General features: G+C 44.6%; 1 protein-coding gene across 3 annotated transcripts; it reads left to right on the forward strand.

Annotated features, from left to right (window-relative positions):
* The first annotated feature begins 1,158 nt into the window (after nucleotides 1-1,158).
* On the forward strand, nucleotides 1,159-121,645 carry RTN1 (reticulon 1). Of its 3 annotated transcripts, XM_037395601.1 has the most exons (9): nucleotides 1,159-1,709; nucleotides 67,443-68,180; nucleotides 72,571-73,353; nucleotides 116,396-116,603; nucleotides 117,667-117,805; nucleotides 118,672-118,741; nucleotides 119,127-119,173; nucleotides 119,264-119,322; nucleotides 120,846-121,645. In XM_037395601.1, exons 1-9 carry the CDS (start codon nucleotides 1,520-1,522, stop codon nucleotides 120,886-120,888), a joined length of 2,277 nt encoding a protein of 758 aa, XP_037251498.1. In that variant the 5' UTR covers nucleotides 1,159-1,519; the 3' UTR covers nucleotides 120,889-121,645. The 3 variants fall into 3 exon arrangements, with proteins under 3 accessions (XP_037251498.1, XP_037251499.1, XP_037251500.1); XM_037395602.1 differs by lacking the exons at nucleotides 1,159-1,709; nucleotides 67,443-68,180; nucleotides 72,571-73,353 and adding an exon at nucleotides 104,386-104,826; XM_037395603.1 differs by lacking the exons at nucleotides 1,159-1,709; nucleotides 67,443-68,180; nucleotides 72,571-73,353 and adding an exon at nucleotides 115,674-115,725.
* The last annotated feature ends 22,079 nt before the right edge of the window (nucleotides 121,646-143,724 follow it).

Below are 143,724 nucleotides of genomic sequence, written 5' to 3' on the forward strand. Positions count from 1 at the left end.
AAAAGGACACCCCCTGTCCCTGGTGCACCCCACCGTGCTGAGAAGCCCATCTTTGAAGGGCTGTGGGGAGCTGGAACTGAACAGCGTGGACTTCAGCAGCAGCAGGATGGCTCCCAGAAATTGAGCCTGGACTGGAGCAAGGATAAGGGTGGTGATTCCATGAGAAGATAACACACATGGAAATGCTGGAAGCTACTTCTGAGGCTTTTCATCTTGCATTGAGGGCTTACCCTGAATTTCTTCTCCACTTGCCTGGAGAGAGTAGGAACATGTTAAGTTTTCAAAGCCAAGCCATAAGCGTGCTGGAGCTAGAGTGTCCGAGCCATGCCCAGGGGTGCTGTGATCAAAAGATCACAGCTGGAGATCTTTTGCTGCAAAAGGCAAAGAGCCAAATGAGGGTAAAGTCTTCCAGCTGGGGAAATTGCTCTCTACTTTGTAGCTTGACTTGTCACATCACAAAATAAAGGTCCTTCTGCAAGACAGTAGATTCCTCACTTTGACCTGTCAGTGTCAGAGCTCTGTGCAATGCAGGAATGATCCCATACCACCTGACTCTGTTTCCTCATCTAAAAGGATGGCAAGGGTACTGGTTGCCAGTGCACCTGAGAAGTGTCACAGATCCTGCCTGTACTTTCACCTTTGCTGTATCTCATGCCACCTCTGCTCTCACTAACAGCAAGGATCCCTGGCAGTTCACATCGCCTTTGTAAGCATGCATTACCTCCATGAGACAGTGAGCAAGCAAATAACAATGGCACACCAAAAAAACAGGAAAGAAAGAAAGAAAAAAAAAGGCACACAGACACCTGCTGTGAGTTTATTTTGACAAGTGTCATTTAGATGCAATAAGCTGTGATCATCTCTCTGGCATGGCTGCGAACAGAAAGGAGCCAACTGGATAAACAAACCCAAGTGCTGCGGAGCAGAGTGTGGCTTCTTTCGCTGGGTTAGGGGGCTAGCAGAGAGGGGGAGGAATGGGGAGCTTTTAGGATGCGCTTCGCTGGGGGCTGTCTTTCTCCTCTCCATCAAGCCTGGAGGTGCAGGAGGAACCAGTGGCGCGCATAGTGCCCGGTTGCGGCGCGCTGTGGGATCCTCCAGAGGGGAGGGGATGCAGAGGAGGGGGATGCGCGCTGCGTGGGGGGCCGCAGGAGAGGGGAGGGAGGCGTGTGCCTGCCTGGAAGGGGCATTTCTTCCCTTATACACACAAGCTGATGCCTACCCTGCTGAAGCAGTTAAATGGGGGAGAGCAGCAGCCAGGCTGGCAGATTCCTGCCCTGTGATATGCCAGCCACAGGGTGACGCAAGGGCTGGAAGGCTCCAACTAACAAGCCATTTTCACCTGCGTAATAAGCGCTAGTGGAGATACAGCAACAGCAGCAGCAGCGGCTCCGAGTCCCCGCAGCCGGCCAGACTCCAGCACGGCCGCAGCACCGTCCAGCCCTCTGCGGCCACCGCAGCTTTTTCGGTGGCTCCCGCTGCAGCCTGAGAGCCGGAGACCAGCGGCCGCCTTGCAGGCAGCATGTCAGCCCCGCCGGACCCCCAGAACCTGCTGCTGGCGGGCGCTGGGGTGCACTGGGCTGCGGACGGGGCAGACCAGTATGCAGCTGGGGCTCCGCTGCGGGATGGAGATGGGGCTCAGCAGCGGGAACAGCTGGTTTTTGGCTCCGCCAGGGAACACCCGCCCGTTGCCATGGCGACTGCATCCCCAGGTAAAAGGCGAGGGGTACCCAGGGATGCTCAACAAAGGGGCCCTGGCCGCAGCATCTCCTGGTTGTCTCGTTCCTGTCCCTTCCCCGGTTCTTCTCCCAGCCTGACTGCTTGGGAACATTACTAATGAGTTAGTGAGCGCATGTAGGAAAACAGAAAATAACGAGCAATTGCGGCCTTTGCAAATAATAATTTTTGCTGATATGGGGGAGGGGGGATGCAGGACCCAGCCAAGTTCCCTAAAGCCCTTTGCAGTTTGCTAGACACAGGACATCCAGATTTCAGTCAAATGTTGGAGGGCATTTGATTTCACCTGACTTGATGGGGCTCTGTCCTCATTTGTTGTACACCTGTACACATCTAGAGTGACAGATCTCAAAGGAGTTACTTCAGCTATTCCCCATGCACCTGGAATTCCTGCATGGTCTCATGTTATTTCAACATGGAGCTTTTAATGGTGTGCCTATTCTGAAGTGTTTGTATATTTTCTGCATGCTTTTGAGATATGTCCATTTAATTGTGGACTTTCTGGTTGCAGTTTTCCCCCCCTTTTGCCTTTTTAGGTGTATTTAACTTAAGGTACATTTAGTTTAGCTAAGGTCTGCAGGTTCATTGATTTTCAGTTTACTTTTGGGATGTATTTGATTTTCCTTGGTTTAGGGATCCTTTCTTTAGTGGATGTTTTAATAGCAGGTGTCTATCTATTAATGAACCCCAGAAGGCTTCAGCTTGCAGTAGCTCCTGGTAGAAATATTTTGGAAAAAATTACTCTGTTTCCTTCTTGGTGACACTTCCGTACTTTCCCATTGCTGCCCATCAGAGAACCCAAATAACCAAAGAACCCAGCCTGGGGGAGCTGGTGGATCCCATCTAGATTTCTCTTCACTGGGAAGTAATGTTTCCATTATACAGCCTGACAGCATTAAACTTGTCTTGAGGAAGTTGAGGGTCAGGGCTTGGGATGGGAATCGGTCTCCGTTATGCAATAGCTGCAGGAGCATTAGGAGCTGCGTTTTTGGGCTGAGTCCTTTCTAATCCCCTCCAGTCAATCAGCACAAAGAGTAGCTGGGCAGAAAAAACACAGTCTGCATAACTGCGTGTATTATTCCACTGATACCCATCTGTATGGTTTTTTCGGGGTCTGAGTGTGAATCTGTGCATGTGTATGCTCTCAACATGGATGTTTCCCTGGTGCTTTTCTGACTGCTTGATGCTACGGAGTTCAGTAGTAAAATGGGATCTAATGCCATCGGCTGATGTGGGAAATGTTTTGCTGTTTTGCAGCTTTGGGCAGGCAGCTAATCTGCTAATGTGCTGCTCATTCGCTGATCTGAGTGGTAGGTTGTGAAACGTGACTTTTTACTGGAGAGAGAGAGGCTGATGGCTTGTAATTTAAGGCTGTTCTAGGTGTGGCGTGTGTGTGTATGAAGAGCGGTAGGATTGGGGTCTCCAGGTAAGGGTTGCCTCAACGGTATAATGACATGAAGAAGGGAGAAAGATTGTATTGAGCTTTTGTTGCTCACTGATGGATAAAAATATGGCCATGCTGAATCTTAGCATACAGAACAAAGAGGGGTGGTCTCTTAAATTGTGTAAATCTCCATTAAGTTGAATGATTGTGATACTGCTTACATTTAATGAAGGCTCAGGCTTAACCTGATCTGTAGATTCAGGCTTATAGAATGAAGAATAGAAAGAATGAAAGAAGGAAAAGGAAAAGGAGAAAGAAAAGGAAAAAGAGAAGCAAAGAAATAGTTTTTGGCTTTTGGATTCCTCCGCAAAGGGGCTTTAACATGTTTGTTTGCATGTGTCAAACTGTGGTGAGGTGGAGGCAAAGTAAGCAATACAAACCTTTCTTGGTGTTCGCTAGCTGTGGATTTAGACTGTCAAATTTGCAGTATCATAAGAGTAGTAATGTGTTTTAAACATTTCCCATTTTGTTCTCCCTGTAACAGTAAAGTCACTGTTGTGTGGTTGTGTGTGTGTCTAGCCGACCATGGCAGACAGAGCAGCTTCCCAACCAGTGCAGCCCTGCACACGCAGTCTCCTTTTCTGTTTGTGGCTGCAGCACCTGTATTTCTGTTCCACGTTACCGAGGCAGCTACAGTTCCCACTCTATTCACTAGGTGAAGTAAATAATTTCCCTGTTCTCTCTGTGTGACTAAATATTATTAAGTAGCTGAATATCTAAAACTGTCAAATATTTCAGAATACTCTTTTAATTCTCCTGCTTAGAGGGGGATTCCTGTGTGTTCCTAAGCTGTAGGAATGGACCCAGTGGGAGACTTCAGTAACTTAGAACACTGCCATAAACGTTCAATACTCCCTGTACAATGGGGAACCAGGGGACACTTTAGACAAGGAACAATGCATCCAGACAAGAGTGAACTGTACGTTCTCCAATAGTTTCCCAACACATCCCGTATCTTTCTCCACACCTTTCAGAGCAGTCTCTTTTTGTCAAAAATATGGTTATGCTCTCTGAGGCAAGAGCAGCATTTGGAGACTGAGATTCGCCCAGCATGAAAATAACTGAAAGTAAATGGTGGGAATTTATTACAAGTTGTACAGAAGTTCTCTTATACAACCTAAAAATTTGCAAACTTTCCCTGATCTCGGCTTTTGTTTTAAGTTTGAAAGCCAGCCAGGGATTGTTGAAAGGTTCAGGAATATTTTCAAGCTGGCCATGGGCCCAGCTGTGAGCCAAACTGGCTTTGTGTCAAAACCTTGTGAGTGGTTTCTGAATGATGAAAAGCAATGGGTTTCACTCTCCGTTCTTTGAATCAACCAAAATTAGCAATGATCAGGACTGCAGAAAAAAATTCCCACAAGGAGTGGAGAGCTCAGAGATTTCTTAAGCAAAGATCCCACATCTGCTTCTTCTGCAGAGCTACAAGATCAACTCCAGTAGCTTCTGGGCAGGGACAAAGCAGTTTCTTTTGCTTTTATACTTGGGCCCTGGATTTTAGCAAAAATGTTTCTCCCTCTACTGGGGAGTTCCCTCCTTCCCAAAGATAAATTTGGTTCAGGGTGAGATGAGCTTGCAGGCAGCTCTTGCAAGGACTAGAGACTGAAGCAGTCCTGAAAGGCTGGTGAGCAGTTGCATGTTAGTGAAGAGAGCCCCATGTCACCAAACACACCATCTGGTTACAGATTCTGTTATTTATTTTCGTACATCAACAGTGATTAAAATTATTTGAAAATAATTTTTACTAAAAATATTACACAGGCTACCAGGCCTTCCCCAGCATAAATCACATGGTTTCCTTCAGAGAAATGGCAAAATGTGAGAGTGGGCTGTACCTCCACGATGCAGGTGTGCTTGGGGAAAAAGAGGGGGAAGAGGGCAGGAGCTCATACAAATGGTGATTCCTGCGCCAAGGTCTGGGAAGTTTTATGCAGCCTTGTGCACCAATGGGTGTCTGTGGGGTGATTTACAGCCAGCAGTGGTACACCCCTGTGTCCATGTAGCTGAGATTGAGAGAGCTGCCAGTGAGCCCTGCCTGCTGATGCTCATACCAGGATGCTCTTTGCCTTCAGACTGGCCACAGCAGTCAGGACATCCGTGGCAATCCTGGCCTGTTTCCAGCTGCCTCCAAAAGGCAGATTGCTCGTGGGATGCAGCTGCCCAAAGGAGAGGTGGCCAGTGCCACATGAGGTGGCATTAATAACTGGTACATATCTATGGGGACAGAATGGGATGGCAGATATGGCCTATGGGAACCTTCTGGAACAGCAGCCAGGAGCTGGTTGGGATCCCCTGCAGTGCCTCAGTGGCACCAAAGTCCTACAAATATGGGACTGAGCAGCACTCCTGTGGTATGTGGCAGCAAGGCAAGGTGGGAAGGAGGGACTAGAAGCTGCTTGGATGAGGCAGATGAGTTGAGGAGCAGCCTGTGCCTGCCAAGGAGCCGTGAGATACCAAATCCCAGGAGTGTTTCATACTCTGATGGGTGTAGGTGTAGTGTAGAAGACCATGAGTAGTCCTGGCTCGGGCTGCTCTGTGATGAGGACAAACTCCCTAGGCTCAGTGCTTTTAGTAAAGATTTTTTTAATTCACATGATTTGTAAAGGTCAAGTTTGAAAACATGTGCTCTGTACCCACATGCTCTCACCATGAACTAACCTACCAGCCGCTTGCCAGCAAGGGACTGCAGTGAGGGCTTCTAGCATATAAACCTGTGTTTGTACTGCTAACACTTCACCTGTAAATCTCAGTTTGTTGTTTCTCTCCGGTTACTGGAGAGAGTAAGTTACTCACAGCTTTACACCTCAACATGAAAGAGGTTTCTGATGAATTTCAGGCAGCTTGAGGGCCCTGTGGTTCATCTGGGTGCAGAGAAGTGGGTCTTAGTATGAACGTCTGCACTGCTTGGGTTTGGCACTGATGCTTTTTGGGGATGTCAGAGCACAGCCAAATGCAGCAGGTTCCTCAAGGCAAACAGCTCAGCTGCCCTTTGTGGCCTTCCTACCCCTTTCCAAGTATTGCTTTAGCAAGCTCTCCCCCTCCCTAAGCATCCATGGCAATGTACTGCTCAAGGCCATGTGCACTGTAAAGGCCAAGATCCAAAACCTGTTTTTTCAAGTTGCTGTAGAAAGAGTCTTGCTAGTGTGGATTCACTGACCTAAGCATATACCACAGGGGAGCCTAAGCAGCTATTTGGAAATACGTCCTCAACTGCCAGGCAATCTTGCTCAGATTTAGCTGAGGCCAGATTTAATCTCACTTTGGAAGAGTATATATTCATGCCAGTTCTCTTATTGACATTTTAGTCCTTCCTGATTTAGATAATTGCATTATTTTTTTTCTCTCTGCTCCCTGGATTAGTCCCTCAAAACCTCTCACATACTGGTTTGAATGAAGGTAATAGAGGTCATTTGGTGGAGGCTATTCCCATTCCCTGGGGTTCTGTGAGTGCAAGCAGATTTTGCAGACAGGGACAGAAACACAGTAGATTTCTCCTTGTATCCTGTTCCTGTAATTCTCGTGAAGCTTGACGAAGTGGCCATTTCATCACAGCCCACAATCAGTCACCTAAATAAAATTCCTGTTGAAATACCATCCTTGATTCCCACTTGGGTAAAGTAGGAGCAACAGCTCCTATTGGGCTTCTCCAGGAAGTTGTCTGCACCTCAGGATGAAAAGTATTATTGGAGGTACATAAAATCTCCTGGTTTAAAATCTGTGTGGCAGTGTAGTTCTCAACTCTATTACAGATTAAAATGCAGCTGTCTTTGCCCTTTTCCCCACAGGGATGCAAGTGGCTCCATCCCTGCTTTGACTTCCATGCTGGTGAATTTTCTTCAGCCTTCAGGGCAGCAAATGGGCTGGGGAAGAGAATGAGGCAGATGAAAGAGTGGAGCAGTACCAGGGAGAGTGACTCACCTGCCTTCTTTAAATCTTCATCACTCTGTAATGAAATGTTTTATTTATAGGCAAGGAACTGAGGAGGAGAGGTTAGGAAGGAGGAGAACAACAAGGATGGGGAGAGGCTTTGGATGTCCCAGTTGAAGCAGGCATTGGGTTTTGCCTGTTACAGTATTTCCTGGGCTGTGAGTCACTACTGGTGTAAGGGTCCTGAGAGGTACATTTGCCTCCTTTTTTTCTGCAGCTCTGGAAATGTCATTTAGCGACATGATTTACATCTTATTTTTCCCCAAAAAACTGTTGTGTGCAGTACATGCACACTCAGTGCGTGGTCTCAGTCTGCCTGGTGACAGTGACCCCAGCAAATGCCTGGGTGCTGCCTCTGGCTCAGTTCTCCTGGAAACGTTTGGGCAGATCCCACAGGTCTGTTTATGATGTCTTGGCAGACTGTCCCACAAAAGGATGCCGGCCCAGCTGTGTGGCCTGGATCGACCCGCAATGCTCAGGACTAATGTTTGGCTCTGCTTTAGGCCCTGAGACCTGGTTTGGCCTGAAGACCTAATTATTTTGTGCATGTGTGTTTTGGCTCAAAGTTCCTGAAATACCCAAGTTGGTGCTGCAGGTCCACATCATCAACAGGGAATGGAGGTTTTTAAATGGATGCGTTCTTGGGAATTTGCCTCATTTTCCCTCCTGAGTAGTCAGTACCTCTAAAATGGGCCAAGTATACACTAAGCCTTTTTACTTTCTAATGTAGCGTTTATGTCCTTGTGTCTGCTTTTCTTGTATTCTCCTACTGCCAGATCATGGCTACTTAGAAAATTCTGAGTTCTTGTTTTTCTTGGGTTGTTTGTTGCTTTTTTCAAAAGAAAAGAAGGCCATCACATTACAAACCATGTTTCAAATAAAAAAACCCCATTATTTGTAATTAGTTTTCTAATTTAAGGAAAGTAAATATATGTGCTGCTGTAGACTTGGCATGATTCAGCACTCGGGAACACACCCTACATTTAGTATTCCTGTTTTTTAAGACACGTCTGATTTATGGTCAGCCTGTTCCTTCCTTTAAGAAACCCTGTATCTTCAAGAGTGAGAATAAATTCTTGGTACTCATCTGCAAGACAACACTCAAAATAGAGGGTACCTTAATCACCTGTTTCAGTCCTCCTTGTTTCAATAAAGTATTTAAGATCCTAATTACATGGAAGATGAGCGCATTCTTAACTGCTTAAAAAAATTAGGATGTTCTTAAGCATATGCATAAAAATGATCATATGTTTTGCTGAATTTAGGGATAAATGAAGTAGAAGATACATCATGGATAAACTGGCTTTATTACCCATTAGACCAAAGTGCTTCAGGTCACTTGTGTGTAAAATGGAGGCACTAGCACTTACTTCTCTCGTTATAGCACTGTGAAAATCAACATTTAAAGACATTGAAAACTTGGCATGAAAATCATTATAATGTTGTTGTTTATTTTGTTCTATTGTGTGTGTCCAGGTGAGACTAAAATGGAAATGACTACAGCCTTTATAAGCCTGTCTCTTTCAGCTATTAAGGTGTTATCTCATAAACATTGGCTTTATACTTTAATATTCCTCAAAATTGAGTTTTTCCATCGTTATTTAAATAGTAGCTGTTAAAAGAGTTCTTTGAGAGTATTTCTTTCACTGCTGTAATGAGATGTCTGCTCTTGATACAGCCTCTAATTATCACAAGATCTAGTATCAGAAAAGGTAGCCAGTTCTTTAGAGATTACTTTGACACAACTGCCATTAACAGCTGCAGCATTCCCAACATCTCTTTTGCGTAGCAGTGACTCCCTTACTGGATGTGGTGCTGCAGCAGGGTGTTTGCTTGGGTACAGGTGAGGATGGAGCACTGGAGGATGCTCACTGAAGGATGCTTTCTGCATCAGGGTGGCTGCAGACCTGCACAGTTATGTCAGCTCGAGGCTTTTCTGTGCCATTCAGGACATGAATTATGTCTTATTCTTCACAGTGCTGAATTTATTAACTGCAGCTGATTTATTGTTGGTAGCTTTAAAGACATTGAAGGGCTTGTTAACTGCAGCCAGTAAAAAGTGAATGTATGGGGCAGCCTTGTCCATGCTCCCAGTCCCTGGGGATCATTGTGCTTCTCTTGTCTTTCAGGGGTTTTTCTGTGCAAATACCAGTGTTTGTCTCGGACACACATGTGGGCATCCCTGGGTGAGCCCCTTGCCCAGGGAGGGGGAACTGTGGCACCAGGGCTCAGCCTCTGGCCATGGGACCAGCCAGGAGCCTCTTGCTGCCAGTGCTGGCAGTGCTCTGTCACCCAAATACAGCCCAGGGTGACTGTCCCTTACCCCAGCGAAACACACTTCATTAGGCGCATTGCAAAGCTCCAAATGTAGAAGTTACAGATCTGGATGATATCCCCAGCCTTTCCCTGCCTGCACTGCATTAGTCACTGGCTGTATGACCAAACAGCCTAAAAATCCTCACCCTGGGCAGGCTCTGCAGCACAGCAGTGCAGAGGGGGGCTGCAGACAGCCCAAGCTGTCAGAGTGTGTACTGATTTTCTTCTGCTGAGCCTGGGCCCTTACACACTGCTCCCAAAAGCACTTGGGGGCACCTGTAAAGGAATTGCTGGAGAGACAGGCTGTGTTTATGGCTTGCCATCAGCAAGGGAGTTTTACTATTTATAGGCCTAATCCTGTCCCACAACTTGGAGGTAGTAAGCCTGGTGCAGGGAGGATGCCTACACCCACAAAAGACAGCATTTTGCATGCCAAGGAGGTGGGGAGTCCCTCACCCCATATAGGTCTGACAGACACACATAGCCAGCAGAACAGCTCTGTTTGGAAATACTTCCAATCCCAAACTCACTGGCAGGCCAACGGGCTAGATCCTGAGAAAAGCCTAAAAGTTGCTTTAAGTCTGCACCGCTGCACAAGCGTTCACCGGTATTTGGGTCAGCTGCATCCCCCTCCATGTGCGAGGAATATGCACCGAGGCCACAGCTGGGGCAGGAGGTAAAAGCCCACAGCAGCAGGCAGACCTCGGGAGTACAGTGTGTCATCTCTGATCTACGGAGCAGCATACCCATGGGCTTTGTACAAGAGTGCAATGAGGTTTCACAGGTACCATCTCCACTGTCTAGTGATGTATGGAGGGGTCTGAATTCCAGTAAGTCTTAATTAGGTCTTTCCCTTGATGTCCTTAATTTAGAGGCAAAAGAGTTTCACTTGCTGCTCATGTGCGTAGGAAATGTTTCGCATTTCAGGGTATTTTAATTCCTGTTGACTTCAGCAATGAAGCGCAATGCAACACGCTGGAAATTAAATGTGTACTTCAGCTGAACTTGAGGCTTAACTGCACTGTGTGCAGGTGTAACTGCATGATATAAACAGTAATCATACAGTGTTTGCAGACTGATTGAAGTGAAAAGGGAAATGCCTTCTTCTGCCTCTTATAAAAGTTATAAAAATGTGTATCCCAATTTTGCTCACCATTTTTTCATCTTCTGGTTAGTGCTCATCTCTGTCTTAGGGTGTACTGTCTGCCAGTTTGCTGTGTTTTTTTCCTTTTTTATTACAAAGTTTTGTATCTTTGGTAAAGATCATTGACCAAATAGGTTGCTCTAAACTGCAGTATTGCTGTGCACTAAACTTTAATTGAGACAGTTGCCTTTGATGTGGGGCTGACCTAAAGCTGAGGCTGACTGCTCCCTTTTGCAGTTTTTGCAGTTCTTTAAAAAGTCATAATGCAGCATTCATGTTGTTACTGTTTTCTCCACTGCTGTAGCAAAAGTATCGCTATGGTTGAATATAGAATTGATTTCTGAGAACCTCCTGGTTGTCCTGAAAGTCCGTGTGTATAATCTGTGATTCTCAGACAGTAATTAGTTTGTAGGAAATTGTGTTGGGCCCAAAGGCGCAGCTCCAGGATGATGTGTGAGACTCCAGAAGTCCCAGAGGAGTCAACCTCCTCTGAACACATTGTTTATGAAAGAAAATAGGGGTTCGCATCCTCTATGCAGTAGCTCTGTTTATCACTTTGACTAAGCAGAAATCCTTATACCAAAATGGCTGGTAAGTGGCATCTTGATTACAGGCGAGATAGGATTTGTACATCACTGAGCAATTTGGAGTTAGAACTTCAGTAGGTGGTATCTAATTCTCTACTTAAAAAGTTTCATGTATGTTTAATGTGGGTATGTTTCATATAGGATTGAAAAGTCAAGCAAGCAAATAACTGGTCACATGCAGATGTGGAGTTACTAAGTAAGAACTGCATTACTTTTATGTGAGTGAATTAGGAACTCTGCCTTTGAAAATGCATACCTATCTCTGCTGATGCCAGGAAAAAGGACCGAATTTCCTGAAATTAAAATTTTTGAGAAACTTGCCATCAGACAAGAACATCTTTTCGCAAGAGATACATGGATTAATATAATACTTAAAAAATAGTGAAATCTTAGAAATCAATGTATATATTTTCAAATGATTTCCATATCAATTCATGCGTTTCACCTGATTTGTCTAGCAGCAGTGTTTAGAAATGTTCCTTGTCTACATTTGGTTTTATAGTAGGACATTTATTCCAAATACACATACATTCCATTTTAAAAGTACTAATTCTGGTCTGCAAAATTAATTCTCTATTTTGTTTTAGAATTGCCATGTCACCCACATTTTTTCTGTTTTTGTTTTTTTTTTTTTTTTTTCCCCTCAACCCTAAACAATACCACCGGAGATTACAGTGGATCATCCGAGCAGCTATCATAGTAAAAACAAGTTGCCATTTTGGGATTATTTTTTTTTCTTCAAAGTCTTTCTGACATTAGCCTTTGTAATTCAGTTGCTGCGTGGTAGAAGTTCAGGGAGCTAAGGAGAAAGGCTTGGGGCTTTATGTTGTGTGAAATATATGCAATCTCTTCTCACTTTGAACGTGGTAAACAGACCATGTATAATCCCTGGAATATTTGGTAGATCTGCCAAGCCATGAAGACGGCATTTGTAATATTTGTTTAGCTACATGTATTTTTACATAGTTGTCCATCCCTATGCCATCCCAACTGTATTCAAAAGCAACCTGAGGAGAGAGGACTGAAGAAAGAGTGAGAAGAAAATATATCATTCCCAATAGTTTGGGCATCTCCCCCTACACCCACCCCAGCCCACCCTGCTGTTGCTTTCTAATGAGTCGTTCTTCTAACCTACTTTAAATCAAGCATGTAGAATGCTAGATATTTTGCAGATGAATCATACTGTGCAATGTACTTATGCATATCTGCTGTGCAAGTACATTGTCAGCTTGTATTTGATAACCTATCAGCAAACAAGATTTTTTTTCTGGAAGCTTGGGGTACTAGCATTGTTCTCCAAGTGAGAATAATGCAACCACTGTTAATAACCTAAGTCAGAGGATGTCTCACCACTCTCACTGCCTCCTTGATTAGCATTATCCTCAGAGGTATAAATTAAAGAGGAAAATATATAATCTGGGAAGCCTTCCAGCATCATCTTTGAAAATGTGAGCTCAGTGCTTTGCTGAGATTTCTTTGGTAGAGGAATGCTAATAGAAGTGCTGAAGATGTGCTCTGATTGCACCGTAAAAAGAGTAGGAAGAAGCACAGAATCACTTAATTTCTTTTTCCTTTGTCATCAAGATAAATTCTAATGTGATCTGCACAGGATGAATCTCAAACTGTTTTTACACAGTTCTGTGAACTGATCCCAGAAGTGCAGCTTCAGTCACTCCCTTTTCTACTACTTGTTCTTTTAGTCTGACATCTGCATAAAATATGTTACATGTTTTCCCATGTCAGCCTGTAGATAATTGCCTGCAGCTGTTAGCAGTGAGTGGACATGGTCCCTCTGCTATATTGGTCAAAGCTTGAGCTTCAGCAGTAAGGATTTCAGGAATTTCTTCTGACTGTTCCTACAAGGTGTCATCACAGCCGGGTGGTAACTCCTGATGCCTCCCTCCCTGCCAAGGGAAGAAAAATGTGCTGCAGAATGTGCTGATTTGCAAAAATAATCACAGGGAGGGTTTGATTTTAGCAAAGTTCCAGCTGTGCTAAATGAGCAGAAAAGGGATTTTTCAGCGTATCAGCAACATCTTAGAAATGGAAATGCCACATCCTCCAGCACTTTCTTAAGGAGTCAGTTTTCCCCTTCCCCTGTCCATAACCCACTTGGGACTTTGGTATTTACTGGAACTAGGAGTTTAGCAAGACTGTAGTACTTGGAGCCTTGCTTCATAGAGTCTGTGTTTCTATCTGCTCTCTTGGCCAGCTCCCTGCCAACATTATCCTTTGCTTTCCAAAGAGATGGTGAAAAGCGCAGAATGCAAGACTAAACTGTTGGTCCTCAGGTTGCGTTTTGGGGAGGCATAAGGAAGTAGACACCTTTACTACTATTTTGCTGATGTGACAGCTGATGCACAGTGGCATGAAGGATCTTAAAGATAGTCCCCAGCACTTGCATTTGAACTAGGTCTGGGTCTGTGGAGGCCCAGGTCGTGCCAAGCTGCTCCAAAGGGGACTCGGCTTCATCATCAGTGACTCAGGTTGTGGGGCCTCTCGGGCTGAGACTCCAAAAAGTCATTCCTCTCTCCTAAAGAATGTAGGGCAGCTATTTTTACTTAGGTGCGTGAAGATAGGTTTGGGGGTTTTTTCTGCCTGTTTTTCACTTTTAAATTCATATTAAGGATCCTTAGTTATGTTTTACAAAGGCATTCACCCTTACAGCTGAACAACACAGAGGGAATACTATGCATTATTTGCTGTCTTTACTGACATTGCTAAATTTGCTGAAGTGATGTGTTTCAACATTTCCAAACATTTTTCCTGTGGAGCTTTCTCTTCCATAGAAAGGTTTTCTGTTTCCCCTTGATTTGAGATGAAAAGAAAATTGAAAATAATATGAAATTTTCCCACAGGACAGAATTTCTTTTGCAATAGCTCCACTTCCAGCTAATGTCAGGAAAAACACAAACAACTACAGTCAGTATGCTTAATTTCAACCCTGAGTTTACGACTTACTCTTTGCCATTGCTGTGTGCTTGAAAATACCCATTAAATCCGAGAGCTAGTACACTAACAAGTAGGATTTGTTAGCACCTATTTAATACAGTCAACAGGAGCATGACCTTGGTTCTCTGTCACTGGTGAAAATGAAGTTGCCTCCTGGTCCAGCCCATCTGATTACTGCTAAACTATAATACCAAGCAGGTTCTTCTCTCTTCATGGCAAATAACTTTGCTATCACTGTGGTGAAGAAGGCATGAAGCCAACAGCATTCCCCAACCTAGCAGCTTCCCAGCATCCTTGGATTCAAATAATTACATAGTGTGACTTGCCTATCGGTGCTGAGCAAGGGAAGGAAAGCCAGTGAAGACAGCAGATCTGCCTCTTTCTTCTTGGGTTCTATACAAGATAACTTATTTTCTAACAGCCCTTCCCTTCTCACTTTATGTGAGCAGGAAAGCAATGCAGGCTCCTCCATGAGCAAAAAGTGAAGTCTTCAGAAGCCATCATGTTCCCTTTCCAAACCCTGCACTTTGAGCTTCAGTGACAACTGCTTCCTCAACCTTGCTGTACTGTATATCTTAACGAGCATTTTAGAAAAAACTCAGGGTGTTCCAGAAGTTTTCAACCAGTTTCAGACTCATTTAGCTGGATGGTGGTAACTGCCAGAGCAGGTAGGATCAAAGGCTTCCCAGGAGTCCTCAGCTCCTGCCCGCACCCAGCACCAGGTGCCCCCGGCTTTTGTAGCTTTTAGAAATGAAGCAGCTGGATGTGAGCAAAACACTATGTTGCCTGCAGTGTTGTTCACTCAGGTTTCTGGTCACAACTGCTCTGCTGTGCTAGGTGCAAGCCAGTTTCTGAGAAGAGTTAGAGAAGCTGGTTTCTAACCTGGTTAGACAGAAAGTTGAGAGGGAAATGGGTGTTTGCTCCTGGTGCTTGGGACAAACAACCAGGAGAAACGAGCTACACTAAAAGCCAGTGTAGTGTTCAGGCTGGAGAGGAGAGGAGAGGAAGTCAGGATGGAGGGAAAAACAAATGGTAAGAAAAAGAAATCCAAGCTACTTTCTCAAGTGGTGGATTTCTCAACAGTTTATGATGTGAATTAGGTAGTGTCATGCTTGTAGTGGCAGGGGGTTAAGCTTAGAAACTCAGCAGGTGCCTTCTGGTCCACTTCTGCATTCATGAGCTTTGGAGATGGACTTTCCTAGCAAAACCATCTCCCTCCACCCTTTGTTTAGTTGAAGCTGTTAACATAATTTCTCTTTGAAAAAGTAAAATGCATTCAAAAGCTTTTTTAATTATTTCTTTTACTCAACTGGAAGGGCATAAAATCCCCATTCTTTGAGGCAGAGACAAATTTGTTCAACCTTTCACCATGCAAGTTCTACCTGGAGGAGTGCTGTGCCACAGCAGGCCCTGATGCACTGGCTTTGCTCTCTAGACCCTTGGAGACTGTCTGACCTCTCCTAGCTGCTACATCTCACACTGGGAAACTACAAGGAAGACCATGAAAACTCGGAATGATCTTGGCCATCCATCTAAATGGTCTGAATAAATAGGAATGGGTTCAGCAAGGGCAGGGCATCTCAGCAGGAAGAGCCAGCTTCATAAACACAGGATGGGAAACCACAGATGAGTCCATCAGAGTAGCATTGGGGTGTTGAGGGTCACAAGTCAAATGCAGGCTGCAAAGCTTGTGCTGTTTTACTGTTGCTGGACAGCGGATGCCATGCTGAGATTTGGCAATGTGGGTTTTGTGTGCATGATGCAGCAAATGGCCTGGGGAAGAGTGTGGCGTCCGGTCTGGAGCACAGCACTTAAGGAGCAATGCAGAAAGTCCTGAGGAGAGTAACCAGGGTGATCACATCTCTGGGAAACATGATCTAGGAGGGAAGATTGAAAGACGTAGGTCTGTTTATAATCTGAGGGAGAGAATTGCCGGGGGACAGAATAAGAGCAGTCTTTAAGTACATAAAAGCCCAAGCAAAGAGCCTGAGTTCATCTGATCTGCAGGTCCATGGTGGGCAGGAATGGATGTGGCTTCAGTTGCAACATAAGAGATTCAGATTAGTCATTTGGAAAAAACCTTTTGGAGAATGTAGACATATAGGATACAGAAACCCAGGTTTCAGGAGGGGATTGGTGGCTGCAGCTCCATTGCTGGAGGAGTGTATGGGCAGTGAAGAGGGACATTGCCTGGATGACATAGGAAGTGGCACTGCTGCCTGGGGCCAGCAGTGGAACTAGGTGAAGTCTTCGGGCCTTTCTGGCCCTATTTTTGAAGAGTCTGTAAGCTGGGGTGAGGGATGGCAGCAGGAAATGCACAAATTTCTTCTTTTCCATGTTAGTTTTGGTCCGTGTGCTGTTCAAACAAGCAGCTTCTTCTGTTAGCCTTTGAAAGTGCACACCAACCATGAGTCACAGAAAAGTAAGAATGGTTGATATTTTTGTGTTTCAGCATCTTTTGATTTATTTTTTTAAAGAAAAATAGTTTTTTGTTTCGCAGGAAAGCCTTGCTTTCCTTTCAGAAGATGAATTGATTTCTGCAGACAAATGCAAACATAGCATTCAATGGCTTAAGTTGGACAAACAGCAATCTTCATCATAAAAGAGTAACAACAAGGATTTTTAACAAATGCAGGCTTGGCAGGGAGAAATTATAGAAGATGAAGAGTGCAGTGATAGTTGGAGATTAACAGCATAGTGCCTGCATCCAAGGAAGTAGGAAAGGGAAAAAGATACAGCAAGTACAGGCTTTTTAATTTGATCTAATTAGTATTGTTAACATTAAGGTACAAGGAAAATGGGAAAAATGCATCACTGATTTATAAATGTGGAGTGTGAAGACAAACTTGATAGTTTACTTCAGTAAGATACCAGTTGTTTTCTGAATGGGTTTCAGTGAGGTATAAAACCACGTACTACGTGGAAGATTTCTGGTTGAGCCGGAGAAGGTGGAGGGCACTACAACTGTAGCATGCCACGTGTTACCTAAAGAGCAGACAACTCGTGCTGAAAGGAAAACACTCAGGCAGCATGGGAGCTGCTGCAGGGGCTTCTCAGTCAGTCTTGGGGCCTGTCTTATTAAATGCCTTTGGAAAATGTTTGGTATCAAAAGCCAGAGTGGATTGTGGGAGCATGCTGGGAGTTGGGGAGAGAAGCGGCTGAAGCATCTTACTGGGGAAACTGGTTGAGATGGACAGTTGTAAGCTGTAGAAATACACCCCAACACCCTGCAAGGGTGAAAAGAGATGTGTTTGTTGAAGTGTATCCTCTTTAGAATGAGGCTGTAATGCCTTTGTACAAGTGCTGGTTCAGCTTCTACTTTGACCCTGGGATTGCCACTGTCATTCAGTGCCATGCTTAACTGGACAGGTTATGTACAGAGTCACTGCTGCCCTCTGACAAAATGGTGAAACCAGTAAGAATGACATCAAAGAAAAAAATGAAATGTTAAATACGTGACACTTGGTTTTGACATTTTCCAAAACTAAAATCCAGTGGCTTGGAAACAGTTTTAATTTGACAAAAAACCCCAAACCAAACTAAAAAAACCCAACCAACATGAAAGAAAAGAAGTCCAGTTTTACTGAAATGACTTTTTCCCAGCCAGTTCTTTTAATTAAGATTTGCCATCCTGAAAGGATGAGGGAATAATCCATGAAAGTAGTTTTGAGAAATGTAGCACTTCTTCCCAGCTGTGTTAGTATCAGTGAGCAAACAGCATGTCCTCAGACCAACTCATGAGCCGAATTTGGAAATGATTCCCTTTATATTTGGGCTCTATGAACTGATCCATGAGTATTTGAAATGTGAGCTGTACTGCTTAATTGTAGCCTCTTAGATGAGTCACATGATCATTTAACAAGGATCCTTGACTGGAGGAATGAGCAAACACATCTTTTATACATACTTGATTGTGCCAGTTTCAGTGCTTATTTTCTCTTGATGCTGATACATACACATTTGTCATTGGCGTTGGCAAACATTACTTTGCCAAAAAAATAATTTCTCAAGCACTGACAGAAAATGATACATGGATTTAGCTAATATAAAATCATTTACATGTGTAATAGCCACAGAAAAAATGTTTGAATTGTCCCCTCTGTACCAAAATTAAGAAAATAACATTAAGATTCACTTGTGAGATACATTTGGGTGGCAGCATTGCATGTGTCCTAGCTGTGGAAATTTTACCAGGTGAAGTCAGAACCAGCTTCAGGAAAGGCTGGTTCAGTTGCTTTCTTAGCTCTGCTATAAGTTGGAGGCCTGGAGGGTTTTTTTGCATTTCTTGTACATTTAGGTTTCTCCTTGGCATTAGGGTGGCTGTAATTCTCACCTCAGAACAAGAGTGGGTGTTGCAGCTCCAATATAGCTACTCCAACGCCACATCTGCTGCTGGTCTCTGGGTCTCATACTGCATGCAGCATCTATGGGGAATCACAAGGTCCTCAAAAGATCACTGTGCAAGGAGACTGGCAGTTTTACCGTTTGTGGTACACTTCTTGTTGCAACAATTTTTCATAAAAGTTTGTTTATTAAGCTTGAGGAAAAAATAATTTATCTTTCCTGAAGATCTCATTAAAGCATTCAGCTTCAACAGAGTTCAGAAGAGCCTTCTCTGAAGTATCTTTTAATTAGATTTAAAGCTGTTTCATGAATATAAAACACGACATATGTGATCTTCCTTCTGCTCAGCAGCAAAGGCTGCTGCTGATGTATGACAGTCAGTGAGCTGCCTGGATTGAAAAATAATCTCAATTTTTCACGCTGTAAAGGTCAGTACAGCTGCAACAGTTTAGGATACCAGACCTACTTGATCCCTGAGATTGCAGATATTTTTCATATGGTACAAAGAGTTCATGTGTTTGGAAAGTGACTCCACAGGTACAACACACTCATTTTCTGTCCCAGCAGAGATTCCACCAAATATTGATGAGTATTTCACAGTTCAAGTGAATGTTGTAAATTCATCTTGGTGGCATGGATATTTCCAGAATTCCTTAGTCTGTGTGTTGGTTCAAATTATTAACAAGCTGTCCTTTCAAATACCACTGCCAAGCTAGCCACAACCCCTTAAAGCACAACATAATAAAAGGCAAATTCTTTCCAAAAACACAATACTCTTTGTTGAATAGATTCCAGTCACTGACCGAAGGAATGACAGATTAACTAAGAAATAAGGGAAAAAAATAACAGGTTTGGAAATCTGAAGATGGGCATGGATAAACAAGAAGGGACCATGGCAGTCCTTTGAGTATACAGAAAACACACATTTGGGAAGAAAAAAAATGGGAGAATATTTAGGAAAACATCTGGAAGAAGTGGTGCCAGATGGTTGTTTCCTTTTTGATCGGACTAGTATTTTTCTCATAAAATATGAAGACCCAATTTTGGTGTTTGTCAATATTTACAGATCTCTATGTAAGGAGGAAAATAAGGTCTCAGATAGAGCTCTGTGCCTGCTTAAAATAAGTTTGATATTCTCTGCTTTGCTGACTCAACCTAAATGGCCTGATGTCTTGGAGTGCTGGAAATGCCTAACTCCTTTTCCAGTTGCTAGCATCTGAGAATGCTACACCCCTATTACAGAAAAGATTTTATTTAGGGGAGCAAACTCCAGGCATCCATGATTAGAAAATTTTACCTTTTGTTCCCGCCACAGCAAAATCATGCTGAGCTGGTAGCAGAGTGGCATTGACTCGAACCAGCTTTCTTAGTTTCTGCTTGTTGTTGATTGTGCAGTTGCTGCTTGAGAGTGATTTGTGTCCCTGTCTAGTATTGCAGAGCAGGGAGAAGCTCAAAGAAATAAAAGGAGGTAAAGAAGAGAAAGAGTATATGAAAATTGGCCTGTGCTGAATATTTCATTATTAAACATTTTCAACTGCAAACATACTTTCCCCCAGCAACCACTATGATAAGCTGAGGACAAAATCAATGTTTTTAACAGCTCCCTAGAATTTTGTTATATGGCTTTGGGGTAACACTGTTTTCCATACTTACAAGGGATCATATCCATTTTACATAACCTTGAATAGCTACAATAAGCAGTGAATATGTTTTCTACCAGGTATTTGGGTTTTCTTTCACAAATTAATGGTCTTAAAACTTAGGTTTATAAGACATGCTGTTGAAGTGGTGTTGAACTGCGGGTATTTTTTCATTTCATTGTGTGCAAGATTGAGAAGAATGTCCATCCAGTTTGAAATTCAAATGCTGGGTTTTGAGTGGGATTAACAGTTAATGTCATAATCTCATGGTGCAAAAGCACAGTTTCTGAGGAGTTTGGAGGAAGAGTTCTGCCATTTTCTACCTGGGGCCTTTCCCTGGCGATCTCTGGAGGATATTCCGATTCAGAATCACCAGGTGATGCTCCCATCCAGCTGGACATCATCTTTGCAACACAAGATGCTGCCACATTTCAGGGACCCCCAGGTACAATGCCACTCACCAAGAGACTCATATTTCGGCGAACTGGGGGGGGGTATGTGGCACAATTATGGGTGCATGACACCCAGGAGGGTTCCAGGCTCTGCTGTCTTGTTCTAGCCCTGAGTCACCCTCCCCATCACACACCCGGGTCAGCCCTATGGCATGTCCATGGTGCATGTATCCAGGTGTACCCATGTATCACTGAAAGAAGGGCAAAAATCTATGTTACAGGGTACTGAAAGCAAATCACTTCCTATACAGGGAGTGAATAGTATTAGAATTTTTTAGAGCCAGTCTTAGAATTTTATTGGACTTTATTAATTTAAAATTCATTAGCATTTTGCTAGCATAATCTGAATAATGCATTCATTCACACAAGCATACATGTGTACATTGCAAACACATGGTGCAGTTGTTTTGTCAGAATGATGTGCAAAGGTTGTGGTGTTCTGCTGGTCAGTAAGTTGAACTGGAGTGAGCTGTGTGGGCTGTACTAGCAAGAACAAAGCCAGCGAGTCCAGAGAAGTGATTATTCCCTTTATTCAGCCAAGGGTGGACAGAAGGAAAAAACTGAGCAACCTGAGCTAGCTTTGAAATACCCCCGCTCTGAGCAGAGGTTGGACTGGAGACCTCCAGAGGTCCTGTCCAGCCTGTTTTTTTCAGTGATTGTCTGACTTTTAAGATTGGCTATGTCACCTTTTTCTCTGCTGTGCTTCACCTTTTTCTCTGCTGTGCTTCTACCACTTCCCTGACCGCTTCCACCTGTTTTTGCATTATAAATATAAAGGTAATTAGAGCTATTGTAAAAGTTGGCTGCTGGCCCCCAAAGCACTTCTGCACCAGCAAAGGGCTTGGGTTGTTTCTCAGGCCCAGCTGGGTGTCCTGTTGCTCTAAGTCAGTCACTTCTCTCTTTTTGGTTCACAGACTGAATTAATGAAATAAAAATCTATGTATTTCTGCAGGTCAGCCTGAGACAAGGAATTATCACTTTCCTCAGGAAAATAAAAAACAAACAAAAAGTTGTTTTTATTAAATTCCAGGTGTTCGGTTCTCTCCATGCCAATTCCTTTCACTTCACTTTGGAAACTATTTACTATTTTAATGAAAAGTCAGCTTTGGCAAGAGACACTGTTTGAACATAAACAAATTGCAGTGCAGTTTGCCACAACCACTGTGCAGTAAATGCAAGCCTTTTCAACAAAATCTTTTAGCTAAAATTTGTGGCTGAATTTGGCAGAAACTACCAAACATTGGGGTCGATCAAGGCTGAGCTTTACACCAAATGAGCTGTCAAGCCCCAAAATCTCACCCATTTTCAATTCTGGCAATGCTGCAGGGAGGTCCTGTATCCCATATATGTGCTACAGACTCCATTTTTTAGCAGGGTGAAGCAGAGATTTGCACTGGTGAAGCTGTTTCTGGTTTCAAGGAGGAATAAGCTGGCCTGGAGTGGTTTTTTTTGTTATATAGGAGTGAAAAGTTGGACTGAAGCTAGGGAGAAATGTCACGGTACAGTGATGAGTTTTCTGTGAGGCAATTTGACCGGGCAACTGAAATGGGGACAGCTGCCAGATGCTCCAAGTGCTAACGTGTTCAAGGCCTGTGCACATGTCTTTTTTTCTGTCTTTCTCCCTCTTTTCCCCATCCTCAGAGATGAGTAACAGTTGCCTCTTAGAAGCCGCATTCTTTGCCAGCAGTGTTTTGTGCAAATTGGTGGTGATAACAGAGTAAGAGCAAGGTATTGACAAAAGTGCTGATGTTTGCTCAACTGCTGTGTTATCAGGTCATGGGTGGAAAACTCGATTAACACTTGAGAAATCTTGATTTCTCTAGAGGAAAAGGTGTTTGGCCACAAATCTGCCCTCACTGAGTGTTACTCCAGTTGCAAAGTGGTGGGACCCAGCTCAGACTGGCTGGTTTGGACCAAAGCAAAGGGAGGAGAACAAGTCTCCTGCTGTGGGTTAGTGTGTTTACTTTCTGGTTTAATTTCCGTGAGCCATGTGCAGTTCTCCTGCTGTTCTGCTCGCTGTGGGGCGGTTAAAACATTTTAGCAAGGCAGGAAAGAAAAAAAGAAGCACCATTATCTATCTCGGCTAGTAGCGGCTTGCATGAGGGGAGCCAAGTGGATGTGCTGGACCCCAAAGGTGCTGTGTGTGAGATGGTGTGATGCAGACAGCCCTTTCACCATCAAGTACTGACTTGCATTCCTTCGGCCTTGAATAGCTCAGGAGAAACTCCTTCTGGCAAATGCTGTGATATGACGACAAGGTGCAGAGTGTGACGTGGGATGAGTATTCGCAGGGAGCGTGGCCCCAACAGAAACACTGCAGTGGGGATGCAAGTGTGGTGTGGTGACACAAGCAGGGTCTCCAGTTAGAGAGTGAATAGGGAAGTGGTAAGAGAGATGTTACTGAGATGTAGAAGCAGTTGAGACCAGGCAGTAGCAAGCAGCGGATGAGCCATCTGTCCGTCTGTCCTGGACAGTGCCACGCTGTGATGATGCTGTGTTGGCCTTGTGAGCTGAGCTTCTGCAGTGCTCTGCCTGTCTGGACAAAATAAGCCTCTCAGCAGGACTGAGTAGCTGAGGCTCAGTGCTGCACTGCTGTGGTGATGCAGTGTGTTCTTGGGCAATGCAGATGTGCCCAAGGACAAGCTGGACATTTTCCACCATCCAGTTTGCAAAAGGTGAATGGGTTTCAGAAGACAGTCAGCCTCCAGCTTGTGATGGTAACTGGTCTACAGAAGGCTTGGGAAATAAGAGGACATTCATCAGGAGGTCCTGGTGTGGAGGACTGCATGGAGATTAAGTGCAGGATGGGATTGGCACACAAGGGTTTGTAGGACAGGGGATGGAGGTATTCTTGAAACCTCTACTGTGCTTTGCTGTTGGTTTAGAGAAGCTATGAGGTGTACAGCCCTTCTGTATAACATTTCATTCTTGAGTAGTTTTCCAGAAGTCAAGCTGTGCTTCTGAGCCTTAATTTTCTAAGTAACTAATACAGTCTGCCCCAAAAATAATCTGCTGTGTCATTTATCTGCATAAAATAGAGTATTTCCTAGTGACAGAAACTCCAGCAACCAAAAATTGGGTGGAGTGGAAGAAAACATGTGTTTGAATCCTGAAGAAAATATGAAGCCTATTGTTAAGCCCTAAATGTGTTTTGAAAGGAGGTTTAAATAAAGCAGAGATACTTACCACAGATACTTACCACCGCTTTTTGCACAAGACTGCATCTCTGTTGATTCCACTAAAAATCGCTGCTGGAGTTTCTCCACTAAGACCATTGACACCCATAACACGGGCTGTGCCTTGCAGTAAGTACCAAGGGTGATGTGTGGGGTGGCAGACCCAGATCTTTGGTCACTGTAAGCCAGAAGAGTTTCACTGAGGTCTCTTCTCTGGTTCTTCGAGTACAAGCGGGCCTTGGATTTACAACGGGCTATTCCAAAAGCCTTCTCTGACCCTAGCCTGTCCTTAGGAAGGTTAAATCTGATCCCTCATAGCTGGCACACTGTTGTCTTTTCCCTACTACATTCCTGAAGAGAGAGCAGCCAAGGAAGAGAGAGGAGGAAGAAGCAGAGCGAGTGAGCGTGCCCTGGATGAGGAGAGACTAGGAGAAGGCAGCAGAGGGACTGGTGTGAAGAGTATCATGGTATGTGATGGTAGAAGAACTTGTTGCAGCTGGCTAGTTTGGAGAGTGCTGCGACACATTCCTATCTGTTTTCCCAAGAAGATATTTGGCAATTGCTTGGAAGGCTTTTGGTCCCCTCTTTCAGTTTTCTTTGGATTGCAGTAATGGAAAACTGTGTGCACAATATGCTAAATACTTTTATTAATTTCACACTCTTTACAAGTTACTCCGTCTCCTGACCTGTCACAGCAGCTGATTAGGCTGGGGTTGACCTTTGTCTAATCTGCAAATTGAGAAATTTGTTGGCTATATCTCTTAGTTATGAAACTCTGGTTATTCCAGCAAGGATAAACTCTGAAGGCCATCAACTGCTCTGGCTGAGCTCCTCACCAGCTGGGAGCAGGAATACATTTCTCCCTACTGTAAAATTAGCTGGGTGCATTGTGGGAGAATGTTCACCATCCCTTTTAAATGCCATGCTTAAGGCCAGGATGTTCTTTGTTTATGTTCTGAGAAGGAAAATAAAGCCCCTGGCACCATGCTCTGTTTACTGTAGGAGTTAATACGTGGTTTTGTATCCAGGCCATTTCCAAGGAGATGTGATGTTTGCAGGTCATTCCTAGCATCTGAGCTTGTCCTACTTGCAAGCAACCTTGCAACTCTGCTTCTGCTGGGGACTGTCATTTCATCAGGCTCATTTTTTCCTCCTTTTCTCTCCTGAGCATCCGCTGGAGATCCCTTCATGTGCTTCTGTAACTCCCCGCATAGGAAACGAGTTGCAGGGTCCCCACCGGTGCCTTCCTGCCGGCTGGTGAAGCCCCAGTGTCAGACAGCCCTCTACTCCACCAGCCCATCACAGCCAGCCCCTTCTGACACCATGACAGCATGTCTGAAATGCCTCCCTCTTCTCTCCTTTCCATCTGTCTCTTGGGGAAAAGCACAAAAGAGCATCATTATCTGCTGTGACAGGCAGGGTTATGCAGAGGAGAGCTCCTCCTTGAAAGCAGATGGGACAAATTGAGAGTGGACGGGAATATGCTCTAAAAAAATCTGGACTGGCCAGTTCATTGAGCAGGTGATAGGGAGGACACATGTGCCGAGGACTGAAAGGTAACCACCATCCACAGGCCCGATTTTCAGGTGTTACAAACCGGTTAAAGCTCCTGTGCAGGTCTGGGAACTTAGGGACATTATTGTATACTTCGTATTTACTGCTATCTCTACTGAATGATAAAGAAACCCCCAGATTGTCCTGCACAATGCCATTTCCCCTATGGGAGTGGCTTCGGCTGAATACATGTGCTGTTGAGTAGGATGTCAGGATTTCCTCTGCGAATGTGAACACAGTTTGTGTGGCTTCTCTGGCCCATCTGGGCAGGTACCTGGGGCTCAAGAAATAATAGATCTGCAAGATAAACTAGGGAAAATAAATGGTCCTTGAGGCCTGCAAGCAAGTTTCAGAAATATTTCTGCTGCTTACACTGGTCTGTTCAAAAGAGGAATTGGCTGCTGTTTCTGTATTTGGAAATAAGTTGTGGAAGGTGCCCCCCCCCAGAAGATACTGAACTGTGCAAGGAGGGCTCATGCTGGGATGCTGAAACTGAGGGCAAACCCCACTCCAGCAGGCAGAGCCGCACTCCTGGAAAAAGGTGATTTTCCTGACCCTCTCCTCTGTCCCTGCTCTTACACAAAGCCAGGGAGAGTCCCAGGTTGATACATGGCAGTGCCTTGTAGCATGCACAGGGTCACTGCCGTGGCAGTCTCCACAGGCATCAAAATGCAGTAAGGAAATATTTTCCCTGTCTGTAATGGGGAAAGCTCCTGGAGGTGTTTGAAAACCACATTATATTTGCCATAACTTTGTGTTGACATTTTCCACAACATTTTTCATGTTGTTTGCTCCCAGAAGCCCAAATCTCCAGGTATTTGTTGCTCAGAAAGTGGAAATCCTTTGATCTAGGGATGTTGAAAGCACACAGAGACACAGTGCAGGACAGGGAGAGGAAAGGGGATTAGAAACCCCTGTCGGGAAGGGTGACAGTCTTCCCAGAACAATTTCCATGTCATGTAAATGCGATTTCTTCATATTTGGAAGGAAAACCAAAAGGCTTTGACCCAGTAAAAACTCCAAAATTCAGCCTGAAAGGGCTTTTTTAAATGTTATTAGGTGCTTGTCTCCATCCCTGTTAGACTGTGAGCACCTGATAACGACCATTATGTGTCTGACTGCCCCTGACATGTCTGACTGCCTCTCCATCACTGCAATGCACAAGCAGGATACTGCAAGCAGACCTCGAAGGTCTGCTGGGGTTCAGGTCTCATTGTCCTGACCTGATCTGGAGCCAAAGGGTTATAGCAGCCTACAGAAACCCCTCAGCCTTCAGTTTTGTATCTCTCTCTATAAATAGCCAGGCATCTTTAAGGCAGACAGGGAAACCCTGCCAGGATGCTGCTATTTTTGCAGTCCTCTGGATCTGAAGCATTTGCTTTGCAGTTCACCTTTTATAGGACAAAAATGCTGATAAGCCTGAAGTAAAGCTGGCCCTTGGTGATCCTCAGGAGCCCTGTCTGGTGTTGATCATGAAAATCTGGCACGAAGGAGTAACGTGGTCCAGGCCTGCTGTTCTCTGTGCAAACGGACCTGGTCCCCTTGCAGAGCCCAGATGTGGGCATAGGTACCTGCCTGTGTAAATGAGCCTGCAGTGTTGGCCACTAACATTTATTCCATGTACTGCGCCTGTTAAGGTTAATGGGAAACTGTTCTTAAGGAATTTTTTAAAATACCTTTTTAAGGGAGCCAATTTTAAATCAACTGTTTTTCATTGTCTTTCAGGCTGGTTTCCTGCCATTCAGTGTAAAGGGATGTAGATAGGAAGGGACTTGTCCCATGGGGTTATAATCCTTCTGACTTTAAAACATGCCCATTGTAGAGTTTTCCAGGAGAGGTGGGAGTTACATGAGACAAGGACCCCATCAAACACAAAATCAGAACAGCTGATTATGAAACAGAGGGAAGAGGATTTTTCCACTCTTCAATTGAAAAAGTTTATTTTCCAGCAGCAGTTCTGCTTCTGGAACTTGCAAGGAGCTGAACAGCTGTAATAAAAAAAAGAACAGTGGAAATAAGTCTTATACTTTTGTTGTGGTTTTGCTCTCATTATGCCTTTTGACTACCATTCCTGTGGTGGGAGTTTCATTGCGGCTCAGGGGACTGCACAGCAGGGCCAGGCTTTACGGTGTGGGCACTGCTTTCCTCCTCCACCCACTTCATTGCATGCTGCATATGTGCAGGTGGCAGACCCCAGCTGCTGACTTCGTGTGGGCTGGGGGTTTGCAGAGAAGCCTGAGATGTTTAACTAGCAGCTTTTCTAGACCACTGAGGATGCCAAGCACTTTGCTCACCTCCCTAGTGGCAAACACCCTCAACTGCTCTCCTGGGGACCAGGAAGGGAAGGCTCGGTGGGTCAAATCTGACAACCCACCACCCTAGCCCAGGTCTGAGAGGACAGGAAATTTCCTGAACTTCTCACAGCCAGTGAGTGGCAGACATAAGCATGAAGGTTTTTGGGCAGTCTGTGCCAAACAGGACACTTTCTGTTGTCAGGAGAGCATCCTGCATGGTCAAGAGTGAGGGGAAGTGAAGCATCCATTTGCCCATCAGGAGAGATCAGCCCAGCAGGCTTGCTTGCCTCAGTGAGACGCAGGGATGACCTCTGCATCTGCAGCTCCTGCAATATTTATGCAGATGATCTGGTAAATGGCATGGGTTTTATTCTTTGTTGGGTGGATGAGTGCCCCTCAGTCCCTCAGCTGTTCCAGCCCAGTCCCTCCAGAGAGCTCTGTGGCTGCCTAAAGAGACATTATGAAGCATAATTTCCTTAGCCCTGTGCATACTAAGTGGCTTGCAGAGAGTTCATAGACAAGTAAGCGCTGGTTTGGGAACACACAGGTTAGCTATGTGGCAGCTTGACAAAACCTGTGGAGGCAAAGAGATACAAGTGTTAGCTGGAACTGTGCAGCAAGCTTGTTTAACTACCGAGGAAGGAGGGATCTGCGGTGAAGAGCTACAGTCCTTCCTTAAAGCAGAGGAAATACCTGAGAAAAGAGGGAAGTATGGCAATGAGGACAGAACCTGAGGCCTTTGCCTCCAAGCCATGATCTGCAGCAGCGCAGCATGGGCTCAAGACTGGGGTTTCCTGCAGGGCGGAGGAGGAGGAGGAAGAAATCTCCGGGGACTTCCCTGCAATGGAGTGGAAGGTGTGGGGAGGCCCTTCTTCAAGGGGATGTCCCCAAAAGGTCTCCTTCACCAATGCAACGTGCCTCTTGTGCTTCCCCTTTACTGTGCCGCACAGAAACCTCAGTTACATGCTAATGCTCAGTCACAGCCTTCTTTCTGCGTCGGCGTTAGCAGGAAATTAATGTCTGCCCTGTGCCAACTGTGTATGTGTGGGAGAGCCCCAGCCTTCACTCACTGGGCGGGGACTGAACTGCTAATTAGGAATCCAGGCTGAGGCTGTCGGACCACCCTGAAGGGGGATTTGGAGACATGCCTTGCATTAATTCTGGTGCTGTTAAAACTGGTGGAAGTAAATACCTGACACAAGACACCTGTCTGCACCTTAATCTTGGAGTTGGGTGTCTTAGTCTTGCCTCTCCACCTCTCCTGAGATTTCCCTCTGTGCCACTCTAGCATCTTGCAGGCTGCGCCAAGCACATTTAAAGCCAGCTTTCATCCATGGAGAAACTCTTGAGGTTATTTGGTGGTGAGCAAACTGACACACAGACACCATGCTCCTCCCAGTGATGGCTTTAATGGTGCACTTAAGGGAAGTGCAAGGAAGCGTGCTGGACTTTCACTTGTGTTTATTACTCTTCACCCATGGAAAAAAGCAGCTACAGGCCATGAACCAGTTACCTGCGTGTGCATTTTCCCATTTTTTGCAACCCGGTTCCACGTGACAGCTGTAGTGCAGGCAATGTTGCTGCAATAACAATTTCTTAGAATGTATTGGATTCCAAACCTGCTTGGTAGTGACTTTCTCTGGCAGAGGGAAGAGCCCCTTGTCAGCAGCGCAAAGAGAAATGATGTTGGAGAGTTTCTGTCCAGCGAGCAGAGCCCTCCGAACCAGAACTCTTATGTAATTATGTGGGGTTTTTTGACTTGAGATCCTAAGAAATTCTCTCTGGAATAGTATGTCTTGCTAGTTTGTTCATCTGTGAATTTCCCTGGCAGGTAGCGTATAAATAGCTCTGAGGCACAAGCGATTCACGAGTTCTTTTCAGAATACAGCATTGAGTCATTTTAAAGCCTCCTACTGTAGCTCTTTTAAAGATGAACTCATTATTTTAAGTGTAAGATTTATGCCTGAGAAAGAATGAGAAAATCATGGCTTAAGTTGTCCTTCCAACAAAGTACCTTGTTTAAAAACCAATAAAGAATAAAATTGCATGTGAGCTGGCCAGTTAAGTGAGCAGATGACATCGTCCCATTCCTGCTAGGGATTAATGCTGTTCGTCACCGAGACGTTATACTGCTTTCTAGAGCCAGAAATAGAAACCAGCGTTCCTTATTCCCAGGAGCCCTTTGCCATGTAGGGCAGAGCAATTCAGCTGGATCCCTCCAGCCATCCTTTCTGCCTGACCCCAGACACCATTCAGCATTCAGTAATTAGGGCAGAATTAGGGCAAGATCCCTGGGGACAGAGGCTGCCAGAGCAGGGCTTGCACAGAGGGCAGAGCTCATCTATATATTGAGCTGAGCCTCCTTTCCCACCTGGAAATTTTGTCCAAAGAGAATTAGGGGATTTGATACACTTGTGCAGGCCTGGCATCCAAGCAGGTTACAGCAACAGCTCTGTCATTGCCCTGGATATCTAGAAATATCAGATGTGTCTATAGTGCATATTCAGATAAACACAGGGTAGCCAAAGCTTCCACCCAGAGAGGCTTCAAGAACAAAGCAAATAGGAAACCAAAAAGAGATTATTTCTCTACTGCCACTGCCTATGGCGTGCAGTGTTAGTTGCCTGCAGAACAATACAATGTGGCTATGGTGCTGACTGCACACATAAGATGATTAATGTATTTCATTCAAACAGTAGGAGACCTCTTAAACAGACCAAAATGTAGTGACCTGCCATGGAAACCACCCAGGATGCTTCTCCCCTTGTGCAAAATGGCACGGCACTGCTCATGCATAGCTAGTTAAGGGCTGTTTCACAGACTGGTTTTTCGTATGTATGTACCCCAGCACAATTTTCAAGGGGTGGGTCAGAATTTAGTCCCCGTTAAGTCAGACCAGTATCCTTTTTGGTTTTTAGGGGGATCAGCACTGAGATTGTAAATCTGAATTGGGATATGTGAGCAGATTAAACCTGTGAAGGGAGTTTTAATAGGATATCTAGGTGGAATTTTCCTTTCTTTTGTCATCAAAACATGCCTGACTGCCCTGCCCAGAGCAGCTATTCCCTTTGCTAGATACATTGTGCATTAGTACTGTGTCTTCCATCCATCTTCCTGCAATGTGGCATCCAAATACTGCCCTGGAACACAGTAGTGGCCTGTCCCTCCTGTGGGGTCAAAGGAACACGGGCAAATCCTGTAAGCCATAAACATCTGTAACTTAAAGGTCAAGGTGAAAACTAAAAAACAGTCATTTGATGCCTGAGGCTTTTGATGCATCTTTAGCATGTGGTTCTGCTGACATGAACTGTGTGAGTCACACATGCTCTGCAATTTCCCAGTGCACTTTTAGGCGTCCTTCGTGGGGCGCTCCTGTCCCTGCTCTTTCACTGCTGCATCTGCTGCGAGCCAAGGACTGAGCCAGGTGCCACAGAGCAGCAAGATACAAAGGTGATATCCACAGGGATGCAGTTTACTTGAGGCTCTTGGGCTGGGACTTGACACCGTAAGTGGGAATAATCTGCTGAAGATCAGATGCCCTGTGCTGTGTTACAGATGGACAATGACATACTAAAGTCTGTAGTCTTAACGGCTGCTGATTTTATGATAAAGTAAAATACCAAATTAAAAAAATGTTCTTTCTTAAGAACCAAGTGAACAGATTGGAATCCATCTATTATTGAAAACGCAATAAGCAATATGCTGTGCAGAGACACCCTCATGCATTAGTGCATTGCTCTTTGGCTTGGGAGGTTACACAACTCAAACTCATAGTTATCTTCCTGGTGAGTTAAGGTATCCAGGATGGCTGAAAATGCATTGGGAATTGCTGTGCATGTCCACAGGCACTTGGGATACAGCACAGTTGAGGTGGAGGTGCAGGGAGATGAGCACGTGGCCTCCACTCACAGCTTAATGTGAAGAGAGAAAGGTAAGCATCAGTTGCATTTTATGGATGGAGGGTTACTGGTGGAAGGAAATGGTCCTTCATGGATTTAAATCAGAAGAAAACATTACATCATTTAATCTGACATCCTGCAGAACTCATGCTTAAAGATTTCATCTTATGGTGCTATGCAAGGTCAAACTCACTCTGCAAGTAATTACCTTGGAAGTTAGTGTGCGTTTCTGTGAATGTCCACGTTTAAAAGGGATGGGAAATAGAAGAAGCCTTTTCATTTCTTCCTAGCATTTGGTATATTTGAAATAAGCAACTCCCCCTGTTTTTTATGGTTCTTCAACATTTTCATATGAATTGTAATTCACACACGCTGCCTTTTCCCATAGCAGGTGTGGAAGTATCAGGGCCAACTGAATAAACAGATGGAGAAATTAAGTAGGACGCCCAAAGCCACACACCTCTCCCAAAACCAGGCACAGCATGAGAGTTTGCCGCCCTGCATTGTGTGCAGGCTTGCCTGACCCCATCCCTCTCTATACATTGCACGAGAGTGAAAACACGTGGAGACTTTTCTTTATAGAGTTCTCTTCTGCTCTGCAGCTCAAACCTGGAAATGATTTCACAGTCCTTCTTTTAATCTTCTTTAACAACTTCTTTGTTTAAAAGTGAAGTGATTAGGGCAGTGGGATAAAGCAGCACTCTCCCATGTTTGCCTAAGTTCTGATCAAGTGCTAGGTGGATCATCCAGACCACAGTGCACCAATATGAAAGCGATGCTTCTCTTCATTTGCACAGGGCTGTTCCTTGATAATAGGGATATTTGTTATTCATAATCTGCTGCTGGTTATTCTCATCATCAGCTGAAGGAGACGACATAATGTGAGTTAATTGTTTAGTTCCACAGCGGCTAATGAGAAGTGTATATATTCCAAACTATCAATTTGCCATAGCTCCACAGGAGAGAGTATTAAGTGTTTACTGACAACATGGAAATAATGAACATGTTTCTAGAAAGCAGAACTGAGGGACAATAAAAAAGCCCAGGTTTCTGGATAATTTATTCAGAACTAACAGTATGGTAGTAAAGGAGATCCAGATTAAAAACCTTCGTATGCCATTTGGAAACTCAATTCCCAGCTTTTCAAAAGCTCAAGCCTTTTGCAGGTCCTATTGAAAACAGTGGGAGGAGATCGTGAAAGATGTGGCTGTTCAGTGTCTGGTTAAAAGTGATCCAGCCTTTTTGTCTGGCACTGGTGATACTGTTCCCTTCTAAGCAGATTTCTTGGTAACATGTTTTCAACAAGGCAGTGCTTGATTCTTGTGTCCAGCCCTCAGAAAACCATGGATCTTGTGAGCATGCTCAGAAAAATGTCTGTCTTATTATTATCATATCAAGCTTATAACATCAATCAAGGTCACGGCACTATTGAGATTGGTACTCGACGGACATGTAGTAAGAGAGATCCTTCCTCTGAGGTGCATGTAACGGAAATAGTAAATGGTCCCAGTTACACTGACACAGCTTCTTTTGTGTTCTGTGTTTCTCCTTCACTTTCTGCCTCTGTCTTTTCAGATGGTAGCCATTTAGAATAAAACTATCTTCTTTCTTCAGCTTTCAGCATATAAGAGTGTAGGGCACCAGTGGGACTCCTCGGGTTTACTGAAATTCAAATAATTAGTAACAATTGTATGTATCCTAGAGTTAATGGCTTGTGTACTTGTGTGCAAATGGATGTTTTTATAGACTTCAGGTACCATTGCACCAGATGTGCACCAGAGTGGCAGATTACGTTTTTAGGAGTGTTTCTCTTTGGAAGCTATGGCTTGAAAGTCAGGTTTGTCCATTTGACAAAACCTATTTTGAACCTGTTTTGAGTACCCTACACTTATGTATCCTAAGAACAGTATTGTGGGGAGATAGGTGAAGCTTTTACATGCTGTTGGCACTGCATGAGACAATAAATCCACCTGTAATCCACAGTGGCTGAGCACGAGTGGGGAGCAGTTGTATCTCCTTACCTGGATCATCATCAGCAGCACCTCTCCTTTTAGTGAGCACAAAGGAGCCTTTGAAGAGCTCTTGAAATTCCCATGTTGCTTTTTAGGAGACAGGCAAGGCTTTCCAGGATGACTTTTTTAATGGGTATCCCATTGTAATTGTCTGTTACATCTAGATCATTAGGGGTGAGTTTCATTGACCTCTCAGCACAGAGATCAAAGGATGTTGCACACACTTGATGGGAACGATAGCCATTGACTTAAAGTAGAAGGATAAATTAATTAATTGGGTGATTGGTTTCTTTCTTTTAAACACCCAAACCAGAATCAATCCTTATAGTGACAAGGTTTAGTGTGCTAAATTCCCTTGGCATTACTAACTTGATTTTTCTTTCTCTATCCTTAAAAAAACACCCAAGCAGATATAGCTAAATGCTCTGTCTCATCCCACGCACTCATGTTGCTCCTGCAGTCTGTTGCTTTTTCAGATTCACACACATTTGCATTTGCAAGCGCCACTATTGCTTTGCAGTAAACACTGCTCATGCCTTTCTCCTAAGAGGATCCAGCTGTCTGCTTTCAGGATGGTGCATTTATTTTTTTATTTTTCTGCCCTGCATACGTTGGATGATCTTTGCTTTTGTGTATAACCCTTGGTACTCATCACAGACATTGCATTTTGGGGTGCAGCTGTGATGGGGAGTGAAAGACATTTGTCTTCCAAAAAACAACTTTTATTTTCATTCTCCTGATTCCATTAGGTTCCCACAGACAGGTCTGTGCTGTGAGCACTTTTCCCATACAGCTAACTGCCTCTGTCAGCCATGTGCTCTTTGATTACACATGGTATATGCAGGTATTTGCTGGCCTTTGGAAGCTGAATAAGAAAAAAAATTATTTGTTCAGTAGCCGAAATGAAAAAAGAAAAGAGATAAGACTTTCAGCTTATTATTTTTTTTTTAGCAAAGGAAGGAACAGTCTGGATGAAAGAAGGGGTCAAACCCCTCTTGCTGGGAAAGAAGTGATGAGTGAATCCTGATCACACTGAACAATGGAGGAGTTCCCAGCAAGTGCAATGGTCAGAGTATCATTCTGTGAACTTTTACTGCAAGTTCAGTGAGATCTGGAAAAGGGTGCATGGATTAGTTAATGTGTTTACTCTTCATTCCCCTTCAGCCCAGTCTTTGTGTCATTATTAATACCATCAGAGCTGTTTGACACAGTGTTAACGGTGTTGCACCCATGATGGCCTGAGGGTACCCCAGGCAGAACTGTTAAGGAGAGATAACAACTTCTAAGGGACCAGCTAATATTGGTAGGGAAAACAGACACTCGCTGTCAGCCACAAGTGTTTCCTCGTGTCTCCTGCTTGCCAGGGGCCCATCTCCAGCAGCATGGGCATTCAGAACAAGGATTTGCATCTTCAGGGCACAAAGTTCCTGCTGGCCAGGATAAAGGACCAGCTCCTAAGGTTCAGCTAAGACAGAGAGTGATTGTTGTAAGTGAACAATTCTGTTGTGTTCCTGGGGAGAAACCTTTGGTTTTTTCACATGGTTTCTCAAATCAGGACCCTAATCAGGTTCAGATAGCTATTAGGAGCAGACCCACAAGCAGCCTCTCTTTCCCCTGTTTTGCTGTACTAAATGAAAACAGAGGGATTTTTAGCAATCAGTAGGCTTTTCCTGATCATAGAATCATAGATTCGTTTAGGTTGGAAAAGACCTTTAAGATTATTGAGTCCAACTGTTAACCTAACACTGTCAAGACCACCACTAAACCATGTCCATAAGTGCCACATCTACATGTCTTTTAAATACCTCCAGGGATGATGACATAAATCCTTCCAGGAGAGAGGTGTTGGGACCGTATCTTCCTTAGTCCTGCTTAGTCTTCATGGAGGTCTGGAGTTACCACAGAACAGTGGAAGGTCTAGAAAAGTAGTAAAATCAACAGCATTATAAAAAAACCCAGCTGAGTTGTGGTATTGTGCATCATCTGATGTATACTTGAACAGAGTTATAAATACATGTTTATGAATGTACCAGCATAATGCCTACTAATGAGAGACATGAGTAAGGAGAAGATCAGGCCAAAAGATTCCACACAGTGGAAGCACTCAAGGACAGTTTCACCTGAGACAACTGCAGAAAGGGGGAGAGAGAAAAAAATATGTCCCTATTACTACATTGTTTGCTACATGCAACTATATACAAGCCTCCAGTGAAAGCTTAGTGGAGCCCTTCGGGTTATATGTGATCCAGTCATTGCATAGGAAAAGGCTTTTTAGCAACCTACCATGTGAATGGAAATGCCTGGTGATACATCCTACTATGTCCTGTGTGCTCTTTGGTCACAGCAGTATCAGAGAAGCATGTCTCACCCCTCCAGTGCTGCTTCTCCTGGCCCTGGCTCCCACACATCTCCGAGCTGGCTGTGGGGTTGGTCGTGCCACTAGCACACCTCCTGCTTGACTTGGACCCTCCATCTTCTCTCTCCATAACTTCTTGCAGGTGGGAAATAATCTATTGGAGTTAGGTATTTTGCTGTATTTTTATAGAGATGGGTGGAGAGGGGAAACAGGAAGGTGATTGGATTTTTGGTGTTCTTTCACCCTTTTGTCTACTTTATAACCTTGACCTGCAGGAGAGGAGTTCTTGTAGGAGGAGACTGGGAGGACTACAATGGTCAATACCGGGCCTTTATCAAGTGGTACTTGATAGATTAGATTATTAGATTGTTAGATTCATACTATGAGTTTTTATTTGGAAAATATTTATTGTCACCATTGAAGGCCAGTGTTTTCCATCCTGCATAGGCAGTGACTCAGCTGGTCTCATGCATGTGGAAGATCAGGGGCTAAATGGGGACTGCATTTAGCATATCTTGCTGTATCAGATGGCAGCTCTTACACATGGTTTCTGTAAGCTCACAGCTTACCAAAACATGTGCCTGGAGCTGGACAGAGGATTCACGTCTGATCTGTCACTAGATTGCTAGTTTGCAAGTGGGAATGCTGTTGAGGCAGTGTGGCTTTGGGTGAAGATTTATAACAGAACAAGTGCCAAAACTACCAAAAAATGGGGAGCTGATGTTTTCAATGCATCACTTGTGGATGAAGCTGCTGACAGCCAAATAGCAGATTCACTGATGCCTTTCACTAAGTCCTGTCATTGCATGGTGAGCCAAAGCAGAGACTTAACCTGCTGTGAATGGCCCTCTCCTACATATGCCCCCTTATTGCATATTGTACCTTAGTGACATACTCTTTCTTAGTGTAGATTCGTATCTTCATGTCTTAAAATATGAAAGCTTTTGCCAGTGCATTTGAAGTGCCAGAGTCAGGGCCCCATCCACCACCCTGAGCTTTCTTTGAACTGGCCCATGCAGAAGAAATTTACCCTGTTTCCCTGCACTAGAGCGTCAGCACTCCCACTCATGCTGTGTTTGGAGGGCAGACTCTGGGTCCCACAGGAAGGACATGGGGATGACAAGTAGCAAGGACAGGGCTCTGGGCTGGTCCAAGTATGCAAAGCCGTGCTGCCTTCTGTACTAACCAGGAGGAGCAGCTCCTTTAATGCCTGAAATGACTGGCTACAAAACTCGCCCTAACAGTTACAGAGCATGGAAGTTTCAAAGCTAAAGTCTGGAAACTTTTTAAAAAAGCATCTTCTTAAGTGGTATTGAGGATTACATTTGGTTACATAATAATTTCCCTCAGCCGGAGCTTTTTGTCAGCTAATTAGTCAGAGATTTGAGGGAAAAGATGTCTGAACTGTTGAATATTTGCTTACTGATCCACAGATGTACTCTGTTTTGTTGTAGCTGTTGTTCTAAAATTTTCTTTTAAAAATTGGAAAGATCATGACGTCATTTTGGGCTTTCATTTTCTGTATCTTTATTCAGTGACCACATGTAGGGAGGGTATGAGAACCTAACATGCGGTTAGCAAGGAGGACACCAGTGCTAGTGCCGATAGGTTACGCAGAGCCCCTTCCACCCAGCCAAAGGAATTCAGGTACTTTCCCTCACTGCAGGTCTCAGACAAAGCACTTCTGTAAACCTTGGTGTGGCTCCAGAGTTGCTCAGGGCTGAGGAGTATGAGAGATCTCCTTCATTCAGTGCCCAAAATCAAAACCATCCGGGTCGTTAACACCAGCCTCTAAGTCATATAACAACCTGCTCCAGCTGGGTCAGCCAGAGCCTTTTAAAGCTGCTGTTTCCTAACAAGCTTTGTAAAACCTTTGCTTCGAGATCTGCAGGTGAACAGTGCAATATAGATGCTTGTTTATATACTAGTGTTTCCCGCCAAAACCCTTATCACAAGGAGAGGAAAAATCACTGGGATTCCTTGGCTCAGAGGGGAAACCCAACTGTGAGCTGAAAACAGAGGATGTGCCCTGATGTTAGAAGTATCTACAGATAGGTCTTTCAAAACATAGCTGCATTTTTTCAGCCCAGTATATACTTTTTGAGATGTTCCTTATCTTTTGGATGATACTGTCACTTCTGTCTCCATCCCTCTCCTTTCTCTGTGCTAAGAAGGGCCATAGAGCATCTTTATTCCTAATACAGATATCGCTGAAGAAACGCTTCCAACTTTACGGGCTTCCCTTCTTATTTTTTGCCTTCAGACACCAGCTCACAGCAGTGTGATGAGTGGGTGCTAATTATGGAGAAGTACATTTCGACAACAGAGCCTTACTGCTGATGAATACAGAAAAATTGCTTATTAGAGCAGCATGGTATTTAGTCAGATTGGCTTCCCTAGATATTAACATTCCGATATTAATGCAGACTGGCAGTGTAATGCTTGAATAAAATGATCTCAAGATGATATAAGCAGAAGGACATTTACAACAGTTGTCCAACCTGCAGGGTTTGCTAGGCATTTCTGCCAGGGCTTCCCACATGCTGTTTCTGCAAGAAGCCTTATCCTTGGATTTCAGTAACTTACATATAATATTTATTGGTGCTTTTTTAAAAAATAAGATGCACCTCACAGGGCATGGTACATCATGCATACGATTTATTTCACTAGAATGCTGTGCTTGATTATTTTCCAAGACATCCAACTTTTAACCAATTGTTTAATATGACTGTGCTGTGTCTATGATGCAGGTGACATGGCTGTCTGCTTGATGGCTCTCTGTGCAGTGAGGTGTATGCAATGTTGAAGCCACCCTGGAAAATGCATTGTTTGTACGTGTTGCTCAGAATAGTATGTTAAAGGAAGCTCAGCAAAAGCTTTTGTTTGAACACAAAAACACTCTGGAAGCTTTAGGTGCCTTGTTTTAATGCAGGGAGGCTGTGGCCTGGCAGAAGACTAGCACCAGGGTTTCGCCATGCAATTCTATAAGCAACAAACACAGACACTGCAGTTTGGGTTCACAATGCTGCAAGCAGAGGTGCCTTTGCTTGGATGTGGCTCCCTGGTCCTCCCTCTGCAGCCACCAGGGCAGCTCCAGCTTGACTTCGCATCGCTGCTCACATCTCTAAAGCCATATGGAGGGAGCCAGCTGGGCACATGGGCTGCTGCCTGTGTTTGTGCAGCTCTGTGAGCTGCTGCAGAAGCCATAGTCACAGGGAATCCCTCAATCCCACATCCTCCCCACTGCCACCTCTGAGTTTACATCAGAAATAGCCACTCCAGTGGGTTAACATGATGTAAACATACACAGAAAAGACATAACTGTTCAACAGACAGCAGTACTCATCCATCCACACAAATTGCCAGTGTTTCCTCTCCTGTAACCCTCTGGGCTCCCCTTTGACTGGAACACCAGCTTTTGCTAATTAGCTCAGTTTTACCTAATTAGCACCCAAATGGATGTGCCTCCTTTTGCTGCCCCTGAGCCTGCAGAGAGCCTAGAGCTAAGGATTTATGCAGAGGAGCAGGGGAGAGCTCTTTGGGGTTTGCATGGTGTGTCCTCTGCTCTGCCTATGGGGAAGATGCATGAGTGTGTCCTTACACTGTTGTTACTCAGTTGGTTGATACGGAATCTGAGTAGTACCTGTACCAAATACCAAATTGTCACTGTCTCATTGAGCCTTTTCCTTTCCTGTGAGTTTATTGTGTGGTTTGGGTTGGGATTGTTTTTTATTATTTTTTTTTAGTAATGGTCATGGTATTTTGCTGGTGGTTTGCCTTGGGAAATAGAGTGTGTCCTACATCCATAGCTATTTTAAGATTCTCCTCTGTTGCCTGCTACCAGCTGGGGACATGGCTAGAAGGAGCAATGGTTTCATGTTATAAGAGAAAACATTGGATATTTCTAGTGAGACTGTAACTGTAGGATCCTATAGATATTTATAACCTAGAATATTATGCTCTTAGGGATGGTACTCATCTCACCTGACTTTAGTATTTTAAAAGTTGGCATTCTGGCTTAAGTTAATTGAATAAGATCTATTTGCAGACAGTGGAGAATGAGGTACACCTAGAAAGCAAGTTAGTGTGTTTTCAGTATTTGTATTAAGGAGAATATCCTTTTCCTTTACGTTAGTTTTGTTCCAGTTTGCTTGTGTTTTGGGATGCCAGTAGAGATTTACGTTACCTTAATGATAAGAAAAATTCTGTTTGCTTAGTGCAGAGGAGTGAAAAAGAATTGGGATTTACCCCTCTAGATGGTTTAGGTACTCTTTATGACTCTGCCTCTGCAGAAGTCTGCAGAGCCCAACAGAGCAGCGATGTTGCAGGATGCTTATGTTCATGTGTAGCAGATAATGCATCTGTATGGTTTCCTTTTTCACAGTGGCTTGAAACAACAATTTCGTGTGAAGGGGAGACTGAAGTGGGCTCGTTTGTTGCAGTAGGTGATGAATACCTGCAGTACAGTCACGTTAACCCTTATCACATTGTAAGAGTCTGTGTGGGGCTCGTACTTAGAACTGAAACTGCTCAAGTCCTCCTGACTAGTGTAACCAAATGAAGTTGTTTAATGGTGGTGTTGCATACCCATGTTCAGGTAAGTACTCAGTAAAGGTCGCTGTGAGTAGGAACTCATGCAGAGCAAATCAGTCCTGCTCTTACCAAGTCCTTGCAAGACCCAGTCCTTTAGTGACAGAAACTTTTTCAGTGGTCTGTCCAGATTAAAGTAGCTGAGGGTTACATCAGTTTTCTCCAAAACTAAAACAGGCAGACAGAACCACTGTCAGAAAAGCATGAGGATGAATTTCAGCTGGGTGGGAGCAAAGATCTGGGAGCAGGGATACTTACAGATGCCTTTCTTAGCATTCTACATCTTGAGTTCGTGCCTGTGAGGGTATCTTAGCCCACAGCTGTCTGGCTCAAACACTGGATCATTATCATCCTGATTGCTTAGTTGTGTTCTCACATGTGTGGCTTTTTGGGTGGGCTGATTCCATGGTTTTAGCTAAATTCCATTTTAAAAAGGAATATGGGTCAGAACTGGTTCCAGATGGGAGTCCAGGGGTGTGACTCCACCCTACACATGCATTGTCTCCATCCCAGAAAGTTTTGTGCTCTCCTGCTGCCGCTCTGGGTGCAGTCTTAGGTGATGTGCTTCACAAATGCTGCTCTGCTGTAGGCATGGTGCTTGTGCTTACAGATACAACCAGAAAACGTTAAAAAAAAAACCCAATCAAATAGCAATGAAAAAAAGACTCCCCAGAAAACCAACAAAAACTTTATGGCCAGAGACATGTCAAGAGGAATACCAGGGCAAATGCTGTGTGGTGTTTCTGGACTTGGTGGCTTGGTTTTTTTAGTGCTATGGCCTGGGTGCAGAGTGTGATAAGGGCACATAAATGTGACCATATAGCTCAAAGATAAGCTGCTACTTGGTAAACTTGGCATAAGTATATGCTGTTCCACGGTTCAGGGTGGGTTTTCTCTGAAGTGCTTCTCCTCTGTTAAACAAGAGCTGGATGGTCAGTGGGTCAGACCTGATTGTGAGAAACTGCAGTGTGAGATGGCTGCTCCAGTGCCAGGTTTGGAGGTCAAAAATGCCACCCCCTCTTTCCTTGCTCCTAGTTCACCTTAATATCTGGCGGCCCCAACAATTTCTGTGCCTGCACTGATGGACAAACTTGTCTTTCTGGATTTAAGCCAATGCACTGGAAATAATGCAGAATGTTCATACTGGATTTAGTGAGCTTGTCTTAGTGAGTAAAGAGAATAGAGGCTAGAGAGGAGTGCTGCAAGTAGTTTTGGACCAGGCAAGGTGACTTGAAGGGGAGACAGCCAATATTTGTATTGGCGTTGTCCTGTGCTGCATCAGGCTGGTGATGAGTTAAAGAAAGTAACACCCCTGTGTCTGCCCAGCGTGTGCTGTTGATGTATTACCAGGTAACACTCAGTGCTCTGAATGATCTTCCACAGTGTTCAGTGATACTTCTGTTTTTCTTCTCTGGGGAGGTCCAACACCACTTGCAAACCTGAAGCTCACCTCTGAAGAGGAGGGAGAACTTTCTCAGTTTGCCATCCACTTTCATCTAATATTTAAGATGCAGCATAAAAGTTGGTTTATGCGGTAGCACTGGGGAGTGAATTTTTTATTGATTTAAAAATTAGTTATTTTAGCTTACTATCTTGTGCATCAGAACATGGCCTTAGCTTCAGTAAGAATGCTGTATATTATTAATATACATCATTAATTTATTCTTGGCTTTGGGCTAGTAAAAGCACTTAGTTCATTTCCCTGTCCTTAAAGTCGTACAAGAAAGGTCTTAAAAATGTGATGGGGAGCAAAGCCATTTTGGACTAGAGCTGTGGTCCCACCCTTTTGTTCCTCAAACACCTCTTCCTTTGGGGGTCACTCGCATCTCCAGCTGGGTCAGTGCAACAGTGGTGAGTCTGTAGGTGCTGAACTTGCTGGCTGGAAGGTACAGGTCTGATTTTGGCACCCAGGCCACCTGCACAGATGCTGTGAAACCTAAATAGTTGATAAAGCATCTGTTTTGGGTTAAGGAAAAGGGATGGGATTGGTGTCTCCCCTTGCCTGGTGCCATACCCTTGTGTTCAGGAGGGCTGGGTGCAACCTGCACCCTGGCAGGGTAAGCGCGTGAGCCTGCATGCTGCCAATCGGAGATGAAAAGCGCTAATGCTTCAGGCAGACCTCCAAGGCAAAGGACCGCCGTTTCTGTCTCTATTCATATGCTGGTTTATTTATAAGCTATTAAAGATGTATAAAGTGATTTTTGGAGCAGGCAGTGAGCCTGTGTCTCTCTGTTTCCAAGTGCGTGGTCTGACTGACTGGTTACAGACTCCTGCTTACTTTCCTGCATGCTGTTTTGTGTCAGATCCTCCCATGTTGGACACTGTAGTTGTTCCATTGACGTGGAACCTTTGTAGGGTGTAGTTTAGCTAAAGCAATGAGCAACACAACATATATTTTGGTTTTTTGAATCTGCAAGGAAATGCACCCTGTTAAATCACCACCTTCTCTGTGCAGGGTGTCTCACATGACACTTTCCATGGAAACTGCTGGTAGTTTCATGCTGACTGGTGATGGCTTGGTCTCCTCTCCTAGCTTTGTGGGTGAGTGGCACTCACTATTTCAGTGCACTTCTGGTTCAACTCTTCATGGCAAAATAGCAGCAATTTCAGCACTAGATGCATATTTTTCCCCTCTAAAATTATTTTGCTGCTTACAGCCAGCTTGCTTAGGCATCCTGAAAATTAGCTTATTTTTCATTGGTCTGCAAATGCAATTGAAAGGAAAAATGTAAACAGAGGACCTGTCACATCCAAAGAGAGTACTTGTTCTCTGGCAGGAATGTATTTTACCCAAATGTATGATATTGTAGCAAGGCTACCTTAACAAAACAAAAAACCCAAAACCACAAACCCAGACAACCACTTAGTGGGCATCATGATTAATTTGATTTATTTGCTGGGGTCTGTTGTTGCGCAGATACTGAGGTGCGACATCTGAGTTGGACTGATGGTGCTTTCAACTATCATGTCCTTGATGTTAGTTTAAGAAATACAGCAATGTGGCAGAAGGCATTGTTTGAAAGGCTGGGAAAATGTATTGCACAAAATACTGAGCAACTCTGAACCTTAGAAAAGGCATTTTCTAAATTGATCTTTGAAAGTCTCCTTAGTCTGCTGCAGGTTCCTTAGCATCGCTTACAGCTGGACATACACGTCTAGTGCTGCAGATGTGCCATGGGGAACAGCCAACAATAGATCATGTTAAGCTCTTAGATATGTGAGGGTGCACGAGGCAAATAAAGTGTATTACCGTCATGTGGTTTTATTGTTGTAAAAGCAATTGTAGTAAAAGTTATGGTAATCCCTGGTGTTCTGCTCCAAAGCCCCTTGAAGTCTGCATAATGGCTGCATTGAATTTTAGCAGCCTTTGAATCAGGTTTCCCATTGTAGGATGGTACTGATCAAAACCTGGTGCTCTAAGGCTCTCTTTAGAAATCTCTGCTACTGCTCTCTTCCTATTCTCCTGGCAGTTAACAAACACTGACACAGCAGCATTTAGAAAGTTTTCTTAGATCTACTGATGAAAAGGACTGTGTAAGAGCTAGATATTATTATTCTGCCATCATATGTCAGGTTAGTGGGTTACAAAGTCTGTGCCACAGTGAGGAGCTTGCTGCCTTGGATGTTTGCATGAACACATTTACCTCCATTTTTAAGCTGTGATGATAGAGCTTTCCTTCTGGGAGGGAAAACCTATTACAACCACTCTTTGACCAATCTCAGCAAACCCCTCTCCATTGCTGCTGCTTTGTCTAAATGCAAGAGCAATGCCCTGAAAGAAGTTTTAAAATTTAAAATCTTGCTTTTTTGAAGACCTTGGGTGTGTTCTGAACATAGTGCCGCAATAGATACATGCAAACCCCCAGCAGCATTTGCTCTGTGGCTGTAAGGAGTCCTTCTGCTAAGTACAGCCACTTGCACACATGAGTGAAGGGACACGTGGAAAGCACCCATTTTGTGGGGTGAGCAGTGATTTGAGATGGCCATTTGTTTCCTTGATCTCTCAGTGTGGCTTTGGGCATATCATTTAGATTTTCAATCTCATGGTTTCCCCACCTGTAGAATGGGAAGAGTAACTACTTTTATGGGCTGGTGCTGTGCAGGGTCACTCTCTCCAGCGAGGATGTTCTGCCCAGCTAGTCCAGCACCAGATTGCTGGTGAGGCAGCGGATTGGAGACTCTGCTGTACCTGGAGCGCGTCATGTCTTAGAAAAAGGGGAGCAAACCTGCAGCACTGCCTCGTAGAATTGCTACTTTCCACAAACCTGGCGGCAGTTCTCTGTACTGTTCAGTTCTTGAGCTGTTTGTGTGCAGCCTGATGGAGTGCATTGCTGTCTATATTTCCTTCACTGAAGAGCAAGCTGTTAGCTTTTTTTTTAACTGACTTTCTTGCTAGCGTTGCCAGTGACTTGGCGACACCTTAAAATGCATTTTCCAATTTAATTGTTCTGACAAACCCTGGGTTTGGCTGAATGGGGAGCTCCCATCCTGTGCTTAGCACAGACACAGCATCGATTCAGTGCAGGTCTTCCTGAGGCTGAATTGAAAGAGCAGTGTGCCTCTGCTCTCAAGCAGCAATTCCTCTCCTTGTTTAATAACGTCTATGGGAAAATTCCCAGCACTGAACAGAGGCTTCCTGACTGCCAGTGCACTGTTTGGATCATCCCAAAGGGCCTTGCAGCTAGAATGTGGGTTTGTACGATTTCTGGGATAATTCCTGTAGAAACTTATTAATTCCTCCCCTGTTCTATTCCTATAGGAGATGGAGGTGACCTGACTAAAAGCTTTAGCTAAGTAGAAACAATTCAGACTGTCTTCATTGAATTTTCAGTGAGATCTCAAATATGTGAATACCTGCAAAAGTGTGATCTCCTTCCTAAAAATCGCTATAGGTAAAATACAGTTCATAGAAGACCTTGGCTCTGTTTGCTGCAGTCATGCAGCTGGGTGTGGAGAGCAGTTTCAGTATATGGGGAGTGGTCCGTGATCAGCTAAATATTGTGCTGAGCTATACCCCTGCAGAGACCCCCAAACCTATAGCATCTGTCTCTTATGTTAGAGACCTGCTGGTTAGGTAGCTCTGCACAAAATATACCCCCAATTTGTCTGCACTGCAAGCAGAGACCATGGGGGCTGCCGCTTCCAGAGGACGGTGCAGATGAGATGATACTGTGACTATTCTTTATTTACAGCTTCTCAGAGCATAGCAGACAGCATGTAATTAGAGCAATTGGTTCTGATGTTAGGGAAAGAGAGGACAACCTTGTCTACCGATGTGTCAGAATGGCAAGACAGTACATGTCTGATGGTCTCTAGAAAGAGGAGGTGATGCTTTCAGAGAGGGAAGCAGGATGTATTTGCATCTTGCTTTCATTATGGATGGAAGAGAAAATACTGCGTTAGTGGCCATTCATTATCTTTCCATTAACTGAAGCTTTTTAACCTGAAAGAGTTAGGAAGAGGATTGGCCAAAGAGATTTTTGGGGATGGGGAATGCTGAATTTGAACCCACTCTGGAACACAGAAGACAGAAAGGACTGGGAAATAAAGCAAACGTGGTGGTGGTACTTGTGGATAAGGTAAATGAAACAGGATTAGCCTATAGCTCGATGGACAGAGCGCTCTGGCAGCCCACAGGGGAGGTCACAAACTTGCTCTGAATTTTAGCAGGCAGTCCCTCAGTCTTGTCCTTAATCCTGTAGAGAAAGAAGAGCTGGCTGTGGTCTGGGGGCAGTTCTCATGGGTTCACATCCTGATGGCTGTGTTGCTGTGCTTAGTTGGTTTGCAGCTACTGCATTTAACAGGTCTGGTTTTGGCTGGCTGCTTCTGAAGGCTTTTTGCTTAGGATTTGTCAGTGCCAGAGGTGGTGTTGAGCATGAAGACCTGTGGACGCCTTGGAGTGTGAGGTTAGTGGAAAACATTATGTCAGTGGGCTTGGTGATCTCTGGAGCAAGAGGGCAGTGAAAATGGAAAAAAAATAGTATTTTGAGACCTGCTAGGTGTAGAAATAGAGGGCTGAGATAACCTGAGAGCAAGAAAATTCTTCAGGAGGGCTGGGAACTGGAGAAGAAAGAGCTCAAGTAGGATTGATTTATAGGTAGTAAAGACCTCAGTTTAGCTTGTGCATCACAACTTTTTCTGTTTGCTATGGCTTAGCAAAGCATGGCTTGTATTCTGGCTACTTCTGTGTTAAACATGCAGTTAAGAGGTCTGAGAAAAACCTGTGGGCTCTGCAGAAGTAAGCAAGCTGGTGCAGATCAAATCTGCAGAGGTAGAAACTCCAGCACAAAGGTTGGAAGCAAGAGCAGGGCAACGGAGACTGAGGACTGCAGCCCATATCCACCTGATCTTCCTGTTGGGGGTGCCAGAAAATACTGAAGCTTCCTGCGGTCTGAGCTTAGCACTTAACTGGTCCTGAGCTGAATAATCTTGATGGGGAAAATGGGCTTCAGTTCTATGGTTTGAAGTGCTAAAATCCAGGGATGGTGATAAAATAGGCAGCACCCAGAGGATGAGGGTAGTGGATGAGGGTAGGGTGCTTGCGGTCCCAGAGCTTAGGTGCCCAGCAGAGCTGAGGGCCTGATTTCCAATTGCCTATGTCCTGGATTTTATCAGGGTGCTGAAGGGACTCTGCTGGAGGTGGGCCAGGCTGCTTTAGCACCTTCTGAAGTCTGGGACATAAAAGTTGGCAAGAAACAGCCTGCAGCTTGTTGGTTATGGTAGTGCGCTGGGTGGTGGGAGACACTGGCTAGGTGCTGTTGGTTTGGAGCCGGATATGGGCTGGGGATCTTGTTGTGGGTGCTGGTGAAATACTATCCAGTATGACAGCTTGTCCTGAGATGTATTTAACAAAATGTAGCTGTGAATGTTATACTGATCCCCTTTGTCCACTGATGTAAGTGGCATAGAAGAGAGCAGGGGTGGGGGAGTGTCTACAATCTCAGTGCAGCAGTGGGTGGGCTCCCTTGGATCTCCAGGCATGCAGTGAAGGTGGGAGCAGGTGATGTCCCCTTGGGTTGAATGTCCCCCTCTAAACCCTGCAGAGGTGTGTGGGTGCATGCAGTTTGGCAGGAGGGTTGGGGGCCAGGCAGGCAGCCCCCACTACTGCCTCTGCACTGCACCCTCCTTGCCTGAGAGCTAGCAAAGGCACCTTCTCCTCTGCATGCCTGGGGGTGTGATGCTGGGGTTGCTGGGCCCTTCCCTGCAAATTAGGCTTGTGGTTTTGCCAGAAATGACATCATTTGTTAGGCAGATTTCTTCATTAGGAACCTTTCTAATCTCAGACACAAGCGACACAGAAGCCCTCCCCACCCCCTGAGCACTGAGAAAGCCGAGCTGCATTGCCAGTCTCTGCAGTACGCTTTGCTTATTTATCATTCATGGCATCATGTTTGTTTTATGACAAATGAACTTAATCACGATTTTCACAGTGGAATACACAGGAAAATGTGCAGGATAACCATAGTTGCAGGTATAGAAAACCAAACTTAATTTAGAAGGGACATAAAGGAGCAGGCTAAGCAGTGGAAGAATTGAATTAATCTAATAAAAAGACTCAGCTATATGTAATTCTTCATGCTGGAACAATAGCCCCATGAGATAGGATGTGCTCAGATTCTGCATTAAACTTTTTTCGTGTATGCTTAATGCTGAACCAAATCATTATCATTGTTTATTGCTGAAAAGTGCACTTGGGTGTTGGGAATATCCGCACGCACCCCCCGCAATGTTGCAAAATGGAGGAGGGTAGGAACTGCAGATCATTTATTAATGCTCTGCTCCATTGTGGTCTTAATCTCAAACAGATGGACCAGGATGCTCTGGCTAAAATTCCGTGTGACCATGTGGACTTGCACAGAGCTTTCCATTTCAAGTATGACAATTGCAGAGACTGGGCCACGGCAGTGAGTGTGATGGTCATCCAGGAATGTGATTCCAGCAGTTTTAGAGGCTGAGAGTTAATCACTTCAGCTTGGGAGAGAAGAGGGTATGCCTGTATGTGTGTGTGTGCGCGTATGCGTGAGTACCTACGGGTGTGCTTTGGAGTACCTTGGTTTTGATTCTTTGATACAGTGTTTACTGTGTGGCCATGCTTGCCAGGAAAACTGCTTGCTTGACTCTGACAGTGCAGTATACTTCCAATTTCTGCATAATTTCTGACCCTTATCAGTATTTTTCTTCCTCTCATGATACCAGAGCAGAAATGATGTTGGTTGAACCAGGAAGAATAATGCTTCAGAAACTAAACTACTGCTGTCCGTGTATTTTCATGCTAGTCCAGCCAAACAAATAATGGTGTGAATTGTCTGCGCTGCACTAAAATGTGCTTCTCTGTGTAGAAACATCATTAAAGAGTGGCTTAAAGTACATAGCACTAAAGAAGAATTTAGGACAGAAAATAAAAGAAAATTCCCTGAACGTGGCACCAGACATCCTAGACTCTTTATGAGATTTAGTGTCAGGGGTGGAGAGCTTTCCTTAGGAGACCAGAGACAGTAATTTGTTCAGTCTAGCAAAGTGAGAGCTCCAAGGGAATGATTGCTTCCTATAAATATTTTCAAGGGGCAAAAGCCGATGCTGACAGAAGAACTAATGGGTATTGGCTGGTGATGAATAAATTTAGGCTGGAAATTTAGGAGGCTCCTAAACATCAGAGCAGTCATGTCATGGAACAGTTTTCTAATGTGTGTAAGGAGTCAAAAGTCAAATTGCTTTTTAAAGCAGAGGTTGATGTCCTGAAAAGGGGCTTGTGACAGTGTTCAACATCAGGGAAGGGGATGGGTCTACTTAGTAATTACAAAATGCCTCACTTAAGCTTTAAATTTTATTGAAAGCTGGTTCCTTTGCCCATGAAGCGTCTTTAAAATGTGTCGGAATGCAGCAGGCTCCTGTGTGAGTGTGCAGCTTGGTTCCTCCAAAAATCTGACTCCATGGTTTAAAGGTGTTGTAGCTGGAGATAAATAGGATGGCCTTGTCTCATTTGATGACTCCAAGTGCAGCTGAGAAACAAGATCATGGAGATGCAAGTCATGGTGGGGCTGGAGAAGGCAGGATTTTGCCACTTTGCACATCTGGGAGGCTTTTACCCTGCTTGCATTAGCCCCTTTGAACATGGATAACTGGACTCCTGCCAAATGCTGATAGGAAATAGATTTATTTTTGAGGGCTGAAGTGCTGGTGAGCAGAAGGGACCTTCAGCCGTTTCCAAGGTTCGCAGCAAGCCTCAGAGCTATCCAGCTCCTCCTTTACGTGTAGCATCAAGGCAGACTGTATTTGAAAGTCTGCAGCAGCAGGCTCCCTTACATCTCAAACCCTGTACCATAGAAGAAACTGATTCCCATCTGAATGCTTGTGTAGCCTTCACTTTCTGCACGTGCATGACCTGTTGGATTCTCCAGGAACATGTGCTTCTGACCCTCAAGCAGCACTTGTATGTCTTCACAGCTTTTGCTGCTGAGCCACAGCCCTGCCTGGAGTTCAGCACTGCTGTTGCTGCATTTCCCACCCAGCTTCACCCTCCTGACATCTCCCTGCATCTCTGGCATGCTCCTCTGGGCACAGGACACAGCTCAACCTGCTAACTTCGCTAAAGCCATCTCTGCTGCAGTCAAGCCCCCTGGGGCTCTGATCCCAGAGACTTTGGGAACGGGCCAGAAATGAGAAACCTACCAATTTTTAAGCAAGATTTTGTGTCTTCTGAAAGAGCGGTGAAGGGATTTGGGAGCCTCACATCACTCTAACGAGAATAAACTGTGCAGGCACTCAGACTCTGCACATTACCCATACTGGTAGTGTCTGGACTCTTAAGATGTATCTCTGTCAGCTCAGCTGGTATAAGAGGCAGTTGAGTAAAGTCAGATAGCAGATGGACAGAAGCTTTATGTTGTTTTTACCTCTCATGAAAGTGATGCCTCCAGTACAGTCTTATAAAATGTATCAATGTCCTACTTCATACACTTCCAGGTGAATAAGGGTGCATAATTAGGTAATCAGTAAGATATAGCAGCCAAAGGGAAGGAACGTGTGGGTAAATGGATAAATTGAAAGGTTGTTGCACAAGTACTGTCAAACCTTGTTTTAGATCCTCTGTCTCAGCTTGTGGCTGTCACCAGCCGCCTCCCAGGGAGGGAGGACAGATGCTTTTCAAAGCAGGCTGAATATACCGAATGGTATGGTCAAATTGCATGTGGTCTGGAAGTGGTGCTGGGGGGGGCAGGGTGGGTAGAAATGTCTTTGTGCATCTCCATGTGCTGCTCCTCCATGCAGAGTCACTCTCCCAGCATGGAGTTAGGGCAGCCTTGAGGCAGGGCTAAGTTATGTCAGCCTCAAGCAGCTCCAAGGGGAGCAAACTGGAGCTGATCTTTCCTTAGACTCAATCCCTGCCTGCCTTGTTGTCCTACCCAAGAAAGGCTTAGTGGCTTAATTCTTCCTCCTCTAACTGGTTAAATCAACCTCAGCTCATGCTTATAGTGAGGGGCAGAGCAGCTGTAATGTGCAGAGAACAGGACACAACAGCTTATTTGACTGATTCAAGCACAGAGTTGACACTGGGGGGAAGGTTTAGCTGTAAATCAGCACATTTCTGCCTTAAGCTAATCTGCTCCCTGCCCAGTGTTTCCCACTGCAGCCGTGTTAGCCAGCAATATTCCAGCCCTGGTGATGAGGATGGCAGCACAACAGCATAGAGCAAAGCATCTTTCCTCCCTTTTTCTTCCAGCAGCCGTCTGTTCCACCCAAGGTTCTCACACCTAAGGTGGCATAAAAATAGCATCAGACTGGTGCTGCTGAACCTGGACCAGGCTGTTGCCCGGCAGACTGGTGCAGAGGGCACGGCATGGCTGTGGTGCAAGAAGGAGCTGTCTGGTCCAGGCAGCAGGACCTGCACAACAGCTCACGTGTTGACCACGTTCCTCTGTCGTCGTGTACATGTTGCTCCTCATGCCCTTTGCTGCTCCAGACTGAAAAAGCTCCTTCCCTGCAGGAGGGGTGGTAAAACACCTGAGCCATGCAGGGTTCATGACCACCGCCTTCTTCAGGGCTGCGTGTGCATTTGAGAACAGCTCTTTGCCACAGACTCCTCCGCAGGAGCAGAGTTATTTATTCATAGGCATTGGGTGTGCTCTGATAGTCGTTCAAAATTTCTTCTAAAAAGAGATTCGCCTTGTGCCTGGCCCTTCCTTCAAAATGGAGTGAGTGTGTTTTTGTACATGGTTAAAAATAGTGTCCCAGAAATTTATGATGGATAAACATGAACGAGGGAAGTGTAGCTCAAATGTAGTAACCTTCACACTGTACATGCAGACAGGTATGTGCGTCTATCCTAGCACTTCTACAATTTCTTCTCTTTTCACCCATTTCATACTTCAGTCTCTACTTTCTTCTCTAGCTCTCTTGTCCTTTTCCCCATAACTTTGTTTTAATTCTTCTGCATCGCTCTTCTTACCTTTAATTCTTGTTCTGCTCTGCCTGTTTCTGTCTCTTCACATCAGTGTACTTTTCCTCCTCTGCTTTCCACGCCACTCCTGCATGCCCCATCTTTTTCCTCTCTCCCAATACCTCTCCCTTAGCAGTTCTTAGCACTGAGCTCTTCTCCATGTTCATCCTCTTGTCTCTGCATCCTTTTGTGCTTCCTTTCTCAGCTGGTTCCTTCTCATCATCACAACACAAAGTCTATCGGGGATGCTCTGCCCATGTAGCCCTTGGGGCAGACAGGTGCCAGAGATCTCTGGTGCAGTTTAGCTAGCTGGTACAGAGATGGTCAAAACCTTCGTGTGAGGTTGCATCAAGCTGACCACCTGTGGTTAAGATGGAAAAGCTTTTTCTGCTCTCCCTCTTGAAGACGAATCTGACCTTGTCTGTAGCTTGGGCAAGACCCACCTGGAGACACCCTGCGGCAGGTCCAGGCAGGAGATGGAGGCTCTTGATCCCCACAGACAGGGGCCTGACCTGGGTTGCCAGCACAGCCTTTGGCTGGGGAATGGTGATGGCAGCCAAGGAAGGTGTCTCGGACCGCCCTGGATGTGCAGACAGAAATACCTCACCCGAATGGCTGTTTACACTTGTGATCGTGGTCAAAAGCTGGCAAAAAATCCTTTAGCCTTTATCTGATGTATTTAATTAGATGAAAACACTAAAAAGTGAAGAGTTTGCTCATATATTGTGAGTGTCTTACAGTGACAGATCTGAATGTTTATCCACATGAAGGCCCTTTCACGCTGCAAAACAGTGTTAGATGGCTTCAGGGTAAATAAAAGTCAAGCCATTAAGGGTATAAATAACCAGTTGGAAATAATCTTAATGCCATCTCCTATCCTCAGCTTCTTGTATCTCTCATGTTTCCAGTTTTTTAAAGGAGGAGAACATTGGTTATTGTCTTTGAGCAATTTTGGGTCAAGCTGGAAGCAGCGTGGACCTCAGAAGCCCTTTCTGTGTTACAGCCCCGTGGCTGATGTGGACATCTGCTGGCCTCATGGACAGTAAGAGCTGCAGCACTGGAGCCATGTGGCATTTGGCTAAGACATCAAATGCTATTTTAAGCTTCCTGAAATTCCTTATTTATTGTGGAAGACCGTTACCTAATAAATTACTTGTATTTAATTTCTGAAACCCAGTTTGCCTCTAGGTAGATGTGTTTAATGGAAGAATGTAGTGACTTGTGCTTTAGAGCAAGGTGCAGTCTGGTTCTTCATCCAGTCCTCTCTGTCCATCCTCAGCCTTCTCCTGGCTTAATTTCTTGCTTGCTAAGGAATGTGCACTGTTTTAACATTCAACATCAGAAAAAAAAAAATGTTAATCGATCTTTTTAGTAAAAGGGAGATGTTCAGAAAAGTCCAATGCAAAATTTAACCTCTGCCAGGTCATACTTTTAATTCTTGTGAATCACGGAGGTGGAAGGGGGCTCAGGTTTTCCTTGTTTCTTGGGATAACAAAAATGCCCATTGTCTGCATTTAAATTGGCGCATATTTTGTTCATTCACTTCTGGAAAAGATGTAAGCAAATTGCTGTGAAGAAGTGGCTTTAAAAAGCAGCTGCTTTGAACAAGCTAGGCCAGTGGCAAGTGGGGTGCAGTTTGCTTTTTGCACTTCACAGCTCAGTGCTGCAACTGATAGCACTGAGGAAAGATAGGGCATGGTTAATCCACTGCCCAGATTGTCAGCTGTTGGGAGCTATGGGGAATGGAAAGCTGTGCAGGCAAAGATGGCTCTTACCTCTGCTGCGCAACTCCTTCCAATATATGGGATTTGGGGACAGTGATTTCTAATAATACTCAATAGGATGTTACTATAGCAACTGTACTATATATGTGGTGAATAATTTCATGGGCTTAAATCCAACACCCTGGAAGCTAAGATGGGTCTGAGTGTGATTTAGGACTGCCTGTGAACTTCGGTCATGTGGGTGCTATGCTGAAGTGATTGGACTTGGGAAGAACTTAGGGAAGAAGATGAAAGATGCTTCTCTGACTCTGAAGGGAGCTGCAGCCTGTTAGGTGCAGCTGGGCTGGGGTAGGGAAAATAAAGGCCACCCTGCAGAGTCCCCCTGCATGCACCATGTTGCAGGGACCCTGATGCACAGCATTTCCCTTTGATATTTGAAGTTTGCTGTAAACCAGATCTGACATTTAGCTTCAGGTCAAATTAAATTGATTTGACCTAGAATGATTTTTTTATTGGTTTGTTTTTGTGTTTCACTGAAAAAAAAAATCATTAAAAAAAATTATCTGTTACAGCTCAGTTCCAAGCTGAATTACTTCTCTTTAATTTTCTCTCTCTAACTTTCTCTCAAACTGAAGTCTCTTATTTGCCCAGATTTCATCTGTAGTGTTAATTTACAAGAGGCAAAATTGGGCTATCAACAGTGATGCCAGAAAAACACCTGGAACTCCCTCCCAGGGCAGAGCTGGAATTAATTCCAGATGTGCTGTAAAGGGCAGATGATACATGGGCACACCCTGTACTCCCTCTTCCAATTTTCTCCCCTGTTCCATCCAGAAACACACCTTAACATGTAGGCTAATCTTATATCTTAACTTCAAGTCACTGCTCTTTTCTCCCATCCTCTAAGACTGTGACTAATTCCTTCCCTTTGCTGATATTGGTACCATGAGAGTATTTATAGACTGTGACCCCTGTTCTCCCCCTCCCATACAATATAAATTTATCTCTGTTATTCCCTCCTCCAGACCGGTCCCAGTACTTGCCCTCCAGTACTTATGCTATCACTGTTGTCTTCTGTAGCTTCTCTGCGTTTTTCTGTGCTTTTCCAAAGTGAAGAAAACAAACCACAAAAATACTTGGCTCCTGGTTTATCTGTGCCCTAGAGGACAAGCTACAGATGAATAGTGTGAGTCTCTTCTCCCTGTCCCTGTATGGGACCTCCTTTGTTTTACATTGCAGGGTTAGATCATGAGCCCTTATTTCTTTTGCTGTCTGTTTGTGGGCTGCCTCTTGCCTCCTTTAGCGTCCTGCCTGGGTACTTGGTCATGCTCAGTCTGCAGCACTGCTTAAGCTCTGGGCTTGAATACGCTACATCCCTGAGCACAGTGTCATCCACTGATGCATTTACACTACCCTGGCTGAGGTTTTTAATGCAATGAATGATTAGCCAGTATCTGATACTGCATGTGAAGAACTCATTCCAGGACATCTTAGTGTCTTAATTCCCTTGTTATCACTTTATCCATTTGCATGATTTCCTGTATATACATTGAGTTGATTACTACAGAGGACTGAATGCTAAAAATGCGAGAGTGGAGTTTCCCCACACTCACTACTTTTCCTTTGCTTCCTAAAACCAAGCTTCTAGCCAGGAAGGCTATTAGGTTGTGGGGCTGTTTTGTTTTGTTTGTGGGGTTTCTTTAAGCACAACCTAATGCTTAATCTTAGCTAGAAGTCATGCTCTTCCAAATGCCCTCTAGCTCACTTGCTGTGGTACTCACAAAATGGGCTTTTCCTGGAGGGCAGATTTCTTCACTTGCCCTAAAGTTTTCTGGATGTCCCTTTCTATCTCTTTGAAAACAGCAAAAAAACCCTGCTTGCCATATTTCTTTTTCTCTTTAGGCATGTTTATCATTTGGGCACAAACCTGTGAGTGAATCAGCAGTATCTGCAGAGATGTCCTGTCCAGAACTTGATCTAGAAGCTGCTTTCGTTTCAGTTGACGCGCTGTACCTGGTGTACCTGCTGGGATTGAAGGGTCCTTGTTGGTGATGATGGCTGCAAATTTGACTGTCATGGAGCTGTCTTACAAGAGTAGCTCATGCTAGAGCCTGAAGCAGGAGAGCTGCCATGGAGGTCCAGTATTTGTCCTGCCTCCCTGAGCAGGAGCACCTCTACTGATAGCATTAGAGAGTTGCTTGTGTAGATACTCTTAAAAACCTTCAGTCATTCAGGATCTGAGACCTCCCTGGGCTGAATAGGAAACTCAGTGCTTTCTGCCTCTCCTAAGGTCAGGATGGCAGCAAAGTCAGATTTTCAGGTTTGGAGTCTTGGATGTTTCACTTAGGGAAGGGGATGTTCTTTGGAGGAAAAAAAGACCTCCCTGCGATTGAAAAGGTAAATTTTCATTGCAACTTTTAATAGAAATCTTCCAGCAGATGTGGGTGAAGCAGTGGTGTGCAATAACCGCTCCACAAGAACTGCTTCAGCAGCACTGTCGGCACACGTATGGGAGATCAAGCAGAGCAGAGCGAGGGGAGAGCTCCCTGCTTCTGCCTTTCACTGCAGCTTCCACGGTTACCTGGCAGCTGACCTTTCCTGTGTGGCAGAGACTCTGGGAAAACTGCATGAGGCATCATGATCTGGGTAATTATCCCCAGCTTTTCACTTGTGAAGCCAAACACCAGGCTGTGCTGCTGAATGCGGAGAGAAGCGCCTGCCAGAGAGGTTGGTCCTGGCGCTGCTGTCAAGCTGCTGCCCCCCTCCTGCTTTAATAACACACAGTAATTCCAGCAAATGGTTGGTTTAACTCAAGGTTGCTCTGCCACAATCTCAGGAGCTTTCAGTAGTGCTTCAAAGGGCAGCCTCTACTGTCTTTAAATCTGCAGAAGACTGTGATTTAGCCACCGACTCTTGACTGTGGGGAGCTGGGTCCCCTTGCAAACAACAGAAGCATAACTTTGCGTTGGCTTTCCTCTGCTCTTCCAGAAAAGTGATGATCAGCAGCTGCCTGCCCTAGAGCAAAGTAATTGCCCTATCCCTGCCCTGCTGCCTGCAGCAGGACAGAAGAGGGCCAGAGCCAAAGATACCCATGTCCTAGGTTTCCTTATCCCAGGAAACAGTGGATGAGTCTGCAGCACTGCTCGTGGGGCTGCCTGCATGGTGCACATGTATAGAGGGGATTGGAGCTGCTCCTCTTCCCCCAGCTTGGGGGTATCCGGGAGCCAGGAGCTCATGGGTGACATCCAGGGTGTCTGTGAAAGGTGCTCAAAGACAAGCCAGCCTGTTGACCAGGCCCCAGCTCACCACAGAGATCCCACATCACCCCTGCAAGCCTTCAAGCTTTGGAAATGAGATGGAGAGCTGCTGAGTAAGGACGGAGCAGGAGCTTCTCCTGGGCTTTCAGGGAAGGCAACAGTCAAACTAACCTGTGATCCTCAAAATCTTAATTGCACCTCTCCTCAGAGTACAGGCTTCAAACTTGCTGGGTGAATATTTCTGGTGTCACGTGTTGATACACAGGAGGTGGAGGGGTTTGTAGTTGTATCAGTTCTTCACTAGAGTGTAGGCTAGGCTAAATCTCTAAAAACGTCCTTCAGGGAAGTGAGATGTCTGGGGAGGATTTTTTCTGTCTCTGCTTGGAGTAAACTCATCTTTTACTGGAGAAAAGACATAGTGGCAGGTAAATAAAAGAGGGAGCTTGAAGGCAAGGACATTTATAGCATTAGTTACAGCACATATGGCCTGATCCTCCTTAAGCAGAGGCTGGAGCCAGCAGGTTGATACTGATTTATGACTGCAGTGGCTCTGCCCCACATTCTGCACTACTTTGAGAGATTTAACTTTTAACATACTTTTGAAAACTTTTGACTGACTTTCAGATGCATCCTTGGTGCCCCCACCTTCTAGAAACAGAGAAATAACTTAACATGCAAGGAAACCACATTAGCACTTGGATCAGAGCCCACTGTCCCACCTGCCTCAGCAGAACCTACCTTCCCCCCGGCCCCCTCCCCATCTTTTCTGGAACTGCTCATATTTCCTCACTCCTTGATGCTCTTATGTATTCTGGATCTTATTTGATGCTGTACAGGGTCTTTTCTCCTAATGTTTCTATTGCTGCGATAAAGGTAGACACCAGGAGCCAGCATAGCATACGCCAGATCTTTGGTCTTTCTGGTGCAGGTCAGGTGATGGGAAAACCCTGGGTGAAAAGAGAGTTAGATGGTGACTTTTGAGCTCTGTCTCTTTGCCTGTGTCAGCCTCACACCACCATATCCTCTCTGACCTAGATTTCCCTGCTCTCCCTTGGGCATTAGATCTGATCCTGATTTGTGGCCAGTAATGCCTTGTCCTCAGACTCTACTTGTTGGTTCCCAGGGCTGAGTACTTCCTTCCCTGGTGATAGTTTTATGCAGGGTAACTCTCTTGCCTTTGGTGCAGTCACTCCCGATTTACCTCAGCCCTCGGTGCCTGACAGATAGTTTTCTCCCTGAATTACCATGCCTGACACATTGCTGTAGGTGTTACGCATTGTCACAAAATTAATTTTCCTCTCGAGAGACCTCAGTGATTTCAGCTGAACTTCATTGCAGTTGTTGCTCTGTCTCCCTGGAAGATTCATGATGCTGGGGGGGCTTTGACCTTGGGGGATGGGGAGCCAATTGCATGATTGGCTTTCTTCCTTTTTTTTCTCATTTTTAAATAGCTGGATTTCCATGAGATATTGTGGTCAGGTATGAATGGCATAGGGAAGACTCAGCAGTCTTCCAGATGTGTATCAGGTTCTTACTCAAAGACTTGTATTTCAGCAAAAGCCTTTCTCTGACACTGGCTTTTACCTCCCTGTGGAAGAGCCTGAAGCTGTAGGGTGATGCTTTCTGTCCCGTGTTTACTGCAGCATCAAAAGCAGCTGGTGCTGGCATTTTTCTCTTTTCCAGGCTGAGTTTGTATCTGCAGCTGCACGGCTGTTGATTGCTTTACAGCAGTTGTGAAAAGCTGAATTTGTAAGTAACTGAGACCCAGCAAAGGCGGGGCTGGATGGACAGAACGTGACAGGGCCCTGGGGTGGAGGCTGGGCAGGGGAAGAGGGTGTTTCTGTAGGGGATGTTGAAAGAAAACCTGGTCAGAGGTTGGAGAGTGACCAACTGCTGCTCTGTGGTGGTCGGGAGGTAAAAATAGTGATCAGCTGAAGTTGCTAAATCATGTTTGGAGTGGGATTTAGGTATTTTATATCTCAAAGGCAAATGAGACTTAGCCAACCACATCTAGATTTTGTGAGATACTTCGGTGTGTAGTGCTCTAAAGGGAGCTGGGTCCCATTTCAAGTCATTGAAAAGCATGGTTTAGGTGCTAATTCACTTAATGCTTTTAATATTTTTGTCGTGGGACTCAGTGGAGTTTGATTGTTCTAGGGGAAATGTGACTACAGTGAAATATGAATGAATTATTCTCATAAGCGTGGTTTAATTATCCTTAGCAAAGTGCATTTGATAGCATTTTAGGCAGTACCTTAGTGTTACTGAACCCTACTGATCACTCGTTACTTCTATCACAGGAGTGAAAACCTGCTTTTTTCCTGAACCAAATTTTCTTTAAAACTTACTAAATAATATTTTTATCCTTTTCTGAAAATTATGAAAATCTACTGCAGCTGCACTTCTAGCAGAAGCATTTGCAACTTTATGCACATTTTAAACAGTTTTGTGCTCCTCTCAGGGCTTTTTCTTTTTCTTTTTTTTTTTTAATCCCCTCCAGTGTTCCTGATTTTTCATGCGTCTAGAGTGCTGGGGAGGGCTGTCACAGACCAGGGTTTTACTTCCAGGTCACATTAGAGCTCTCTGAGACCATTTATTGAAGCAGAAAGCCTGAAGGGTACGTGGGGGTGGAACTGCTGAATCATTTACTACGGGTTCACTTTGCACGCTGGCTGATGCTGAGCATCCTCTGTCAGATGCCATGAGCTCTGTGGGTGTCCATGGGAGCTGAGGATATTCAGCATCATCAAATCAAGCTGTGTTCCTTTGTTTCACTTGGCTTGGTCTGGGGTGCACCACAATATCCACAGTGCCTACTCAGCACGAAAAAGTGGACCCTGATAGCTTTTTGGAGTGGTGCTGGCAGGGAGATGATAGCTGTTGTGGTGCAGAGTCCACAACAACAAAAAAAGATGCTGTTAATAGCCTGCTGGGGTGGTGGTGCCAACAGCACAGCGTGTCCTGCCGTCCCCAGAGCAGATCTATCTTAATCTTATTAAAAGCTCATCAGTGTTCCCTACACATCCCTCCTGTAGACGGGGCTGTAGCACTCAGCAGCTGAGCCAAGACCTGATCTGTGCCTGCCCAGTTTGGGGAAGAAACAAGTCATCTGGGGCAACAGGAGAAACCCCCAGGCAGGGTCTTGGGGAAGCCATGTGGAAGGACCACGCTTTGGCTTAACACGATGGTGACCTGCCACCAGCTACTGGGGGGAGCGTCTCAACCAGGCTGCCCCCAAACTGAAGCTCCCAAAAGCGTTAGGGCCTCCAGAGGCTGGACTCTGAAAGCAAATTGTTCCCCGCTGCAGCCTCTGTGCTTATGATGAGATAGTGGGTTGAATAAATGATGCTCAGCACCAGCAGCCTAGGTTTTCTGGAGGCTGGAATCCCAGCTGACCCCCCCCCCCCACACACACACACATTTAGCACATGGAGGACTGAAACGGGGGAGCCCAGGAAGTGGAAGCTGCAATACCTGCTTACAGTAGACAGCAAAAATGTTGGGACTGGAGGCTGTAGTAACTCGTATCTTCTATGAATTGACTTGGGGGAGGGGTTTTACATGCCTCAAAGCATATAATTAACTTGTCTGAGTTTAGGTCTTGCTTTCCATCTCAGGCAGGATGAAGCAGAAGTCACTCCAATGAAGTCAATGTAGTAACTAGAGTGTAAAGAGAATTAAGCCCGTTTTTTCAACCTTGTCCTTTTGCCCTCCTGCCTGGGCAGGAGACAGCACCTGCCTCTCTGCATGGCAGCATTTCCTCTGGCTGCTGCGGGATCTCGAGGGGAAGGATGAACAACTTGCGCAGCTGATGCACTGACTCACTCCTGTCCCCAGGAGCTAAGGCGCAGAGCTGTCAGCTGCTCTGAGGTGGCAGAAAGCAGCCTTCGTGCTGCTCTGAGTTTCCCCAAGCTCTGACTTCAGGACTCATGCAGAGAACCATAATAATAGAGTAAGACCATGTATCCTTCTGATACATCCAGATTTTGTATAGCCACTATCGTGCAGATAAATCCCAAAATTACTTTTGGAGTATTGCCATTCATGTTTGCAAATGCTATGACTTGTGGAGTTACATCTTTCCTGCAGTCGGAATCATGAGAGTTCTGGAGGAAAAGAAGTTGCTAACCTGTAAAGTGAGTTTTCAAATCCTGAGCTAAAACAAAGAGCACCATCTCCTGGCAGCCGGGAAGAGCTGGCACTGCTGCGAGGGATGCATGCCTAGTGCAGTTCTCTTGCAAGCAGCTTGCTGCTCTCTGCATCTAACCTATAGCATCTGGAGGTAGGAAAGCTCAGGGCTGACAGCTGGCTCTGGCCATTGAGATGGGCTAATCCAGAGGAGACTGAGAGCTGATCCAGTGGTGTTATCCACAGCACAGTGATGCCTGCACTTGGCGTGAGGGATCTCAGCCATTTGGCTTTCAAGCTTTTCTTGAGTTGACACACAAATGCTCAAGTACTTTTGAGGTTTACATAGATATTGAAGTCCCTTGGGTTAGAAAATTCATGGAAGAAGGCTCTTGCAGAATTGAGAGCATGGCTCTCAAGTGGTACACTCAAACATCCCTGAGGGTTTCCAGCCTAATTTGAAGCATTGTGTGATTTGGGATGGGGCAGAGACATGCTTCTGCCACACGTGCAAGCTGCCCTTGCTGCTGCTGGGAGTGGTACTAGTAAAGGATGTTTGGAAATCTGGGGAGCTTTTCTGTGGTTTGAGTTGGACTTGAAATCAAGCAGGGAGAAAGAAGCAGCTTGATTGGGATCTAAGAAGACAGGGTGTGCTTTGAATTTGGAGGTAGACTTGGGACTGCTGGTCCATTTGGGTACTGTGAAGAGATGTGGAAAAGTGATAAAATGCTGAACACCTGGAGAAATATGTATATGACTACAGAAGAGAACATAGTAAGGCAATACGAGTTTTAAAAAGGACGGTAACTGAATTGGGAAACTAAAGAGAAACAATGACACATCGTGTATCAGGGTCAAAGGAACAGGAACAAGTCTTTCCCTTTTTTTCTACTTTTTTTTTTTAAGGATAAGTTATGAATAAAAAAAGCCAAGGTCAAGCACAGGCTTTTTCCTAGTAGCTGATGACAAAATTGTTGATTTGGTACAGAATAGACAGGACTGTTTAACAGCAGCTTTTGTGTTTGGAAGAAAGCAGGAGGATGCATCTATCTGATGGTCATGGATGAACAATAAAAATGAAGGAGAGACTGGAACATGAGCTGTTGTTGTGGGGCTGGGAAACATGGTCTGTGCTGGTCACCAGAGAGGACCTTGAGCTGTAGTTTGATCTCCAGATACAGATGTTTAGGTGGTGGCAAGGTCTGGGCAATGGGGCTCCCCTGCATCACTGCCAGGTGCAATGGGATGCCATGATGACTCCTTGGACAGACAGCCTTGCTATGAAATCAGCTTTTCTAAGTCAAAGGGTAATTATAAAAAGCTTGGCAAAGCGTTCAACCACCTCCTTGAGCCTTTAAGACAATATAGGATATGTTTTTAAGAGCCAGGCTTTAGTCTCAGTACTGAAAGAATGTCACTGTATATCCCTGAGCTCTGCGGTGCCTTTGTGAGTCTTGCATCAGAGCAAAGTTGCTGTGCTGGAAAATGCTCATTGCTCTTATCTAAAACCTCAAATCTCTGGATGACATCTAAAGGGCTGCAGTACTGGGAGTGTCATGTGGTCTCAGAGACCTTCTAGCATCATTTGGAGCCAGTCAAACAAGAGTACTCCCCTTGTTTATGGGACTTTGCTTATTATTATTATCTTTAGTCTATAAATTACCACAGTTCCGAACAGGACAAGGTGGACCTTGTCCAGGAGGCTGTGACCTGCATGGACATGAGAGATACCTGGGGAGATCCTGCTCCTGGGAGCTAGCAGTCTTGCAGCAGTGGCATAGCCAGTAATGACTCCTGAGGCTCAATATCCAAAGCAAAATCAGAGCCAACTATTTAAAAGACTTACAGGAATTTGCTGGAAGCAGCTTGCTCACACTATTCTGCTTTTGTCTTGAAAAGGTTGCTGAAACCTTTACTCCTCCAATTGCAACCAAAAAACCTTCCTCTTCTCAGTGCATCTCCAGGCTGTAAAAATAGCATAATCTAATTAAAGATTAGACACCCCCCACCCCCCTTCTGAAAAATTAATAATTCTGACCTAATCACTGACACACAATAAATACCAAACCTCGCATTGCAGGGTCGTCAGCTGTTCTCTAGAACTGAACTTTCCCGTCCTCCTGTGGCTGGCTGGCTGTGCCATTGAAGATCATCAGAGTTGCACGTGAAGACTGAGAAAGGCAGAGTAACGTGAAAACTAGTTATTGTGTTGAAAATTCAACACAGGATTCTGAAGTGATCCATTTTAAGAAGCCTGAGCATACCGTAGTTGGGGGGAAAAATTAAAGTCGGTTTTATTTAATTCTTTTTCTTGTGTATTATCCTCAGCTAACTTCTGCTTCCCCTTCCAGTGTGCTGCAGCAGTTCAGCTTGCATTGATCCAAATTGGGCTTCAGCTGCCTTTCTTAAATTAAGAGTTACTCTGCATGGAACCAATGATTTCTAAATTATTTCCTGTGTCAGTTGCTAAATAGCTCTAAATCCAGTGCTGTAGGAGCAGATTTCTGGAGCGTTCACTTACTTATTCCAAGGAAATTAAACAGTCATTTTCAATTTTTTTTTTCTGTACAGTTGATGAAAATACATGTAACTTGCTGAGCATCTCAGCTGTGTTCAAATGATTGAATTAGACCCATTACTTCTTAGCTGGTTGCAGGAAGTGAAATTATTTCCCGAGGGCTCGTGTTACAAGAAAGCAGGACTGCTGCTCTCAGGCGCTGAATAGCTTTGCTTTACCTGAATTGGCAGGCGAGATTTTGGGCATATTTGAGGGAAATCCAGTTTTTTTAAAAACCAACCCTTTGTAACAAGGGTAAATTCAGATCTGATACTGCCATCCGTTACCAGTGCTATTCAAGGCTTCTCCTTCCCACGGATATTGAACTAAATAAACTTAAAGTCAGAAAGAGAGCATTGCTTAATCACCAGGCTCTGAATACAACTATTCTTCAGCAAAAATCTCAGCTATTACAGGTTTCCATGTCTTTAATAGCCAGCCTAATAGCTGATAGATTCACACTTCCCCAATAAGAGGCAGTTTTACCAGTGGCTTTAAATCATTCCCTGTGGAAATTGAGAGTTTTGTTAAATCGTAGTAATTAGGCAATTTCAGCTGTCTTCAGTGCTTTTGACTTAGCAGTTGCCTTGAGAGTTGGGATCCCTCTATGTTCTGTTAATTCAAACCCTGTCTCTACTGGCCCTTGCACATGGACCTGCTTACACCCCCTTTAACTCTTCGTCTTCCTCCTGAACCCCAGTAAGAAATGCATTTTCTTTTTTCATTGTTATTTCCAAAATCACTGCAGAAAGAAAAAAAGGCTTATGATTGACAACGAGTCCATTTTAAATCAGCTCTTGTGTTAACATCTGCTTCAGCAGTGGTTTTGTACTATTTGAAAATGTGAAGCAATGTTTCTGTTGATGACTATTTCAGGGTGGGTTTTTTTCTTTCTGCTGCTGAATAACATAAAGAATAGGATGATATTTTCCCAGGTTTTCTTTATCACAGTGGCTCTCCTGCGAGCTCTCCTGGTCAGCTATAACTCCTGCTATGAAACACCTGACACAAATGCATTAGAAACCCTTTCACTGCTCTATTGATCAGCATTACTAAGTGCTGCAAATGCATATGCATCTGGCTCGCATATTCTGTGGACAAAGCCAAAATGAAAGCTGCAAACAGCATCTATGAATATTGGCTTGACAGCAACTTCAATCTCCTTTGACTATGTTTGTGCTCCCTCTTTACTAGCAATGGTGTGATATTTGTAGAAATGGATTTTTGCTCACTGATGGTGTTGTGACTGTGTATTTTTCATGAGCATCCAGAGCAGAAAGTATTGCACAGCCATCTTGAGCTGGTCCAAAGCACTCAGAATCGATGGGACTTTTCTAGTGAATTCAGTGGGCTTTGGATCAGGTCCAGTAGGCACTGAGGAATCATCTAATGAAAGAGCAGTCCTGAAACCCCATGATTTAGACAACCACTCAGCCAGCACAAATTGTAAATTACAAACAGCAGATACTGGCAGCAACAGGCATGAATAGTCCATAGTCAGCAATTCACAGCATGAAATATGTTGGCATAAAAAATGCATCAGGTAATTCCAGCTAACCAACACATTTGTAAAAATTCAAGCCTGTTTATGGATAATTTTCAAAAAGGCAAGTTCAGCAAGAAAAATACTTGCAAGGAAAAGAACCTATCCCTTTTTACTTCCTAATAATTTAGGAATGTTTTTTGGGCATGAGCTGGCCTTCTGAGGCACTGGATAACATCAGGTAGGACCTGATGTGGGTTCTGGGCAGCCCTGCTTAGCCCTTATTCTGCTTTGGTTTCACTGTGGTTTTCCACTTAGGCTCTGTTCTCATGTACCTTTGCTGATGAGTTGGAGTTGTTTGGAGCAGTGAGGATGAGAACTGCCTGCAGAGCGTTACAAAAAGATCTTGCAGCCCTGAGTGAGCTGGCAAGAAAATAGAAGGTGAAATTTAGAGTTAGGTAAATGTATTATGTAGAGGGGAAAAAAAAAATTCCAAATTCACATGTGTAGGAAGAGTCTCCGCAGTGACCCTGTCTGCTCTGAAACACGATCTTGCTTTGATCATAAATATTTCTATGAAAAGTTCTATGCAGTGCTACGTAGTTGTGAGGAGAGCAAACTGGAGGCTGGGAATGACTGGGAATGGTGATAATTTTTCGCTTGCTAGCTATAGCACCCCTTGCTCAGTGCTCTCATATGGCAAAGACAGCTGCCACAAATCCTTAGCTGTGAGCTGTTGGGGTGTGGGGCTGGAGCTGCTGTCAGCATCATGCATGCAGTAGCAGATTAGCAGTGAGGGCTGGCGGGGGACCAGCAGCACCCAAAGTTAGCGAGGACGGACGCATAGGAGCTGGTAGTGTAGGTATGCTGAAAAGCAAGCTGTGGCACTTTTGCGTTGCTTTTTCCCTATGCTACCAGGTTTCCCCTTGTAAAAGGAGCAGCATGCTGTTTCCACCCTAAAGGTGATCCAGGGAAGAGAAGTTGCTTGCAAGTCATCATAGCACTGAGAGATGCAAAAATATGGTGAGGGAAATGGTCATTCTGCCTTTGTGCGGGGCTTGGGTTGTGCATGTCAAGCCAGCAAGGTTGTGCAGTAAAATCAAGCCAGCAGCTACACACTAAGCAGTGTTAAGGGGAAAAAAATATGGCTTCAGGGCTTACTAAATGAGCAGCACGTGCCTAATGCATAGAGGCCCATGGGGAAAAAGCAGTTGTGATGGTATTTAGAGATGGTATCATTATGTATGTGCAAGGAGAAAGAAAATAACCAAATGCAAGTAGCTCAGGAGCTTTCATGCTACATTGTCCGGCTTCTGGCTTTGCAGCTGAAGTAACGTCCATTTAATGCTAACTTTTAAGTTTGCATTGCATGTGGTAGCCCAGGACACAGCACATGTGGAGCACATCAGGAGCCTCACATCCCTTGCAGGGTGATAAGCAGAGGCTGGAGAAAGCCATCCAGCCTCTGAGATGCAGCGTGCATCAGCACTTAAGCAGTTAACAGGCTGCTGCCTCCCTATAGGCACCAGCTCCTACAGACATCAGCTTTGTTCCTTTAGATCCCCATTCCCTCAGCCCCTATAAAAATTTCCCTTCCCGCCTCCCTCATGGGGGATCTTGCTGTTCCAGTCATTGAGCTTTATATGAATGCTGCAAATTGAGACTGGCCATTGTTTGTAATTTAATTAGCATCATCCCCAGGAACTTAAAGCATGACAGAGGGAATTAGAGGTAGTGTATGAAAATGATGCATGGGCGTGGGTAGAGGTTTAACCACTACCATGCCAGCATGCTTTGTAGATGGTGTACACAGGATAAGGCTTTCTGAGCATGTGGAAATTGCTAAATGAGCATGTTTAGTCTCTGCCCTGGTATTTCACAAATTTGGGGTGCCTATTCTTAAAAGAGAAAATGAAATCTAAAGCTGCCTACCAATTTTCCATCTCAATTTCTGTCCAGCAGAATTTTTATTCCTTAATGAAAAGTTTCCTTAGGGTGAAACTCCTCCATGTCTCTGTATTAAAAAAAAAAATTACATATTTTTGCTCAGGATTGTTCTTGTATTGGAAATCAGTTTATTTTTAAGGATATGGGATGGTGAGCCCCTTGAGTCAGATTGTGAGGAAGGTTGTGGGATTGTCATCACTGGAGATTTTTATGCGCAGGCTGGGCAAACATTGGCAGGGAACTATTAGCAGTTATCATGATGGTTATAGCTATTTTAAGATAGAACAGCAGCTGGAAGCCTTGTCTGACAGATGTGCCACTATGTTGCCTGAAGGTATAGTGAGAGACAGTCCCAAAGAGCTCTCAAGCAAAGCCAAGCCTGGTGCACAAACCGAATCTAAAATCAGCAGGGAGTGAGTACAGCTTTGCAGACAGATTGATGCATGCAGACACTTGTGTCTTCACTGTGCATCATTTTTGTGTCTTTGCTTTAGGTGTTGCAGCCTCATCACACCTCTTTGACTATGGCTCCACTGCCAACGGGGGTGACAGCTCCTTCTACACCTCTCTGATCTCCGATATCCACTACACCACCCCACGGGACTCCACCTATTTCACGGGCATTTATCAGCAGGAAAACAGCCCCATTCCCTGTTCGGGCAGCACAGAGGGGTTTAACATGCTGGGGCATCCTGTGCAAGATGCGACTGGGTTTGATTCCCATGGCTTGCTTAGCTCAGATTCAGGAATAGAGATGACTCCTGCAGAATCTACTGAAGTTGATAAAACCTTAGCAGATCCCATGAAAGCAGAAGCTTATAAATACATGGACATAAGTAGATCAGAAGAGATAAAATACCAAGAAAAACATGACCCTGACTCAGAAGATGAGAGGCCAGGCCTTATCGATAAGTACCAGGGAATACCCACCAGGTCCAGCCACACTCCTGAACCTCAGCGGGTGGCTTCACAGAACATGAAGGCAGCCAAAGAGCAAGACCTGCTTGAAGACGTAAGGCCTGGAGATCAGCACAGTGCCTCTGTGGTTACAGTCCCCGTAAAGATCACGCTCACTGAGACAGAAAGCACTTGGGAAGCTGCCAGCAAAGAGTCGAGCCCAACTCCGGCAGAGAGCAGCCTGAAGCCGAGTCATGAAGTGGTACCAACCGTGACGGTGTCAGAGCCAGAAGATGACAGCCCAGGATCTGTCACACCACCATCCTCTGGCACAGGTAATGCTGGTGCATGGCACTGGGTTTTTTGGTATTCAGAGAGTGGCTGCAATTGCAGCCCTGCACGTTGGAGAATTACAATGGGTTTGTGGCCTTTGTCTAAGGGCATGTGAGCAGACATTAATGTAATGGGTCTCCATGGCTGGAGATGTTTCTGCTCTACTTGGGCACCGCTTTGCATTGCTGAACCAAAGGGGGATGCAAACTGTGCTGTCCATCGCTAACACCCTGCTCAGGATGGGCTGCCCTTTCTGTATTAACAGAGGGGAAGGCAGGGCTGGGGATCCACAGAAATAAATTGCTGAGAGCCGCTCAGGAGCACTGGGGTCGGATCCAGGCTTGTTGAGCCCGGTCCCCCCGGGGTCTCTTCTCAAAGGGAAGTTGTGAGCTGGCAGGTGTCGTTAGGGATATCATCAGCCAGACAACAGTTTGGACTGCATCCTGGTGTCTTTGGGGTCTCTTGGTCACCCTGGCTGGCCACACTCCCCAGAGGAAATGAGGTGTGTGGGACCAGGATGCTGCAAAAGACTGGGTTGATCGTTTTAAATTTTAATAGCTGTTTTAACACCTCTGCTCTTGCAGAGAATAAGGTTAAATTGTTAAAAATAGGTGCTGTTTTCAAGTGAGAGTGCTGCTTTTAGAAAGTGCTGAGGAGGGAAATGTCACCTCGTTTACAAAGGGGACTGGAGGGACAAAGGGCCAGTCTCTTTTAAAGGCTCCTGATTTCTGTTGGGGGAGCCACCAAAATCCTATGTTTATACATTTTCTTACTGTCTGATTACTGCAGTAGTACATAATACCTATTCCTCATTTTCCCTATTATACACTGCTAAAATATGAAAGTGGCGTCGTGTTTTAAAAAGGAATAGAGCTCTTTAACAGGAAACAAAATTTTCAGACTTGAAATTAAATCTCAGTGTCCTGGATCACACCCCCTTGACAATGAACATTTAAGATTTGACAGTGAACATCCCCAAGCTGAAATTTCCCTTCCTTTGATAGCATCTATAAATATTTAAAAATCAACTGGAATTTCTTTAAAATGGCAGTCTGGGATTTCCACCCACAGTAATGCCCACCCTTACAGAAATATAGTTCCTATCCAAAACAGAGTGTGCATTTGTACGGAAAAAAAAAAAAAAGAAAGACATAGAAAGCATCAACTGCAGCTGTGAGTTTATTCTGCCTGTATCAGCCAGAAACTTTAGATAATAAATAGACTTTAGACTCCCATTTTTCTTCTTTTATTTGACTGGGTGACATCACACGCTACTTCTGAGGCATGCCATGTTTTATCGATTTACACTTTTTGCACTACAAGGTAATTAAGAACTTCAGGCACTAATTATTATTTATTCAGCCTTTGGCGACTGTTCAAGGCTGCCTTCGTGACACTTGGTAACAGTTTCCCATCCAAACAGCTGAATAGTGTGCGGCTGAGCCCCATGGCTACTGCATTACTGGGAGGTACTGGTGTGGCTGGTGTAATTATCAGCACAGAAATGTTCTTTTCCGTGGGCAAAGCTGATCCCCAGTGCTGCCTAAACAGCCCTGGGAGGTCTCACCACCTTGCATTGGGCTGCTGGAAGGCTAGCAGCACTGCTTTTCTGTCGCATTAAGGAAAGAAGCAGGCATCTTCTTTTAGAGGCCTGGCTCCTGCAGGGTGTTTTCTCTGGATTTCACCCATTTCCCGCAGCTGAGGACACGCTGTGCCCGGGCTCCGCGTTCATAAGCAAGGAAGAAATATAAAACCTGCCCTAGGTATTTGTACTCAGTGACCCAGCAAAGCTGTCGCTCCTAGATACCCTTCAGCCATTCTGGCGAAGCCCCCAGTTCCCTCCTGCTTGGATCAGGACTTTGGAAAACTGCTTTTAATTACTGGCCATCATCGTTCTGGGGAAGGTAGACATGGTCTGTTCATACGCTGTGCTGGCACTGAAAGGCTGTGGGTATTTATATGCTGCCCCATGCCAGCAGTAAATGTGACACCCTGCTGGTGGCCACAGTGGACATTTTGTTCACAAGGTAAATGCCACGGCTGAGAGTTACTAACGTGCCAGTGCGGGCAGGAGTGGGGTGAAGCTGCGGGACTGTGCGTTGCTGCGCTACAAGGGCTGGCGGTCACATGCCTGTTTGGACATGTGCCGCATTAAGTCATTGCTCGGGGAGAAAATGTTCACATGCGGTAATGCAGGAGAGTGGCACAGCTCACGCGGGCTTCCTGCAGCTGGAGAAAAAGAATGCACAGGTTCCTGCTCAGCATGGCCCATGCAACAGGAACTTCCCGGCATCCAGACAGGAGCGTGTCATAACAGTCCCAAACACCTTAATCCTGTCTGTGGCCATAGCCTGAGTTGCAGGAGGACTTTCTCATGTGAGAGGGATGTGTTACAAGAGAGCTGTTTTGTCAGAGGAGCTGCAGACATGCCTACTATATGTGCTAAAAATTGGCGATGATGTGTATTGGCAGATGCACAAACCAAAATTGCTTGGAGGGGTGTGAGGAGGTTGTTTTTCTTGACCGTTTCCCAGCAGGACGCCATGGCTTGTGTGCTGTTGTTAAAGCCTCCCCTTCTACCTGATTCATCTTGGGGAAGGCATATGATCAAAAAGAAATCAGCTATGTTATCACCATGAGAAATTAAGTCAGGAAATATCCAGAAATAGTGGTTTTATCCCAGGTCATGTCTGATACAATCTCTTTCCCACCCTTTGTTGTGGAGGAGGTTCCAGAGGTGGCCAGTGCAGCTGGGTGGGCTCGGGGAGTCAATACCAGTGGCTGCACCCAAGGCAGGGCTGGGCTGAAGGCAAATACCCACTGGGAGCAAGTGCAGGTCAGCTTGGGGCTCCCCACCTGCAACCGAGGGGCTGGAAACCTTCCCCCGCTCTGCTGCAGTCCCAGACATGTGGATGCAGGTGGTATCCTGCCGTGGGCCTCTGCCAGCAGCAGGAGAAAACTTGGGGGTCTCTTTTCCTTGAACCTTCACCACGTGCAATACCACTGGGTGAGCCCTGTCATTTTAATAATGATATCAAATCAGTGAGCAAGCACTCAGGAGTCCAAAGGACACTTTTCCATGTGTGCTTGATGGCTCTTTCAATGTGATGGGGGAACTCAGCTCCACCGCCCCACCCCACCCCCTCCCAAAAGGGAGGGTCTTGCATGTGGATGGTAACGATCTCTGGGTCAGTGAAGGGCAAGGTGGAAACCTGTGACCGGGAGGTGGCCATGGCCAGGCAGCAGCAGGGGACTGGGTGCCAGCTGCTGCCGTGGTCCCCCTTGCCACAGACAGACTCAGGTGGCCTGCTGCCCTTGCTGCCGCTGCACCAGGTGTAGTCTGGGTTTGAGGATGGCTGATGCTCTGTGACTGATCTAGGGAAGCCGGTTCCCCATGCGGTAACTCAAACCAGCTGCTGATGCACCTCGACCTGCCTCTGTTGCCTCTTACGGTGAACACTTCACATGCAGTTTTACATTCTTTGTTATTTCATTACAAAATCCCACGTGGTGTAGTGATACACAGGGAGGCAGAACAGGTGGGAAGTCTGGTGCTGGGTTCCCTTCTAGTATGGGATGTGGGCTCCTTGCTAGCCCTGGGTGACCAGCCACCCTTTTCAACTGCTCATTTTCACTCTTCGAGTGTATCTTCTTCCAGCGTGAGCCAGAAAACGCAGAGAATTTTTTTGGTTTCATATTCTGGGTGACAAGTTGGTCAGTCATTATTTTGGTTCATGTAGTTCTCAATGATATTAAGAGCGGAAAAAAAATAATTTCATTCTTAGACCTGACTGAGATAAAAACAAACAGAGAATTCACCATCACCATCCACACCCACCCCTCACCAAAAAAACCAAACAAACACAAAAAACCAAACACCTGAGAAAAGTTTCTGACCTGGAACTTGCCACACCTGAAAGTTAAAGTTTGACAAAACTACTAGTAACTACGTAGCGGTCAGGAGCCCACCAGCCCTGTGTGCGTGTTTGTCCCCAGAGGAGACCTGTATCCACTGCTGACAGTCAGGTGCTGTCACATGTGGCCTGAGCCCACATTCCTTGTGACTGGTGGTTTTCCTGGTGAAAACCGTACTGCTGAGCCACTGGCCAAGCACTGACCAGCACTGTCTTGTTGCCTCAGTTTTTTCCTCAGTACATGATTCTGATGATACTGCTTTTTTAACGAGTACATGCATGGGAAATGCTCTGTAAGGACAAGCTGTTATTACTGTTAGTCATCCCAGACAGGGAGGCTTTCTGTCTGTGTTACCAGCCCTGCTAGAGGGATCTGTGCTGGCATGAAATCTATTGTGTTTGTTGCCTAAGCAGCCAGAAAATCTCATTCTTAACAATTTTTTTCTATCTTTTTCTCCCCTTTCTTTCGGGGTGGCAGAACCGTCTGGCTCAGAATCCCAGGGCAAAGGCAGCCTGTCAGAGGATGAGCTCATCAGTGCCATCAAAGAAGCAAAAACCTTTTCCTTTGAAACCCCAGAGATGCAGCAGTCACCAGCCCTTTCCACTGAGAAGAGAGACCAGCGGGTGAAGCCTGGGCGCCCCGCCGTCTCCTCACCCCTGGATAATGAAGCCAGCAGTGCTGAGTCGGGGGACTCTGAGATCGAGCTAGTCTCGGAGGACCCACTGGCTGCTGAGGAGGTGCTGCACTCCAGCTACATGACCTTCAGCCACATTGGAGGGCCCCCTCCATCACCTGCCTCCCCCTCCATCCAGTATAGCATCCTGCGAGAGGAAAGGGAGGCTGAGCTTGACAGCGAGCTCATCATCGAGTCCTGCGATGCATCATCAGCCTCTGAAGAGAGCCCAAAGAGGGAGCAGGACTCCCCTCTGATGAAGCCCATGGTCATGGACATTATCAAGGAAGAGAATGGCTTGCGCACTGACATCTCAGACTATGAAGCAACTAAGATGACAGAGAGCAGGATGAACAGGGAAAACCTGGCAGAATCTACGTCCTACCTGAAATGCTCCTTTGTTGCACCAAAAGTAGGTGCTGAGCCCCCAACCTCCGCTGTCAGCACTGCAGAGCTGGAGGAAAGAATAGTCCTGAAGAAACCCATTGAAGAAACTGTTGTTAACCAAAGTAAAGTATCTTCCAAGGACTCTGGCAAAAGAAGTACCTTGGCTTCACCCCTACTGCCATTTTTAAATAAGCAGAAAGGTAAATGCAGATGTTTATGTTGGTTTTTGCAGTGCTGCTGAGAAGGGGAGGAGGGAGAAGGGAGAGGTGCCTGTTTCTTGCAGGGGAGATGTTAATAGTGCAGAGCAGGGGGAGCTGCTGGCACTGGATAACCTCAGCTCAAAGCTGGACACACCTGTGCCAATGCATGCGTCATCTCAGATCTTCCCATCTTCTTCTTTTTCTCTTTTTCCTATCTCTTAGGAAAAAAAAAAATACCTGCAACAATGATTTTTAGGCTTAAGCATATAGATGCTGGATCAAGCAGGAACCCTGGTAAGGCTGATTTGTACGTCAGGCATCTGGAGGACAAAGAGCAACAAATGATCATTTTTCCTTTGAAATACTGCCTGCCTTGCCCCAGGGAAGGGATGCAATCAGCGAGATGGTCCTGCCCCTCCCAGTGATGAGATGCGAGGATCATGTTTTTGAGGATACTTTTAGGAAAAAAAATATTCGGAGGAGGAGAGGGGTTGAGTTTGCTGGGTCTGGGTGTTTCTGAAGCTGGTGCAGCTTAAATCTCTCATGGCGGCTGACACTCGCCATCCTGAATGATGAGGGGTTTGTGTATGCTTCCAGGCTAGTGCAGGGAGGTGGGCAGTTTGGGGGTGCTCATCTGGGCCTCCTGTGTGCCTCTCTGAAAGCCCCTTCCCTAATCCAGCTGTGGGAGGGAGAATGGCAGGACGCTTCTGTGGTACTCAGGTGAACTTAAGGGCACTTTTCTGCCTGTGGGATCCCTTCAACACCAGTGTAGATCCAGCCAGGATTAGGCTTGCTGTGCCAGGCACTGAGGTCGGACTGGACCCCCCCCCCCCAGACCCCTAGAGCTGTCACCAGCTTTTGGTCTGAGCTAAACCCTGAGGACTAAGGGGCAGCATGCGGTCACTGCACACTGACACTGCCAGGGGTCCCTGCAGCCTGTAACTGGCTTAGTTCACAAGGTGCACAAGAGAAAAAGGCATTTTATTCTTTGCAAGATGCCAGATCTAACTAGCCAGGACCTTTGCATGCCTCTGGCTTTGTAGGCTGGCGTGGGAGGGAGGGACGCTAGGCTGCCCCACACCTGCCCTGCTCCCCCTTTGCCATCTCCCCGGCTTGGCTGGGGGGCAGCGGCTGTCTACAGCTCTTCTGTCGGATGTTGTTTTACAGTTCATAGAGCTGCTGCTTCCTTGCAAACAGCTGGATAGAGGTGGAGGGGGGGCGAACCCCAACCCCGCTTCTTAGAAAGCATCTGTTTCCTCTGTCCGCGTTTGTGCAGACATTTTACCACATGATGGCCTGGAGACATGGCAGAAGCATTTACGTGGCACACTTTTACAACTGATTTTATCTAGTGCAGTGAACCCAAGTGTGCGAGTCTAGTCAGGAACCAGTCCAAACTCACATGATGTGCCGAGGACAGCAAGATCTGCAGTGCAATAAAATATCTTAATGATTACATTCTTAGCAGTAGTGAACTAATGACATTAATAGGCTGAATAAGAAACATCATTATTGCTGGTGATATATTTTCCTGCCAGATTCTCAGAGCTCGCAATGTCACAATGTGCATCTCTTAGCTCCCTCAGAAGTAGGATGAGCTCCAACCATTTCTTTCTCCCTTCCCAGATTCCTCTTTTGTAGGACTGGCCCAAGCCTTGCCCAAACCCTAGAAGCTCTAGGGCTGATTGAATTTACCTCCCGCACCCTTCCTGCAGCGTCTGGCATTGGGTCTCTGCAACCATGTTGTGGTCTGTGTGTTGTTCTGGGCAGATGACTAACAATTTGGTCTTGGATTCTGGAAAGTAGTTGGGGAATATCACATGGACAGCTAGTTGCCTGTCCTTCAATGTTGAGATTTCAGGCCCTATTACACTTCCCAGTCCCTCTCGATTGTGTTCAGATTTTTTTGGCCTATCTTTTGTGTCTGATTTAATTTCTGTCATTGGCTAAACTGATGCTAGCAGAGGCTTGTTCTTATATAGCAATCAGAGAAAACCCCTGTACGCGTGAGCAGACTTTCTCCCTGCATTGCAGTGTGTCCACGTTTCCTGTCTGTATTCCCGTAGGACAGAAGTGGTATGAGCTTTTCCTCCGGGACAGACACAAGACAGCTAATTACTATTTGGTGGTGCGTAAAGGAGTATTTCAATACGTGCTTTCCTCCCTTGAGATGCTGCAGTGCCTAAGGCAAGGAAAACAAAAACATAAAACCTCTCAAGAAGGTTATTTCTAAAACTTGTGTAACTTTTTAAAGCTGATTTCAAGGTGGCATCAAGGTAAAATATGAATGATGGCAGGGTCCAGTTTACACTACCTTCCAGTCATGGGTATTTGCTGCAGGGGTTGCTGTCTCTGGGTGCTAGTTACATTTTTATATTGAAGGTGGAGTGTGGTGCTCTTCTGACCTGAGAAAGGAGAGCTTGTCCCTCAGAGAGTTCACATGAAACCCTTCAGTGGTTTTTCGGTTATCAGAGGTGAACTGGGGGATGTGTTAATTGGCAACCCCTGTGGGTCCTCCCAGGCTCCATCAGCCTGGAGCTGCATTGGCTGGCAGGGAGATGATGCGGCAGAGCACATCCAAGGGGTCAGAGACTGCCTTCACAGCATCAGCTTGAGTTCTTGGCAGAGCTTTACATCACATCATATGTGTCATATGCCCACTCGGATGTACCTGGCAGGCATTTGGCATGGGCCACGCTCAGCCAAAGTGATGGGAATAGAGGGAGATGGGTCAGTGCTGCACAACGGACGTGCAGCAGAACGATGTTACTCAAAGCAAGAACAGTGTCACCATTCATCAGTTAAAAGAATTATCTTAATTATAGCTATTTATAATCAAGAGAGTACTAACAAGATGTGTGACTATATACTTGTTAAACGATGGAAAACAGAAAAAACCTTCATTGTTTCCCGTTACCTCCATGTTACACATCACCACGAAGTGCTACACTGGCACTGCACATCCTTATTAAAACAGAATGGTTTTAGTGACGGTCACAGAGTCCAGGTGGGAACTGATTCCCTATGGCCATGGCAAGTCCCACCTGAGTTCAGGTCAGTGCTAGCCCAGCCTTTCTGGAGATTCATAGGAAACTGATGGATCAAATGAAGCTGTTTGACACGCCTGGCTGGTTTTTTGACACCCAGCGGTAGATCTTTCTGTGGCCCTCGGGCAGCCCGTAGCTAGGTATATGTAATTCAAAAACAGTCAGCCATCAGTTTCCCATGTAAGTGCTAACTATTTCACAGTGTGATACTGTAATTCCACCAAGTAGTTTTTTACTCATATCCATGACTTTAAATATACTTTGTATGGCTCATCAGAAGAGTTTGCCCTGGGCTGGCAAGACAAACGCTGAGTGCACGCTCCAGGAAATACATGAAGAAGCTGTGCAAAGTGAAAACCCAGCGTTCAGCCTGACCCCAGGAACAGCTGTGCTGATTGTGTTGCTGCCAGCCTGTGGTTTAATCCCTCTGAGACCTTTCTGGTGTGTCTGCTAGGCACGCTGAAATCACAGCCATTGCCCTAAATAACGAGGTGGACCGCAGCAAGTGCATGCGTGGTAACTCAATGTCTCTGCTTAACGTCTGTTGCCATCCAGTGGCAGTAACAAAAATGGGCAGTGACTTCTTACCTCCATTTTATTGGATTTGAAAGAGTGGAGCTATTCCTGTGCCGTTAACTTCTAAGCAGCCTCGCTTGCTTTTCTGCATGGCCAGAAAGACGGCATTGCTTGCTGCAACACAGGTTTTGTTTTGGCCAGAGTTGTGCAGTTGCTACCTATGTTAGTGTTACCAGCTCCTTTGCCTCCTGCAGAGCAAAGAGGGCAAGGCAGAGCTGTAGCAAGACATTTGCTGTTCAGCTGTCACTGCCCCTACATCACTCCTCCCAGAGGTGGACACAGCCCTTACACAACAGGGCTTAGAGCACATCAAGCTGTGGCTCTGCAGCGAAGGAGGTTGCCAGCTCAGTTTCCTTTTTTTCTTTTTTTTAATATATTCAGCTACAGAGGAGGAAGACCAGACACATTTGTGTTTTCCAGTAACCAGAGCAAGGAATGCAGATTTTTAGGTTTATTCTAAAAAACCCTGTCTTGAAACAGATTTTCACAAGCTTTGGAAAATAATACAAGTGATTGGTGTGGCCTGCACAGTGCTGTGACATTGTATAGCCGGGGTGACATCCAGGCTGGGCTTGCACATAGCTGGGGCATGCAGGAAATTTCAGAAAAGACCTGCTGTCCTGGAAACATGCATCCTTTGGCCTGGGGCAGTTTGTAAGTAGCCCAAAAGAAGCCTGGACCAAGGCAGGTTGGGAAGGAGCATTTTGGCTGAGTCCTTTCCTGTCTTCTCTTGCCATGCCTGTTGGTTGCTCTGTGCCAGGGTAGCCTGGCTTACCACATGCTGCTGTCCCACAGCCCGGGGACCTGGTCCTGGGTGGAAATTTCCCTTGCGCTGGGGCATCATGTCTCCCTCCAGCCTCTCCTTCAATGCCAATATTGGGAGATTCCTTCCGTTTAATAAAATGTGCAGCAGCTTTTTACCTTTCAGATCAGATGTCTGAGCTCAGATTTTTAAAAAAAGAAAAAGACTTGGACATTTATAGCAATGTGTACTTTCATTTTCTTTTTATTTTGTGGCAAAATCTAACGTAGGAAAAGGAAAACCCAGGTTCAGGTCTGTGGGTTTGTGCTGTCACTTACATGCCAGGTGGCACAACTGGCAGGACCCAGGCTGCAGGCAGGGTCCTGCTGGAAACACGGTCAAATAAAATTCATAATTTAAAACGCTTTATTCTGCAGCATAGTCCTATGCCATCCTGCTCTGAGGCATCTTGATTTTTATGCCTATTTGAAAGGCTTTTGCAGCATTAATCTGGTTAGTCCCCTACAAGAACCTGTCCTTACCACACACCCTTTATGGCTGCTGTGGCTCTAAGCACCCATGAGGGACACCAAGGTTCATAGACCCCATCTCTATGTGGTGGCCTGGTGTCTCTCAGGTGGTGTCACAAGCTGCAGTAGGGATCTTTCCTGGCTTTGGAGTGATGCTGGCCAATGCTCTGGGTTGAAGAACATGTTTTCCCTCCTCCCTGGTACCTCTCATGCCATCTCATGATGTCCTGGGCTGTCACACAGTGGACAAGCACAAAGCAATGTGGTCTTTTACCCTTTAAGCTCTCATTGTGTGTCATTGTCCGTTGTCGTTTCCGTGTGCCTGTCCACGCGCCCCCCTCCCCCCCCCCCCCCGCATTTGGTGCCACAGAAAACTGATCTTACACGGCTTCTCAAGGAGGTTGTTTTCCAGCAGAGACCTGGGAGAGCCCTTAAGTTTTTGGGAATGCTTTTTGTTTAGCAAAACATTGTCTGCATCACGTTAGTGTGTTGTGTCCCTGCTGTTGGAGGAGCTGCTAGTGAGGCATTTTTCTGTGGGAAGGGGATGTTTGGTAGGGTGATTTAGCAATCTGAGGCTCATTTCTCATCTGCATGTTTTCACTAGGCTGGCTCTGCAATCAGCAGCAAGCCAGGCCACGGCTTAAGCATACGGTAATGTTAGTTTAATATTTTAGTGCCATCTGCTGTAAGTGCCTCCACACTCCAGCCCATCTGTTTTGTGTGCTTCAGTTTGCTTTTTATGGGCTCCGGTAGCTTTCCATCCTTTGGAAATCCCTGCTTGGAAAAGGTGCAGGGGGGAGGGATGTCCTGCCTGGGGCTGGACTATCTTCACCTTGAGATGCTGTCGGAGGAGTGAGGTAAAACCTGCGGGGAGAAGTTGACGTGAATCTAGGCCTGGCCTTGCCACAGAATCTTGGAATAGATTGGTGAACCTCTGAGCGCTTGCCTCCCACATGGAGTAGTTTTGGCGGTAAGGGAGCTATGGAGGTCTCTTGCCCAGCTCCCTGCTCAAAGCAGTTTGATCAGGTTGCTTAGGGCCTTGTCGACCTGGTCATCTCAGCAAAGGCAGAGGTTTGGGGGTAGCTGAGAGTTGGAGTCTGCAAATCTGGGTCAGTCCTGGGAAGCTGCCTCAGCACCGTTAGCTGCAGGCACACTGCAGAGCAGGATAAAAGAGAGATACCACTCAGTGCAGCTTCATACAGGGTAGGCTGGCATGAACTTCACAAGGTACAGAGAGCCCATCTCCTGGCCCACAGCCAGGATTCCTGGTGGAGCACTTTTGACAGATGCTTGTGACTCATTTGGAAAGGCCTCTGTTGGCAGATCCTCCACCAGCTCCCAGGCATCTATCGAAAACAGTTGCCATTCTCCCATCCTTCTTTACTTTAGGCTAGGCAATTCTAGCTTCTTCAATTTTTCCTCTCCGGCTGTGTTTTCAGGCTTGCTGAACTCTCTTGTTGTTCCCTTCATTCTTTCTACTATTGTGTGAGTCCTACTTGAAGCAAACCGGAGAGAGTGCTTGAACGGAGGCCATCCTCATGTCAATGATGGGTTCCTTGCCTGCCCTACAGGCTAGGGCTGGGCTTGTAGAGCCCACTGCAGCAGCACAATATTGAATTCCATGGCTGCAAGAGTGATCTTCTCAGTATTGCTTGGAAATGTCTATTCATGCTTCTGTAGCATGCTCTGCTGGCCCGTCTTTCCCTAACTGGACTCATTTGACTCTGTTAGTTTTCTGCATAACAGGAGTGGAGGAATTTTTGAAGGATTGGGGAAGCCCAGTGGAAAAAAGATGAAGCTAACCATGATATTTTTGCCCATTTCAGAGAAACTGAGAACTTCAATAACTTACTGCTTAGATGGGTGAATGTCAGCTGAAGTGAGGCTTGCTCGGTTAATATAGAGCAGATGAATCTAGGAGGAAGGGTGTTTTCCGAGAACCATGAGCAGATACCGAGTGCAAGAGGTCCGGCAGGTGTGACATACAACTTTTTCACAAATCTTCTGGAATCCTCCCCTGAGCAAAACGGTTTCTTTTTCTCCTGGGCTGTCTGATCCCACAGCCCACTTTGGTTCACACATCTCCTCTTACTCTGCTGCATGCACAGCCCTTCCCCAGTCTGTCCTCTTTAGGAACTTACAGTGTGCACTCTCAGTTGCAAACCAGTGAAATAGCTTAAGTGTAGAGGGTCTTCGAGAAAGAAATGACACTGCTAAACCCCATGCTAGGGACACACCTGGAGCACTGGTAATTAGTCTGTTGTCCAGGCCAGTCTTCTCCTTTCATACCTCGACTTGACCATCCTGATGCAAGATCAGGGATGAATTTGAGACTAAGGTGGTGGGCAGGAGAAAATGAAGCTAAGGCATAATTCAGCCTGCTGTTAGCTCTCTGCTCTGATGCATGTTCTTCCTTGGTTTTGTGGCCTAGCAACCCAAAGTTATGGCGAAAAATGGCCAATTGGCTATTTATTGGCTAGATCAATCAAAAATGGTCAATAAAGAGTAAAAAAACAGTTTTAAATGAAAGCATCTGAGGCATGCAGAGCTGCAGCAAGGAGCGAGGGGCGATTTTCTTACAGAGAATAGTTTCATGTCAGGGATTGACCTTTCCGTGGTACATTCTTCGTATTTGGAAGGTTTAGCAGTAGATTGGTAGACCAAGAGGTCTTGACTTGCAGCTGCTTTGCTGTTCTGCTTCTGCTCCATTCAAAGAATCTAAAAAATGACTCTGAACATGTGATAGGACATAAAGAGTGAGCTGTGATGACATGGACTCTGCAGCCACATTCAGATGGCCTTGTTTCTCAGGGTCTCACTCCAGAAACTTTTGAATGACCAAGGTAGTGGGGCCCCAGACACCAGCTCCAGCCATTGTGACTGGAGGAGTTTCCCATCCTGGCTGAGCTGCCCCAACAGCAGCTCACAGGCATGTTCCTCTGTCCATGGAGGAGAGGGAACTTCACAGCTGTGCTTTTTCATTGAGGACCAAGCAGCTGGAAATGTTTCTGCCTTTGCAACAGGCTGTGGCCTGCCTCCCCATTTCTGGCCAGTCAATGCAATTCAGCTGCTATTTGACAGCTTGTTATAACCATCAAGCAGTGATAACTCAACCAGAGCTGAGCTGGAGAAACCTGGAGCTGTGCAGGTCATGGTGTTGGAAATGAGCAGTATGCACATCGACAGGTTTGTGCTGTATATGATCGCTTTTCCACCCCTTCAGACCCCTTTTTTTTCAGGGAGGGATGAGTGAGTTTAGCACTTTCTGACCTCAGGAGTAGCTGTAGGGTCACCTGTTCTCTCTGCAGAGGAGCCAAGGAGAGCTAATAGATGGTCAGATGTTGGCCTTGGGGTTCTCCCTGAAGTCATCTGGTGGGTACGTAGCAGTGTCTAAGTGAGGAGCAGTCCCTTAGAGGAGGTGCTTGAGCCCTGGAAAGGATCAGAGAAAAGCAAAGAACAGGGATTTTTCTCTCCTCTCCCCAGATGATGGTTTGCTTGGGCAGTGTCTGGGATCAGTAACCAATGATGCTCTCTCATGATTAGCACCATGCATATATACCAGAGCATAACTGTGATACGACCTTCTGAAATGTCTCAGTAGATCTCATGCCCTTCAGATCACAGCCTGTGTTGTCTGTAGCCTGAGCATTTGGCCCATTTCACCGCTGGCATCTGTTTCCTCCCCTGATTTCTGGCTGTGCTTGTGAAAATTACTCCCCATGTGTTGGGTAAGGTCAAACTTTTAAGGCTTAAGCATCAAAGCTTTGTAAACACAGTGTCTGAATGCTCAGAGGTGCTTTTAAAATTGGGCATAGCTTAATGTAGGAGGATCATACATCTTCTCTTGGGACTGCTACCCAGTCCACTGCCTGGGTGTGAGTTAAGTACAGAGCTATAAACATTTATAGGCTTTATCCTTCTGTTTTCATATATCTTCCCTTTAAGAGCAAAGGACTGCCTCTGAAGAGCTGTCATAAGTCATAGCACTCAAACAGATGTTTACAGACCTTTCTGATAGATATCACACAAGACTGTGTTTATAAAATATTTTTAAGATTACATCGTACCAGTAAAAAAAAAAAAAGGTACTTGTTTGACTGCTTACAGGTGCCTGATGGTTATGTCAAATGTTTAAATATCAAAGCCTGAAGGGCAAGTTGTAAGCCAAGCAGAGTGAGTTGGTGGGTATCTGTATACAAACAGGAACCTGCTGAGAAGAGCTCCAAAGATGTGTAATGTGGGAAGAGCTATCTCTGTGAGCTGGGCTGCACAAGCCCACTGCTTCCCCTTTCCCTGTCCATGTGCGCATCCATATCCATGCCCTGCCAAGCCAAGCACCCGAGGTCAGCTCAGTCTTGCTGCTGGAGAGGGCTGCAGAGAGAGCTGCTCTACTCACAAGTGATTTTTCTGTTCATGTGGACACCCCTCAGTTGCACAATCGCTCACAGTTTAAGCACATTTTAAAAGCCAAAATCTTGACATGGTGTCCCTTTCTGTGTCTCTTTGCATCAGTGATTAATGACTCAGCTTACAGGCAAGGCTGTGACACTGACAATCTGACGGTAGCCAGTTTTTCCCAGATGCCTGGATACGGGGATGTTCTGCTTGGATACTCCCTGCAGATCTGAGAGATTTGTTATTAACAAAGAAATCTAACACCTATTGATAGCTTTTCTGTGGCTGACACAATATATAGTAAGGAGAGATGTTTATTCTGAGCGTATAGAAACAGGGAAGAAAAAAAAGCAACCCATATATAATGAAGGGGCAAAGTTAAACCACCTGCAAGACTTTTCCATAAATGATATTAAAGAGCTTTCTCTGTACCAATTCAAGTTTTTAGCTCAGAAGGTCCTTAGGGAAGTTTATATACTATAATACAACTTAGGTGAAGGAAAAATCAAAACATTTTCTTTTATTAACACAGGATGGTTTGCCTCTTAATGCAGTCTTCTCATAAATGTAGTGTTTTGCAGGGAATTTCTGGAATATTTTATTTTCTGTTCTGCTAGAAATGCTGCTTCTGAACCTCTGTAGTGCTCCATGAGCTGGGGATCACGTGTTTTCACAGGTTTCATTGATTAAGTCAAATGAGGAGTTTGGTCTCATTTCAGGTCAGATTTAAATTTATGATTAAGGTCTGGTGATAAAAAATACATCTCTAGTTCTCAAGGAGAGGTGAAATACAAACTTTCAAACATGTCTGCCTGTTTCAGGGTGGCTCTAATTATTCAGGTCTTAAGCAGAATAAGGACTTCCCTGAGTATGGCTATTTGCATCTGGTAGATTGCATGAGGTTAAAATTAATGTTTCTGACTGTAGTGAAGGGTGGGCGTGTGATAGGAGATCTCCATTGGGAATAAAACCTGGAGGTGGGTATTGATTTTATTGGTGGGTTTCTTTAGCTTCTGAGAGTACACTGCTGATTGGGACATAATAGCAGTATTGACTGAAAAGGAGATATATTTTATTTTTTTTCCCTTGGGAGGCTGCTGTGTTCATGTCAGTTCAGAACAATATAAAAAATAAGGGACATGTAGTGATCCAACAATTCAAAAGGCTTGATTTCACCCCTGAAGAAAGTGTCTAGTGTTGTTGTCACTGTAACTCTTAGTATTACCTTTGTTACTACTTTCTTTTGGTTTATTCCTCTGCAGTATTTTTTTTTAATGCTTTTGACTTTTAGACAAATTGGGCAATTTTGCCCACTGTTTTTTCCACCGAGGTATCCCAGGTATCCTCTCTTCCCCCTCTGTCTCTGACAGTGGCCTGGTGGTTACATAGGAACAGTAGCAGTGAGAAGTCATTCTGGTGTTTTGCTTTTGCAGCATTTCATTTGTGTGTGAAGAATGCAAATAAGCATGGAAAAAACCTAATGCTATAAGAGGACAGGTTGGTTTGGATGGCAGGATCTCCTACCTCCACCACAGGTCTGCCAGACGCTAGCCTGCCTGTGGTGGGGACATTTGGTGATGTCAAGGTTGCTCAAATCAGCTCTAGAAATGGAAGCAAAGGTTTGTCATTTTGGTAGTGATGGTGGATTTCACAAGTGCCCTGAGTCTGGGAGGCTCCAGCTGAGCATTGTTTATGAAAATGCGGCATACAAAGATCCTTGTGTTTCTGAAATAGGTGTTTCTCCATTCAAGAGGACTGTTTGTTTCCTGGATATTCAGGGCTCAGAAGACACAAAGCATGAGTGATTTGCAAGCCACATTATGCAGCAGTGAATATTTCTTGAGGAAGAAATGCTGCCAGTAGGGCTGCTTTTAGGTGAAAGGCTCTTTGCTTTACCAGAAACCCCACTTTAGGGTTTATCTTCCTTCCAGTTTCAGCTTGACTCGCAGGTCTATGCACTGAAAGCCCTTTCCCAGCTGGTGCCTTATGATTTTAAGTGGAATTGGTGATCTCTCCCAAAGGTTTCAGCTGGGGTTGGAGTTTGCTTCACATCACAGCTTCCCACAAAAGTCTTCTGCAACATGGGCTCCACCTGGGTGCTGCCAGTCCTTTGGTATTTACCTGCAGTTCTCTAACATCACTGGAAAAGATGTACAAACTTTCTCATAGTTCATTCAAAAATAATCCACAGTTCAGTTCGTTAGAATGCAAACTACCATGAGAGGTGACCTCAGGAGTCCTCTAGAGCTGGGGTAACCTGAGAGGCACAAAAAGGACAGAGATAATCAGTTCTACCTTTGCGAAAAGCCATGACTTCGAGAGAGAGACAAGGCTTCCAAGGCAGCAAATGTAGCTTGCATTAATGATTTGGCATTAGACTATCCAGATTACCAGGTAAAGTAGGAAGCTTAGTGAAGACTGTCCCCTTTCAAACTGGATCCTAAAGAATAATTTGCCAGGGAAACAGCTCCTGGTGTTGCTACAACACCTGGCTACATGTAAACACTGTTGGAGCAGTACATTTCATACAAATGAGTAAAAGTAATTTTTTATAATCACTTCTTAGCTTTTGAATAGAAAGTACAATGTTACTGCAAAATTTAAGGGAAAAAACAAATGCAGATTTCCAAGGTCCGATACCACCCACGGTCTGGCTGGTATAAACCCTCTGCCTTGCTTGATGTTACTTGGGTTCCACAGTGGTGTAAGATCAAAATCCAGCCTCTGACGATCCCAGAGATGCTGTTTTCACAGCGACTCATTTAAAAGCCGCCTAGGATCTATGCTCACTCAGTGAGTGCTGTTGGCAGAGGCAGGCATTGTACAGACAGGTTTTTCTGCTCTTTTTTAGAAATATAGACAGGTCCTTACAGAGGCAAGGGGGAGTTATTGCATACATCCTAATGAAATGCTGATAGCATCAACAAAACAAGGTCTGTATCTGGGCAACGAGCAAGGAGAAGGGTAGGAGAGCTTACAGAAAAGCCAGCAGAGATTAATAGTCAGGATTTCTGAAGGTTACATTGTCAGCTAATGTACCATTGAAACATGAGCAGCTGTGCTTACTTACTTATGTTAAGTGCAAGAGCTTTTCCAAAGGATGGAAGTTACTTCCCGAAGTGGGGGAATGGGCTGCGTTTGCTGTTCGTTCTCAGATGCCTGCACTGGAGCTGCTGTAGCTTTGCTGCTAGTGCTGAAACAGCAGCCCCATGTATACCCTTAGCTGAAAGTGAAAGGTTTATTGCACCAGCCAGGCAGTCATAAAATGAGTGGGTTTAATAAAAGCCATAGTAGCAATTGTGCCTTCTGAAACGAGCGCTCACCTATACACTTTATTTGCACAGACAGTTATTGCGGCTAGATATTATGTGCTGACTGTGTTGCCTGGTGCTCTCAGACAGGGTAATTGCACAAGCAAACTGGGTCAGAAATTGTGTGTGCAGTTATGTCTGATGTTCCAGAGAAACAGCCCTCGGTCCTTGCAGAGGCAGGGTCTGAGTAGTGCCATTTTGGGGGACTGAAGTACAGATGGTTCAGTCAGAGTGACAGGATTACTAGAAGCAGTGAACCTACAGGCTTTGCCCATGCTGAGAGCCCATTTTCTCAGCACTGCAGTTAGCAGCAAGGGACAGTGAAATGGTCCAAATCTCCAGGCAAAGTGAGAAACAAGATGGTATTGTCATCTTACAGATGGGATGCTGAAGCACATGCACACCTATCTTAAAGTCCCTTTGTCTAGAAAAGCTGGTGAAAAAGGGGCTGAAATTGGCTAATTTATCACATGAGTAATTGATTTGTTGAGTGTGATAATTGATTTCACTGCAATAACACCAGGAACACACAACAGAACTGGGAAATGACCTCTGTTTTTTATGAATCCTGGCTTGTGAGATAATCCTTATTGCCTAATTATTGACCCTTACATCCAATAGATGTCTGTAAAAAAATAGCAGGTTTCTCCATCATTCAGAGTGGCAGTGAGCAGGAGCAGTGAGGCGCCATGCATCGAGCAGAATGGTTAGGAGAGCAGCACGCCATTTCTGTCAAAGGGGTGATTTCCATATATATAGCTATATTTCCATATAGCTATGGCAATGTGCTTTCTACTTGTAGATCTTGCTCCTCCAGCAGCAATGAAGGGGCGATTGTGTTGGAATGAAGTTTAAATGGAGAAAAGGGCCAAAGAACTGATCCTACTAAGTGCTGAAGCGGCTCTGGCACGTGCTTAATGGTGCTGAATTATTCATTGAGCTGGCTGGGCAAACTGACTTTGCAAAAGGAAATAAATGAGGGTGCTGGAGAGAAAATGCAAAACGATGTGTTAGCCAAATGTCCCAGTGTCACAGATTTCACAGAGGATCTGGCCTGGGATCCCACCCCTTAAGTGCCAGTTGCTGCCGGGTGCGAGCCCTTTGTAAAGGGAAGAGTGAATGTTTTGGGCCTTGCACACAGGTGTGACTTCGGTGACGCCTGTGGGCCCAGATTAGCTTCATTTGTGATGGGAGACCTTCCCTTTGAGGGGAGGTATTGCAAAGAGCAGGGAATGGCCAGCAAGCAGCTGTCTAAGGCCCGAAGCATTGATGGGGCAACTGTGACAGAGCAGGTAGAGCCACGAAGTCTGAAAGATTAACCCTTGTCAGCCGTATCTGTCTGGAGAGCGTGCCATCTCCTCTTATCGCTTTTAAAGGTTCTGTTCCTGCACCCCTGGTTAAAACTCAGTCACAAGTTTTGCAGTGTTTTCCCTCCGTGCTCCTTCTCCAGGTGCGAGCCCCTTTCCCTGACCAATCTGGGCAGCTGTCTGCAGGTATCCTTCCGTCTTCCCTCCACTTTAAATCCCATAGAAACAGGGGGAAAACGCCTTATCAAACTGTTCTGCATTATGCTGCTGTGTTTTGAGGGAAGTGAGTGAACTGAAGCCTCATCTTTAGCATGGTTAGGATCTGACCCTTGTCTCAGGGACAGCCTGAGCAGAGGCAATGCCTTTGCAGTATTCCCCACACTGCAACCAGCAGCAGTAGCTAAGAGGAGTACCTGGGATAGAATCATAGAATCATTTAGGTTGGAAAAAACCTTTAAGATCATCAAGTCTGCCTACTAACACATGCTTGATGCTGCATGGCAGGGAGCTGAAAAGATCAATGTGATAATCATGGACTCACAGGCCTGGCTATGCTGTGGTTGGAGTCCTGCCTGGGGAGCAGAATCGTTTCCTGGCACCTCTCTGTCTGCTAAGACTAAAAATGATGCCTCAAACACCATGTAAATGGCCCTGCTACATACAGCCAGGCTCTCGCGGGTATTCTGGAAGAAAATATTCAGAGCACTTGGCTTCAGCTCCTGTTGTTGTTGCTCTGATTTGGAGATGCTGGCAGCTGAAATTTTCAGGATTTATTCAGATGCAGCTTTGCTTTTGCCCTGTAGGCAAGGGTGGAGTTCAGATCTGCAGTTTCTATTAATGGATTTCAGGCACAGATATGTATTATACCTGTATGTATAATTCTGTACCTAAGCTTTCCCATTTCCTGCTGCCTGCGCTGTGCTTGCTCAGTAGAGACTCTCAGTGCTGCTAAATGGAGGTTTTGCAGAGAAAGCAAGGGGACAAACATGCAGCAGAAACACAGCAGGAACTGTCTGGGCCTTTGCAAAGCCGAAATCAGCATGTCCAGCTGTGCTCAGCTGCATCCAGATACCACGTCCCTGGTTTCTTTGGGCTCCTGCAGAGTCCAATGCTCCTTCCTTTTTCTAGAGCTGAAAGTAAAGCAAGCCGCTATGCCATCCCCACCAGAGCTGAGCCCCACCCACACCCAGGGATAAGACCATCCCAACCACTTCCAGCAAATGCTACAAAACAGTTGTGACCTTTGGGGTTCTTAGCTGACCCATTCCTAAGGATGTCCCTACTGGCGTGTGCTGTGGTGAGCCTTCAGGTCCTGGTCTCCATCACTCAGCACAAGGACTCATCAGAAGGACCCACAGCCACCGTCCAGCCTGTGCTTGGGTTTCCTCAGCATCTCACATCCAGGTCAAGCCAGGTGTGACCAGGCTTGTTAGCCAAGTTATCATTTCATCCCTGTCAGCGCTGGCTCAGGAAAATGAGGTGCAAACAAGGAAGCATGCATGAAGCACGTGCATCCTAAACCAGTAAGGTTTGTGTTTTCCCAGGATTGCTTCTCCCTTCCCCAGCAACAGACCCTAAGAAATGGGGAGAGTCCACCTCTGTTAGTGTATCTTGGGTAATCCCCACTGAACGGAGAAGAGATTTGAAAAACCAAATCACTGAAGAAGGTTCTGCCACATACTTTGGTTTTGTGCAGGTTTTTTAAACAAGATTTACCTGTAGGAGTTTGACTCTTTGCAGAAAGTGAGAACGCAACACCTTTCCGCTGTCACTCTTCCAGGGTTTTGCTTTGGCAGACCAAACTGAAGAGTGTAAAATGCTGAGGCACCCTCTGTGCATCCTTTTAGCATTTTTCAAACCAAAATAGGAAGAGAGAGGATGTAAATATTTACTGGAATTGTGTATTAGAGAGCACCCAGGGATCTACATTTGGATAATCTGCATTGCAAGGGAAATTAGGGGAATAGCAGATAACTTCAAAAGGCTGCAGTGCTAGATGTGTTTCTTAACACACACAAATTGATCCCTGATTTCTTAAGGAGAAAGCAAGCTCTGTGCTCATTGGGTTTAGCTCTTATTTTATTTGTAGTGCCTGGAGACCCGGTAAGATCAGGATCTTTTGCTGGCCGAGATAACAGCATGCAGTAAGGTCCTTTCCTCAGAAAGCGAAGGATGAATTTCAGTCTTAAGGAGAATTGCTTAATGCCTGAAACCAAGAAATTCCACCATTTTGTGTTGGTTGAGGGTCAGCCCTGCTTTGCTTGGTGCCCACTCCTTTTTTCGGTCACCCAATCCCCTCGCCATGGTATTACCCTTCAGGTGGAGGGGTAGGTAGAAAGGCAAGGGAGAGAGGAGACAAGTGAGGGGGCTGAGGTCTGATCTCTTTGTTCCCAAACCTTTTCCCTAATTGGATCCATTTGAGAAGTGAGAATTGGTGAACTCTTGTGCCAGTGAGTCACCATGTGCCCGGCAATGTCAGTCATCCCCACTTACCCCAACTGCACCTGTCCCATCATGAAAAGGAAAGATAAGGAAACATGTCCAGTATTTCCTTTTAAAACAGACATACAGAAGTCTTCCCTCCTCCACTGAAAGATGACATGACTCTCTTCAGGAACTGTTTTGGCCCATTACTTGTAGGTGATGTGAACAGGGGTTGTTATCTCCAGTCCCTACTGTTGCACACGTTTGCTGCATGGTAAGATGAGGCTGCCTTTACACTCTTTACACCCTAGGTCTCTCATCAGTCTGATTCGAACCTGCTTCCATTCCCATTATATTTGAACTCAGCTTTAAACACAGCTCATGGAGAAGGAGACAGTGGGTTTGGTAGGAGATGAAGCACATCCAGTCCGTGTGAGCGCGTGACGTACTATAAATGATGCTTCTGCTGTACATTAGAGGAACGGAACTACGTAAGGGCTGGAGGACCAAATGGTCTGCTTTAATTATTCATCATTAGCAGTAGCTATTATTATTTAAGAGCTGCCCTTCTTAGCCTGAAATGCTAGCCTGTTTCTTTCCTTGATTGCTACCATCCAGTGTCTTGCTGTATTTGCTCTTGGGAGTGGACCATGATAAAGGTCTTCTCCATCAAGCCTGCTGCAATGCCCTAGTAACCCAGGCCTCCTGGACCTCCTCTTCAAGCTCTTGCTTGCAGTAATTCATACCAAGCTAGCTAGTGCTTTGCTCATCTTGTTGGTCCCAATGTGTGATGGGTTTCCCTTGCTGCACTCCATGGCTATCCCCCTGAGCCTGACTCAGATGCTGTGTACAATACGGTCAAGGGAAGAGTTCCCACCGGCAGTGCCAGCACGCCTTACTATCATCTCCATTTCTCCCTGAGAGGCGCAGGCCTTGTTTACTCTTCTTTTAATAACACAGATGGTTTTAATAGTTCTCTGCCTTCGCCCCCAGTTCTTTCTCCTTGTCTGTAGTCTGTTTAATGCTTCCTTCTAAGTGATGGCTTTGTCACTTAATCTCATTAAAACTTCTCTTCATTGAACTCCGTGAGCTGCTTATCAGACCGTAAGCCTAATCTCCCATTTGTAATTAATTTGTTCTGTGCCTCCTACTATTTGGCATCATTAGATAATGGCATCACTCTCAAGGTCACTGGTACACAGCACGAGGTAAACACACATGGCTCCAGCGCTAGCTGCCCTGCTAGCCTCCTCCTTCCTCCTCTCTTTGCCACACCGCTTGATTTTATTGACAGCTTTCCCCCTTTCCCTTAGCCCGTCTCCCTCGGATGCTCCCTGTCCAGCCTGTACTGCTGTGTGACTCTGGGGATCACTGTCCCGCACTGTTTAGAGGCAAATGCTTCTCTGGTATCTTCCAGACTCAACTGCACTACTTTTCTGCTCACTTTCCAGTTCATTCCTGCTTGGTCCAAGAATTTAGGTGCACCATTCTTCCTTTGTTGAGTTACATGTTTGTAAAACTTGCAGAACCTTGTCCTTGTGGGCTCAGGGTTGGGAATGGGATACATGACGCTTTCACCTTCAGACCATTGGGCCCAGTGGACACTCAATGGCTCGCTCATTGATGTCATAGGTAGAAACAAGCGACAAATCACTATTACGATTTGATGTCCATATTTTTTAAGAAGGAAGAAATCTTGGTTTATCACAGTTCATGTTACCAACCAGTACCGCCAGGCAATTCCTGTTGCTGGGATGAAGAAAGAAACCAAGCACTAACCAGAGATGAAAACCAAACCAGTGCTTCCCTGCAGGTCCTGCCAGGATGCTGGTACTTGGCACCACCGCAGACTTTGCCTCCAGCCTGTGCATAAAGGTGTTTGCTGGGCCCTACCCTATCTGGTCTGCTGGCTTGAACCCCCTTTTAGCAGTGAATTTCACTGGCCAGAAAAGGCAAGAATGATACCTTTGGTGATACTGCTGCTCGCTCATTAGGATTTGCTGGTATAGAGTTGCCTGGGACCTTTGCAAGTTCCGGAAATGGGGTCAGTCCTGCTCCTAGCTAAATCTCTACATTTTCCCCAGTAGATTCATTTTCATCTCACGTTTCCCTGTTCCCATGTAGTATCTAAAAAATTCATTTATTTGACCTATTCTTTCAATTTTTGCTTTTCTCCCCCTGAAAGCTATCTACTAAACTTAAGTAATAGATGCACCCAGAGCTGTCATTAGATCATAGGTATCGGTATTCAATACAGTATTGATCAGAGTATTCAGAAATTCAGCGTTCAGGCAGCTATAGAGAACAGCTCCAAATCCATTACACAGAGCTGTGGGGAGGAAATCTCAGAAGCACTAAAAACTCAGGATTTTTAACTCAGTAGAGTCTGCAACTATATTTTCTAATTGGCGGTTTTTGTAGGTGTGCCTCATTTTTCTTGGCCGGTAGTCAAGAAAGAAAAAACAAACCACCAAAAAACTACTGGTAAGAAATTCTGCTGCCTTTTGGGAGAAGGCAGGCTGCTGTAAAACAGATATTTTTCTGAGGGGCGTAACTGCAGGAAGTACATTTTGCATTTGCTCACGTAATGGCTGCACATATATATCAGCCCTGCTATCTTGCTGGGAGCTGGCACGAGGTGACTGGGTAGATCCAGCTCTGTCGCTCGAGAGCAGCTGTGTGGAGCAGCTATGTTCAAGTCACCGAGTGCAACGTTTTGGGTAAGAGGCAGCTCTTACCTGAGGATATATGGTAATTGCTCCCAGTGAAATGCGCCTGGCTCAACAGCAAGAAGATGTATTTGCAACATGCTCGCAAGCTGTAAGGAACTGCATGTTTTGTTTGAATGTGGTGATGCCTCAAGATGCTAGTTTAAGGCCAGGAGAACTTTCTGGTTATAGTAAAAAATAAGTTTATGCTCAAAGGACATGTTGATAAGAGCAACTGATTGACAGACTGATTTCAGGAGACTCACTCATGAGATCAGAACCAGGTTTGGATCAACAGATAAACCTTCCATTTTTCTAAACAGTCTGTATTTCCTAAACCATCCTTGTTTTGGTCACTCTCTGCAATACACTCCTTCAAACCATGCTGAACATCTTTTTAATCCTTTTATGTAACTCCCTTTGTGTGCTGCGCTGCCATTCTCTGTGCTCACACAATCACCGCACCAATGTGATCAACAAAAGAACAAAAATCATTTTATTCAACGCATAGTCTGTTTCCTCTGAGAATGAGCCCAAGTTCAGTTTCATTCAGCTGGGATGTGCTTGGATCCCAGTCCCTAAAAACATTACAGCACTAAATATCAGCTGTCTACTATCAAAAGGGATTCTTTTAATTTCAGTTTTGTTTTGTTTTTAATGATCTATTTGTCTCTCCAGACTTGGGAGCAGGCAGTGAGATAGCTGTGATTTGCAGCCGCAGGCTGCCCCCTCCCTCCTCTGCTTCCATGGAAACATGTGTTGGATGAGGCAAAACCAGGCATAGACTTAAAGTACATGATTTCCAAAATATTTGCTTTTCCTTGCAAGGAGGCCTTTACCTCCTGTTGTACAGAACTATGGCTGAGGAGGAAATCCCTTTAGGGAGAGGCAACTTTTTGAGGTCCCTGACTGGTGTTGCTGCAGGGGTTGAAAGCATCCTCCCTGAGCCCATGAATGTGCCCTTTGATGCTCAGAGGGGAAGTGCATGAGACAGGGCAGGGACAGTGGGTTTTGGAGCTGGTGTCACTGTGGCTGTGGCATTTGGGGTCAGAAGAGTTCAGCTTTAATGTAATCCCTTTGTTTTACCTTCATCTCCTTCATCTCCTCCCTGGAGAGGTGAAGATCTTACCCCTCCTCTGCACTTTGGGACTCCAAAGGTACCCAGCTTGCTCATGTAATAGCTCCATGTGTCTGCTGCGCAGCTGCCCTCCTCGTGGTAAAAAACAGATTATTTGCAGTTTGAGGGCAAAACAGGGGAGGGCAGGGAAAAGAGTGGCAGCTCACACAGACCTGCATGGCACAGGCAGGGCTCGATAGGGCTTTTTGGGTGGCTGACATGCTTTGTATGGGGAATTGATTCAGAAAGAATGAACTTGCAGGAGAGAACGGACCTTAAGCAACAGCCACCATCTCTTCCTGCATCTCTCATGCAGCAGTCTCTTGCTGGAAAGGCTCTCACCCTGCAGGGACACCAGCTCGCCCTGCCACCAGAGGCCAAGCTGGAAACCCACCTACGCAGACATGACTCCATGGGGCCTGATCCTGCTGTAGGAGCTAGGTCCTGCTGTGGTGGTCTGGTTTGCAGGATCCGAGCCTCACCCCTGGCAGCCGCACACCTGGTATCTTCTACGTGACCCCTCCTGTTTGTTGGTTGGAAGGAAAAAGCCTCTTAGATGTGGTGCCTCTAAGGAGGCACTGAGATAAACAAGTTGCTGGGTGCTACTTAATGCAGGATGTCTTTCATGGAAAAGAAGTATATTTTATCCTCCATCACTTGCAAAGCATGCAGATTTTAAAGGCTGCTTCTCTTTGTGGCATGCTAAGCACAAAGCAGGGCAGAAACTTTCTTTTCCAAAATAAACCCCAAGCCAAGCCCTTTTTCCCATTTGGGTGGCTGGGAAGCCTATCCATCCTTGACCTCTTAACAAAGCCCTGTCTCAGGCATCGAGATGTAAAAATGAGTGTCACTCCGCACTGTCTGAGGATTCCATGAGATTCATGCTGATCAGAGCTCTGCATTAATTATTTAGCTTCAGAGAAATGTGTGGAAGGGTTCTGACACTTCAGATGTGCAAAGTAATTGCCACATTTACTTCCCAGCTAATGGGGAGGCCAAAATAAATTGTACAGGGCTGAGTGGGTATGCGTGGGTGGGCAAGGAAGGGGGGGGCTAGGACCTTTCTGCCCTTACACGTGGTTTCAGCCGTACCCTTGGAGCCCACAGAGCTCAGCGTGCCTCGAAAGGCTCAAGGTTGCCCTTCTGTGTGTCAGTGTGGGCTGGGCATGTCACAACGCTCAGCCACAGCCACCTCCATCACCCTCTCCGTGCATCCCTATAAGCAGCCTGTCTCTGTGCATCACGCCTCCGTTTGCTTTCTGCCTGCTGCAGGGTTGCTCTGGCCCCTCGAGCCAGCACAGAGGCTGCTGGTCGGTTTGCCCCAAGTCGCCATAGAGCTGCACCCTGTGTGCAGGGCCGTGCTCCTCCCAGGTCGCTGAAGCAAGTGGTGACGAGCAGCAGTTCTCTCTGCTCCAAAATAAGTAGGTCTTGACTGCAGGTTTGCAACTTGAGGAAAACAAACAAATTCTGAGGCAGTGTGGCTATATTTATCTGAAACTTAGAAGCTGTGGTTCACAGGAAACTTTGATCACTTTAAATATTAGGCAACCTGGGGAAAAAACGGAGGACACCACCCCCACCCCACCCACCCCCAGTTAAAAAGCAAGTGTTTTGGAAAAGGTAAAAGCTGCTGCTTCCAAAATGGAGTACAGTCCCTTCTCTTTTGGCCCCCAGTACCAGCCATCCTAATCTAGAGGGCTGATGTCTCTCAGCTTCAAGCTGGGGGTGCTCAGAGGCTGATGTTTCCAAAGCCTGGACCTGCAGGTGCTGCAGACCAGCAGGACTCAGGGACCTGCCTGGCATTCACGTCTACTGTACCTGTGAAAGATAAGGTTCATCCAAAACAAATTAATGGCGTTTGGGTTTGGGGGTTAGGTTCATCTTGTTGGTATATACAAAGATTGTGGTTTTCTTGAATTTATCATAATTTAAAATTAATGTAATGCCATTATGTTTTATCTCTGATTCATTTGCAAGAAATTATTTGTAAGTATCTGGCATATGAAATGCAAGAGCCTTGGGACACAGGAATATTGTGCTTTTGGTCCCTGTATGTTTTTATTAAGAACGAGGTGTCTGATAAAGGGCAAAGGGTTATTTGGTGGTACCTGTCTCAGTCAGGAAGTTTCAGCAAAGCCCCATGTACTTAAATGTTTGCAGAGAATGAATACTTAGGGAAAGCAGTTCAGAAATCCCAGCAGACCTTTTGCAATGCTCCCCCAGACCTATTTTACTATTCTGTTTGGAATTCCCCAGTTTCTGCAAAAGCCAAACCTGTTGCAAGGGAATTCACTATTCATGCAGAGAATGTAGCATGCTGTCCTTCCACCTCGCATTGTTCATGTGCAGTGCTCTGGCATAACAGCTATTTCTGTATCTCTGCAAATCTACACTGTTACTCTGAAATTATTGCTACTTCCACCATATCCACATGCTATCCATTATTGAAGCAATGTTTAAATGTACTGTGACATAAGGAAAACATTATCCCTTCTTCATTGTTGTCCAGTGAACTTTCATGCTACTTATTAATTCATAAAGATGGCAAAATAATTCCATTTTACATAAATATATTTAAATTCACTTTATACCTCCTATTATATATTCATCCTTTTCCCAGAGCGGAGAGCTGTCATTCCTTTGCAGAAGCTACCAGGAAAATGTGGCTTATGAAGTTTAATGATATTGTCAGGAAAATCTGAATTTAGGCTTTTTAGTTTGGTTTTCTAAATGTGAAATAGTTTTGCTGATCTATGTTTAATCCTTTGGCCTTGAGAATGGGAAATAAAATTGTCTTTTCTCAGACACTCTACGTCAGCATCCAAATCAGGACTTTCTCATTGTGTGCAGAGAGGGGGAGCGAGGATACATGATATTCAAGTACTGAGAGCTGGAATCTGTTTTTCAGAGAGAAACCCATTTCCACAAAATCAGTGGCTTTATCTGGGTTCTGTATTTTTTTTCTTCTTTTTCCCCATTTTGCATCTGTATGCATGAGATACCAAGTTTTAGGGATGACTGATGTTAAGTTCCTAATGAGGTGGCTCCAGGGTGTGGATTTTCATTACATATTTTGCTGATTTGAGGATGGAAGCTTGCTTGCTTGACCTTGCTTATGGTATCTTCCATAAGATATATACATGTGATTCATCCTTTACTCTTCCCTCTGTGACCTGTGTGAGGGGATGTGCTGGGGCAGGGCCACCCCCCGCCCCCCCCCAGTACTCAAGCCATCACTGCTTTTGTGTGTAGCTCTTCTGATGTCCTAATCTAGCTGATGTCCTAAAATGCCCCACAAAACCATTTTCCCCGCTCATTTCACCAGCAAACACAACTCTGACCACTTTCCAGGCAACACTTCTAGCGCATCATTTCCTGATCTAATTCTTCTAATTACCCTAGAGGCCCATAATAACATTTAAAAATCAGAGTGCTGCTTCACTGTCCAAAGCATTTCTCTACCCAGTGCTCATACTGGCTCTCACCAGAGCCCTGCTCATATTTTTTCTTTGCTTTCCCCCTCCTGCAGCCTTGCACTGACATTTCTGCCTTCCACACCAGTATTTTATGTCCTTCATTTATCTTTTTGTTGTTTTTTTTCCTCCCTTGGACAGTACTAATGCGCTTCTCGTTCATCATGCAGCACTGCATGCAGCACTGGTAGCATTGCTGCAATAAGCAGTCACGGTCTTTCCCTGCTCCATCACTTTTGCAAGTGCTGTAGGGTTGCATTTGCTCAGGACAGGGGCAGCTGCTTTCTTACCTGCCCCTGTCCAGCCTATCCCCCTTTCCTCTGCAACCTCAGCCGAGATTTTTCCATATTAGCAGCCGACTTCCCAGCCCAAGTATAATCTAGAAGTTGGTGAGCATCATCCCCCTTAAATACACTTAAATACGATTTCAAGAACTGCACAGACTCTTAGAAGAAGTTACTGTGACTGACTTAACGGGTGTAAGGTGTGTTCTGCTTGAATTTTACAGGTTAAGTAATTAGTAGCCCTCCAGAAGAAGTTTGCAGAGAGCATTTTGGTACCCAGGTGTCTTGCATCTAGGGAGCAGGCGGTTGTGGCTATTGCATCCAGTGGTGTATTAGTGATCCGTTGCTGTTTTCCAGGGAAGGCTGGGGTTGCCATGACAATTGTGTGTCGGTCGAGCCAGTACGTGCATGGCCACAGTATCCGCACACCTCCACCACTAATGCGTTTATCCTCCCGGCCTCCCTGCGCAGTGGTGGGGGGGGCAGTGGTGGGGGAGGCAAAGATGTCTGTGCTGAGATGCTTGAAGCAGCTCTCCAGCACGGTGCAGAGGGGTGAGCAGCTCAGGGCCTGCTGGGTACTCCCTTCCCCAAACAAAATTACGGATTTTTGGCAACAGGGGCTGGGGAGAGGAGCTTGGTCTGAGGTAAGTTATTCTGCACCTTCTCGTACCCACCTGGTTTGGGCTAGCGGGAGGAGTGCAGGGTACAGGAGCAGAGGAGCCAGCAGAAATGCTGCAAACCACAGCTCATTTGCCAGCACCCCTGGCTGTTTATGAGAATCCCAACCTGAATCAAGGGCTTGTGGCACTGCTGCAAATGAAACCTCGGTCTCCTGAGCCTGTGTCTGCAGGCTGTTGGTTTAATTTGCAGTCACATTTGCACAATTTGTAGTTGCGTTTTGCACTTGGATAGAGCATCCCAGCCCTTGAATTGGCACCTGGAACTTCCAGCCTTGGGCCTGATCCCAGCAGAGAAGGAGCGAGGGGTGGCCCTTGGAAGCTGGAAGCAAGGCTTTAGGTATTTCTGTGGGCATATCTTTGCTGGGGCTGCACCAGAGCTGCCTCAGCCCAGGACCTGGATGTGTGGAGGAGCAAAAGGCAGGACTTGACCGGGAAGGACCTGCCCAGTGCTGCTGTGTTGCAGAGCTGCGTTGGTGTGGTGCTTTGCCTGGGCTTGCAGCAGGGCTGCCCACCTGGGGCATGGCTCCCTCTGCACCACTGTGCCATGTACCTGCGTGCTTGTGCTGGCATGGTCCCAGCTCACACTCTTATTTCTGCCTCTTACTGCCTCCTCCTCCTCCCAGCAAAGCAGCTCAGAGAGGCTGTGCCTGCCCTGCACGCTGCAGGGTGTCAGCAGTGCAGGAGGAGAGCCAGTGAGAGCTGCTCCAGGGCCACCTCCTCTGCTCCCAGCACAGGACCTTGCCCTGGCAGAGACAAGGTCCCTGGTGCCTTGTGGCACACCCATGTGGCAAAGTCCAGGCTTTGTTTCCCCAGCTCAGGCACTGGGCTTCAGACCTTGCTTTGAGAATTTATTAAAAACATGTCGTCTTCATCTCTTCTGGGCATGCTTGGCTAAAGAGGAGGCTCCTCTGCCCCCCAGCATCCTTGCACAGCACGAGGCAGGATTTCACCATTTCTAAGAGCAATGCAATCCCAATTCATCTTTACAATCTTACTTGATCTCTCCTGGTCCAAGAATGACAGCCAGTAGCACCAGCCTGCAAGTTGTGTTGCAAAAATGAGCAAGGCTCCCTTACTAGACCAGCAGATGTTGTGCTGGGTGCTGCAGAAATGAAGCTTAAAAAGCAGATGATGCCCCAAATTTAAATAGACCAAGCAGACCCAGAGCTCTAAGAGAGATGATTCCCAAGGTCACATAGGAAGCCTGTGGCAGATGTGAGGACTGAACACAGATCTCCTGAGGCCCAGCCATGCTGTGGTCTCAGAACTGTCTTCTCTTTTGTCTTCCAGTCCATTAGGAAGATCAGTTAATGAAATGGAATTAATAATGCCAGCTGCAGCACCAGCAATGCTGTAAGAGAGAAAAATTTAGTAGTGCAGACTTGAAAATAGGGATAAGCTGCAAGTGTTGTAAGAGCCCTCTGCAATGGAGGAATGCAGTAGGTCAGCCAGTTTTAGGGTCTCATCAGCTTTACTTATCAAATCTTAAAGGTGGAATGAAGATGTACCAACTACCTCTCCCACTGGAGAGAAACACCCAATTCTAAGGTTCCCAGCAACTGAAAAAAAGTAGTCCCACTGGAGAGAATCAAAAGACTTTTCTAGGTCAATGGCAGGAATAGAGCCTTCATTTCTGTGATCCTCACAGTTCAAAAATAACATTAAAGAAACAAGAGAAATTATCTACTGCTGAACAGCCAGGAGTAAATCAAAACTGATTCTTATGTGTTACACTTGCTGTTGCCTGCAGTAGTTGGTGAGCTCAGATGGCTCTGCAGAAGTGCCAGCCACCTCTGGGATGGCTGGTGAAGAGGATCAGTGACAGGTTTGCTGAGGGACTGCACATTGGCAGTTCAAAAACCAAAATGGGAAACTGATTCTTAACAATCTAAGGGCTTCCCCTCAAAAGGCTCATTTATTAGGATTCAAGGAAAGGCCACCTCATTCCCAGTGAGGGAAGCAAATGTATCCCACTGATTCTTTCACCCGCTCATTTGACTCATGTCACATGGTTGTTGCTGAAGACCATATGATAATCTCAGACTTTGAGCAAAAATGGGCATGAAGAACAGTTCTGCTGAGCAGAAAGTGAAACAGAGGTATCAGAGCAGAAGCTTAGAAACACATCTTAAAACCAACTTCTTGTCCTTCTGAACTACCCAAATCTTTTGACTGATTATTTAAAAAATCCCTCATAAATCCAGGCATTTCAAGACTTCTACAAGAACTCACAGGGAAGCTGGAACATTATGTGGCATGCTGGGACACAGGGTTTCTTTTGTTATGAGTATTTAGCTCCAGACTTAAATTGTACCAGTTTAAGACCGTATTGTCTTTTTTACCAGCTTATTGATTCCTTTTGTGGTCTAAAGACCTAAGGAAAAAAGTAATTAATCACTGCGTTACATCTCCTAAGAGAAAATACCAAAGACCTGGGGCAAAAGACAGCAAGCAAGGACAGAGCTGTCTATGTACCACCTATACTGTGAACAGTGATGGATGTGAAATAGCCGTCAGCATCTCCCAGCTCATAGCCTTTTCACCTGAGCTGCCTCTTAAGTGATTCTGCAGCCCTGAAAATTTGCAAGAATGAGTGCAAGACAGTGGGAAGGATGAGAGCAGGGACAGGACCTGGCCCATCCCTCTGCTATTGACAGCCTCCTCACGAAAATGTAATTGTTGGCTGCCCTTGGCGTGGAGTACTCAGGCAAAAATTCCCCATTGCTCTTTAGAGCTTGGAGACATATTAAAACAACTTTTAAAATAGCATCCCCTCTATTTTTGTTGCTAATGCTAAGAACAAATTAGCTTAGAAGAAAAACCCAGCGATCTCCCTTAATGCTATTGTTCTCCTAAAGTGCTAAATGTCAGGATCTTACAGCACCATGCTGCAGATCTGGCGCTGCCCTCAATGTGTCCCACAATGCATTGACGAGGACTGATGCAGAGCGCTGTTCTGAAAAATATACTCAGTCCAAAGTGTCTTCAAAGTCACTGCACTTAGAGCAGAACTGGTGATGGCTTCAGCTCTATCTTTGAATTTGTTATTAAATATTCTTTGAAACCAATGCTGATTTCCACCCTGCCTTCCAGCCCTGCCCTTACGAACCTCCTTCAGGTACATCCCTGAAGTTTAGGGCCATGTGTGGTCTTTCCCGTGGTAGAACAGTGGGTACCGCTGAGCTCTTATGGACCATTATGTCAATTCAAATTTATTTACCTAAAAAGCCTTGCTAACTGTTGGCACCAGAGCTCATCAGTGGTGCACAGGCAGGCTGGGTCACCATGGAAGTGGGAGGGCTTTTGGAGGGGAGCAAGGCAGGACTGGGGAGTTAGTCCTGATGCAGGGCTTGTTGTGTCCCTGGGAGCACAACACTGGTGGCCCACGCACCATGGCAGGGTGCCTGTGTCCTTTGCTGAGCTGTAACCTGCACCTCATCCAGCAATCCCTGCTGAGGTTGGAGGGGTGGAAAGGAATGAGGGAGACAGCAATACCCTACTGATGTTCTTGGCCAGAGGTTTCCCTCAATGGGAGGTTAGGATGGGCTGAAAGCAAGCAGGTAACTTTTTTTACTGAGTCTTTGCCCCACACAGCCTATGTATGTGGGTCATTATCTCCAGCAGAGCTACTTAACAGGCAAATACTGAAGAGCCCACTTGGCTTGTGGCAGTGCCATCAACACTGAGCTTTAGGTGACCTTACTAAAACATCTTAAGATCTATAATAACTTCAGTAACATTCTGCGGCAGAAGGAGGCTTCTCATGGACACTGCTCTGAAGGAAAGGGAAGCAAATTCCACTTACTGCTTTTAATCCTGCTTCTATTCATCATCACAGGAAAACTTTCCAATGCTGCAGTGTCCCGCGGTTGATGCCAAGATCTCTGACCTGTGCATGTCTCACCCTTTTGAGATCCAGGCAATGCTATGCTTATTTGCACCTTCCAGCCTGCTCAGTAAATGTTTAGTTGGTGGTCCTGGTTTAGTTCTGTTCCAGAGAAGTAGTTCTCACCCTCAGTCTGTTGATGACCCACTGCTTCATCCTAATTCTGGCTTAGTAATTACTGTATACATAATTAAAATTCTCATTGTAGAAGTGCATTTTTTATCAATTGCCATTTTAGTCATGGATCCACCCAGTGCTGATTGGGATTTTGTTAGACTTTTTGTGAATGTCTGTGTAGACACACATACAGTGTTAATGCCAAGCACTGCCTCTGTCCATCACCTGACTTGGTTCCTGGGATAAGTGAGTGCACGCTGGAAGACCTTCTTAGCTTATTTGCATTTTCTAAGTATGTTCAACTCACAGTTCCAGTTCAGTTCTGTTTCTGACACAAATGTATTGTTCTTGTTACTGGTGGTAAAGTGACGGGGTCTGGTGCCCATGAATTAAAATAGCTCTGGAAGTAGCATGGGACAGTCCAATCACATGGGCCAGGCCTGAAGAGACACTCTCCAAGGGAAGGAAGAGTTTAAGCAGAAAAACTGATGGTATGGTTCATTTTGGTAGCCTGGGGAAGGAGCTGGAGACCTGAAGTCTGGGGCAAGAAAGATCCTTACCAACAGTGAAAGAAAGGAGAAACCATCACTGTTCATACAATGTTGAGATGTTCAGCGTACAGGGACAACTCTTCTGTTCAAAGGGAACTTGTCTTTTATACCTGACTGAGAAATGTGGGTTACAGTGAGACTAAGCAGAGATTTTGTGTCTTCCCAATGCTGTGTTGCTGGTGGTACATGCCCAATAGCCATGAGTTTAACTGGTGCGCTAAGATAAAGGTCTCTTTGGCTTTTTTTCAGGGACTCCAGGATTTATGAGTTTCATGTGAATGATGGCTCTGTTTTATATACACTGCTTGTAAATACCTTGTATTATGGATTGGTGCTGGGAACCCTATCACAGAGCTGCAAACAGCGTGCAGGGCAAAAAGTATCAATCGGGATATTTTCTGCTCTTGCAAAAGTTCTAAACCAATCAGTCCGTGATGAGAAATCATCCCTTGCCAACCAGTTTCCTGCTTGACATAGTCAGGAAGAACACAAAATCAAGACTTGTAACGTTATTTGTAGATTATTTAATCTTAATATATGCAATGACAATTGAACCCAGTTCCGTACCAATTAATTGTTTCCCTGTTAGGGGACTGAAGATGCTGGATTCAAGCCTAAGCAAGTCTTTGGGGGAATTTCAAAGATGGTTTTGAAACATGAACAATAGCTGTTGACCTCCGTAATCCCTGCAGAGTTTTTTAGGTAAAGGTTAAGATCACACTGTGGTGAATCTCTCCTTAAATTTTGACTTTCATCTGTGAGATGAGTTACCTGAGGGAAGGATAAATGACCTGCCGCTGCCGGTTGGAGGAGATCTCTGTTAACTCAGGTGTTAAAGACCGTTTGGTTTTGGAGCCAAAAAACCAGAGAGATTCAAGCTCTGTTCCCCATGCTGACGTGTACATGTACATATAGAAACTCAGTATAGCATGGCTAAAGTAAAATTGTTTCATAAACTAGCATTATCTAAAAGATTAAACGCAACCTCAGACCTGAGAGATTTCCCAGCTGGGATCATTTTGCCAGCGATGACTGGACCAAGTCTGATACGCTGTATCTCAAGTCACTCTTCAGTGAAATGGGGTGACTTTTGGAGGAGTTTCTTTGTGATTAATAGCCACCCCAAAATCTGAAAAGGCAGGCAGATGGGGTAGATGTAAAGCATTTTCTTTCCTGGTATTTGCCAAGTATGGCCATTGCTTAGTTATGATGTCTCTGAGATGCTACTTATAGTAATTTACTGATGGGGAAACTGAGGCAGGGGCAGTGTCTTACTGGGGGAGGAGTGTCAAGGGTGGTGTTAAAAGTCAGCTATTAGTGGGCTTACAGCTGCTACAGAGAGCATACTCTTTTTCACATAGTCCTGCATACCTGCACTCTTACACCTCGGATCCTGGTTTATACAGCATTTTGAGCAGGGAGAGGAGGCAGCACTCATACCCACACACCCTAACCTGGGTGCAGCTTGCGGTGCTCGGCATCCTGGTGTAGCAGGGCTTGGCATGAGGGGCTGGGGGCCATGCAGGTCTCCCCATGCCTGTGGGTGCTTGTGTTTGCAGGGGTAGAAGGGGGGTCCCTGGTGGTGTGGGTACTCTGCTATTTTGTTCTGTTTCTGAAATAGTTTTGGGAAAAAAGATAGCAAAATGTGGGTTGCTCTGTTAGGGTTGGATCCTGACTTTGGTTTTCTCCTGACTGCTCCCCAACCTCACCCAGCTGGGCAGAGGAGAGGGGGGTATCAAAACCTGGAGGCGTTGGGCAAAATTTGTCCCTTGCAAAAAAAAAAAAAAAAAAAAAAAAAAAGGGGGGGTGGAAGAAAACACCAGATTTCATCACTGTCAAGAAATTTCTGGAACGTGAATAGTCACAGCCATGCAGCCACATAGGAAACACTGCTCACCCCCCCACCCCCCCTCCACCCACACCCAATTTGTTTTTATTTCTTTGCCATCAGGTTGCCTTAACCATTTCCATGGCTTAGGAGGCTAAGCCGCCGAGCGCAAGCTTTTGATTTGAAAGGGGACTGCATCCCCTTTTGAAAGGAGCCTGCTCCCTAGGGCAACCACATCACACTGCTGATTTGCTGCAGTGGAGACCGCAGCGCGTACAATATGCCCTCCCCCCTCCGCCTGTGCTGCTTACAGCATCAGTCCGGAGCCGAGCAGGGAGACGGGAGCGATACCCGCTAACCCACCCATGCTCGGGAATGCCTGACTGGTAACGCAGTGCCTCCGACGAAAGGACCGGCCATTCCTCAGCTCTCCGAGATGCAAGCCAGTGCCGATTCCACCAAGATGGACTGTCTTTGGAGCAACTGGAAATGTCAGGGTATTATATCTATTCTAGTGTTGCATGCTAGAAGGACTGCATGTCAGAGGAGGCAAAGGCAGGATCCATCCATTTTTGCATTGTTCACCTGTGGGCCTTTGCATGCTGTTTTCTTTCCCTCCCCGTGAAGCTTTTCGTGGGGGGTAATTTAAGAAAGAAAGATAAAAAGCCCTTAATTCTGTTCTTTGACTATATTTCTCCCGTCTCCAGCTGTCTCACCCCGAAAGCATCCAGGATACAGGACCTTCCTTCCCACCTTACAGCTCATTCCCAAAGCATCCACCCTTGCTGTTAGCCGTGTCATTTCTCATCCCCGACTCTCTCCGCCGGGCTGCCGCTGGCATGATTTCATACCTTTGGGGCTTTAGGAAAGCCAGGCGATGGTGAATTTGTGCCTGCTCGGGCTCGCGAGGGTTCGAGGCGGTTGTGTTGGGTGGCTGGGTGCATCCTGCCCACGGACACACCCATAGCGAGGGCTTAGCCTAGCGTTGACACAAAGAAAACGCAGCTTCGGCAAGAAGTGCAATAGCACCGAGGCGGCCGCGGTATTGCCACACACGTCGTAATTTGCTGTAGGATTGCTTTAAAAAAAATACTGAATCCTTTCGTTGTGCTTTCAAGCACTCTGCTGAACTGTTCGGGGGCAAAATACTGCGATGATGTCTTGTGGCCGAGTAGGTGAGGGGAACAATAGCTTCTCCCTTTTGGGCTTATTTTCAGCTTATTTTGAGCAGGTTGGTGTCTGTGCTGGGTGGGGCTGGCTACCTTCCCGGGTGCCTTGGACAGCTTTTCAGCCATTTTTAGTCGGCTTCACACTTCCCAGCCAGCATCCAGCCTTTGTTTTGATAAAAGACAGTCTCTGTGACGCTGCTCGGTGGGCAGATTAGAGGGAGAAAAGCTAGCGGCTGATCCTGCCAGGCAGGCTGCTGTCTGCTTTGGGCAGGCTTTGTTTGAATGTATTTTTTAATTTTAAGGTGCATGTTTACACTGAATAGACAGTACATGATGTCAATGCTCACAACAGGGTCCCTGAGAGAGAGATTTCTCCACAGCATCATCTCATTAAAGAGTCCAGGATGCGTGCAGACTTAGTTTCATAAACGCAGCTCTATGTAACAGGAGCCAGAAAACCTTCCTAAAGTGGTTTTTTTTTGGGAGGGGGAGATCTTGCAGACAGCCACTTGTCTCTAGAGAGCTTTGTATTTTTGCAGTCTTAATTCAGCACCTAACTGCATTTACGGTTTGAGGGCTTTTTTAAGGAAGATGAGTAGCTGGAAAGTAAACATGCACCTGTTAAATGCCAGCCTCCAGCAGCTCAGGCTTTCCATGCCTTGATCCAGGGCGAGGGTTTTCCATAGGATGGCACGATTTGTAAAGGCTATATGGGAGAGCCACAGACAAACTTCAGGGTCTTTTCATCTGAGCTTTGCAGATAAACTTCCTTGTTAGGTGGGGTTTGGGTTTTTTGGTTGTTTTGTTTCCAAAAAGGCTCAATGTTCTGCTGATCCTTAAAAAATCATTAATTTGCTGAGTCAGATTGGTGAACCACCTGTATTTCAAGGCAAACTAAATATTTTTCATCTTTATCAGAAAAAATATTCTTTTGTAAATTATAAAGAGGGGAATAACAAAGGACATGCTTCTATTGTTTAATTAATGATTTATAATAATAGCGGGATTTCTCTCCTCCTGTGCTTTCCTTTTTGAAACGGAGGTAGATTTACTGAAAATGAAATGATACAATGTGTCCTATGCTGACTTGAAAAAAAAAAAACAGATCTGAAAAAAATCAACGCAGCTAAAATAAATCACTTGCCTCACTTCCACATCATTTGCATATCTTTTTCTTTTTCTTGGGTGGTGCTTTATGATTCAGAAATGGTCCTGCAGAAAAAAACATGGAAGAGTCATAGAATATTATTTCTGTCGGCAAAATTCTTTGATCAGTCCCAGATAAAATAGAAGAAATTGAAAATTCAGAGGAATGAAAACTAAAGACTGGATTCATTGATTCTTTTAGTATCTATTATTCATGTAGTCTCTGTCTCAACCCAGAATATCAGTTTTGTGAAAACCTGGAGTTGTATAATTTTGCCAGCTTCGTTATCAATGGAATGATGGTTTCTTTCTGAAAACTCTGGAATATGTCTGTGAATGTAACAGATGCAGACACAAACCTCAGTAAATACAGAGCATATTTTTACTGAAATAATGGAGAGAGAACATTGAGTTTAACCCAAGTTTTAATTAACAAACAGCCAGGACTGAACTAGCTGTATCATTGCTTTGCACTTACAGTACTTATACTTGGTGTAAAATTGGGTGGGGATGTTGAGAAGGTGCAGGGCCGCTTGGTGAAGCTTTGGCTTTGCACCACTAAATGAGTGTATTGTTGTTTTCCTTGCAGTGAAGCAACTGATGCTTGCAACATTTAAAATATTGCAATATGTTTTACCTGACCATCGTGCAGGTCCAGCATAATCGTATCAGTGGTAGATCATGATACAGCCCCTTGGGGGAGCAGCAGAGGAATCCACTGCTGCTGGGCATATGCTTCGCTCAAAATGTTATCATAGGTGGCTTCGAGGAGTTGCAGCCCACTTTCACACACAAGTAATCTTTCACACTGGAAGGTGATGCATTTGAAGTAGGCTGGGATGTAGCCATGCATAATGCATGAGCATTCAGAGAAACATCTCCGACTGGGCGTGCTGGTTGCTGTGGGCCTTCCTGTAACAACCTATAGCCAGTGCCAGCCGCGTGACACAGCACGGTGCTCAGCTCCCAGAGGGAAGCTGCTGGATGAAGTGTGCCTCCAGGAGCAGGCCTCTACACCTTCCCCAGGGACTCGGCCCAGCTCGGCAGGACTCACCCCCGTGCCTTGCTGGAGAGGTTTCTCTGGATTAGGAAGATCTTTGCACTACAGCTTGGCGGAGCTGTTTGGTGTCAGTACACTGGTCTCCATGAATATTCCCTCTTCCACTGTTTTTCTTCACACCAGCTCTTGGGTGGTCATAAGTGACATGCTTGTTCCTGCAGCTTCAGCCTCCTGCAAGACTTACTAAAAAAGAAAATCTGAAAGATCCAAAGAAAAAAGCCTGTGACCCTTTCATAGAAATCGTCCTAAATATTATCCACATTATAATTAAAACTAAATGTGTAAAAGGACTGCAGACTTCATCTAATCCATCTAGCTGACATAATTCTGCTGGGACTGGATTATTGAGTAGCATTTTCCTGGCAGCTGTTCCCAGAGAACCAGCTTTCTTGCTTGCTTGATACATCAGTTGGTTTCCAAAGGGTGCTGAGAAGCTGCACCAACAGTTCATGGCAACGGTCCCCACTTTAGGACTGGTAAAGAAGTTCGATGGCAATAATATGGATGCATGCTATTTATCTATAATCTTATTGACAGTTCTGAAGTCTGTCTAATTACAGCTATTAGCATTAGAGTATTACTTCAGACACTTGGTAACTTCAGTGCTTTTCTGAAAATACTGTGCGCTGAACTCGCAGCTGGGATCCACTTGTCTTTCTTAAATGAGTTCTCCCTCTTTGCAGCACCTAAAAATCTGTCCTAGTAGTTGGTTCTTACGTTGAGCCTTGGTAGAGCTAAAATCTTGGAACCAAGTCATCATCTGATCTAACAATTTAGCTAATAGTTTCACAAAACTACACTAACTTATGAGGAATTGATTTCCTAATTTTACAGTTGAATTCCTGTGAAATTGGAATGAAATTTGTCAAGATTTTTTTCTACTTTCGTATTTACTTTCATTTTTTTGTCAGTGCTGCAGAAATCTTATCAGTCCTTCTTCAAGCACCTTCCTGTTGATGGCAATACGACCACAAGTTCAAGAGCTTAAAGTCAGAGGACAAACTCATTTAGATGAGCTTCACACTGTTCAACTGCCAGCCATCCCAACACACACCTTGATCTAGGTTATATCAAAAAATCAGTGAGATTTCAATAGCTCTGCCAAAATGTGCTCTGCACACCAGCTGTGCCGTGTCTATATGGGGTTTTTTCCCCCTTTTTTTGAGAACAAACGGACAATATGCTTGTATTGCCAGCACAAGGAGAAAATTCCCCAAAAGTAAGGTTATTTTAAGATACTACCTGAGGAGTAATTTAAACTCTAGCAAGTAGGCAATGATGGGCAATAGCTGAAGGCAGCATTGGAGGCCTGCTTTTGCTTTCATGAGGTCTCTGGGAAGTGAGTTTTGATGAGGCTTTTTTGATATCAGAAGGGATACTCTTTCCACATCATATTTAATTCTCACAAATAACGTCGGTCTGACCCATTAATTTTGAAAATCTACAGCTTTTCAAATGTTTGGGTAGAGTTAGGAAGGGGCCACTTCTGTTATTTAGGTGCAGGAGCATCTTGGGAAAATCTTAACATTTCCATAGCATTAAGTGCTTTCAGGGACTCTGCTTGGTCTCCCTGATTTCTGCTCACTGGAGGTGAGTGCAATAACACCCTCTGCAGAAACTGGCCAAGGCAGGTAGTGATATGGTTTGAAGAGCAGGAGGTGTGTGGAAGAGGCTTTCTCCTGCTGCTGTGTTAAATCCTGGTCTTAAAGCATCTTTCATGTGAAAACGGTGTTAACAATAACAGCAAAAACATCATGAATGATGGTGATGATGATAATAATGTGAAATAATACTACAATAGACTTGTGTGTGGCACAGCTGCAGGTCTGATTTTTTATTGCCAGTCCTTCTGAGTCTACCCAGACCCACTCTGGTGCCTCACAGAAGGCAGTCAGTCAATACTTTTTTTGCTCAAGTCTTGATCTCGTGGATAGAGCAGGATATAACATGGAGGGCATCCTCTGTCAAGACTTCCCTTCTCCCTGGTCCTGTTCCTGCTCCAGGTCTCCTCTCATCAGAGTTCGGGGACAAAGAAGATCCGAACTTTCAAGTTGGGTCTTGGGGCAGGTGGATGATAAAGATACAAAGCTGAACTAAGGACAGGAAGTTAATAGGCAAAGAGTTTACAAGAGGTAGAAGTATGGAGCAGATCCCTCAAGGTTGGAGATAAAGAATAAGGAGAGGTGCCTCATGAAAAAAGCACAGAGATTCTGTCTTGACTCTGCTGTTAATCACAGCTGTCACCTGAAAGCACCAGACTGCTCATTAAATGGTGTAACCACCTGTATTACATTTGAATCAGCTGTGTTGTGAGGAGGGGAGCAATGACCACATTGGATTCTTCACTGGAGAGAAGAGGGAAAGCCTGGTCCTACAGCCTGTGGTTAAAGCTGCAAACTGGAATTTCTTTGAGTGTGAGCAATATTTACTTCTATTCAAAAACTTTGTGCATTTGTTGTAAAGTATTGTTGCAACAATGCTATAAACAGGATTGCTCTTCTTAAATTACATTTCCTGATCATTTCACTTTCAGTAGGTCTGAGAAATGCCTTATGAAATAATTTATATTCACGAATCATGATATTACACTGTATACGGAATTAAAGGCTGTGTGTAGACAGGCTTTTCTCTCTTCTTATTAATACTAATATTACATGGGGAATGAAGCTGTAAACCCCACTGATTTTACCTTCTAAGGAGGCCCAATAGGACCTCCATTGTGGGGAGGGCAGCTTGATCACATCCAGTGGTGTTATTAATATGCTGAAGAGCATAAAACCTTGTATTCAATCATCAAGGCCCATGGGCCTCATTTGAAGGCTGGGTACGAGGGGTCTGCACACACTTCTTACGCTAACTTCCATGTAAATGCTGCTTGATGCATGTTCATTTTTCATACAGTTGTTGCAGTAGAGGAAAAACTTGCAAAGTCAGGAGAGAGCAGAGGTTTTCAGAGGAAGGGAGGGAGAAGCTGTGGAAGATGTGAAGTTCCAGTCTGTGCTCAGTTGATCGTCATTAATTTTCATCTTAAAATACTTGTTTTGTGACATGGAGTGCAGAGATCCCTGTTTCTCTTACAAAAGTATTTTTCAAAATCATAACCACGCAGGAGTCTGAAGGAGTGAGGACATTTTAGCTACAAGTTGGTTTGATTCCTCTATTCTCCCTTTGGTGTCCCTGCTCAGGAGCCTTGGGCTGCAGCTGCCCCACACCATGGTGCTTCTGGAGACCATATAAACCACCTGAACCCAGTCTTCATGTTTCCACCACGTCCCAAAGAGAATGGATTCAGGAGCATCACTATGTAGTCCGTCTTGGCCATCTCAAGTCTTTCACCTTTTGCCTCCTGCACTGCCCTTTCCAGCCCCCAGGCCTGTTTTCTGGCTTTTCTGATGCAAATATTGAGGAGCAGAAACATTTTCTGCTGAAAGCCATGATGAGAGCTGGGAGAGCTATTCAGGCACTGTACTTGGGAGCAGTTCCTTGTGGCGCAAGCATCGCATGCTTGCTGCTGTTACACTTGTGAGGTTACTTCTAGCTTGCCTTGCAAACATGGGTGCTTAACAACTACTAATATTAACAAGTTGTTGCTTGTATCATAGAGTTTACCTTTGTGTATAGTTTGTCTGGGGACTGGCCCCAAATGGGCCACACATTAGTTTTACGAGATGAAGTTATACCATAAAGTATAGCTGATACACTGATTTGACACCCTTGAAAACTTTTTCTTTCAAATAAAAGCCTACTTGAGTAATGCTGTCAATTAAAAAACATGGGCAGGCGATACTTTCAGGTAAATAGCTCATCAGACATGCTTCTCCAGAAAATTCTTCAAAGGCAGTCACAGGGACCTGCAGCACTGCTGTCTTAGAGATGGCTGGCAAGTGCTACTTAATAATACAAATACTTTTGAGTCTGAGGCAGTTCTGGCAAACCCCAGAGTCCTTTTATATCTCCACAAATGAGCCAGAGCTCCGGTGTGTTGTACTGGAAAGAGTGCAAAGTGACCGACGCTGCTTTCCTCCATCCAGAAGGCTAAAAGGGAGATCATGGAAAGCTACAGCTGAACAGCTTCTGCATGTTAATGGGCATGGTCAGGATTTTACAGTTGGGATTTTCAAAACGGAAGGAACCCAAACTTCATTGAAGGTGAGGCTGGTTTCAGTGCCTGTTTTCCAAACCCTGTTTGCAAATCCTAGCTGCAGACTTTAGGTGGTTTGAAGTTGGCATTTTGGCTCTCAGAAACGTGTCTTGCTTAGCCAGGCAGATTGACCCACTGTCCAATTGCATGCACATCACATATCAACCGGCTCAATTGGCACCAGGCTCCGGCTTCATGCATATTCAGCGTGCATTGCTCAGAATCGTGCCATTGTGGTTGGGTCTGGGCAGTGCTGTGCACGCGTGCACGCACACACACACACTGTCTACAACACACCCAGCACTTGCAGGACCCTTCACCATACTAGGACCTTTTATTCTTACCCTAGGGATTGACCAAAGCACTTAATTGTTATGTCGTTAACTCCCGGTGTGGGGGATCCCCTCTCTGTTAGTTTCTCTGGGTAGCGCAGTACCCAGGTAACAGCCAGACTCAGCGCCTGTCTCAGCCCAGCCCAGCATGGGGCCAGCGCCTGCTGGCAGTGGCCCTGCAGGGAAGCGTGTGTGTGAAGGTGCGCAGCTCCAGCTCAGCTCCTGGTCCCACCATCCTCATACTGCATCCCCATGTGCTGGGGAGGCTGGTCTAAGCCTGGATGATTGCCGCTTCAGTGTGCAAAGGAAGGGGCACAGGCGGGGGCAGGCAGCTACCCTTCATCTGAGACTCGGGCCACCTCTTACCTTCTGCGAGCTGTTGAAGGGCAGTAAACCCGTGGGGTCAGAAGTGTTTGAGGTGTTTGCTACCTTAATCGGTTTTATATGAATATAGGATGAGATGAAACTCAAAGCAGACATATAAATGTGGTGGACAACCTCATCTTTCATTCCTGGTAAGAATTTTAAAAAGGGCGTGGAGGGGGTTGATACACCCAGTTCTGGGTTCACCTGATGGTGAAGGAGCACATTTCTCATTTCTTTGCCCCTTGGTATCTATTAACACCACCAGACACTGATGTAACAGGTATTTTTGCTCTGGTTAAATGGTTACAGGAGAAAATGGCGCCCTGAGGAAGCCAGGCAAAGGATCCCAGCTAGGGGATTCTGCACCCAGCACACCTTTGCCTGCTTTTAAGGGAGATTTGTTTAGGTAGGGAAATGTTTGACAGAAATATGTTTGACCACTGTCTCTCTAAGGAAGCATTTCTTTACCAAGAGGGTGGTCAAACACTGGAACAGGCTTCCTAGAGATGTGGTTGATGCCGCAAGCCTGTCGGTGTTTAAGAGGCATTTGGATAACGTCTTTAATAATGTGTTTTAACTTATGGTCAGCCCTGAGTTGGTCAGGGAGCTGGACTAGGGGATCGTTGTAGGTCCCTTCCAACTGAAATAGTCTATTCCTATTCTATTCTATTCTGATAACGTAAAAAACCTTTGAAGTGACTGAAGAAGCAAACAAGGCTCTGACATGTAGCTCAGGTGTTTTCAGCAGCTTCTAAATTTCAGGAGAACTGATACAGCTCAAATCCCTGAGGCCTGTCAGCAAAAACAGTGCTTTCTCCAGGGAAGCGCATGGACCATGGCTGGACCCCACAAGTCTCCACTGATTTCTGGCTCTGAACTCTCATTCTCCCCCTTCCCTGCCCAAGGAGCCGTGAGGTTCACCTCCCTCCTGCACCGCCTTTTGCAGGGAGAGGAGTAGGAATGGCAGGGGAGCCCCAAATCCCACCTGAACGGCTGGACATGGCAGCAGTGCTGCAGCTCCCTGTCCCTGTGGGGGAAATGAGGAGAAGACAGGTTTGGTTTCTGCCCTTGAAAATCCAAACTGACCTAGTGCAGGCTGTGGGCTGGGGCTTGTGTTCCTAGGCTGGACCTGGGCACCGGGACAGCCATATAAAAATCATTCAACTGATATCTCCTGCCTCTGTGCTGAGATTTTCCATCGAGCAGTTGGCACATATTTTTTTCCATGCACACGGGAATATTTGCTTCAGGTCTAAAAGACACAGGATCCCTCTCTCCCAGGTCTCATTTGGCTGGCGAAAGAGGCCAGATGCCTTTTCATCTCCTCTGTCATGCATGCACATATCCCCCAAACTGTGTCATTTGGCCTCTGTCCATCTTGCTTTGAGTTGTAGCAAGCCTTTCCTTACTTGATAGAGCTTAGTAAATATCCCAGTCATTTCATGGCAGAAAGGGGCAAGTTTCAGGATATATGCAGACCTGGTCAAGCCTGTCTTGATTCATTCAACATCTTCCTTGTTGAGGGGAATGAGAAAATGCAGATTGGCATCTCTCTGCATGAGAATACAGCCCACTTCCAGTCTGCAGGAATATGAGGTGTGGCAGATCGTCGAAAGAGAGGGGACTTAATTGCTCATTTTGGGTCTTATCATCAATTTGGATTGACTCAGGAAACTCTATTGAAGTGAGCTTCTGTATTTTTTTTTGCTCACATCTCATTTGTTTGACTGTCTACTGCCTGTGTCTCAAGTAGTGTTTTCCCCTGGTACATGGCCTTTTTCTTTCATCAGCAGATGATGTACCACTTACAGCATCCCGAGCAAGCTCACCTGTGCTTATTTCATGTAGTGTGAAGGTATTGTACAATATAAAATTTGAGTGTCTCAAAAGTGAGATTTGCATACATTTCCAACACTGTCCTCTAAGAGAGGAATTTTTAGGCACAAAAATGATTGGGCTGTGAATACCTCCTGCCCAAATGTTCACTGTTGAAAGGACCCCAGTTGCTGTACTGTGCTGCAGAATTTTGCAGTGCCTTGACTGAAAAAGAGTATGAAAAATGGTAAAAACTGCACACTTGTGTTCCAAATGCTATCTTGTAAGGATGTTTTGCAAGTCACATACTCCAGCACCTAACACTGTAAGCAATTTGTGGAGCTTCAGCTGCCTGCATCAATACCACTGCGTCGGCTGCTAAAATCCCCAGTATAGGTGCATGCTGTGACTGTGCTGTAACTGCATTTTGGAGCATTCCTTAGTCCATGCCTCTGGTTTCTGCAGGAAGAGACTTGGGCATGTATCTGGAAAGACTCTGGCCTGGTCCTTGGTTTGTAAAATCAGCACCCAGGACCCCAGCACATGCCACTAAGGTCCCCTGTCCTTTGGCTTCTGTGCAGCCCGTAGATCTGTTAATGCGTGCTCGTGATCACAGGTCCAGTGCTGAATGCTGGCACTTAAAAGTATGAGAGAGTTATTATATTGTATATAGGATGGAGAATACAGTAGGGTGTGAATGTTCCATGAAGAGAAAAGAGCTCAGTAATACAATAGCAATTTTTGCGTTCAAGCCCATCACTTTGAGGAGCAATGCTAATACGTGTAATAGTAATGAGTAATATAGCTCATAGACTCAAGGCAAACAATTTTTGGAGGTTAGATGATAAGAACTACTAGGCTGGATTGATTTTGTTCCTTTTAGTATTTGTGAAATTTTTTTTTGACAGATTGCACTTTTCCTGAATTTACTCTTTGTTCAGAATGATTTGACAAGTGGCATCTATGAAATCTGTTTGGCTGATGGTGCGTTCAAGCTGTTCATGTGGACTTGTGCAGTGGATGAAATTAAAGCTGTTTTGTTTAGATTGTCATGAGCACGTTCTTTGAGTGGATGAAGAGTCATCTCAGAAACAGGTTATTGGTGTAGAGGAATTAAATTCACCTTTGTGGACTGGATATTCAGTGATATTTCATAAGATTTTGCTTTTGTGGTGGCTGTTCCTGATGGTAAGATTGTTTGGTGGAGGTGTTGGAACGAACTATACAAACTGAATGAAAAACACTGTCAAAATTAACTGCTTTACAAATGTAAAAATATATTTGTTGAAAATGGTTTTCTGCACTTGTGTTGTTCTAACTAACACCTCCCATGGATCTAGACAAGGAGTTATCTAACAAGCAGAAAGGTTTTTTTGGTTTTTTTAGTATTTCTGAGACAGTTGGATTTGAATAGCAGAAGGGATTTATTCTGTATTTCAAGGCCCCATGTGAAAAATGGTTTCCTACCCATGTAACTATTAAGCAGTGATAAAACCAGGAGGTTTTTTCCCTTCTCAAAACTTAGGAAATAACAAAGTCATATTGTCAAAAGTTTGAATGAGAAAGTGGTTTTATTGTGGCTAACTCCAAACTTTCACATTCATTTGTCAACAACCAAAACGAAAATGCTTTGATCAAGCATTTGGCATTTGGATATGTGACAAAAAACAGATCCAGTTTCCAGAGTAAGTAAATGCAAGCTAGGTTGAAACCTTCCATATGACCCTAGCAACAACACAAACCCCAGCTTGCATTTGCCTTGCTGCTGCAAGAGACCCACTGTGCTGTGGTCGGAGATACTTGTCCATCTCATCTAAGCCAGACACAGACTCGTTGAAATACAAGGATTTCAAGTAGGTCATCAGTTGTAACTTCCTCAGCGCATTGCTGCAGCCTCCTCACTGATCCTGTTGATGCTAACGTGAGCTCACTCCTTTTACCCTCCTGCAAGGACTCTTGAGCATCACAGTGGCCATGGTGGCCATCCTCAATGCCCTTCCAACTCCTGCCCTTAACATGTTGGTCTTCTCTCCCCAGCTATCGACCTGTTGTACTGGCGTGACATCAAGCAGACAGGGATTGTGTTTGGCAGCCTCCTCTTGCTGCTCTTCTCCCTGACCCAGTTCAGTGTCGTCAGTGTTGTGGCCTATCTGGCCCTCGCCGGCCTCTCGGCCACCATTAGCTTCAGAATCTACAAATCAGTCCTACAGGCTGTGCAGAAGACGGACGAGGGCCACCCCTTCAAGTGAGTACTTTGCAGTCATGGCCAGGGGCTACTTATCTTGCAAAGGATGCAATCCCAGTGGCAATTGATGTTTCTTTAGCTGTCGCTCTTGATACTGAATAAGATTCTTGTCTTGCTCATAGCTGGGGAAATAATTTTTTCTGTTGTCCAGTCTCTCAGGAGCTGCAAGGCTGTATTGGCTCAGGTCCTGGTAGGAAAAAAACCAGGACAAAATGCATCATCCTCTGAGACACGGGAATTTTTTTCCTGAAATTCAAAAGATGTAGAAAAATTTAAGCAGAGAAAAAGAGTTTAATTAGAGCTAATGATAATACCGTATCTCTGCAAGCAGGAAGAATATTGTTTCTGGACACACTCTATTTGGCATAGAGGGAAACTGTATCTTTTCTCCAGCACTGCTTGGCTGTGGTGTGTCAATCCATTAGGTGATGGTGCCTGTGCCGGTGCCCTCCCCCACCCTCCGCAGGGTCTGGGTGGTTTGTTCCAGGAGAGCACACACACTGAAAAAAAGTCTCTTTGGGGTGCTGCTTCTGTTTCACTTGGGTCAGTTCTGAGATGCAACTTATGCCGTGGGTGTAGCTCAGAGGAAGGTGCAGGACAGGCAGAAGGATGGGGGAGTGAGAAGTGGGCACTGCTGCCAAAGGTGACGCATGGCCAGACAGCAGCTTTTTTTCCTCCAGAGGCTGTCAGCTGGAAGAGATGTCCTCTTCTCTGGCAGCAGCATTGCACAGAAGTTTGTGAGGAAACCCTCCCAGCTAGGATTTGCATCCCCCTTGGGTGGAGTAAAGAGAGAGATCCCATCAAGATCAGGTTCTGCGTGGGGAGGGAGCAAGGCTGGAGGCAAACAGCCTCAGTGCAGCTCACAATTGTCCAGGGGGACTGGTCATGAAAGATGAAGACAGTGTGCTGGTGCTGGTGGCTCTGTGCCTGCAGGAAGGGGGACACTTTGCTCCAGTGCAAAGGGATGAGGTGTGGGGAGGAGGGAGTGATGGGGTAGACAGGCAGGAGTATGGACAGCAGGTGAACCTGCCTGGGTTTGTAACTGGACCTGTGTTTCTGGCAGAGCCTACTTGGAGATGGAAATGAATCTCTCACAGGACCAGATTCAGAAATACACAGACTGTCTCCAGCTATACGTCAACAGCACAGTCAAAGAGCTGAGGAGACTCTTTCTCGTTCAGGACCTTGTGGATTCTTTAAAAGTAGGATTCCTTTAAATATTTTTAACCCCTCTCTAGAGGATCAATCTACATTTCAAAGTGCTGTTTCCCATGTTGACACTGTTGTCATAAAACCTAGCTTTGTGTAGCTCCAAATACAAAAGTTGCTCTCATTTTTGATTTCCAAACTTAATTCCTTCTAGCAGTTTAGAGATTTGGCAATCTGCATTTGAATTTATTGACACGTAATACAGCAGTTATAAAAGTTGCAGGACCAGTTTAGCTCCACTGCAGTTCTAGAAGCATCTCTGTGCTACGCTATTGCTTTGCCACGAGATGGTTTGTTCTCCTCTCCCCTCTAATACCTCTGTTAACCTGGATTTCCTCTAATGGTGGCATTTCCTGCTACGGAGGAAGGTCTTCTTTCCCTCCCTGCTGAGACAGTTATTTTTTTTCAGCCTTACACCCAAGCAGGTGTTCTTCAGAGCAAAGGGAAGATTATTAAGAGAGCAGGCATGGGTTAGGCTCCTAAATTACTAAAGATATTTAGGAAAATGTATCCATCTGCCAGCCTCAAGAGTTTTCAGTCGCAGGGATTATCACTGTGGGATGACCCTTACGATCAGCAAAACTGGATGCAGAAATCTGCTATGCCATGCTCAATGCAGAATCCTAAATGTATGCAATTAAGCCCTAAATATATGTGAAAGCTTAGCTAAGAGGGTGAGAAGCAGAAGTGGAGAATGGGGTTTAGACACCCAGAAAAAGTACCTAGTTTTTGGTATGCCTTACTTAACAACTGCCCTTACACATTACAAAAGGCTAATGTGCTATTATGTTAGCTAGTTAAGTGAACTGATTTCTTATGCTGACACTGGGAGTGATGTAATGATCCATCTTTAATTTAGTTTGCAGTACTAATGTGGCTGCTGACTTATGTGGGAGCCCTCTTCAATGGCCTGACTCTTCTGATAATGGGTAAAAATCAACATTTCTTTTAAAATCTACTTTTAACTTTAACTCTCTCGTGATTTCTACATGGAGAAAACAGCCTATCCTTAGTGTGCCTTCCCCACAGTTAAACCATCGACTTTTATTTGCCTTTCCAGTGAATATTCATTATTCTTACTATGTTGTCCCTCCTGCTAGAGCTAATTTCTGTTTTTTGGTTTTGCAGCTACTAGGCCCAGAACAATGGGAAATTCCATATTTGGGAAGTCTGAGCAAAGTTCATTTTTAATACAAAGATCCCTGGTGGATCAGCTGACCAAGTGGCATGATATGTGTTTGTCGCTGAAGTAGGTCTCTTCTCTGGAGGAATCTGATCTGCAGGAATCTAACAGTGTGCTCTTTTTCTCCTCAGCTGTGGTGTCTATGTTTACTCTCCCCGTTGTATATGACAAGTACCAGGTAAGCCTGTCTGCACGGTGTAGTTCAGGTGCCTGGGTGGTTCTGCCTTGTTGATGCCTGATTGACTTGATCTCCTTTTGCTCTTTGCAGGCACAGATTGATCAATACTTGGGACTTGTGCGGACCCACATAAACACTGTTGTGGCAAAGTGAGTTCAGCAGCAGGCTTGACCAGAAGTCTTGCCGTGAGGTTGCGGTGCACTGGGGGTGGCTAAGATCTGGATGGTCCTGGGGACAATGTGCCCTGTGAATGATGTCCCTCCCAGCTCCTGGCATGCAACAGGCTGCGGGAGGGGGCAGATCCCTGGAGACAGACAGGCCTTCTCAGCTGAGTGTAGGCTAAGGCAGAGTTGTGACCCTGTGTCCTTCTCACCTCTCTCCTGCTGTTTGGGGAAGCTGTGGACGGAGCAGCCCGAGCAGGGACTGATGCCCATACTTTTATCTGTTTACAAACAGGAAGGAATGTGTTAAATCCCTTCCCCACCGACCACTCCAAGCCTGGGTTTTTGCATTCAGGGACTCTGTCCTTTAGAGTTAATAATACCATTAATGAACAAAGTGGGAATTAGAACACCACCCTGTTACAGAAAGAAAATACCTGGAAGCACCATGATCTTGAGTATTTCAAACCACCATGAAATGGACGGAAGACCTGGATGAAATTTTTGGTGCAGTCTGCCCTAGTTCCTAATGTGTTGCCTGTATCAAAAGCTTCTGTGGGATCCCTAAGGACGCAATGAGGGTCTAAGCATAGTTCTTGAAACTTGAGAATTACTGAAGCAGGATGGCTGGTCTGGAAGGTAGATCCATACATCTCAGCAGTTTGTATCTGTGGCTTTGCTAAAGTTGGCTGAATATCAGGTGTCCAATGGAAGGTTACAAAACGGTGAGGTACAGAGAGCAAGTGACCCACGAAGAGATACTGAGGAAACCGGGCTTGTTTAGCCTGGCAAGGAGGGAGCTAAGGAGCGATTTCATAGCAGCCTGTAAGTACTTGATGGGAAGTTACAAGATGATAGATCCAAACTCTTCTCAGTAGTGGGGGTTATAACAAGGAGCACAACATAAATCCAGTTTAGGAGGCTGATGCTGGACATGAGGAGAAACTTTCACTAGGAGATTAGAACAGCACTGGAGCAGGCTACACAGGGAGGTACCAGAACCTTTTTCCTTGCAGGTTTTCAAGATGCAGCAAGATAAAGTCATGACCAACCTGATTTAGCATTGGTGATAGTCCTGCCTTACGTAGGAAGCTGATTCAAAGACTTCCAGGGGTCCTTTCCAGCCAATGTTTCTGTGATTCTTCAAAACCCTTAGCCTTGGGCAGGACTAAAAGTTCACACTCAAAATTCTTTGTTTAAACCTCATTCTGGGCTTCCAGTAGACAGCAGACCATGGTGGAATAATGAAGCGGGGGAGACTATCACTGAGCGTATCCCACGGTTACATGAACCACTGAAAACAGGGCCATTTACACCTGGGGGCCCCTAAGAACACATAGATGGGCATCACCTCTTTTTCTTATTAGACTTTAGTCCATCTGTTGCAACAACACACTGGATGCAAGCTAGAGATTACCCCTGGGTAAGACTCAAGTGGGGATCCAGTGGAATGGAATAGTTGCCTCACCATGTAATCCTTCTTTCTTATTTTTTCACTTCTTTATTTCTAGGATTCAAGCTAAAATCCCAGGTGCTAAGAGAAAGGCAGAGTAAAGCAGACATCAAGAATTCAACGACTACAGTAGTGAATAATGGGGGAATCTGGAGTGAAACAGCTCTGTTCTTACACTTTACTGCAAATTTATCGTTCTTTTTTTTCGCGACACCATAATCTTAGAAACATAAAACTCGGAAGCAGTGCTTTTCCCCTGCTGCTTCTGCACTTAGAATATTTGCAATCACTTGTGTCAAGCACTAAAGTATAGTAAAGAGAAAAGTGTACTAGATGTGTTTTTTTGTGTTGCTTATAAAGTGCATGATGGTGAGAGCCTAAATAATATTGACCTTTTTATTTTATTTTTTTAGTGTTTTTCCTTCTTCTATTGGCATTGCTTCTATAACTTTTAATGTTACATGTGGCTAGGGGCTTTCCTGCTTAGCGCACTGATGCAATAGTTAAAATTGCTTCTACGTCACTGGGTTGCTGGTTGGATTCATCTTTATTAACTATATAGAATTGTAGACTGATGTTTTAGTGTTTTCCAGCACAAATAAAATGAACAGTAATCGGTACTTATGGTAATCAGTTTTGTATAACTCAAAAAAATGAAAACAAAACCCAGTGCTTTTGTCGTAAAGGATTGACAGGCTGACTTACATGTATGGTAACTGGAAAGTTCCAGCATGTTAAATTTATTACAATTTGTATTACATTCTCTGTAGTTCCTAATGGACTTAATTATAGACTCTGAATATTTGCACTTATGTACTTGATACCGAATGCAGAAATAAATGTTACTAAATGTAAAAAGTTCTTCCTCTTGTTGCCACTGGGATTATCTTGACATTTGCACACCGGACACATACTATGCAAAAAGAAGCATCTTCTCTCTCTCTCTCTCCCCTTGAGATCCTCACACACTTTGCCCTTACAAAGTGGTGCAGTCCAACAAGATCATCTGTAGCCTATCTATCAGTTTCACATCTTGGGTGAGTATGGCAGTAAAAGAAGGATCTTAGCACATCGATTGATGTTCTTTGGTGGGGGTGTTAGCAAATTACAGGAACATGAATAATTGTCTCTTCCGCCATTTGTTGCATGTTGTGCAAATCATAAGCAACACACTATGTGAGGGGTCAGCACAACACAAAGGACTTATCAGTTTCCTTATCAACATGTTACTCTCTCATCCATTTGCTTTAAACTGTGGGATCAATACTGAATCCGGAGGCTGGGAACTGAAATAAACATTTGCTCTTGTTCAAAGGTGAAGGTTATTAAAAATTGGCATTTGGTGTTTGAGAACCAACTGACAAGAGAAACAGCTGTTGAACGTTATCTGAAGTGCTTCAAAACTAACAATTGGTTAAGTGCTGAATGATTTGCCCATTTGTGGGACATACCTGTGGGATACCTTTTTTTTTTTTTTTTTGTATAAAAATGTGAACATCGAAACATTTTCAGCCAAATTGCAGGTTTTTCTCCTTTTCTATCACAAAAGTTTTTATGCGGAAACTATTTTTTTCTACTTTAAAAACTTATGCCAACTTTTTTAATTGAAATCTTCCTTTGTATGCATTCATTTAATTTACCTTTGTCTCAGTTGCACATGGATGTGGTGACATCTGTGCTAGGTCAGGCTGCAGTTCTGTTTGTGTATAAATGTAGAACTCAAATGTACATGGGGAGTTGGTAGAAATATTGGTATGGCTGTGGGCTGGTTAACTCTTGTGATGAGTCTCAAACACCCCTATTTTCATTTAAGGTTTATATTTAAGTATTATTCTTTGCTCTTATTTAAAAATACTGACTGTCCTATAGGTAGATACAAACATTTTTTCCCAATGAAAAACTGAATGGCTCAAAGTGATGAATGTTACTTTTGATCAAATGCAGTATGTTTGGTTTAGCATGTGTAGTTTGCAGCCAGAAGTTAAAATTCAACCTCAGCCCCCAGCTTTAACTGCCTCTTAGACCTTCCTACCAGTGCATTCAGATAGCCAGTGTATGCCCTGTATCTCTGAGGAAAACAGTACAGCCTGTACAAGTATCCTTGAGGGTGAAGACTGATCTTCAGAATTCTTATTACTTATAAGGTGAGTACGTGGGTCCAACGTGCTAATTTTGAAAATGAGCACAATTAATGGCCCATCCCACTGGCCCCATAAATGTGTTCTTTCCTAGCACCACCAATGCAGTTAGATCCAAGACTAGCCTCATGCAGTGCCAAAATCTGAGCACAATTTGAAGGCTACGTCGCCTGTGTGTTTGGAAATCAAACAAAACCTTCTGGCAGAGTTCCAAATATTAAGAGCCTAAATCAGTAAGAGACCAAGAACCTCATTCTTGACTCCCTCTCTCAAAACCCACAGCCCTCCACTGCAGGCCCTCATCACCCTGACTGTACTCCTCCTGCACATGCACCTCCCAAACCTATACCTTTTACTTCTATCTTTTCTCATGTCCCACCTTTCCAATAACCCAGCTCCAAAACTTCCTTGCAGCCACCCTGACTTTCCATATATTTGGCAGTAACAGCCTGCAAGTGGGCAAGTGCTGCTGAGCAGCTGGAGTGGGTTAATGTGGTGGATGGAATCAATTTTGCCAGAAACAGAGGACTTCAGCCCGGGCTTGGATTGCTTCTGCTGTCCATGGCCACTATTACTGGGATCACAGCAGTGCTTTTCGTGATAATTTTGAAGATGGAAGCTTGGAGAAAGCCATTGTGCCCAAAGCTCCCATAAGGCTTGTTTGCAAACCTCTGCTAACTCATGGTCCTACTATACAGCTTGCAGAAGCTTGTGACACCTTTAGTGCTCCCAGATGTCCCATTCCTAAAACAACACTGTGGGAGGGACTTCATCTTTTTTGGTTTTCAAACAAGTGATGGAAAAAACCCCCACAATATTCTTTTCAGAATATTTTAGTGTGATCACAGTAGGTGGCTGAAGACACCCCAATAACACACATTTGCGAGCTGAGCTGTGCTCTGAGGTACACAGGCTGTAAAGCGCTTTTGTTTCTGATGTTTGTGTTCAAAGTGAAAAGCAGCCATAGACGAGCTTGAATAGTAAAACAGCAAATGTGTGAGTGTTTCTAGCCAGGTGAAACCTGGGAAGCAGCTCACACTGCCTGGGTAAAATGCAGGGCAAGGCATTAAACCATTCTTTCCTTTTTAAAATGTTCCTTGCTAAAGGAACCTGGCCATCCCATCACTAGTGCTTCAGGAGTCAACTTGTCCTTCTGGTTCAAACGCTGATTTAACAAGATATGCAAATGTATGGGTGTTTTAAAGACCCACCTAACCAAGTGAGGTTGTTCAGGTGTTTGGAGTTAGGTGTGTGCTAAATACCTTGCCCAAGCAGCATCTCTTACCCTCAGTCTCTAGGTAGTCTGACATGCTGGTACTCCCTTTCTGGAGAGGAAGCTGAGAGGTTTCTAAGGTGGATATCTCAGCTGGGAGGCTTGTTTAGATGCAAGAACAGGTCTGGACCAGGCCTTTCCATGGCTGGGAACTGGCTGGCTGATGTAAAGAAGATAGCTGTGTTTTGATCTGCTCAATATAGTGCTTTTGAGGAAGATAACAGGTCTACTTGCTGAGCTTACCTTGGAAAGCCAGCCCAGATGACTGTGCTAATTTGAACTGAAGCCAGTTTAACTCTGACTTGAGGATATGAAATCAGGAGTGGTGTGCTGATGGGAGAAAAAAAAAAATTGTTAGAACATCTACAACTGTGTCTTTTTTTTTTTTTTTAGGCTTTATGACTTTAAAATACCTTCTCCATGGTTTCACCTGTACCTTCCAGAAACTTTGTAAGCCTTCTTCTAAGCTACTACCTGTTAAGGACAGGTTCAATAGTTACTGAAGAGCTCTGTCAGTACTTTGTCACTTGAATGTCTGTCAATGTACCTTGAAATGAATACTCCATTGGTAGTTTGATGTGAATACTCTGTAATGTTGGTTTTGATTCCCTGCTTCTTGGTGCCTCAGCAGTATTCCATTCTTCTTCTAGCCTCTGTATTTGCCTCTGAGCTGTTTTTGATCTCTTTTATGCTTCCTCTGCTCTTTAATATTAATCTAGTGAGAGTAGAATCATAAAAATCATCAGTGTTAGGAAAGCCCTGGAACTGGGAAGAGATAAGAATGATATAATATTCTGTGAGCAGCTAATCCAGTTAAAGAAGGTCTGTCTGCTTCCCCATAGCTCTTTGTTATCTCCCTGCACGTTTTTCACACGGCAGCTGGCTCCCGTCCCTGTCCTGGTGGGTTACAAGTCAGTCAGCTGTAAGCTTAGAGCAGCTTTTCCTTCTCCATATGGGCCCAGGGAAATACGTGGCAAGCCCACGCGTTTGCCCAGTGCAGCTTTGGAAACACAAAGTGTGATGTATTTCTTCCTGGCTCTTGATAGATTCTTTTTCTCAGGCACAGAATTTAATGCTGCTCCATCAGTGAACCTGCACACAAGCTTCCTGGGATGCCAGGAATCGGTGGAGTGAGGCTGCTGGCATGAAGGAGCCTGGTAAGACTGGCTGGCACATGCAGCCGCTGTGGGACATATGGTATTTGGATAAGGGTGAGACATGTCCACTGATAAAAGTCGATAGCTGCAGTGCCTGAAAATGGAAGGAGAAATGGTCTCTATTCATTCCTGCCAGGCTTTCTTGCTGCTCGGTGCCTTTAAAGGAAAGAGTGGCAAACCCTTGCTTTCTGTCACAGTAAGGGAAAGGTACCGAGAGCGGAAAATCCTTCTCCACAAATGGGAGTTGACTGTAAGTAGGTACAGGGGCTTGACCTGCTTCTCTCTTACCTGAACTGTTTATTTCCTTTGGTGTTTGCTCATAAGTGAACAGTCAGCTCACCATCTGTTGGTGCTCACCTCTGGTCAGCATCTAATCTAAGTAACTACAGGCTAGCAAGTCAGATGCCTGTGACTTGCCACTTCTGCAAATCTACTTACTTCTTTGGGTGGGTAGCTGTTAACGGGGGAGGATGAGCTCTGTAGAACCAGAAAGGGCACCTGACCGCTCCTGAACCTGGGGCAAGCCTAGTTATCTTCACCACCTCTGTAGCTCCCCTAGAAAGTGCTAAATCTACAAGTATGCCAGATTTATAATCTGGGGCATGCCACTGTGTGTGTGCAAGGCAAAGTAAATTTCCATGGGCAGGCAGGTATACAGGTAGGCTGCTCTGTCTGTCTGGCGAGCCCCTGTTGACTGGGCTGTACCCATCTCTGTGTTGCCAGTGTTCCCATCTTCCCTTTGCTCCTGCTCTGCCTCAGCCAAGATGCTGGGAAATGCTGAAGAGGCCAGGATCGAAATAAGAGGATGGGATAAAGCTCCAGGAGTCGTCTAAGAAAACCAAAAGACAAAGTAGTCCTGTAGTGACATGCTTTCATTGCTTTTCCTTGCTGTCTGCCCCTTAGCTAGAAAGTCGGGCTCATTTCTCATGTTCATTGAATATTGAAATGATAACGCTGCATTTTATGCCTCTTCAGGGCTCTTTTTGTTTAAGTTGAAAAAACAATTCAGTCCAGTGAAGCTAACAGTCATTCACAGTAGGGCCCCTCTGCATATATTTCCCTTTCTGAGGGAGCTCTAAAGAGGGTATTAGTTACCTTTTTACTTCTTTTGAAAGTCCTCTAATTTAGCTAAAGTGATGTAAAGTAGCCCAGACCAGTCAAAAAAATGTCTCGTAACATTTTATAGATGGGGGGGCGGGGGAGGGGAGGGGAAGTAACACCCAGGCAGCCGAGTGACTTGAATAGCAGATGTCTTTACACAAAATATTCTTCATTTGCCAAGTTAGGCATGAGGCCTAATTTCATTTCTCCTGATTCCACAGATGCTTGCTTGGAGAAACCACCATCCACACAATTATTAGCTTGTTAACTGCGCGAGAAAGTATTGCCTTTCACACAGGCTGAACATAATTACTGAACTGCTACCAGCAGAACTGCAGCTTAACTTGTCAGTTATCAGCAAATCTGCAGCACTTAATTAGGAAGAGGTGGGGCTGTAACCTTAGAAGAACCCATTTAAGGAAGCACTTCTTCTATTCCTTCTACTTGGAAAGTTTGAAGTCCTGGATACCTTCCTCACCTGTCTCTCCCCTCAAAAAGTAGAGTTTACAACTTTTTCAGCTGAAATACAGAGATGTGACAAACTACAGAGAGCAAAACTATCAAAAAGTATACTCGAAGTTTTCACATCAGCTTAAAAAAGCCATAGGGAGTATAAACTTCTGATACTGCTAGTGTCACTTTTGGACACCAGACTTTCAGAAATAAGTGTAAATTTTAATTCTGACATTGAGATGTAACCAAAAATCTCTCTTAGTCTCAAGTGTTTTATCTCGCCTACTTTCCCAACAGCAATCACAAGTCTATGACTCACATACTATACCAATAGCGCAAATGAAAAGAAAACATTTTTCCGACTGCCATTTAGCCAAAGGTACTCCTACAGCTCTCCAGTCACAAGAGACTTGAGTAAGTCTGCCTTCTACAGTGAACTGCTGGGCTCTCTGTTATGCAGGGTGAGCTATTAACTTAAGCTTTGCAAAAAAATCAGACCAAGTTGCTGCTATGGAGTTGTATACCTGGAGTCTCTGATACGGTGCCATGAGAGAAATTATGAGTGAAGCTGATAAAATTTTGATTAGCAGAAGATTCTAAGGAGGTCTTCGGGAGCAGATGGTAATTGGTAGCATTAAGGAGAGGTCAATACTGAAGTTTCCTAAATATCAGCCATATTTCAACTTTTCATACATAAAACGAAAATAAATAAAATACCCCAGATGCAGAGGATGCTAATGAGCTTTGCTAAAGATGCAAAGTGGTGAAATATTGGGAGGAGACTATTGGGATGCCATATGGAAGGAACTGGATAATCTCGAAGCCCATGAGCAATAAAAATTGGATGATATTTTGTATTACAAATGCAAGTTCTGTTCTCGACTGATAACTGAGAATTCTCTTGTTGGCTAGAAGGTTGCTGGTTAGAAACAAATTTTGACGAGAAAACCCTGGTCAAACAATATGAAAGTGCTTAGTGGGGCAGAGAAGTGCTATTAGGAGTATCTGAGGGAATGTAGGGGCCATTACAGGAAGGGAGACTGGCCAGAAGAGTTTGGCTTTGTTACTCTGGCTAAATGAAGGCTGGGAAGTGGGGATATAGTTGCTCCTTACATGTACGCTGGGGGTAAACACCAGGAAGGGTAAAAGCTGTTTAAGCTCGTGCTTAATTAAGCTGCTTAATGATGACACAGGGGAAAAAAAAATCCATTCCGTGGTTTTGGTTTGGAAATTAAAATTTATTATTGGTCAGGGAAATTAGCACTAGCTTGCAGATAGGAGTTGGAAACAAGCACTGTGAATCTCGGAGTCATTCAAGGTAGGAAATAGATTACATACAATGCTAATTGCCTTGTTGATAAAATTACATAGATGGCAATTCCCCGTGTGGCTCTTTTTGTGTGCTGATAGTGAGTTTACAATGAGTTTACAAGAGGTGGTTGAAGGTAATCACATACATTCCACTCCCTGCTGCCCCCACCCCTGGCCAGTAAAGTCAGAGTAGCTCTCCAGATCATATGAACTAAAATTTGGCTCATTCTCTTTGGGAAGGAAAGATTGCCCTTGTCATCGGTTATTAGCTATTAATCTTTGTGATCCCAAGAAAGGTATTCCAGGCTCAGCAAAGACATCTAGGCACCAGTGAGGCCATCATTAGGCTTGTGACAGAATTTTAAAGTCTTGTCAATTCTTGTGAATGCAGGTGGACCTTCATCCCTCCTCTTGTTTCATGGGAGTTAGGATGATGTTATAAAGACTGGTCCATGTCTCCCTCTGTGAATCCTGTTTGCTGTGACATAGTTTTGTACGCAGGGAAAAGGGTAACCAGATTAGATTCAGGCTGTGATGGATAAGTTAATAAAAAAGAGTGCAAACAAACAAGAAGTTGGTTTTTTTTCTGGCATAAGTAAATAGAGGAGAAAAAAATCTACTGGAATCACCTTCTTAGTTTTTACTCTAATACATTAGTCAAGAAGCAGATGATTTATGAGAGATGTAAATTTTCATTCACATTGAACGTGCATTTGCTTTATCCATGTTCAGACTGTGAGTTGTAGTAAAAGGAAGGAGGCAGCAGATCCTCCTACACAAAATTACCCCTGCTTACTCGGACCTAATACCCTGGTAGCTCTTGTAAGCTGGTGCTGCATTGCCCAGATACTCTCACAGAAAGCTGGGCAGGTATTTGACTTTCCCCGTTTGGTGATCAATGCAGTAGCTAAATTTTTCAGATACAGGGCAGCAAGAAATTTCTAGAAGTCTGGAGCTAGAAATCAAAGTACTTCTTCGCTTAAATATCCTGCAGCAGTTATAAAACCATCCCAGTTTATGGTCTAGATGTCTGTACCATATTTACCACCCTCAACTTTGGCAGGAGTTTGAAAGCAACATCTGGAGATAAGGTCTTACAGGACTTGCGCACACAGCATGATGGCAATTGGAAAGGTGGTTTCTAGGAGAGGACGTTGCTCTGCAGAGGACCTTTTGTGTAAGAGCCACTAAAAATTTCCTGTTAAGTGTTAAAGAGCTTGAAGTCCTTTGCAACTCTGCAGAAGTATTTTAAGTCCTACTGAAGCCCTGTCTTGACATACCTGATTGAAAAAGTTACAATTTCACATCAGAAGTCCTGATTTTGAGGGTGTTTTTGCAGGGGGGAAAATGGTTATATTTCTTAAGGAAAAAGGAAAATTATTATTATTTTTACATTAAAATCTGTAATTCCACTGATCCATTTCTACAAAGCTATCTGTTCCACTACAACAGTGGGACCACAATATTTCAAAAAAAACCAGGAAGAATGGGTAGATTTTCTACCTAGAAATGCTTAATTGCTTGTAAAGGAGACAACCTATAGTTTTTCCTCAAGTATAATTTCCAGTTGAGGGGCTAAGCTCACCAAGAGAATTGAGAAGTTGCCCCCAGTACTTTGGTATTATAGAAATCAATTTGTTTACTTGGGCCACACGTGGCTGGATTTCAGTCAGGCACAAAACTGCCTGTGCTCTGCAACTGCTGAGTTCGTTGAGGTCTGACTCCTGCTTAAGACTTTAAAAGATTTTCAGAAAAAAAAAAGGGCCCTTCTGTTCTTGCTAGCAAAGCTTTATCTTGTGGTTACCAAATAGGCTGTCATGCAAAGAACAGATGAGTATTTTTTATTTTTTAAAGCCATATAGGATAGGTCTGCTACTTGTCTGGGTCTATGAGCAGGTCTTCTAGTAGTCCAGGGATTACTATGTTCACCCAGATAATGGTATACTGTCTGCAGTGAAATGAAGACATGGATCCACCTGTTTTGGGGATTAACTGGAGATACTTTTTGTATCCAAACTGCAGAAGAGCATTACCACACTCTGAAAGGCAAGGGTCACTGATTGCTCCCATCTCCTGCAAGCATCAGGATGAGGGGAGGATGCTCATCTCACTTGGGATCGGGCCCTGTGTGAGTACCCAACATACAGGATTAACAGCAGATAATCTAACACGTGACTGTTCTTGGCGCAGTTCAATTTCCAAAGCAATTTCTTGGAGTGCTGGAGGTGAAGGATGGCACCACCTTTGCTGATTGTCCCTTGCTGAGCCATAAATTGATGTTGATTGTGAATGGAGGAGGTCTCCAGTAATAGCTTGGCAAGGTGGCAGCAGCCGTAAATATGTAGGAAAGAAAGGGGCCATCTCCCAACAAGCTGGTTATCTCCAGAGGAAAGTTGCAGCACTTTTTATTAGACTTTTTTAGATAATTAAAAGAGGTGATACTATCTTGCTGACTATTGGTCTCTGTGAGCTTAGTTCACATGGAAGAAATCAGCAGTGCCACCTGATATTCCCTCATACGATCACCATATTCAATTTTGAATAAAGGATATTTGTTCTTAGAGCCCCTGTTTTAACGGTGATAACTGTAAACCACAGATGGCTGCATTTAAAAAGGTCCATGGGAAAGCTTCAAAATACAACTCGCCTGCAGGCTTGGAAAAGCAAAAAAAAAAGAATCTAAGCTTCATTATTAATATTTTTAAATCTTGCATGTTTCAAAAGGTTGGGATGCCAGCACAGTCTCCAAGGCCAGAAATTACCCAGTTTAACTACTAGGACCTAAAAGTACTGTATGCACTGTGTTTTGTGAGAAGACCATTTCATGTTGGCCAAGACTCTTCTAGGTTTATTGTGATATTTTGATCTAATCTTGATGTGATGCGCAGTCCGTGACAGAGGAAAGCCTCAAACCAGCAGCACAGAGCTTGCAACAACGAGGAAAGTTCCTGATCAGTAATCCACTCCCCAAAAATAACTTCCACAAGGAACCACCACCTGGCCATTGTCCCCATGGATGTGATGGAGGCGGTGAGGTCATCTCCTGCCCAAGGCCTCCCCTGGATGCCTGTCCACATCACAACCTCCTCATCGGCACCTCTGGGAGGCTGGTTTGGGGCGGGGGGGGGGGGGGGGGCTGCACCCCCATAACCCTGGGAGGTATGTTGGGGACAGACCCTGCCTGAGCCCCCAGGAGGTCTGTCCCTCTGCTCCTGGGGTGAGCACAGCCCTGGGCCCTCAGGGCCTCGTTGCTCAGAAACATCAAAGCCTGGTCTGGCCACCATGTTGAGGCCTGGTCCATCCGCCATGGCACTTCTGTCCTCTGCGGTGGTGCTGGCTGCCCTCAGCCACCTGCCTGGGGGCGGCGGGGGGGTCTCCTGCTGGGGCATGGGGGCGAGGGCTGGGCTCCCAAGGGACAGTGTCCTTCAGCCCGGGGCAGGCAGAAGCAGGAGAAGATCCAAACCTTGTATTGTACATATATTTTCTGCTGTGGGAATGTGCAGAGCCAGGGCTTAATAGGGAAAATGGCTATTATTTTGTTTTACCTTTTTTTGCCCTTTTAAATATCTGCCTGAGAAAATATGGCTAACGTTATCCCTGTGGCTGCAGTGGCCATGGACTGGCCTTTCCTGTTAACCTGGGGTTAATGTAGAAGACATAAAATCCAAAGGGAAGAGTCACTGCAAGTATTTGGTGGGGAAGGACCATTTGTAGGCCATGTGTTTCTAAATGAGATGGCTGCCATGGTTATTAATGTATTTCCTCTGTGTCTTTTTGGTTTTGCTATTACATATGGGGCCATCTGGTTCCTCTGTGGGACTCCCAAGACTTTTTGGCAAGCACGTATGTGAAGATGTCTGGGGTTTTTCCTCTTCAACCCTTTCTACTACATCTTATTTCTGGAAACACTGCTTAAAGAAGAGTTTTCATGGACACCTGCAGTCTCTACCTGGAACACAAACCTCCTCGCTATCACCAGTGCTGACATTGTAGGGCAACATTGAGAAAAATCCTTCTTCAGCTACAAGTCTGATGGCACATTAAGAAAGCAAATGCACTTTGCATGGTGGTTCAGGTGCTGTGGCAGGTGGTGCGAGACAGATGCTCATGGTCCCCCTCAGCCTCTGAAGTGAGCATGTGGCATGGCATCTGAAGGCAGAAGGAAATTTCAAGCATGCCCAAAGCACAAATTCATTCCTTGCAGTCTTGAGAGGTTAAAAGCCCTTGAATTGTCTTGAATGTTAATTTTTTGTCTTGTGCCGTATCAGACAAGAACCTGCTTATGAAGCTGTTGGGCCTTCTTGGAAGATAAATGTGACCTATAGAATCACATTTATCATGGTGTCTCTTGTAAGAAATACAGCCTGCTTTCAGGGTACCTGGATGGATTACAGAGATGCAAAACTAGAATAATTCAGTAATCAGCAGCTTGGTGCAAAGGCCTTCGTGAAGGAGATGAAGCAATGACTAAAAACAGAATAAATTTGCTTTAGAAGGAAAGATTAATCATCATACAAGGGAAGGATTGGTTCAAGCATAAGCAAGGAAATTGCACTATGAGTAATCAAGTTAGCCAGAGAAAAAGCACCAAATAAGTACCAGGAAATATATTTCAAACAAGTTTTACCTGGCTCTAAAAGAGTCCTCTTTGAGAGGTAGGGGCAGACAGGTATTATAGCTGACCAGTCTCAAGGGATGGACTCCACACTGGGGTACACTGCCTCTGGTTATCATTTCAAACTTTCCAATTTCAGAACATTCAAACCTTTCCATCGCTGTCAAATCTGTTTAATGGTAATGGAAAGTTATTCTTGTCTAACAAAACTGGTTTCCTATAAATAGTGAGGATTGGGCACAGCTGGTGGTTATGGATGTATATCACAAAATATTTGCTTCTGGAGGCCTCAGCTGTCAGGCTAAGGACTGTATGTGACGAGAGCCTGAGCTTCCCTGCTGCCTTTCGGGTTGGTTGCAGGGCATTATCTCAACAGCTTGGTTTCAAAGGCTGTACAATTATAATGTCCCTCAAACAGCTTGTAACCTAGAGATCAGAAAAAGGCATACACAGAGGAGACAAATGGCTTGGGGTGACATAAGCTGTATTATGAGATCTATGATGATGTGGAAATACTTCACAAGTAAATGTCTGTGGTCTCAGTACTCTGCCCTCCCAGCCACTGTCAGGATGCAGTTCATCCTCTGCCAAAGGAGCCAGGGGCATTGAGAAGGGCTATCAGGTGGGACAAAGCAGTGACTATAGTTTTTGAGAATGTGGTATGCAAGTAATGCTCTGCTGTGCAGGGAGGATGAGCTGATGCTGTTCTGAAGCCAGAAGTTTGTGCCCGTGGCACTGAATGACAGAGGTAGGAGGGGTGGCAAATGGATAGCTGACATTCTCTGCGTATCACCTTGATTTTTATGCCACTTTTAAAAGGCTTAAAGGTTTAATTGGAAGAGTTTTAGCAGTGAAGCAGGTGAATTTCAGAGCAGCATGTATGAAAAAATGGCAAGACTTCTCAGGGGGATTTTCTTTCATTTTTTAAATAAAAACTCTGTATTTGGGGAACCTATACTTCACTAATGTTAGTTTACACTTGGCATTTAATTTTCATTTAATAACAGGCATAGAAGGATATTGAATATATCTGAATGTTTTACCTCAACTTTTTCCTGAAGGAGATGTTTCATCTAAGAAATATAGATTTTGAGAGAGGAAATGTAAATAGGAAAGAGGAGAGAAAATCAAACCAATATAAAGAAATCAAGAGGGGGTCTGGAAAAGGGAAGACCTAAAGGACTGGAAAAAAGGCTTCACAAGCAGAACTTGGATTTTAACATGGGTTTAATTTATGCACAATATGCCTTAAATTGTTGTTCCTGAGAAAAATTGCTCATAGTTCTGTTGATTTTAAGGTGGTAAAAAGACTGTGATTCCAAACTGCTATGATTAGAAAGAACTGTCTGAAATTACTACTAATTGGTGAAGCTGGGGCAAGTTCTGCTCTTATGCCACCCACTGTGCTGGTTGCTGCATACATAGGCTTGTTTTCTGACGTCTCTCCTGATGATGGTTCACAGCAAATGCCATACTGGCAGGTGAGCATCATCATCAGGCCTGAAGATGAACAGGTAGGGCAGAAGTAGTAGCTGCTCCTGGCCTTTGCTCCCACCAACTCTGGATAAAGATCCTAGTTAAATGGGACAGCTGCTAGTTTTCAAAGAAGTTAGCAGGTCAAATTAAAAACAGAGCTCTCAGCTGGCTGAGTGCCTTGTCTTCACTACAAATTTACTTATGCTTGGATTACGAATTTTCTTTTTCCCCCTCCTATAAGGATTTAGTCTCTGTTACAAAATCAGGGTATAAAAAATTTTCATGCCACTGTTAACAGGTACAATAATCTTTTGGATGAATTCAAATCCTTGCAATTGTTATTCCAGCTCAAGCTAAATTAATTTTTACAATACAAAGAGTAACTTCTGGAGTAGCGTAAATCTCACTTCAGGCTTTGATGAATCCGGATTAGTATTTTTGGTTGGAAAGAGACATAATGAAGCTGTGACTGCTTGGAAAAACTCTAAAGATTAGCTACACCCTGCTTAAAGGGAAATTATTTTGATCCACAGCTTTTACTTCAGTTTAATAACCTCTGTAAATTTCTCTCAATGATTCTTTTAAAAGATTGATTCTACAGAATTGAAGTTGGAAGAATTTTATGACTGTAAATTTTACCAGGTTCTGTGGACTTCCTCTGCCACTGGTGCATCTGCCTTTTCTGTGCACCAAGAGGAGGAGGAGCGTGAAAGATGCTAACCTACTTTAGAATAATGGAAAACATATTTAGCAAATAATTAAAAATAGAACCTTCCCTTCAGAATAATTCTTGCAGAACAATAGAACAATATTTGAAGCTTAAAAACTGTATGTTCTAATTTCACTGTATTTTTCATTTAGAAAAACTTTAAAAATGAAGACTGCATTCAGTGGAGAAATTGTGCAGTGTCTTGAAGATACTATTGCTGCTATTAAGAAATTGGTAAGAAAAATCCAATATTTAGTTTCAAATACTTGGAAAAGATTTGGTAACCATGAAATAATTTTATGGTTGTACTATTAGAACTGTTCTCTTGTGTGAGTTATATTCTGTCTTGAGAGAGAGGCAGTTTGGAGTGAAGCTGGTGGGTGCTGGCAGGCACTTTGCTGCCTGCAGAAGTCTGGCTATAATAAAGCAAACCAACCTGACTAATACAGATCACACAGCTGATCCAAGCCCTAGCTCACCTGCTGGTGTTTTAATGGGGGAACAGTAGATGCCATTTGTACTAGAGGCTAGTGATATTTGAGGCATGCCCAGACTTCTGTCAAAGTAAAAAGGGGAAGGGTCTTAAAGTAAAAAGAGGAAGGGTCTTATGCTCAGCAGAAAAAAATTGGGACTCAGGGTTGAAGTTTTGTTCAACCATAACTCTATGGTGTCGTCATGGTTTGCTTTTGTGCAAGAGGTGTAAGCTCTGAACCTACAGCAATTTAGTAGGAGCATCACAAAAATCACTTGAAGGCAAAGGTCTGCTCGTGTAGAGCTTTTTATGTTCTAAGAGCCTTAATGCTGTTGGTGCAAGAGAGAAAAATAACGCTTCCCTCTCAGGGCTGCTGTGAGGATACAGCCACTAACATTAGCGCATTCTGCAGGTGGTACAGAGTTCAGCAGGTAGGTGGTTTGCCCTACGACTAGGTGCAAAGGGGTTTTTTTAAACAGCCTGTCTTTCCTTGAAACAGTTGCATTGCATGTGCGAGAGATCTTACAGCAGTTGGGAGCTGAGGATGTAGCTATGTAGCTAACTTTTGCTGTAAGACCTCTGAAGCCATTAAAGCCAGAATGGCTTCAAGCAGAAGGTATTTTAAAGGTATCTCGATAATGCATTTGTCTAGGTAGGTGTAAATCCTGTAAAACTTTCATTTCTCCTTCAGCAGGCCTCTAAATCATCGATTTCAGACCAGCTCTGCATTAGTCTATGAGTGTTTTATGTAAAAAGCTGTTTTCTTTTTCACTGCTTCAGCTAATTGAGGATGTAACTCATATGAAATTAAAACCTTTTACACATTTATTTTGCATTTCGAAGTATTTCATCTTCACAAGGAAATGAGAGTTATTTATATATGTGCATATAGAATTCACTCTGTAGACAGTAAAATTCAACAGTATCTATTCTCACAGTGTCTCAGCTGGTGATTGTAACTGCTAGCAAAACTGAAGGAGAAAGATAGGACTGGTTTTCTGCATAAGCTGTGACACCAAAGTCAACATCCATTTAATAACTGACAGATATTCAGAGCTTTATCAACCCACCTACAATTCTCATACAAATTTGAGGGCTCAGTTGTTTGAGAGCTTCTCTATCTGTTTTCTCTTGCTCCCCCGCCACTCTAAAAGTGACCCTTCTCATACCATTAACCATGAACCAGGTGATTTTCTATTGTGCCTCAAGGCCAGCTAGAGCCCTTCCTTCTTCAGTATCGCTTCAGGCCACCAGGAAGTGAGGCTCTTATGTTGCTTAAGTAACACCTTCACACACAACTGCAGAAGCTGACAGCTAAGATCTTCCCTGCCAGCACAGCTCTTGCAGCAGAGATTTAGGCAACAGCTTCCTGAAGATTCTTAACAGTCAGAAACCAGCAGTTCCTGGAGATATCTAGGTTTGTGTAAAACAAGTTACTTGTTATTTTGAAGAGTAAAAGAAAGAGAGCAAGTATGAGCAAGGGGAATGATCTATCTAGGCATGTGAAATATCCATTATCAACTAACTAAAAAAAAAAAAAAAAAAAAAAGAATGTTCTCTCAAGGAAGAAGTGTTTTTTCATCTGTTCTATTACTTTGTTCTCACTTGTGTATTTAATTGTCAGGAAGAAATTCGAAGGCATACCCATGGATGCCTAGAAGAGGAGACTATAAAAACCAACAAGCTTTACTTCAGAACGCAGAATTTTCCAGGAGAGATTATTGCAGAGATGACAGGTAGTACTGACTTAATCAGCTCTGAAAAAACAAGAGAATTGAATTTTCTATGCATTTAAATAATTTGAAGTATTCTATAAAAGAAATCTTGCTGCTAAAGGTAAACCAGTTTCAGTAACAACTCATTAATGAAAGATGTGTTTGCTGATGTATGATACTGTGAAGGATTATTCTCTCATGTAAGAGTGTAAATGAGCGATATCTTCACTGAAGACCATACACAAGCATTACAGGAATGACAGGAGAACTACAGCTTTTAGTTCTGGTCCCAGCCATGCCACAGCCTTTCGCTGATACTTCAAGAAGGAGCACTGGAGTGCTCTGTGCTGCGAGTCCCCTTGTGAAGTAGTGTTAACAACGCTTATGTGATGTGACATTGCATTTGGTCAGAGGAACCCCACCCAAAAGTTTGTCAACTGTCTCTTTTAGATGGTGAAGAGGAAGAGGCACTTCTAGGCACGATCTGTCTCATCCTAGAACAGATGTTTAAAGCAAGTCAGAAACATTATGAGCTGGAAGTGCCTCTCTCTCTCCACTGGCTATGAAGGGAGACTAAAGCCTTAGCCCAAATGTAGACCTAGATGAAAATAAAGTTTGACCTCTATTTCTCTTTTTTCCTCAGGTATGGCTTGACTTTTAAGATACCCGAGGTGCATTCTGCTACTGCCCTTCTATTTGCACTGCAGTCGCAAAGCAGAGCGGTCAGGCAGTTATCTAGCTGAATGTTAGGATTTCTTCTTTTTGTGAGAAGCAAGGGCGTTGGAATTCTTCATCTGGCTAACTACGAGGCTGCATGATTGTTAGTGGTGGCACAGGAGGGAGCACGGCAATAGGGCAGGGTGGCCTTTTGGAGTACTGTGGAGTTAGGTGAGCTTAGGTTTATCATGAAACAGCAACCAGAGCTTTTATAGTGTTTCCACACACACACCCCCAGCTACATTCTATGTTTGTTGATTACTTTCTTATAGCCAGTTTCTGCCTTTACCTTCTCTCTGCCTATAGCACGTGGTTGCTGCGCAGCCAGTTGTTTATACTAGCTGTTCCCATTCTGCACTAAGTGTTTTTGCATGGGTGGATGTGCACTAATGTGACTTACCTCAGAAGCTGAAAAGATGCTGTAGTACAACGCCCCTGCACAGAGGAGCTTTATCCACAGTGCCTCTTCGTGTAGGCTCTTCGCTTTCACGCAGTGGTGGCTCTTCTGGAAGAAATGATATTGAATTGCAAGCCAGGTGATCCTGCTCCTTGTCCCTGGCAGCCAGAGCTGGTTGCGCAGAAGACTTTTTCTGGGGAAAGGGGTGATTTTTATCGGTTCACTATATGTCTAGAGAATTTCTTAGACAGATAGTACAAAAAAGAGCATTCTGTGAGTACACAGCAGGCTGCTTCTCGTTGATAAATGGTGGTAAGTCAGGGGAAATGTGTTAAGACTAAGCTACTGAAATAAAGTATGTGATTTCTGAGAAGTTAGTATCTTAGAAACACAGCTATCCCTTACCAGGTGACAGTATCAATAGCAGTCAACTAAAGATTATGGATCAATCCCTTTATGCATTATCTCATATATACCTTTTTGTAGCTAAGAGGTTTCTGTATGTTTTGCATTTATTTTTTAGCTCTTATTACTGCTGCACGTGAATCTAGTGCAAAGATAAATCAGCTGCTGTCTGCATTGAAAAGCATTGCTTATGAAATTGAATTACTGGCTGAGAAGCAAACCCTTTGTGAAAGACAGAACACTGTGCTGTGGTATGCGTTCATTTGAACATGGAAAACCATACCGGCAAGATGCTTAAGAAGAACTGAAATTTTATCAAAACGTGGAGAGTAGTGCTTGGCCCTCACCCCTGCAGCTAGCTGCAAATGTTCCTAGGCAACTCTTTTCTGCAGGAGCAAGTGTGATTTTTAAGATCTTGTTTCTTGAACACCAGAGCCTGCCTGCTGCTGCCTGCCCTCTGCCGTCCTGATAAAATTGCTTACAGAAAACTGTCTGCAGCTTTGCTTCTCACACTGGCAGGGAGAGTTTTCTCTTTCAACAATTCACATTAAGGAACTACTACAGACAAAAATCACAATTTTCAGTTAAAAAAAGAACTGTGGAAGGAACTCTGATTCAGTAACTGTGCTAGAGATCCATCTTTCTCTTCAAGAGTTACCCTAAGAGGATACAGGATCTTGGGAGATATTTGTTTTTTCCCTGCCAGATTTCATGTTACTGCCACCTTCTGCCATGCTGCTAGAGTTGTTCGAAAATAAACCACAACGCATTTTCTTAGGGAAAGCCTGCTGTCTTTGTTCTTTCAGTGCTTGCAAGCAGCCCTTCCATTTTTAATGAAACTTGTGGAAAATAATCACATCAGAAAAAGTAAAACTTGTGAAAAAGTTATAACACAAATAACTGAAAGCCCTTTCATTGGAATGCAAGGCCTTAGATGGTCTTCATCACAGGTGCTGGCGCATGTCATGCTTTATAGTATGTATAGTGCTGTAGTAGACTGAGTTGCTAACGTATGGGTAGGCAAGTATTCATTTCAATGACCACCAGAACCAAGTCTTTGATCTGAATGAATAGTAGGAAATACCATCTTTTTTTTTTCAGTGAAGAACAAGAATACTTGCAGAGATGCTATCATGAAAGAGTAGACTTGCTGAATGAAAGGATGGCAACAAAAGTTAACACAAATGCTCTCTTAATTGAAACTTGTAATAAAACAAAGATACAGAAAGAGACATAATCAGGGCGAAAGCAGCATTAGCAGAACTGGAAGAAAAAACAGCTGAAAAAATGAGTAAACTCGAGAGAGAGAAAGAAGAATACGATAAAAAGGTAAAGGTTTTGAAATGTACTTCACGGTTTTACAGATAGTTATATAGTGCCAAAAATGAAATTACCTTAGAAATTATTCCAGATATATCTTGCTTTCTTATAAGCAGCTAACATATGTCTCCACGGCAGCAGAAACAGAAAAGTGACTGTCTTGACATAGATGCACACATGCTGTTTTGACTTCTGCGCTTATGTGTGTGTGGTATGTATGCATATATGTCCACACATACAAACATGCACGCATCAAAATTGCATAGTGTATGAAATTTGTTTTCTGGCAGCACATCTCAGAACGTCATGTCTCTATTTGTGCTTCTTACTGACTGTGGGACAAATAGTTATGCACTGGGAATTCAACCCCTCCAGGCAAACTGCTTAAAATAAAGGTACCTATGTTTTCCAGCAGGCTCTGGGATAAGGTTTTACTGTTTTTTATATTCTGCCCTATTATATTTATAGCCATTGTGTATATTTGATATCCCTTCTGAGCAATAACATAAAAACAGATGATCAGAATAAAAGAAAACTTTAGAGTAGAAAATATGGTTTAATCAAGTTCCTACACTGGTATAAAATCACATGAAATTTTGACAGATCAGTTCCTAATTTGCATGTTATATTAATTAATTATTGTTTCTTTTTCTTATAGAATTTTGTTGTTTGGTACATCACTATGGCTTTTGCAGAAATTTATTTTCTTCCAGTGCAAATTTTGTGCTTATTTTATTTTGGAAGGCTTCAGATGTTTTAGTATTATTTTTTAAACAATGCACAGTACATTGCCCAATTAATTGTATTACTTTTAATGTAGAAGACAGAGATGGAAAAAATCCTTGATACTCAGGAGGCAAAAACTTCCAAGAAAAAGCATGAATTTGGGAACTTACATACAAAAATTTTGGACCTACAGCATTTGATAAGTCTGAATTCAATGGTAAGTTATATACAAAATTGTTTTGGGTCATTAGTGCAAAGATCAAAATTCAATTTCGTAATTGATCAAAGTAAGGGCAATTTACAGAGAAATGCAGTCCCTACCTTTGAAGAAGAAAAATAAGCTTGCATGTTGTCTAACTGACTGACATTACTAACTGTTAGTTCCTCAGTTATAAAGTCGCTTTAAAAAATAGAAGGCCCATATAGACTGTTTTTACCAGCTTAATGGAACAGTTGGCTACTCTGTGCTAGTCAATCTATTTATCAGGACTTTGTTGTAGGGAATGTTAAAAAAGGTCAGCGAGACCGGGCTTGGATCCCAGTCCTGCACATGCTTCTGGTGGAACCAGTTGGAGGGCTAGTTGAAAAAGAGAAAAGATGATCAATAGATATTTAGTATATCCAAACCGTGATATAAAGGGAAGAAACATAGAAGACCGTTCAGATATTATGAAAGTGTTTGTACTGGAAAAGTGTTGTAGAAACTAAAACCAGAAAGGAGACTGTATTATGCTCCACTGCCTGGGAATGCATTCAGCAGTCTAAGTAACTCCACGCTGGTGAACGTGACAGTTTTAAGGAGGCTCAGAATCTGGAAAGTCAAAGGTAAAAGACAACCAGGCTTTCCCTGTCTGCCACCTATCTGATACTGGCTTCCAGTTCAACCCTGCCCAGTCCAAAACCCCACTGTTGCTTTCCCCTCTTACACTCATTAAGATGTCATTCTAAAATCTTATTCTTTTGATGACTAAGATTATTTTTTCTGAGTTCCAGTCTCCATTTTCTAATAGACAAGCATGCCTTCTTGCTTTTGTAACCGTGTTGTCTTTTATCCTTTTCATAGTTGACAAACACTAGGGTTTTATGAATGTGAAATCTTGTCCCTCTCAGCCTTCCAGTTTGCTAAGCTAAATTAAACTAACTATTTGGTCCAGACTTAAACTAACTAATTTTAGGCACTTAAACGAGACTATCATCTTAAGACTCCTCCTCCATGTTCAGTAAAAACAAAGCAGCACTTCAAAAGGTTTTAATGTCTTTTTTTGCATTTCCTAGATTTTGTCAGCATCCCAGACTCCTACCTGAACCACTTTGATTGTAATCCTGAAGTTACAGGAGATAGGTCTGAGTCTTCCAATCTCTTAACTTAGGCTTCCAGTGCCTCTGGGAATGCTGTGTCTCCCTTATCTGTTTTTCTCCCTGTTTCAACTTATTTCTGCTTCTGTATCTGTCACCAGAGTAATACTTCAGTAGAAATTACTGTACTTAGCAAAGCAGAGAAAACTCTTTTTCTCAGCGGAGGAGAATGTAAACAGAAAAGTGGATGAAAGAATAGAGGCTGGTAAAAAAAGGCATGCTGAACTACTTGTGGAGGTATGTTAAACAGCAATTATTATAACCCGTTATATCCAGTGCTACAATATGTTCATGCTGTACATAACCAGAGTAAATTGGTACCTAAGTAACCTACCTCCAAGGGCCAGTTCTTTGTAAGTTATTAAACATGTTATCAGGTCTAAAGTTCATAAATAGCTGAATCTCCATTCTTGGAGATATTAAAAAATTATTCAGACATGGTCCTGGGCAACTGGCTTTAAGTGACCCTACCTGAGCAGGAGGGCTGGACCTCTAGAGGCCCCTTCCAACCTCAACCATTCTATGATTCTGTGATTTGACCTTAACTCCTATTAATAACAATTTTAAAGCAATTATTTATCTTGGAAGATGTGTTTTGAATGCTGATTGCTCTCATTTTGCTCTAAATGCTTATTTCTGAGTGGTCCATATAGTATATATTTCAGAAATTACTCACTGACTTTCATTTTGCTTTCCATTAAGGGATGGAAAACCTTGAGAAAGAGCTTTTTCAGTCTGAAAACCAAGTCAAAGTCCTGAGTCAAGAAGCAAGTAATGGGGAAAATGATTACAAGAATTATAATGAGTATTTTACTAAGAAAATAAAATGTCTGGAGGTAAGTTTTGTTGTTCTTTTATTAACCTTGGGAAGATTTCTAACGGTTGAATTAGCGATATTTGTTGTACCTCATTATGGCTATGCTCATTGGAGCTATGCTTAAATGTGATCTATCTGTCAGTAATCGTTTCAAGAAAATTCTCTGCTTTTCAGGTTGGTGGGTTTTGGGGGTTTGGTGGGTGGGGTTTTTTTAATGCTCAAAAAGACTTAAGACCCTCAGTTTGAGACACTGGAATCAGTACACAACCATATATGTACATGTACATACATATCCATGTATATACGAGTGTCTATGTGATAAGAATGCAGCGAAGGTGCTTCTCAGAAAGGATGCTTCCCATTTTAAAGTAAAAATATGTGCAGGACCAGATTCAGTCCTGAGATATGTTCTGTTTAGCCTTGCAGTGAGCCTCCCAATGTCTAACCTGTTAATGTAGAATGTTTCATCATTTTTGGGTAAACAGGCCAACGTTCATGGAGATATGACAGCTTGATTTTAGACACTGGTCAGTCTCCTCTGTATTACTGTGTTCTAAATCTATTGAAGTGACTTATGGTGTGCAAGACATAACCCAAGGCTACATAGTGTCAGTGTTCTTTAAAACACTGATGAGCTTTCTTTCCCAAAGAAAGTAGGACAATGAAATGCTGAATATGAACGATGCAGAGCTTTCAAAGATTTTGAGTGCTTCTCCAGTGTTTGGTATATAGCATGTGCTCTGTCCCCAGGGAAACTGTCTGACCCTTGGTCAACAGTC

This window comes from Falco rusticolus, chromosome 7 (genome assembly GCF_015220075.1).
Source record: "Falco rusticolus isolate bFalRus1 chromosome 7, bFalRus1.pri, whole genome shotgun sequence".
NCBI lineage: Eukaryota > Metazoa > Chordata > Aves > Falconiformes > Falconidae > Falco > Falco rusticolus.

Bases quoted from the DNA above. Each gene is read 5' to 3' on its own strand.
- RTN1 (XM_037395601.1), top strand. From the start codon at position 1,520: ATGTCAGCCCCGCCGGACCCCCAGAACCTGCTGCTGGCGGGCGCTGGG. The intron at 116,604-117,666 runs GTGAGTACTTTG...TGTTTCTGGCAG, and splicing joins GACGAGGGCCACCCCTTCAA to AGCCTACTTGGAGATGGAAA. The intron at 118,742-119,126 runs GTAAAAATCAAC...TTTTCTCCTCAG, and splicing joins CCTGACTCTTCTGATAATGG to CTGTGGTGTCTATGTTTACT.